The sequence below is a fragment of the Arvicanthis niloticus genome, chromosome 2, assembly GCF_011762505.2.
Source record: "Arvicanthis niloticus isolate mArvNil1 chromosome 2, mArvNil1.pat.X, whole genome shotgun sequence".
Lineage (NCBI taxonomy): Eukaryota > Metazoa > Chordata > Mammalia > Rodentia > Muridae > Arvicanthis > Arvicanthis niloticus.
In genome coordinates, this window is record NC_047659.1 from 66936378 (window position 1) to 67079144 (window position 142767).

The following is a 142767-nucleotide window of genomic DNA, read 5'->3' on the forward strand; positions in this document are numbered from 1 at the left end:
CTCTGAGCTCTTTTCTTCAGGAACTAGCTTCTATTCCTCCTGCTTTGGGCTCACTTGCAGGAATGGAATTCTCTTCACCTCCAGGGCCTCCTGATATTGTTCTTTACCGTTGGGAACCCTTATCAGTGCAGAGCGGCTGTGGTCTCCTTCCTCTCTGTTCATGAGCTAGGAGTGAGAGTGGCCTGGTGCAGAGCCCTGAGGCTCTCAGTAAGTCCTCCAGACCAGGAGCTGGGATAGCTATGTGCAGTGCACTGGAAGTTCTCATTTGCTGAGCATCTATTGTAAGTTGGGGCTGTGAAAGGCACCCATCATACAGAAGTATCAGCATTTCTGCACAGATTCAAGAGCTGCCATGTGACACACATATAGATTCAGGCTTATGAGTACACCACACACACACACACACACACACACACACACACACACACACACTCACTTTGGAGAAGTTTTCCTGGATGCTGTGCTTCATGACACTCAGGTTTACGAGGGACATCTAACTCTCTAACACTTCCCCTGACTTCCACATAGGCAGCTTCTTTCTTTTCTGTGGTCTCATGGGACTGTCACTGAATTCTAGCTCTAAGCCTGGCCTGTAACTCCATCTGTGGCTTGGCCAGGCAGCTGTCTCAATAGACCTCAGAGGCCTCCTGCATGGCAGACCTGGGCTGGTCACAGGTCATGACTCTGTTCTAAGCTGGCTTAGTTTGGAAAGTGTTGCCCTCTGCTGTCCAAGAGCAGGGCAGACCCAGGGCCCGGTTTAGGGTTCCCCTTGGAGCACCCCAATACACAAGACCCTGAATCTCCCTCTCCTCCATCTCTTCATTCTCTGGGAGGCTGGCACCTCTCCTCAAGGCTGACCACCGCCCACCACATGACAGTCCTTAAAAAACCCTCTAGGTCTCTCTCCTGGCCCCACTCAGGCAGGAGGGCATGCTGGCACCACACCTAGACAGTAGACAGAGCCCAGGGCCTCTCACATCCCAGGCAATTGTTCTACCACTGAGGTACATACTCCCTTAGCCATTTAAACATTTTTAAAATACACATATTCTATTTTGAGATAGTGTTACCAAGTTTTCCAGGCTGACCTTGAACCTACACTTCCTCTGCCTTAGCCTCTAAGCAGACTAGCTGAGTTTACAGGCCTGAGCCACCAGATCCATATGGTGGCATGTCTTAAGTTATCTGTGTGCCTATACTGACAGGTGCTTATTAAAGGCTGGATTTCCTGAACCCCTCAGTCAGAGACCCAAGTATCTAAGAAGAGGCTGAAGGGTAACCAGGCCAAGAAGTATAGGACCGTTCCCCAAGAATCCCCTGCTGCCTCTGCTCTTTCTGAAGCACTTTATTTTACTCTGGGACACATTTCCTCCCTCCTTCCCTTCCTCTCTGCCCCCTCCCTCCTTCCTTCTTTCTTTCCTCCCTCCCTCTCCCCCCCCTTCCTTCCTTAATTCTACAACGTGTGTTAAATGTTTCCTACATGTCAGTCCCTATGTTACAAGCGTGGGGCAGAGCATAATGCAAACCACAAACCTTTTAGCCTCCAGGGAATCTAGATTCCAGCAGAGGGTACAACCTCCAGGACAAGGCCAGCGTGATGGACTAGCTGTGCACTGAGCCACTCCTCTGGACCTTTCTTGGCCTGCCAGCTCAGGAACTCATAGTGTCCTGTGGTAGCTCTGCAGGGCAGGACCAGGACTAGGCAGTTTTAAAAGGAGAACCCAATAAGCAGAGCAGAGAGTAGACCCATCTGGAGCATCCCTTTTCTTACTTGTAAAGCAGAGTGATCCTAACCTGCCCAGCCTGGCTGGGAGGACTTCAGGAATGAGAGAGGGCTTGGCACATAGTAGGAACACAGACAATCCATCACTAAAGAAGGAACAATCTCAACTGGATCTGGTGCTTTGTCCTAGAATTCTATAATTTGTGGAGGTGGAGGTAGGACGATCACCACCATTGTGAGGCCAGCCTGGATTACAGGGCAAGTTTCAGGCCAGCCAGGGATACATAGTAAAACCCTATCTGAACTCTCCTCCTCCCCCTCCCCTAGAAAAATTAAAAGATAAAATAAAGGTCATTCTAGCAATGAGACTTTAGGAGCCCCTGGATAAATATCTGCAGCTCAAATAGGAGATGGGAAAGGAAGCAAATGGCCCCATGTCAGCCATGCTTTCCCGATGGGATTAGCGGCCCAGGCTGGCCACTGGAGTGCTGGCGGATACTCAGCTGGGGAGCAGAGACTGAGAGCATTCCAAATGACGTCAGCTCCCGTGTCCAGAATGCATCCACTCCCACACCACTGATAGTGAGGCTTGTCAGGCAGGAGACAGACAGTAAGTCTGTGAGGATGGGTGCCTCAGCTCCATACTGCCTCTAACTGTCCCTCAATCTTGCCATGGACCACTGTCCCCTGCCTCAGTCCTGCCTTTCTGTTAACTGAGAGGATGTGCCTGCAAAGCTGAGGTCCCATCTGTCAAGGGCTCAGAAGCCACTGTCAGTTCAGTACTGTTATATGTTGTATGAGGTCACCATCAGACCAAGTGACCAAGGTGGAGTAACTGAGGTAACGGTTCTAGACACAAAAGATCCAGAGTTTATGTAGATCAGCTACAGGCTCTGCTGGCTTTCACTTGCACCTGGCTACAAGTGGCTGTGAGTGAGTGAGTAGCTCTGTGGGGGGTGGGATGTTGCTGCCAGGACTGGGTGATGGGTACCCTACCTCTAATCTTCCATAATGATGACCTGGGCTTCATATTGCAGTGCCTAGGGTGTGTGTGTGTGTGTGTGTGTGTGTGTGTGTGTGTGTGATGTCTTTCTGTCACTGTGTATCTGTCTCTGTAAGTGTGTGTACATGCATCTGTGTTCACAACCACTTGAGACGCTGGCTTAGGGTTGGCACACTGTCTCTTCCCCATATCCTGCTAGCCAAATCAAGTCACAAGCCCAGCCAAGTCCCAGAGGAGCTGGCCAGAGTCATCATGCTGACCGGAAATACAGAAGTGTAACTTTTGCCTACAGCTGAGCACAGTACCCAGACATAGGGTAGAACCAGGTATCTGCCCCCCCCCCCAGGGTCCACAGTTTACCCTGAGACTACCTCTCTATTCTCTAGTCTACCCCTTCTCTCCATCCCCAGTAGAGCCCTTCTAGGGCCTTCCTCCATAGGAGATGGAAAACAGATAATGTCACAGAACAGGCACGAATATCCCCCAGTGTAGCCTTGGGGATCCGGTGACCCCATCTCTCATCAGTCAACCCAAGCTCAAACCCTCAGAAGCAGGATGTCTATGCAGCACACCTGGATGACCCTTGTCCCTAGTTGCTGGATAAGTAAACCATTAACCCATCCTGAACTAAGCAGTTCCTCCCATGGAAGCTGCAGACAGTTCCCCTGGCCTCTTGAGGAAGGTCTTCCTGCCAGGTGCACAGAGGAGAGGCCCAAATCAGAAGCCCACTGGGAAATGGGAGCAGGGAGCTGGGGGAAAGCAGCAGGACAGTTCTCATTTGCATTCACATTTTGATTGGTGCATGCTCCCCCCTCCCCATCTTGATAGAGTAAGCTGAAATGTGCTAGGCCATGGGGCAGTCAGGTGACAGCAGCCAGTCCAGACTGGCTTCTTCCATTTATCATGTGCACTTACGGTCAGGGAAAGATGGAGCTCTAATTCCCAGTGCTGCCTTATTTGTCCCTGACACAAGTGCATTTCCTAGTCTGTGTTTGTATTCCTCCTCCTGTCCCTGGCCCCACCAGACTGTAAGTTTAACAGCTTCCTGGACCCCGCTCTTCTGGATGAGGCAGGGTTCCCTCTAGGCTGGATACAAGTAGGCACTTGGCAATAGTTACTACACGATTCCATGGCTGGAGAGCTGGACCTTACTGGGTGTGCTGCCTCAGAAGAGGGCTAGCTTCTCCATTCTTTTTATGAATGAGGTTTTTAGTTCCTGTTGGACTTGAGGCCTCATGAAAGGGGCAATAACCCTGAGTCACCATCCCCAGGAGTCAGTCTAGCTGGGATGGTGGGCATGGTGCTGTCACATACAGAATTATGGCTCCTCCAGTCCCCACTTACCAACCATTCCGCCCCTGGGCTTCAGACTTTAGCTGTTCTTTCTCCCCAGTGTCTTGCAGAAGGGTCTATTCTGTTCCAGACATAGGCTGTTGCCCGAAGCATTTGAGGTGACATGGGGAGAAGGGCTGTTCCATCAGAATCCTTTGCCTCTGGGACCAGGTCTTCATCTCCTGAAGGTCCACAGCCCCATCCTCTCCTGGTAGATGGTATTCAGTCATGGGAGGGCCACTTGCAAGAGATGGATGAGCTCAGCATGCTGAGGCTCACCATGGGGTTCTTGGGAAGCTTGCATGGGACCTCATGTGCTCCCCCAGTCACACTGGGTTACAGCTGTTTTCCCTACAAGACCTAAGCAAAATGAATGTTTATCCTGTAAGCTCTGGGAACGGGGGCTCTTTTGACCTGACTTGATTTCAGTGCGGGGACAGCATAGCTCACGCTTCCTGCTTGTAGCTCTTCGCCACTCTTCCATTTCCTTCCCCAGGATGGCCTGGGATGTCCCACTGTGCACTTGGCTTAGCCTATGCTCACCACAGCAGTTGGCAGTTGTGTGCCAAGATGTATTCTTGTTCATGTGGGTGGCTGTGCCTGTCACAGGCTTGTGACATGTGTGCGTGTGCTTGCCTAGGTGTGTATGTCAGGATCCTTCTGTGGGTCAGGACAGGGCCACGTGGGCTGGGGTAGGGCTTTTTGCTTCTGTGGTTTGTTATTTTGTGGAGTGCTGGGAATGGGGCTAGGCAAATGCTGTTACTATACAGACCCCGTCTCGTCTCACAGCACTGAGTTTTAAAACTGTTCTATTACTTTTGCATGTGTCTTGCCTGCACGGATGGCTCCACATCTTATATGTGCAGTGCCCTTAGAGGCCAGAAGGTGGCACTGGATCCCTTGATACTAGAATTGCCAACAGTGTGAGCCACCATGTGGATCTAGAAGAGCAGCCAGTGCTTCCCCCCACCCCCAACATATTTTGATTATTTGGGAATTTCACATCATGCAGCCAGACCACATTCACTTCCCAGTGCTCCCAGGTCTGCTCCCCAACCTTATGGTCTGCCCCCAAAAAAGAAAAACAAACAATAAGTCCAATTTATGTTGCTCCCACATTCATTGGAGCACGGTCAAACTCCGGGTGGCCAGCCGCTTAAAGAAAACTAAGCCCTTCCCCATCTGCCCTCCATCAGAAGCCATCAGTTGTGGAGAGCTATACTCCGGCATTCTTATCACAATTTTTAAGAGTTCTCTTTGATGGCTTCCTCTCTAGGCTGCTATTTGGGGAGTGGGAGGGGGAAGGAGGCAGGGTTTGTCACAGAAGCCTTCTATGTCTGTTTCTCAACTGTGAGTCTATAGTGACCAATACCACTGCAAAAGTAGCTTCATTGCCTTTTATAGTCAGTGGGGGCAGGGATCATGAACTTCTACATGGTCCCAGGTGGCAGCCCAGCCCACGCACCTCAACATGGCCGTCGGCTGCATGGAGCACAGGCACAGGTCCTCTATGGCATCATAAGGCCAGGGACATCAATATGGCTTCCAGCAGCAGCACAGACTATGGACACCTGCATGAGCAGCCAGTTTTCTTAATCACTGAGTCATCTCTCTAGCTCCTGTGGAGTTTTTTTTAATGTAAAATTTATTATCATGTGTAGGGGCATGCATATACAGTGAGGATACACATACGTGAGGTCAGAGTCCAACTTTATAGAATTTATGCTTTCTACTTTTGTGTGAGTTCCCAGGGATCAAACATGGAATTCTATCTTTGTTCAGCAACAGCATTTATGTGCTGAGACATCTTGCTAGCCCCGTGGCTATATTCTAAACCCCCAAAGAACGACCAGACACTCCTGAGGCAGGAAGAAGTGCCAGACCTAGCCAGGAGATGGCCTGGTGGCTGGATAACCTGGGGCCTATGACCCACATACACCCTGTCATCCCTCTGTGGAAGTGACTGGCTGAAGGACCCCTAAACTAGAACACTCTGGGAAGTGACCAGCATCTGGAGTATTCCTCTTTGCCAGGGCCCTCCTGTCACAGTCCACAGCTTTGTCTGCAGGGAGGAGGGCTGTGACTTCACCTAGCCGAGAAAAGACTGAGCCCTTGGGGGATCCAAGGGTCTGGCACACAAGTGTGGTATGTGTGCATGCACATACCCTGGTCTGATATTTAGAACAACTCTTCCCCACTAGCTACAGCAGTTAGCCAAACTGAAATAACTCTACACTGGCCGCTGGGATTCTCCCCATCCTCTCTCGGCGCCTGTATCCCCCTCTCTGTATGTGGGTTTTATACAAGAGCCAATCCTAGATTAAGCCTTCCTTCCCATTGGTCATCATCTATGCCTATCACCGCCCTTGTGCACTGCCACTGACTCCCCAGGGCCGGAAGGCACAGTCCTGCCTGGCCCAGGCACTACTGGGCTCTACCAAGTGCACCCTTCTTCCTTTGGCCCAACATACCCATATGACAACCTTCTGCCCAGCATGTCCCTAGCCTGCACCATGACCGTAGGGACAACAGCCTGGAAGTGGCACTGGTGCCCACTGAAGACCTTAGAGCAGCACAGAGAGCTCAGCAGCCCAGTGCCCTGGGAAAGGGCACCTCAGGATTTAGGGGTCCAAGGCCAGGTCCATCCTGACAGAGATTCACAGGCCCGGAAGGAAGTGAAGAAGGAGGTGGGACGGGGAAGGGAGGTCACAGGGACCCTTCACACCCGAGAGGCTCATAGCTTGACAGCATGACACAGCCGGGGGGTGGGGGGGGTGGGGGGACAGGTTTCTCAGGCTCAACAGAACCCAAGATTTCCTCCTGGGAGGAAGAGCTGTGGGCTGAGGTGGATGGAACAGACCCAGTATCTGTCTGGTGCCAGCTCAAGCCACTGACCCCCACTTTTCCTAGTTCCAGGGTCCTCTATGGAATCATTTCCCCAGAGTACAGCAGTGTACAGAAAACATACGGCCCTGGGGCATCCAACTACCAGGGCATCTCTTAGACTGTCACCCCCTTCCCTGACAGGGGTAGAGGCCCAAGTGGCCTTTGAAGCCAGAAGTATGGGCTTCAGTCCTTGCTCTGGTGCCCTTTTGTCACCAGACTTTAGGTAGAGTAGGCAGGTAAGAGCCACCAGCTTGGACTGAGCCCCTATTCTGTGACCTTGGCATATTCTTTAGTGTTTTTCAGTGTGGAGCCTACCATAATCTACAGTGGCTCTCAGCTCCCCGCTGGTTGACAGCAGCACTCCTGTGTGTGCTTGCGAGGGTGGGTATGGGTGTGGAGGTTGTCTTGGCTCCCTAGCTGAGCACCTACACTTTCCCTACACTTGGGCTAAGAAGAGACTGCAGCAGGGAGCAAGAGACACACCCTATGTACTGACTCCAACCTCAGGGGACCAAGGGACCCCTGGCAAAGACCCCAACATAGAACTCCTTCCTTCCCACAGACACTGTGAGTTGAAACATTCTACCCACTTGGCAGCCACCCTCTAGTCATCCCCACAGACGCTAGCAACTGCTATGTCCTGCCTCCCACAGAATGTACTGGTCTGTTCAGTCTGGGGCACTGCAGGATGGGTGGAGTCAAGGGAAATGGGTACATCCTCCAACTGGGGTTGCCAAGTGACAAGCACCCCACTAAGGGCCTCACATCACCTTGCTATATCCAAAGCTTCAGAGGGAAAGCGGGAAAAGCCCCAAGAACCGTGTCCAGGGTCCTATAGCTTCCCTGAGTTCAGTCAGTCATTTGTCATGTTAGCAGTGGCTCTTCCTCTGAGTGGGATGGGCTACCTCCCCAGAGTCCTCTAAGTGGATCAGACCCTTTCCAGACTCCACAGACCTGAGACCAGCTTAACACTCAGGTCTGCATATCTGATGCAGGTCCCTGATGCATGCAACTCAGGACTAAACTTGTGTAGCTGGAACTCCCTCCTGCCCTGCATGTTCTTTTATAGAATGGCCAATAGACAGGAGCCAGGCCCCAGGCACCTCACGACTAGCCTTCTTTCACTTGTTACAAGGGACATGGCTAGGTGTTCTTGGCATAACTCTACCATGCTGTAATGGCATCAAAAGCTCCTGCTCCATGCTCCCAGCTCAGGCAGTAAGCTGAGTTATTCACCTCAAGCTCCTCAGCATCTGTGAAGCAGGACTCCAGGCATGTGCTATTTCAATATTAACTGCTGAGTAAAACTGGGACCCCATTGCATCAGCTGCTGGCCTTCCCAAGTCATCCTTGGCAAAGAGCACACAGCTTTTGTGCCTGCTGCTAATGGGTAGCACATAGCTGGGCACACCACAGGCTCCTTTTTTGCTTGTTTTGGCCCAGTGATAGAAAAGTTGTCACCGGTTGGGGATTATCAGGGAGTAGCCTTGAATTCTAGAGTCCAGGAAGTCACCGTTTCTACAACTAAGGACAGGGACAGGAAGGGTTATCCCTGAGACTCACAAAGCTTCCGCTTTAGTTTCCACCCGAGAAGCACTAAGCTAGAACTTCATGGTTTGTCATAATGCTGACAGCTTAAAAGATGCCAACTGTTTTCACTGAGTTCCACAGATTAATTCAGACTTCTGAGTTGAGGAATCTAAGGCCACAATGAGTAATGAAGACCATTAAGTATGTCCAGAGAGCACCTAGGCCAAGAAAATGCGATTGGTGATTGGTGATGTCTGCTGAGGATGTAGCTATGTAGAGTGGTCTAGATATGCTGTATGCATCTGCTACCTAATGGACCACTTAGGCTGCTTATTTCACTCCAGTGCATACTTCCTCAAAGATATATATTTTTCTTGTAATGTTTTATGGTTTCTGTTTGGTTTGTTTGTTTGTTTTTTTTTTTTTTTTTTTTTTTAGACAGTCTCACTATGTAGCCCTAGCTGTCATGGAACTTGTTATGTAGACCAGTCTGGTTTCAAGCTCAGAGATTCTCTTGTCGCTGCCTCTTGAGTGCTGGAATTAAAGGTGTGACACTATGCTTAACTTTATATTTTAATGACACTTTCTAGGGCAGGGAAGGTTATCAATAGAAAAAGCTGGCCAGCATTATTCAGAGACACCAGCCCTGGAACATGGTAAGTGCTCACTTCAGGTCTCAGACAGGGGCTCATGCTGCCTGGCTAAACCCCTGGCTTGAAGAAGGAGGAGGAGGAAGAGAAGGAGGAGACAGAGAGAGAGAGAGAGAGAGAGAGAGAGAGAGAGAGAGAGAGAGAGAGAGAGAGAGAGAGAAGAGAGAGAGGAGAGAGAGAGAGGAGAGAGGAGAGAGAGAGAGAGAGAGAGAGAGAGAGAGAGAGAGAGATCCTAGTGGTTGATATTCTCAGGGAACCCAGGCTTCCCGGGGCCCTAGCCTGGCGCAAGGTGGCATGGTGAACCTAGCAGTGAGCTTATGTGGACGGCCTCTGAGCACAGAAAGTCTCTGACCTTCTGTCCTAGGCCCAGGCTCTCTGGCTGAGTCCTGTTCATTCGTCTTTCTTTGGTTCAGTTTCACAAGATCCTGTTAATCTAAGTCCACTCAACATAGGAATCACTTCCTGGTTTGCACGAATGCAGATTCCTTGTCCCCTCCAGTTCTGCAGCCTCAGCCTCGGCCTTAGCCCCAGCCCCAGCCCCCTTCTGAGCTCTTGAACTCTGGAGTTTGCATCCTCTCAAGTGTCCCCACTGACTGAGAGACTTGGGGCAGGCCAGATACCTCCAGTAAACAGTAACCATTCGTTGCCTGAGCTGCTAAAATGGGGCAGCAGTGCCCCCTGGTGGGTACTGCTGAAGCATCCCCTCCACAGCCTAGAGAGCCACTCATTAGGACGGAAGGGAGGTCTTCCCAGTCCCCCAGGGCCCCACAGGTGAGTGGGAGAAGTTCCCACCGGGCCATCCCTCCTACCCTCCATCTGCTCCTGTGTGGGTGCCTCCTCATCATGTCATTTGGCTCTGCGTTTGTCCAGGCTGAGCGTGCAGAGGCTGTGAGGGATGCTCCATTTAAAAAAGCCCTAACTCTGCACATCCTACCTGCTTTGCTTATTACAAAAAGGTTTCCTTCTGTGAGTCTTAACAGAAACCTGATGTTCCAGAAAGAGGCCACAAGCACCGTGGCTTCCTGGCTCTTTACAGCCCCCTTCCAAGCACCCGTACCCAGGTTTTTAAGGAGGAAGGATAGTGAGTGTCAACTGGTGTCAGCTCTAACACAGGAACCCCACGCCATGCTTTCAGGTTCATCCCATGGCTCCCTCCCATCACCCCTACATCCTCTCCACCCCCATAGTTCAGGGCACCATCTCCTCAGGCTGGATCGTTATAAACCCTCCTTTAATAATTGACTTCAGAGATGAGCGTATGGAACCCCTCTCCCACCCTGTAAGGCACAGCCTCACCCACCCTTAGCCCAGGGAACAGGGGACAGGGGACAGCTGCCAAAAAACACTTGTACAGATCCTCCTCTCATCCAGAAAACTCAGGGTTATGTGCCAGACCTGAGGGACCTATGCCCCTAAGCTGTCAGGTCCCTCACCAAGAAGAGCTCACCAGAGGCTATTGGGGGCAGTCCCCCCAGGCAGCCCCTCAGTTCAGATCCCTGCTGAACTGAGATTAGGGGGAGTGTTCCAAGTGTGTGGAAGAACTGCCTACCCTATCTCCCACAGAGACATGGAAAACCTATGAAGAAAGTGTCACAGTGGGGAAAACCCCTCTAACCTTTCCTGTGGCCTTTCCCTGGGCAGCCATGGGTGCTATGCCCACCCTCCCTGGTTTTTAATACAACATAATATGACTTCAGGGTAGAGACCCAGCTATCCTGTGTACAGTAATACTGGGAGCCATTTCAAGCTGTTAAATTGTCCCAGGCAGTAGGAGGAAGAGCCACAGGATAACCAGGGCCCCATATTGGTGGCAGAAAGGCAAGGAGAAGGGTCCAGGCCCAGAAAGTTCCCAATAAACCTTCCCAGGATGGGCCAGAAGCCTCCGTGGTGGATGGAACACGGCCCATGTGAGAAAAAGCTAGAGAGGCCTTGTGGAAGGCTGAGGGTGGAGACACACAGGACAGTGGGGACGTCAGCAGCCTCAGTACTTGGGGACCTTGCTGTAGTCTTCAGAATGAATGTACCGGCACAAACATATGGACAGGAACAACCCCAGCAGCTGTGAAGAATAGATCCAAGTCAGGATGGCCAACCCAGGTCCCAGAACCCTGCCAACCAGCTTCACACTGAGCTCTAGTCACGACCATCCTGAGGCAGACAGGCAGGCTGCTGAAGAAAGCCCAGAGAGGGACAGTGCCCAATCTGACGTCACACAGCCAGATGGGCTGAGGTCAGAGCAGCTCTAGAAGCACATGGACCACTCAGTTTACAGGAAAGCATCAATGCAAGGGCAGTTGGGGAGTGATGTTCAAGACAGAACCCAGGGGAAGGCTGGATGGGAGAGAGGGACAGACCTCAATGACAGCAACACCGGCACACACGCCCAGAAGGATGCCGAAGTTCTCCTGCAGCCACGCCTGCGCCTTCTCCATGCAGCCCTGTGGAAAGACTCACGTCAGCCACTACGCACAGCTGCAGTGGGCCTGCCCAGGACTGTCTCGTAAGCAGACCCCCTCATGCACCAGTCCATGATGGTGTGAACAGATCGGGAGGAGGAACTAACGAGGGAAGGAGGCCTGAGTGACAGCCCAGGCACATCCAGGAGCTGGAACACCTGGCCCTCTCAGGGTGGTAGAGTCCAGCTCCTGGCTGCTAGCCCCATACATACCTCTGGGTACACAGGCCAATCCTCAGGGTTGTTCTCTCCCTGAGTGCTGTTGTTGGCCTCGCAGAATCCTTTCTTAACAATGAGCTGGTTGTCCTCTTCCTTCATCTTCTCACAGGAGCATGGGTAAGTGGTCTTGGTAGAGTTCATGAGCTGCTCATTCTCTGTCCAGTTGTAGCGGCTAACCCAGCCACAGCACTTCACCTGAGCAGTGGGGACAGGTCGCTTGATCAGCCACTCAGCCCATCCTAAGCAGCCCACCTCTAGGTGGAGATGCAGACTGGCCACTTGTGTGCCCCCTGGGGTGGTAGCTGTGCCCCCTGGGGTGCTGGAGATGCACATGACCCATGGGCTGCTATGCATCAGAAGGGACTTCAAGAGGCCGCTGAAAAACAGTACAGACTACCAACACAGCGGAGAGGCAGAATAGGACGCTGTTAGCATAGGCTGAGTGGAGGAGGCGAGTTCAAATGGAAGCCCAGTCAGCACTTGTGTATGGAATGCATGCAAGGCTGTCTGTCGGGGGCAAAGGCTGAGCACGGGGCTCTGAGATTAGGTGGGTTCAAACCCCAGTTCTGCCACTTCAAGCTGAACTGAGCTTTCCACAAGCAAAAAATAGGAACTAAGGTCCCTAATGGGGTGAGGCAGACAATGTGCCACACGCTTTCAGAGAGCCCAGTCAAGGCCAAGGCTACCTGCCAGTGTTTAGCACCAGCACCTGAGATCTGGGGCAGAGCTTCCTGGTCACCAAAATGAGAAAAGAGACGAGATCAATTCCACTGTTGACAAAGACAAAGACAAAGACAAAAAACAAAAACAAAAACCAACCAAAACTCTATCCAGAGGACAGAAAGGCATTCTGGGATGGAAGTTAACCCAAGTTTCCTTGGGAAATCAAATGAGGGGTGGGGGGAGTGAGCCATCTCCTGTGCCCAAGCTCTCATCTGCAACAGCCAGAAGGGGGCGCTCCAAGCATGTGAGGGAAGCTGAACTCCATGCTATTCCCCCAGCTGGCAAGAGCTCTGACAGAAAGGCAGAAGGGTAGATACCACAGGCTCTGCCCCAGTGAGAGACAGGCAGGCCTCACCTGTTCTGTGACACCAGGAAGGGACAACCTTTCCAGGGCCAATAAACAAGAGGCAGCGCTGTGAGCTCAGGAGCTGTTTCCAAGAGTAACACAGCCACACCATGTCACTGTCACTCAGACCCAAGACTGCAGATGAGCTGTCTCTTCACCAGCAGCCGTCCTCACCTGCGCCTGCACGTAGTCCCAAGCCTCCTCGCGGCTGCTGGTGGCATTGAAGGTGTAGTTCTGAATGATGTCCATCACTGTGTTCCCCATCTCCTGCTTCAGCTGCAGGGGGAGTGCGAGGGTCAGGGCTGGACTTGAACCTGAGACTCAAGGCTGCTCATGCTCACACCCTGCCTCCTCCACCACAGCAATCCCCGGCCATGGCTGCAGAACATCCACCATTCTGGTAATCCCCAGTGCCCATCTGCTCGATGCCAACCCTGTCAGCCATGGCCTGCCCTTCACCAGGCATTTTTCCTTTCAATGTTGAAAAGGCTGCCATGGCCTCCCACAACTTTCAAGAGACATGTCAATGTCCTCTCAGGACTTACAAAGCCCCACAGCATTTGCCCAGGTCTTCCCAGTCCTGATTCCCTGCTCGTTCCTGCTATGTTCCATTACACAAGGCCTCTTGCTGCCTTGTGCTGTCCCTGATGCTCAGAATACTGTTCCCCTGGATTTGAACATGGCTAGCTCCCCTGTCAAACTTCTCCTCAGAAAGGCCTTGTGGCCGCTCTACTGAACAGTGTTTCTCCTACCCCTCTGTCACCTTTCCCTGGCCATCCTTGTCCAGGGCTAAACGATGGCGCCATAGCCCATTCAGTATTTGGGCTTAGGGTCTCTCTTCTCACCTAGGGTGTGGGTGTAGGCTGGGGGCAGCTAGGTGTGGGTACAGATAATAAACACACTTCCCCCATGGTCAGTCATCACAGAGATTGGGCATCAGACCCATCTCCTACGGACAGTGAAAATAAGAGGCAGAGCATGTCCAATTTCTTGCTTTTGTGGAATAAGCTGCAGTCTCTCAGGAAAGCTCTGAGACTGCAGGCAAGCAGCCCAGGAACCCCAACAGGAAGACTCTCAGCCTCAGCCATGTGACCAAGCTGGCCTTCCCTACAGCCAGTGGCACCACATGAAGCTGAGGTCCTTATAACTGTTGGAGGGGGCAGGGTGAAGATCTGTAGGGGCCCTCCATGGCTGCCCTCCCTGGGATTTCACAGTCCATATCCTGACTAGTAGTAGTCCCCACCAGCTAGGGAATCCTGTGCTACCTGGTATGAGGAAGCCAAGGGGTGTGAGACAGGGGAGGGCTTCAGAGAACAGAGGCCATGGCCTCACGACTTCTCACCAAGAGCCAGCTGTGAGGAGGGGGAAGATCTGCAGCTAGCCCCAGAGCGAAGTGAGACTCACAAAGGTGGGAACATGGCCTCCAAGGCAGTTCCTGCTGACCTCCCTCTAACACACAGCCCAGACAAGCTGGATGCCATCACCTGCTTGATGAGATCCATGAGAGAGAGAACCAGAAAGGTCACTGTGTATATGAAGGCCACATACTCGCCTCTCCTCCTGACATAACCATGTTCTCCAGATTCAGGATGCTCTTCACCAGCCTCCCAAGGGAGCCTCTTCTAGCTGGGCCAATCTGGGCTCCTAGCTACTTCCCTGCTTGGCCTGGGGAAACAGCCCAGACCTCTTAGGCCAATAAAGCTCTTAGCATCATCTTCAAGAATCCTCGTGGGCTTGGGAATGGCTCAGATAGTACAGAACTTGCCTAGGGCAGCTTGGGGTCAGTCTCTAGCATTGCATACACTGGGTGTGGCGGCACACACCTCACGACTCAGCAGGTGAAAGGAAGGTGAAAAGTTCAATGTCATCTCTGACTATAGAGGCATCATGAGACCAGCCTAGATAGACTACATGAGACCCTACTGAAAAAAAAAAACCAAAAACACCCAAGCCAACAAAAGCCAGGCAAAGATAAAGCAAAGAAAAAGCATCGTAGAATTCTACAGCTTCCAGATCTTTCCAATCTACAGCTCAGCAGTGGCTGACTTTCACAGAATGCTCTTACTGAGATATTTCAACTGACCCTTCCACCTGACCTGTGGCCCACGGACTGGCCCTGTTCCCTCACCACAGGTCCAGAGAGGCTTGTGAACTAAGCCAAGCCACACAGCCATGTGCAAGAACTGAAGTTTGGACTTGAGTTTGTCTGCTCCCAGAACCCAGACTTCCATCCACCTGCAAAGCTCCATCAGTGTTCAACCAATGCCCATCAGAAGAATTTTAACTGGGGCCAGAGAAGCTCCTGTGGTTTGCACACCCCACAAGTGGGCTGTGTGCCTGCAGGTCTTGGGTCTGGCTGTCCTGACTATCTATCTGGACCTATCTGGGCCTAGCTTCGTCTCCAGTAAGCTGGTAATTCCCAGGCCTTGAAGACACATCTCCCCCTCACTTCCACATCCGCCCCTGGTAGTAGGTCCCCCTTTTGTAGTCACAGGGTTCTGTATTTTCCCAGTGTGGTTGTCATGGCAGCCGGACTTCCCTACCTCCTCCACAACCCTGTCACAGATACCAACAAGTGACAGAGGCTCTGGGTGATTTCCACCAAGGTGGGTAGTTTCCATGGAAATCACTCTGCATCCTGTAGTCCAGGATGTGGCTGACACGGCTGGGGTCAGAGGCCCAGGCTGTTACCTGGCTGTTACCTTGTCTGTGGGCCTCTGTGTTAGTGTAATGGGTTGACAGAATGTTCTTTGTCCTCTTGGTCAGTCCCTGGGATGGTGTCAGCCCCACCACCCTCTCAAACTTGTCAAATTATCCCTCCTAAAGAGACCTCAAAGGGCAATGTCCCTGGTTTACATCTTCCCAAGGCATCAGACCAACCAGAGGCCATCTAAGAGTCAGAGCCCATTGAGTCCACAGGTCCTCCATTTCTTAGGAGAGCAAGCCTCCTGGTCACACAGCCAGCCAGCAACAGATCCCAGGATCCTGGAGGCCTCCTCCTGGTCAGTCCCCACCTCACTAGGGACTGTCCTCCCCCAAAGCCTACACTTATTTTCCCCGGTTGAATGCTGTTTCAGAGTGTAAACGGCCCAGGACCTTCAAGGGCAGCCCAGCACCCAACTTAAAGACTCTTTCCCACACTTTGCCGTCCTTTCTTTAAAGGCTTCCTGTCATGGGGAGTGCAGAACCCCACAAAAGCATGCCACAGGGTGAGGTCTTTCAATGCAAGCAGCTCCCACAGCTTAGTCCCCACTGTCTCATTGGTATTGGTCCCCTTAAGTCCTAGCTTGGACTACACGGGAGCAATTAAGTCCTTTCCTGGGCCAGGATCACTGATGCACTCTGCCCTCCTGTCCGCAGTCCCTCGGCAGGTTCTGCAGGACAGTGCTTCTCTAAAGTGTCAGAATAGCCAAGCACTGCTCCCTGGGGTCCCACTCAAGATGCTGCCTGGTGCTCCTCTAAGGGCTTTCTAGGAATGAGGCCCTTGGCTTGGGGCCATGGGCAGGGCCTGTCACCTCTCATCACCACCCTAAGTGATTCTAGAAGCCCACTGCTGAACAGGAGTGTGTCATGTTCCCAGCCACCACAGGCTGACAGTAAGTTTGCTTGCCTGTGCAGAGCCAGACTCTAGGACTCTTGGCTCCCTGGAGAGACTCCACCCACATTTCTATGACCCTGGGCAACCAACAGCCAGCTGCCTTCTCCCTTCACAGCTGGGAAGAAAGGGCCATCTGTTCTATGACTGAGACATTCCCTCCCAAAAGAGCAGACCACTCACAGGGCAGGTTTTGTCTCTGGAAACCTGGCCTACCACCTCTGCCACACAGGCCTGAGCACACTCATGATTTCAGGCCTTAACATTGTCTCTGGAGCAATCTGCCCTCCCCCTACCCCCACAGGAAACCCTTCCACTGTAGGTTGTAGTTCCAGGCCCTGGACTCCAACCCAATCCAGCTTCTTAATACCTCTGTACATGTTGATAGGAAACTAGCACATGGCTGTCATTCTGCAGCCAAACCAGCCTGTCACCAGAGAAGCAGGAGACCTCATTTCTTTCCTGGTCCCTCACTCTCTGCTGCCCTAGAAAGGATCAGCAGAGTCCTTCCTAGACATCTACGCAGCTCAGAGGTGTGCATGACTTCACCCAAGCCACATGGCAGCCAGCATCAGAGCTTGCCAAGGAGCAGGACCCCTGAATGCCAGACCTGGTCTCTGCTCCTGACACTGGCTGGGTAAACGTACAGCAGCCAGCAGCTACTGGATGATGACTGTACCCCGAGTCCCTGTGACTGCACCCTGAGTCCTGCTCACTCAGCCTGGCCTATCCTAACTCTGACCATGGTGGGTGTGGCTACCCATTGTGCTTACCTGTTCACCCAGGCCTAGCAAAGTCTCCATAGCAGCGATGCCACGGCCACGATGCCTGCTGACCAGCAAAGGGCTCTGGGCCTTGCACCCTCTACCTTATGACTGACCACACGGCACTGGGAGGAGACCTTTGGTGGTTCTGATGCCTAGAAGCATTCAGATCTTAGAGATGGGCTGGGAAGGCTGAGGATGTGGCTTGGTGACTCAGTGCTTTCCTGGCACACAGAGAGCCCTGGGTCTCATCCCCAGACTGAATAAAACTTGGGCCTGGGGAGTGAGGGGTGGTAATGACTGTACTCCTAGCACTTGGGAGGGGGCAGTATGGAGTATCCTAAATTCAAGATCAAAAATCCTTGGTGACATAACTACAAGGCCAGCCTGGAGTACATGAAGCCTGGTCTCAGAACAATCAGAAAAGGTTGGTGACATCACAGCCCAGAAGGGTGTGGGGTGTGATTAAACGCACTGACTTTCCCAGGGACTCTGTCTATGGGGCACAGGAGGCCTGATGTCCTGCTAGTGGGTCACACAATCACTGAGTGGCTGCAGCTGCTGTCTCAGAAGACATTTCTGCTAGAGAGACACATAAGGGAGTGTGGCCTGAAACATCACTCCACAGAAGAGGAAGCTGAGGCAGAAAGAGACTGCCTCCCCGCAGTCTCAGAACCAGTTCTGAGTGGGCCTTTGAGGAGACACCAGCCATCTTCTAGAAGGTCTCCTCCTCTGCCCTGAGAAACACTGCCCGGCCCCGCCCCTTCTCCAAGCTGTGCCTGTCCGCAGGAATAAACATCACCAAGGGATGTTTAGTCTTCTGCTGTGATTTACAAAGTGCCTGGGGGTGGTGGGTTATGTTTCTTCCAACTCAGGTGTGAAGGGACAAAACCACACTCAGCATAGGGGATCCCTCATCCTGTGCAGGAAGGAGTGGGGTGTGCAGCCTGAGGTTGTTGGGCGACAGAGGAAGCCCTGTGGGGCACACAGCACAGGAAAGGGTAAAAGCCTGACTCTTCAGCCAGTCCTGATCAGGGGCTGGAGGCACCAGAGGCTGGACTCCTGAGCTCCTACCACAGATGAGCGGCAGCAAGCAGGAAGCCCCTGGGGAAGTCACCTGAGGCTGCTGAATGTGTCACTATGGCCAAACTCACTTGGCTCTGTTTCTTGGATGGAAAATGTAAATCTAAAACAGGTTATGTTCAAGCTTGGCCCCTGATACGGGGTTGATGCCATCCCAGAGGGTGCCGTTGTCCTCACCCAGGGATGGTGGCTCTACTAGGGGTGGGGTGGGAGTGGCTCAGACCCCCTACGAAGGCCACCAGCTTCCTACCTAAGACATTGCAATGTACCCCTACTGAGTCCCCAGAAAAGCCACAAGGGAGAAATGAGTACCTGACCCTACACCCTGCTAGGTAAGGAGTTTCCCTACCCTAACCACCAGCTTCCTGCCTGACATCCAGGCGAGCTTCCTTTAATCTAGTGACTCCACCATTTCCTCTTTCGCCTTGGCCACCTGGAGGCTCAGGGCTCAGATCAGCCCTCAGCTGTTATGGTTCAGCTATCATGGCGGCTCTGCTCCTGGTGCAGGATCTCTTCTCATTTTGATTGCAACCGCCCTATGTTCATGATGGGAGCTAGCCCAGCTCACCTGGACAACAGGCTAGGTGTGCATTACAAACCAAAGCAGACTGAGGTAAGGAATCACTACAGCGAATGTTTTGTCAGCATAACCATTAAACCAGGATGCCTGGGTTCTCATCCTGCCTCTGCTGTTCACTGGCTGTGAGAACATGAGGAGCTGTTTAACCTCTCTGTACTTCAGAGCCCACATCTGAAAATGAGATTCCTCCCCTCTCCAATCTCCTGCATGGTTTCAAGAAATGACCAGACTTGGTGTGTGGCTAGCACAGAACAGTCTGACTTCCACCTAGAGAGCTGAACATTTCTTTGCTTACAAAGGACTAATATCTGTGTCTTCAGATTCTTCCCTGGGCTCATCGGTGGCATACTGGTAGCATTTGACACACACTCAAGAGCTTTAATGACAAAAAAATGCCTCACATGTATCAGCTGCTCACCTAGTCATGTACTGGTGGTTCTCAGAGTCCTTGTTTACTGAGGGTAAGGCAGGCTCAGAGAGGGAAGTGGTCAGTCTAAGGCCACACAGTAATCTGATTTCCATCTCAAGCTCTAGCCCTCTCTTTACTGATCCTACTTTCCATTACAAGTGCCACCCCCCACCCCAGGGGCAGAGGGCCAACCCTACCTGCCCCACACTAGGGGAGACAAGTCTGGCTGGCCACTCTCAGCACCTTGGACACCTTGATGCCCTTGTGCAGGGGGCTTTTCATGGCCTCCTGGGCCATCTGTGACAACTGAATGGCTTCCTGCCTGCCCCGAGGTACCTGCCTCAGCAGACCTCATCAGCGGGACGCAGGAAGAAGAGTGCTTACCTTGTCGGCATTGAAGTAGAAGAGGACGCCTACGGTCACCTGTGCGATGAGGATCAGCAGAAGGAAGACGAAGTACTGGGGACAGAGGTGCAGAGTCAGATATGGGCCGTGGGTGTCTGCCCCCCATTCCTGGGAAGAACTCCCTACCCTGGGGATCTGGGCCAGCAGAGGTTCAGGGCCCTGACTCACCAGACCCAGCAGGCAGCGGACCTCATTGACAGCACCGATACAGCCCAGGAAGCCCATCACCATGGTGATGGCGCCCACACCGATGAAGACGTATGCCCCCACCTGCAGTGAGCTGGATGAGGTTTCTAAAGGAGAAGGGCATGTGCCCAGTGAGGTGTGAACCACAGGACAGAGGCAGTCTGGGTTTAGGTCTACTGTCTGACTCCCCAGAGGTGAGGTTGGGGTAGCCATGTTCCTACCCTGTCCCCATCCTGGGTGCTCCACTCGCATCCAGCCGAGGGCTCTTATTTCTCCTTTTGTTCTCTACACCTCACATCTGACTTTCCCTGACTGGATGCAGAGGGTGGGCCTGGGTTCTATTTCCTAGGAGCCCTGTAAGCCAGGCCTGACATCAGGAGGAGGGTGTGGGTCAGGAAGCAGACACCACAGAGGTTCTGTTGAGGACCTACAGGTGCCCATGCTGGCTAGGACATGGGTGGGGTGAGGCTACAGGGTAGGAAAACGTCAGCTGGTGCAGGGTCTGGCGTGCTTTTAGGTAGCAGAAGCTACATCAAGTGCAAAGGCAAGAGGGAGGAAAGTCTGGAAGGCTGAGCCTGTGGGGGAAATGGTGACCCACTAGAGAATGGCACTGGGGGTGTGGGGACACTGGGGGTCTGGGTAGACCTCATAAGGGAAGGTGGGGTCTGTGGTCAGAAGGTGGAGTGCAATGGTAAGAGAGGACTTTGTGTCTTGTATTGTTTTTTGAGATGGAGTCTTTCTTATGTAGCCCTGGCTATCCTGGAACTCGCCATGTAGACCAGGCTGGCCTCCCAACTCACAGAGCTCAGTTTGCCTCTGCTGGGATTAAAGGTGTGCCACCATGCTCACCAACAGGGGGACTCTTCTGTTTGTTTTGTTTTCTGTTTGAGAGAATGTCTTACTAGAGCCTAGGCTAGCTTAAACTGATCATTCTAGTGCTGGCATGCACTAGAACTTCTCAGAGATCCAGTTCTCACAGGGCCTTTCAGGCCAAGCTCTGCTGGAGGGAAAGTGAATCCTTCATATGTTCTCCCAGGGCAGAGGCAAGCCAAGGCCAACTCGGGCCCTCCAGCAGGGATGACACAGGCCTGCTTGGTCATTCTCACTGTTTGCTCACTAAGATCGTAACTGTGGGGTGGGGTGAGGTAGGGTGGGCTGTGTCCTTGGATAGACACAGAAGGGAGGTGGGTGGCAGGAGGCCCTGTTCCAGAACTCAGGGAGACTGAGGCCCACCGTCCTTGCGGCCAGACTCTCGGGCACTTTACCACTCTGCTTAGAGCCTCCCAGAAGCTTGGGAAAGTGCCCTGGGCTGAGTCCTGGAGCTGAGCTCCTCACACTGGCCTCACATTCTGGGGGTAAGAGAGATAACGTGAGGCCAGACACTTTGGTCTGGGCTCCAGAAGACAGACTGGCTAGGATAAAATGGGTGCCATATACCAGCCCTGAGCAAGGCCCTTAGACTAAAGCCTTTTGCACACACCGGCATTCTCTGAATTCATATCTGACTCTCCCTATGAGCTTTCTGGAGGATTAGGGAGGCTGTGATGCAGGAAGCCTGCCTGTGAGACCCCACGACCTACTGTCCCCACTCAGCCTGAATCCGTCACTGACTAGTGCCTGTCCTACGGTGTCCCCTGCACTGTCCACAGCAGCAGACTGCCTGACTCAGCCAGCAGGGGAACCAGGAGGTAGAAAGCAGGCCATAGGAACTGAAGGGACCCCAGTCAGGTGACCAAGCTCTACCAGCCTGCCACAACCAGTGGCAAGCCACTTCCTCCTTCCTTCTCTGGAAAATGGGACTTTGTGCAGTGTCTCACAGTCAAAGGGATCAAACTGCATGTACTACACAATTCACCCAGAGCAGTCCTAAACGCTTCACTCAAAAATGAGAGATTCTCTCTGGTATGCTTGTTTGAGACAGGGTCTCATGTAGCTCAGGCTAGCCTCAAATTTTCTCTGTAGCAGAGGATAGTCTTGAACTTCTGGTCCTCTTGCCTCTAACTCCCAAATAGCTGAGATTACAGGTGTGTAACCTTTGTGCCTCACACCACAGTGAGACTCTGTGGTCTCAGTCTCATGTGGTACACTGGGTCATTCCTATTTTGTAGGTGAAGCAGTACAGAGAGGTCAAGTAACTTGCTGAGGACCACACAGCTGGCAGGCAGCAGACCTGTGATGACTGACACCCCTCCCCAAAACTCCCAGACCCAGAGCTTCCTCTTAATCAAGCCTGTCTGCTTTCTCTTCTGAAGATCCCACCATGAGGGGCACAGGAGTCACGTGGTGCAAGGGCCAGGACTTGGACTCCCGTCTCCCCCCTTACCTTCTGTGTGCCCTCAGGCAGTTTACCCTATCTCCTTATGCCTAAGTTTTCTCCTCTGTAAGGGGGATGATGATGGAGGGAAGAGTGGAGCTCAGTACCAGGGACTCCCAAGGTGCCTAGGTAAGGGGCAGTTAGGGCATACCGCAAGCCAGGAGCCCTGGGTCCCACTCTGACTCTCCCTTGCAAACAGCACCTTCAGCCTCAGTTTTCCAAGTGTCCGGGGAAGGTTCTTTTCTTTATATTATGTCCTAGATTTTTGTTTTGCTTTTATGAAATCAAGTTTCACCCTATAGCCCACACTGGTCTAGGTATCATAGCAGTTCACTTGCTCCAGCCTCAGGGACCCATGTTTCTGGGCCCTGGCTGCCTGGGAGCCCCTAGAGGCTGCTGTAAACAACCCCTGTAGGTGGGTGTGTGATGGGTGTGACCTGGGCCTGGAATTTACAGAGCTGCTGAGAATCAGAGCCCTTAAAGCTTGCCTGCACAGGGCAGGGTACAGGCAGGAATGAGGTGGCCGGAACTTTGCACCCTGGCGCGGTGCCTGCTGGATGTCGGCTGGACCCATCAAGCCAGAGCCAGTTCTAAGGAGGGCTTGTCCCTGTTTGAGGGTACTGGAGTGTCAGGGTGGGCACAGAAAACCCACCCAACCCTGACCCAGACACTGAGAGCTCACGGCAGGGTCATCCCTGCTTTATACCCCCTGGAGCCTGGCCCTGAGGACCCTGGACAACAGCTGTAGACTCTTCTCTCTATGTCCCAGCCAGGTTCTGTCTTATTTAAATCAAGCAGCTGTCAGAATGGCCAGAGTCCAATCCAGCTGCTTGGGACAGCTGCTGGAAATGAAGAGGACCAGGGCCTGCCACTCACTGGGGAATGGCTGGCACAGAGTGCTCCTGGCATGTTACTGCACTCCTCCCCGCCCAGAACTGGGATGGGAGGCCCGTCATGAGGGAGGGCCTCCTAAGGGGGGAGGCAAGGAGGTTAGCCCCTGTGCCCTCAGTCAGACCACGCTGGTCACCTCTTCTTCTGAAGAACAGAAGAGGTCTTGAATGGAAGCTCACCCCACCCTGTGCTGCATCCAGGACTAGACCGCCTGGGATTGGGTCTTGCAAATCACTGTTCAGGAACGGTGGGAACTTCAACCAGTGTCTCAACGACTCTGTTCCTTCACTGGTACAACAGGAACAGAACAGGGCTACTGGGATCAGGGCCCGATGTGCACCTGACTGACCATCATCCCTGGCTCCCTTTTATGGCTCTCTGAAGTGGAAAGCGATCGAAACCTGCATTTCACTGGGCACTCCAATATGGGAACAGAGGATGTGAGACACTTTTCTGAGGGTGAAGAGAATGAGTCCCTCCACCCCCAGCCCAGTCACCCAAGGATCTGCAGACAATGGTGGCTTTGTCTCTGAGCAGGAATTTGTCCTGGAACCCTGGCAAGGGCCCCCTGTGCAGCAGCCAGCAACAGGAGCTGGCCATGTCCCTCCCCTCAAAAGTAGGCTGTCTATGGGACAGGGGGTGCCTTACGTAGGACGGAAATGAAGCTGCTCTTGTCTGCAAGAATCCACACCCCAAAGCCCAGGATCACAGCACCCAGGATCTGCAAGAAAAGAGACAGTCAGAGGAAGCCCAGAGACAGGTGGCTCAGAAAGCTGCCCAAGTCCCAAGCAACAGAGGGAAGGGTGGGAGGACATAGGTGTTACCTCCATCCTGAGAATGTCCAGGGAACCCCCTCTGCCACACACACACACACACACACACACACACACACACTTACTGCCCCCACTGGTACCCTTTTTCCTGTGGACTGAAGTTTCTAGAAAAAAAAAAAAAAAAAAAGCCACACAGGGCTGAAGTGCCTCTAAGTTTAATTAAGCCATGAGAACCTGTGGTTGTGGAGAGTTGGGATGTTGCAGGCTGAGAGTAAATTACTGTGTTGTCTTTAGACCTCTAAGTAGCCCTTTATTGCATACTTTGTGTGTGACCTAACATTCTTGTGACTTTTAGGAAAATCTCTTTGGAACATATAAAGACTTAGCTTCCGCCAACCCAAACACTAAGAATGTCATCAGATAGCATCTGAGGCCTACAACAAAGATCCCCACCCTGATTTACTATAATCCACCTACCAGATGTTTCTACCAATGTATTTGAAAAGTTTCTTGAGATTGCCTCATGTCTGCTGGTCCAGACCCCCTGCCTCCCCTCCCCACTACCAATCAGCACCCTGAAAGTTCTATGCATAGAAGCCTCTGAATACCAAACCTGGACTGACCTTGGGCACTGTGGCTTTCCAACCTCAAAGCACTTGAAGAAGATGTTTTAGAATGTGAGGGAAGAGATGGATGGGAACAAAGTTTGGACACGTGTCCTAGTTAGCACTGTCAACATGACACAGCCTAGACTCATCAGAAAGAAAAGCTCTATTGGAAGAACTGCCTACATCAGATTGGTTTGTGGTCACACAGGGGAGGCTGTCTTGGTTGTTAACTGTTTCAGGAGAGCTCTGCCCACTGTGGGCAGCCCCATTCCTCAGGCAGAGTATAAGAAAGCTAGCATGGTCTATCAGTGAGCTCACAGTAGCATTCCTCTATGGCTTCTGCTTCTGGTTCTTGCCTTGAGTTTGTACCTCGGATTCCTTCAGTGATGGACTGTGACCTCAAAGTGTCAGGTTATAGAACCCTGTCCTCTCCTGAGTTGCTTTTGGTTTGGTCATAGTGTGTATTAGCAAACTCAAACCCTAGCCCAATGTGCCCATGCATAATTGCAATATGGCCACTGTATGTATAGCGTTTCCCATGTCAAGCATCAAGCATGAAGGGACATCTGGGGGTGATTTTAAGTGTAGGGGTGGCTGGGGTCACTGTGTGCATGTGCCACATAGTGACCACAGCTGCTCATCTGGATCTACCAGTCTTTTGCTGTGAACATTCTAGAAAACTTCTGTATCAGGTCAGAATTTGCTTTTTATATCATTAATTGAAGAAATAAAAATACTTGGGGTTTTAACACTATGCTTAAAGTTATGATTTTCTTTGCCCTTTTACTACAAACAAACAAACAAACAAACAACCCTCCTGAGGGGTTGGGAAGATGGATCAGAGGGTGGGTGAGCTTGTTCTGTAAGGTGAGGACCTGAGTTCAAATCCTCAGCATACACATAAAAATCTTGCTGCAACCCCAGCATTTGGAGGCGGCAGCACAGGAGAAACTAAGCTTTTGACGAAGTTAGAGACCCTCTCTCCCCAGCTACCTGTGACCACAGCCTGGCTGACCCTTTCCTTTTGACCCAGTCCTTTGTGGTTAGGACTAGGCACTCCAACCAAGCCCAACCCCAGCCTCACCCCTACACTTTCAGTCCCCTCTGGATGTCCCCTTGTAATGCTTGACACTGGACATGGGAATGCTGTACACACGCCATATTGCAGTAGGTAGGGGGTAGTGAGCAACAGCGGTCAGCAATTTGGAGATGTTTTTACCTGTCCTGGGTGGAAGTCACCAGCATAGAACCCTGCAGCCCTGTGCTGGTGACGGAATGAATAAGAGCTGTCTCCACCTGCTTCTCCTCCCTGGCCTCTGGTTACCAGTCAGCTTAGAGAAACACAGGGGAGATACCCAGGCCAAGCCATCTGTGGGTCGGGTGGCTGGAAACGCTGAGGGTTCCTCCAGGTGGAAAGTTAGGCATGGCGGTTGTAGCTACTGAGGCTCATTAAAGGCCTTCTCTACGGTTCCTCACAGCTCAGCCCCAATGACATGAGAAAGTCCATGGGTTTTTACAGGCTTTAATGTCATGGTGGATGGTGGTTGGATCTGGATGTGCACCCCTCCCCCAAACTCAGGGTAGACCTGAGTTAAATAGGGAGGGAGAGAGGGGGGAGGGGCTGGGGAAGAATGCTTAATTGGCTCTGCCCTCTGGCCTTCAGATACCTCATTAGTATGTAAATCTCTCTAGGGCCTGAGGCCAGTTCCTCCTGACTGATGGCCATAGACCTCTCTGTGGGAGTGGTTGTGGAGGGCTGAAGCTTAAAGAAAAGAACCAGGGCTCCTGCTGTCCAATAAGGGTCCGGGGTTCCAAGCTCATGCTCGACCAAGAACCCAGCTGCTTCTCACAGCCCACCGCCCCACAACCATCCACCCTTTTCTCCTTTCTGCTAGCTCATGGCCCTTTTCCATTATATTTTCCAAACTGCAGAGAAGGTTCTGCCACCTCACCAAGCATGAACCCTGACTCCTTTTTCTAGTTTCCAAGGCCTGGGATATGGCAATAGCATGCTGGACTTAACCTGCAGTCCCTTTAACTGGGCCTTAGCCCAGGAGCCTAGGGTCCACCTGCTCTGTCTACCTGGGAAGTTGTTCCCTAGAAGCCAGAGAGGAGGGATCCACCTGCCAGACATGCTCTGTGTGCTCAGTACAGATGGGTTCTGAGGCTGATGCCCTCATTGCAGGGCCTCGGGCCTGGTGGAACCAGCATGCTGGTCCTAGGTCCTTGCAGAGACCTAGAGTGGGTCATGCCAGGACAGTCCACCTGTGTGTGCATAATGTGTGCATACATATATGAATGTGTATCATGAACACTTCTGTAAGTACCATGTTCTGGACTAAAGTTTTGAAAGGGAATTTAAAATGATTCTTTTCAAATGTTCCAAGTTCCTATAATCCTATGCACTTATAATGTAAAACTTCCCCCTATAAAGAACTCATTTATACTTCAGAGAAACCCTGGCACATGCAGTGAGAGGATTATCCCTTGCCTCTCGAAGATACTCGTGTCTAGACACTATAAAACATGAAACTCGGTCGTGGCAGGTACCTACTATATAATCTATGTCTTAAAACTCTTGAGGTTGACTCAGTACAGAGAAGCCACAGCCCTAATAGCATTCTGGGGCAATGGAAGCCCATTTAGTCTGCTCACACCCCTACCACATATAGGCATACACACACACAGGCACACACTCATGTGCACACACTCATGTATACATGAGCACACCAGGGGTTTGGCAACACCAGGGCAGGACTGTCAATTCCAAGCCAGAGGGGAAGCCTGGGGCCCCAGGAAAACCAGCTCCAGATGTGTCACGGAGCTCACATCTGGGCAGGCCTGGGGGAGGGGAGACTTAATGAGTTTGCAAGGGGTTGTAGGTGAAGAATGTCCCCTGTGGCCTCTGAGAGTTCAAGGTGGGGTGTTGAGGGCCTGTTCAAACTGAACTGTAATAGGCAACGGGCAGAGGGTGTGGTGAGGAGAGGAACAAAGCAGACACACTGAGGGGCTGTCTTCTGCCACCCTGCCTTAGAGAGAGGGACGAGTGGGGTCCACCCCCAGCCCAGGCAGAGGGCTTTGGGGAGGAACTTTTGCTTTGTCAGAGAACCTGCTGGGAGAGGTGACTCCATTCCACTGTCCCTGATCCTTTTAGGGACTGTGGCAGCCACAGCTAGAGAGGCTGGAGCCCTGGGGGGTCTGCATACTTACAAAGAACAGCAAGTTGAAGAGGAAGAGAAAGTACTTGGTGACTTTGACGCAGCCTGACCCCATCCTGTAGGTCCTGGAGCTCCCTGGGGAGACAGGGAAGGGGAACAGATGAGGGAGCCAGGCTAGGGACTGGCAGAGGCACAGCAGGGCAGACAGCCAGGGCCATGGTCCCCAGTCATCTCAGCACATTCACAAGGAGCAGCTAGCACTGTGCCTACTTTACATGGTGCTGAGGCACAGGGAGGTTGGATGCCTAGCCCAAAGTCACACAGCTAGGAGGTGTGATTTTCTGGTCCAGAGAGATGTTACTACACAGAGCAGGAAGACCTTTACCTCCATAATACCAGGTTCAAGGACTCACACGGGAGACAATGGCAGAAGTTACAGGGCCAAGAAATCCAGGAGTGGCTGGCCAGACTGAGGCTGGGGCTGGCTCCCCAGCTTGTGCACTTCTCTAGGACCAGGCTGGGATGTTTGGGGATGCTGATGCTGGACAGGTCTTGGCTTCTCACAAAGGGAGTAAATATACATCACAGAGTATCCGACAAATGCAGAGAAACACAAACATCAGTCATACAATCTTACTCCTGTTGCCCCATAGCAACTGCCACCATCTTAAACAGCTACTTCCTGTGTGTGCTCTGCAGCAAAACTGTGTTCATGCCAGGGAGGAGGTTCTGCCTAATCTCTGCAGGACAGCATTCATCCAAAACACAAAAGCACAATCTTCGATGTCTCTTAGGAGTCTATCCTATTGAGCAGCACCTATGCATATTTGGGGGATATACATTCCTCCCCAAAATTCAGTGTAGGTAGCATTTTTAGAATTTGGTTGGGGGAGGTTTGCGGATCCCAGGAAGATCGAGAGTTCCCTTGATGCCTCATTGCAACCCCTAGCCCATGATGTGGTTGACAGTCTACACTGGGATGCCCAGGTTGCTGCCTAGTATTCACAATGGCTACCCTGACCCAAGTCATGCTTCTGAAGTGACAGAAGCCAGTGTGAGGCACCATGCTCCTCCACAGCAAAGCCCCCCAACTCCCTGGGAGCTAGAGGGCTCATCTAGAGGCAGGAAGTTGGCTTCCCTCTCCTCCCCGAGGTCAGACAGGACACATGGGATGCAGGGAGCCAGAGCTAAGCAGCTGGGCAAGGACAGCTGGGCTGGGACAGCTGCATGGGTAGAGCCAGGCTAGGGTGTGGGGCAGTGTAGGCCCCGACCGACCGACCCTGTTCCTGCAGTTCTGGGGAGGGAGAGGAGGGGGACCCAGGGTAGAAGGAAAGAGGGTGTGGAGGCTGCTCATAATCTTTCTCCTCAGAATCTCCATGTGCACACATAGGTCCCCCACTCTTTTCTGGACATGTTCCCACTCTACCCTCTACTCTACCCTTGCTGAGTGGAGCCCCACTTCTTCTCTGCACACTTACAGAGACTGGAGATGGGACTGGTCTAAGAGAAAGGCATGTGGTCTCCCAAGAGACCCCCCTCAGCCTTGTGACAGCTCTGTTAACAGAAGGTTTAGATGCCCCTCTGAAAGGACAGCTTTGGGCACAACTTGAAGCAATGCCATCCAAGGAAAGGCTGCTTGAGGGTGGTGATCTCCCATCTCAGGGGGCACAGACACAGTGGAAATGAATGCTCACAGGGACTTAGGGACTATAGTGAAGATGAGAGGAAATGGCTGTTCCATCGACTGAGATGTCAGGCCCGGGTGTGAGAACTGCAGAGGAGCAGGAACCTTCCATTGTGAGGCACTTCTGGTCTCAGCAGCTCCCACACAGACTCCGCAAGAGGAAAAACAAACTTTGCACGCTTCAGAGAGCTGGAGTCTGAGATGCCACAGCCCAGGCCTGGCCCAGGGAAAGTCTGCCCAGACACTACAAGGGCAGTTATTGTTTCTCCTCCCCCGGGCCTCCCAGGACAGCCTGCCACCTCCACAAACATGCTATAAACTGCAGGATAAACGTCCAAGAGGAAAGCTAGCTCCCAGAGCAAGGAGCTGCTCTCGTGTATGAGGGAACTGCTTTGCTCAGGCCTGTCTGTGTTTCTTTCCCAGCACATTCCTAGGAATAGCTGGGCCCAGGCAGGCCAGAGACATTCCTTCCTTCACAGGAAAAATGTAACTAATTGTGTCCAGAAAGCTAAGTGTCATGAGCTGGTAACCACTGCCTATTAGGACACTCCTGGGGGGCACCCCTGAGGCAGGCCTGGGGTGCAATTCTGGAGTTTAGATCTTCTTCTGTACTGTTTGGCTCTCACATTGTGTAGGTAGGTGGGGTATCCTGGACAGACTTCCAGGGAGTAAGAGTGAGATCCAAACAACGGGGCCTGCTAAGGGACAGGCGTGGTCACAGTAAATAGCACCTGCTATGGACAGCCACCCTCAGTTCTCATGCCCTTTAATCCTCACAACAGGCCCTGGAGGGCCTGGGTCAGGCAAGCTGTGACTGGCCCAATGCCCAGGACTGAGTGAGAACTGAGCTCCTCCCACCCAGAAGTGCTCCCTTGGGGAGGAGCTCACAGAAGAATTAGTTCTCACACTCAAAGCATTCACCTGCCTCTACCTCTGGGCATTAAAGGTGTATGTCTATACAGCAATTTCCAAGCTAGCCAGAACTGCATCCTTCCCCCCAAACAACCAAAATAAAAACAAGAACACTACAAAACAAAACCAAAAAAACAATACAGAGTTTCACGTGTGACAGACTTTATACAAGCAAAGACTGCAATGGGTGGGCAGCTGGGCAGCTGGGCTAATAGCAGTGACCACCATGATAGTGGCAAGCCTGGCTAAGAACTGCCCTGTGCCCTGTTAGCCCACTGTGGGACCACATCACCATAGGAAGCTCTCTCTAGACCTTGGCAGAGCTGGGACAAAAACTCTGGCACTTTTGAGCTCCATGCAGAATAGAAAGCTGTGGGGCCCCGAGAGCCTCCTCCCTCTCCAAACATTCACCCAGAGGAGATGGCCTCCACACTCAGGTGCCTGCTTCTGCCACCCACCACGTGGGCATATTTGCTTGGCCTCTTTTTCAATGGTTCTACCTCTGCCTTTAGAGATGGTCCATGTCTGACTGCTCCCTACGGGAGACAAGTGATCATCCAGGTGGTGATAGATGGTGAGGGTCCAGGGTTGCTGTTTGAAGGAGCTCTGGCTGGGAGACCAGGAGGAGACCTCATGTTTAGAAGCACAGGACCACCCCAGGCAGGAGGCTGGCTGGTATTCCCCAGTACTGAGGCCTTAAAAACTGTGGCTGGCCTCTTGGGTACTCACCCAGATCCTATCACACACTGGGCTAAGTCTTTCAGCTCTCTTCAAATAAACTGAGACACAAAGGAGTAAAGAACAGACACAAAGGTCTCCAAGAACAGACAGGCAAGGACAGAATTCACTTTGGAGGCAGTGGGTTCCTATCCTGAAAGAAAAGCCAGGCAGTACCTGACTGGCAGGCAGCTCAACCAATTGGGATTTGGGAACCACCTTAGGAAGTATAGAAACTGAGCAGCAGCTTTGGAGCAGAGGTGTTGGGTGACCCTGGCATAGCTGTCACAGGTCCAGGCCACAGGTCTTTGTGCCTGTGCAACAGGCAGTAGTGCAAGATCATTCTCCATAGTGTGCACAAGACAGGCCAGAGTCTTCATAAGAACACACAAGTCGTTCAACTCCAGCTGGGGACATGAGCAGGTGGCCCCATGATAGGAAATGGGTACCAGCTTCAGAGAACCCTCAATCACTGTCAGACCTAGACCCCAATGTCTCATTATGGGGGCACAGGGTTCTATCTGGACATGTCTTGCCATCTGAAAGGGCGAGCTGCAGTTCTTGCCCAGCAGACAGAAATAAAGGTTGGTGGTGGGCAAAGCCTGACCAATCGCTGCCTACTCCCCTAACAGCTGGGTTCTAAGTACAGATTGACTGTTTTTAAATAGAAGAAAAAAAACCTGGGTTATAGCTTAGTTGGTAGAGTGCTTGCCTAGAACATGAGCGACACAGCAAGTTTGAGACTAGCCTGAATTTGAGAAGACCGTGTCTCAAGGGAACAAAAAGAACAAAACAAACCAACACAAAAAGCCAAACAGACATTTTGCAGTGCACAAAAATGACATGAAATTCAAATTCACACCCACCAGCCCAGGACATAAGCCCAGCCTTGCCAGGAGATCAAAGCAAGGGTCTGTGGGAGGTAGCAAAGGGTACGGCTGGCCTTAGTTGAGATCTTAGATAGGAAGGGAGCAGTGGGCTGGGGCCAGGGCCTGACTGCTCCTGGAAGAGGACAGGCCGGGTCCCTGGATGAAAGTTCAGATCATGGCTCTGGCAGCAGTCATGGGGAGGAGCTTCCTGAGGGTGGGCTCCCCTCTGTGCAGTGGGCTCTTCATGGCACTGCCTGCCAGGAAAAGAAGAAATCAGGGCCTGGTGGCCCTGGGGCGGCACTCTAGATACCAGGAATGGACTCTATGTGAAGAAGTTGGTGTAAAAGTCCCTTCCCAAATGGACTGCACTCATAGCAACCACTTCCGGATTAGACGGTCTTCTGAATACTTTTTATAAACACCTTCCTGCCAAGGTGTGTTAAGCAGGAGTGACCAAGCTGTGAGTGAGCACACCTCACAGGAAAGTTCTGGAGTGGTCGTGGGGAGCCATGCCAGGACCCGTGGCCATTTCTGAGCAGGTATAATTTAAATTGATTGAACTCACGGTTTTCTACCAAGTCAGTTTATACAACAAAATGAACACACCAATATGTTTTCCCTTCTGCTGCCTTGTGATACTCGTCTTAGGCCTGTCCGAGACACTCCTGCAACCATTCCCTCACCGCTGCCACTGCCCTCAGCCTACGACTCATCTTGGTCAGGGACATCATTCCTGTAGAACTGGATAATGGAGAAGCTTGCAGGAGGGGAGCTGTAGCATCAGACCAGCTAGGTTTGAATTCACTTCTATCATCTCCTAGCTGTGTGCCCCTGGATAAGTGATTTAACCTCACTGGGCTTCACTCTACTCCTGTGAAATAAGGAAGATAAAACCTGTTTTGGGGGATGCTTATTTGTTTTAGTTTTTAAATTTGTTTCCCAGAAGCTAATGCAGGTGAAATGGTTGGCATTCGTGGGCTCTCAAAGTTGCTGTAATGTACTGGTTTGTCTCCCTGTGAAGTATGATGACTTGAGGGGAAGATCCAGTTTTCTTTATGAGTAGGTACCACACAGATGTACCTGGAATGCAGTGAGACTGGATGTACAGATGAATGATGGAGGGAGCAGTGTTGGATGATGGATGGATGGGATAGATGGACGGGGGATGGATAGATGGGGGATGGATAGATGATGGATGGATGATGGATGGATGGGATAGATGAATGGGGGATAGATGGATGGATGATGGATGGATGGATGGATGGATGATGGATGGATGGGGTGGATGGACGGACAGATGATGGATGGATGGGATAGATGGATGGGGGATGGATGGATGGATAGATGGATGATGGATGGATGGACGGATGATGGATGGATGGGATAGATGGATGGGGGATGGATGGATGGATGATGGATGGATGGGGTGGATGGATGGACGGATGATGGATGGATAGGATAGATGGATGGGGGATGGATGGATAGATGGACGGATGATGGATGGATGGACAGATGATGGATGGATGGGATAGATGAATGGGAGATGGATGGATGAATGGATGGACAGATGATGGATGGATGAATGATGGATGGATGGGATAGATGGATGATGGATGGATGGATGATGGATGGATGGGATAGATGGATGGGGGTGGATGGATGGATGATGGATGGATGGATGGATGGATGGATGGACTATGAAGAAGGAAGGACTGCCACAAAGAGTACACAACCTCAAGTGGCCAACCACCTGAAAAGTGTCTGAGATCTACTATGCCAGAGTCACCTATTTTCACACCCCCCCCCCATGTCTTTGCCATGGCTGATGGGCAGTCTGAGCCAGCTCTGAGTACGTGCTATGTTGCCAGTCCTCTCCACCTTCCCTGGAACCCCTGGTGTAGAAGTGGGGTTAGGGAAGGATAGTGTCTCCAAGAGGACATTTCTGTTTCTCCCTCTCCTGTGCATCTGCACTGTGTTGGGGGAGGAGAGTTGTCACACACTGGGACACAGGAATGTTGCCCTCCAGCCTGACCAAGGGCCCACATTGTGTTCCTGAGTAGTTCTGGGGAGACCAAGGGTATAGGAACTACAGTGCTTTCTGGTCCAGGGTGGGAGATTGAGTTTCAGGGTTCCACAAGACAGGCCATGCATGACCTGCATAAGTGGCTGCCCTACCCCCCACTTCCTGCTCACCTGTTCAGTGACCAGCCTGGAGCAGAGCAGCAACTCCTGTGGCAGTTTCTCAGATGAGTTCTGGATAATGGACACACTGTAAAGAATAAATAGCTCTGCTGTTACCTGGCCTGAGATCAGAGTCTCTTCCCAAGACTCACTGTGCACTCACAACCCATTTAAGTTCCCAAGATGCCCAGCGATAAACACCCCCAGCTGAGTTACTCCCAATTTCCATGAAACCTCTTTCATTTAATGGCTCTGAACGCCCATGTCCAACGCCTGCCTCTCAGGAAGTACCCAACTGTAACCCCAGCTTCCTTTCCCAGGTCCCTTTGGGGGCACACTCCTGGCTCTAAGTGCTGTGGGATGGAGAGAAGAGAAAATGGCCCCTCACTGAACACCTAAGAGCCATACAAGTCTCCTGCTACCCTACAGCTTCCCACTGTCCCTAGCCCTCCTGCCTGGGGCCAGTCCAGAGCTGAGCTGGGACCACCCCTACTCAGCATTTGCTTATCCAGACTGCAGAGTGACTTCGGGGGAACACAGCAAGTATACTGTCCTCTGCAGGGAGCGGTCCTGCTGATACACTGGCTGTGAAGTCCAGATGATGCACATGTCCTGTCCTGTCGCTCTGCCTCACTCTTGTCACCCTGGCCTTTGCCACATGCCTATCTGATCTCTTTACTGTTGCCCCTGTACTCTCAGGCCTTGTCTACAACTAGGGCCTTTGCACATGGAGTTTCTGTTAGAATTCCTCTTTTCAGAAATTCCTGGTGTAGATTTCTGAGACTCTCCCTCTGTGGATCTGATTTCTAGTGCACTGTATAGCCAGCCATTACCAATGCCCAGTCCCAGCATTGCCCAGTTTACACCACCAGAGGCTCTAAGGGTGAGCTTGGGCTCCCACGTGACTCAGGGACAGCCAAGTTCTACACCCAAGTGTGCCACACATCCTCTCCACCACGGCTTCCCCTCCATGTCCTTCCTAAACTGCTGGATCTTTCAGGGTTATCCTGAACTTATTTTCTGCCCATGACTCTAAAAGTGCCCAGGATGCAATGAGCTCCTAGCATATGATCATGAGAACAAGGTAAGAGCCGAGAGTCTGGAGAGCTCAGGAAGGTCCCTTAAAGACACTGTGGTTCTGCAGAGGAAGCCACTGAGCACCAGAAATGACATCACTGACGCTAGCTAGCGGGTGACACAAGCTTGTAACTCCAACACTTGGGAGGCTGAGGCAGGAGGATCAGATGTTCAAGAACAGCCTCAAGTTACATAGCAAAATTGAGGCCAGCCTGAGCTAAATGAAACACTATCCTTAAGGAAAAAAAAAAAGGAAGAGAAAGAGGAGGAAGAAGAGGAAGAGGAAGAAGAAGAGGAGGGGGAGGAGGAGGATGAAGAAGAGGAGGAGGAGGAGGAAGAGGAGGAGGAGGAACAGGAAGAAGAGGAGGAGGAGGAGGAGGAGGAGGAGGAGGAGGAGGAACAAACGCTGGGTTTTGCAATGGGAGTCAGTTGACTCCCACCAGAATTAGCATTGATCTCCTTTGAGTCTGAAAAATCTCAGAAAGAAGTCAGGTGGCTTACTCCTGTAAACCTAACATTTAGAGGCAAGGCAGAGGCAGGATGAGCCACAAGACTGAGGTAAGCCTGCTCTACATAGTAAATTCTAGGCCAGCCAGGATGAGCCACAAGACTGAGGTAAGCCTGCTCTACATAGTAAATTCTAGGCCAGCCAGAAATACATAGTGAGATCCTGTCTCAAAAATGAACACACAGGACCCATGCTTAGTGGTTAAGCGTGTGTACTGCTGCTGCACAGGGACACTTTGCTTCCTAGCGCCAATGTAGACTGGTCCACAAATTAGTGCCAACTTCAGAGGATCTGGCACCTTCTGTTCTCACATGCATATATCCACACAGAGACAAATAATGAAATATAAAGTAAATCTTCACAAATCAGTAAATAAAAGAATGTTGATGAGATGACTCACTGGGTACAGACAGGTGCTGCCAAGCCTGACAACTGGAGTTCTACCCCAGGACCCACATGGAAGCAGGGAAAACTGACACCTGAAAGTAGTCCTGTGACTTCCACGTGCATACAGCAGTGCATGCACACACAATAGAAACAAACAGATGTAAAGGCAAACTTTAAAATAAATAAACTAATACTAAATTTCTAAAATGCTTGAAGGCATGGTTCCACTCACTTCCAAGGGTTGCCAGCCCTGGAAAGCCCCCAGGTCAGCTGAGGACCTGTCCTCTTCATCAGCCAAGATCGGAGCTCTGTGTGGTCCCATCTCGGCTACACACTGGAACTGTCTTAGAGCGCTAAAGCTTGTGGCGCTCGACCACGGCCACAGATCCTGGTGAGCTGCTCAGAGGGAAGCCAGGAACTAGGATTTTAGGCTCTCAGGATGGAAAGTGCTCAGGTAGACACAAAGGTCTAGCACAGATGTTCTGCTTCTGGTGATTCAGGCCTGAGTTTCCAGTGCCTTGGTGCCTGGGCAGGAGCAGGTGACCAGAAACCAGTGTCATGTGATTCTTCCACCCCCTCGACTATTCTGTACCCTTCCAAAGCTCATTCCCCTCCTGCCACTTACCCCAGAACATTGTCATAGGGGTCACCTAAGAGATCACTGTCTTCAGAGAGGCCAGATGACCACACAGGCCAGTGCACAGCAGAAGACCATCAAAGCACAAGTCTATGCCTGAAAAGGCCATATGGGCTACCTCCTGCCAGCTATGTAGCCTGGAGCCATGCCTTGCTTCTGCTGTAGCTTTCCCTGTGAAATTAGCTGACTGATGGGTCCTCAAGAAGGAGCTAGGTGAGGTGCCTGACACCTTGTAGGATTCTGCCCAGTGGCCCTGGCCTGCACTGAAGCAAGGTGATGGGGGAAAGGCTGGCCCCCTGGGGAGGTGGAGCTCTGTCAATGAGGCCAGGCCATGAGTGTCACCTTGAGACAGGAGGCATCTGGAGGCTGGGAAGTCTGGTAGCATGGCAGGTAAGTGGCCTGTCATACATGGCAGGATGTGGAGAGAGAACTGCCTGACTTCAAGGCTCTGGAGACCACCTGGCCCAGCCTGGCCCAAAGGGCTGGCATGTGACACAGATCTCCAGCCTCTGGACTTTGCCCTGATCATCCATAAAAGGAGGCTGGTCACAGCGGCTGCTTGTACTCTCTTGTGTTGTAACCTTCTGTGATAGCTGATTTGAGGACTGCTGGATTCTTGACCTCACACTATCTTTATTTTCAATCTCTGCTTGTACTTTCGGTTTGTTGTAACTGAGAAAGGGAAAAACAAGCAAACAAACACCTGTTCCTCTGGCAACAGGAGAAGCGTGGGGCCATGAAGCAGCCTGGGAGTTCAAGGTTCCCTGGAAGACCTCTTGGGAGTCCTGCTCTGCTTCCTAGCGGCTGTGTGACCTTGAGCAAGAAAGCTATCAACCAGCTCTGAGCCCTCCTGGGCCTCACCTCCAGTGGAGCAGAGCTGGGGGAGCTGGTGAGAGCCTGCCCACTGAATTGCTGGAGGACTAAGAAGCAGTGGAGCCTGAACACACGTTGCAGGCCCCCTCCAGCATCCCACATGTTCAGTCACAGGATTTCAAAGGCCAGTCACATGACCCCATGAGCTGGATCGACAGGTTCCCACTCTCTGGCACCTCAACACTGTAGCTAGGAGGTGACAAGCTTTAGCCTGTCATCTGCCACCACCCACAATTTCTTAGTGAAGCTCCATAACAAGCTCTTAGATAAAGCACCGTCCCCATTGAGCAGATGGAAAAACTGAGGCTCAGAGGCTCAGTGACTTACCTAAAACAGATCCAGTAACTAATCAGCATTCTTTCCTTACCTCATGCTAAGTAACACCTTGGTGGAGGCCACCCACCTAACTTTCCTCACTGGTCTACCTCCAGAACCCTTCTGTCCTGACCCAGCTCCCAAGATATGACTCTTGCCTTCCTGTCAGGGAGGGAGACCAGATTCCCCCAGTCCTGGCCAGGATGTCCCTTCAATGTGGCTGACATGGTTTATGGCTTATATAAGTTTCCCTTCTTACATTTTGCTCTGAAACCCAAGTGGCATGACTGGAGGATCACTGACTAAAGAGGCCACCTTGTAAGAAGTACCAGAACGGGAAGCACAGACGCTAGCCTCCTCACCTGCCCCAGGCACCAAAGGAAGCTGAGCCACGGCCCCTGAGCTCCCCAGAGTTCTGTAGCTTCCACACTCAGATGCACTGTGCTAGGGATACCCCAGACACCCTACTTCAGTCTCCATCTCCCAGTGAAGAGACTGAGGCACAGATGTTGTGAATGTTGAGGTGTGTGCTGAGGCCTCTGGGGCTGGGCCTGGTTAAAGTGGCCAGTGCTCTGGATGGCTTCACACCCTTATGAATGGGGCAAAGTGTTCACATTTGTCCACCACATTAGGATGTGCAAACTACTGGGCTTGGCCTGAAGCATCCAGCCCAGGGCTCCACCCCATCTCAACCTAACTGTAGCTCATGTGGAAAATCAGATAGGAAGCTGTAAGTCTCTTGAGAGACTCCAGGACCAGCTATTTAGAAGTCACAGATTCCAGGGCCTCATGTCAGGACCTAGATTCCCAGGAGATGTCTCAGGAAGCAGCTACCTTTTAAGAACCTCTCCTTACTCCAGTAAACCAGGTCATAGCATGGATTCTGAATTGAGAGAGACCTTAATTATAGTCTCACTACTCGGAGCTGCATGACATTTGACAGAGCTTGCCCACTCTGGGCCTTAGTGCTCTCTGTAAAGTGGACTGTCGTGGATGTCCAAGAAGAAGCCAGTCCTTACTTGCTGACACCTGAGGCCTCATGAACTCTAGGAAGTCCCTTGGTCCCTTGAGAGCTGGAACAGGCCTGGGGTTCCTGTAGACTGATTCAGAAAGGTCACGGTCACTAAGCCCTTAAAATGGGGTCTGGCAAAGGGCAGAATGAGGGACAAAGGGAATGAGCTCACTGCTCAATCCACCTCATCCAACCCCCAAACATAAGCAGGCCGATGGGGGATCAAGAGGGGCGCAGGCAGCACTTGCCCCTGTCTCACAGGGATAGTGGCCTAACTCCAGTGGGCCCTCAGCACTCTGACTGCAGCCCAAGGTCCTGCACAACTTACGATGAGAAGTCAGGGATGGCAGGGGTAAGCGGCCCCTGAACCTCTACATTCTGAGCAGATGGGAGTGGTGCCCAGCACCTTCAGGGGCAATGGCATAGCACCTCACAGTTCCTGCCTGCCCTGTCCCTGACACACAGGGCTTGTTAAAAACCCCAGTATAAGGCTCAGAGCTGAAAGGCTCAGGAGCCCAAATGCATTGAGGTTCCCTTAGGGGAACCCCAAGTGACTTCCATCCTGAGCCCCTGGAGTCTACCAAGACCCCACCATGGCTAGCCTTAAGCTGGACACAGGACACAGATGGGTAGAACCCCTCCATGCCTGCAGGAGCTCACAAGACAATGAACTATTATGTAACAGGCTGTGCCTTTGTCCCAGCAGTCCTGTTCCCTCTGAGGGACAGCTGGGCTGTGGGAACACAGTCTCTGATACTAACTGACCACAGGTGGAGCTTCTGCACTTATCCTTGATGGAGAGACACTGCCACCCCACCCCCATGACACAGCTGGCAGACTGTACCCCAAGGGCTGATCCAGACCCCCCTGTGCTAACAGCCATGCTTCATGGCCAGAAGAAACTGTCTTTTCATGATAAGGAAGTGAGATAACCCAACCGAGGCTGAATCTAGTTAGGGCTACAGCCCTGGCACCAAACCTAACCAGCAGCGGACAACACAACAGAATACTGTGAGGTCTGGGGAGGAGACTCCCTCACCCATATATATGGCTGGCAAACTCTCTGGGCCAGGGCCAGAGTTCCTAAGACAGAAACCGGGTGTGGGCCCCGAGTGGGTGATTAGAGGGAGGGAGGGGACTGTAATCAGGGATCCCACAAGGCAACAGCCAGCAGGCTCAGGCAGCTCCCCAGGCTGAGCTTAGCAGGGAGGGGAGGTACTGCTGCAAGGCTACTTCTTGCAGGCAGCCCTCCCAGATCCCTCCTGCATAGCCCTGCCATCTCCACAGGGGTTCAGACAGGCTCAAACCCACTCCTTCTGCACTTCCCAAGTGCTCCTTTTTTTTTTTTTTTTTTTTTTTTTTTTAAAGACATGTTCTCACGATCTGAGCCCTGCTGTCTTCACACTCAACTCTGTAGCCAAGGATGACCCTGAACTTCTGATCCTTCATTTTCTATGCTGGGATTTCAACCATGTGCTACCACACATGGCATATATGGTGCTAGAGACGGTAACAAGACTCTGTGCACAACTGAGCCACATCACCAGCCCCTGTGACTTACTTTCCTGAATCTCTGCTTCCACCCCTGAAAATGGCTCAGATTTCCTGCTCCCCCCCCCCCTTTAAGAGGTGTTTGGCCTGTTGGGTGGGGACACAGCATCACACACAGGGAGCTCAGGTGAAGACAGATGTACTTCTTAGAGAGGATCTTACTGACATCTAACTCCAAGCACTAGCCCAGGCTGGGAGAAGAGGAGAGGATGGAGCCTACTCACCTGTCCCCTCCCCCTGCAGCTCCTGTACACCTGCCTATAGTCCTTTGAGCCTCCTCTACTTCTTGTCTCTGGGACCACCTCTCTGGCAACCCCCAGGCAAGCCTGTGAATATGGGTCAACAACCACCTTACCTAGCAGATATCTCAGACGACAGCTGCATCAGTTCTCTGCAGGGTGGGCACCAGACTCTGGAGAGGCAGTGGCCCTAGACATCTATGGGTAGCAAGCTGCACCCTCTGAGGCCTGGATGAGGGTTGTCTCCCCACAAACCCCCAGCAAGCAGTGACAACTGACACAGCACAAGCAATCAGCTGTTAAGGCACAAACACATCCTCAGAGGAAGCTAGTGCTTTCTGTACTTCCCCACTGGGACCCCCTAGGGCTTTTGGGTTCTAGGGCCAGAAGACTTATCAAGGGTGGCTGTAGGCTTAGCCAGGATAGCTGGACATAGACAGATGCTCTGCTCACACAGGTACAGAGAAATCACCACTGGGGAATAACAGGAAAAGTGAGGGGTGACGAGGGAGAGGTGTGAGGAGGAGAGAGTGGGAAGAGGGAGAGAAGACAGACAGACATCAAGGTGACAAGAGCCCCCTCTTTCAGATTTCAGGTACTCTCTGGTCCCTGCAGGTATCCTTGTGGGAGACACTCAGGGAAGAGTATGCAAATTCCAGGCCCTGTTGGTCTACCAGAAGTCAGACCCCAGGCCTTGAGTTTCCACCTGTACCATGTCTTGTAAACCGGGGCTTGTGTCCCCTTGGACTCCTAAGGGCCTTGTGCCCTCTGGCTCTGCTTCTCCTCTGCTCTCCCCCAAGCTTGTTCTCCTCTATCCTGGCTATATCCCCTCCAGACTCCTGAGTAGTCCTCTGGGCTAGTCTTTATCGACAGACAGGGTAGAGGGGAGCCTGGAACCTAGCCACCTACCACACCCAAAGTAAGAACAAACAGCAAGAAGGATCGTTTTCGGGGGTCAGGAAGTTAAGAGTCTTGTTAGATAGCCTAGGCTAGCCTCACACTTGTAGCAATCCTCATGCCTCAGCCTTCCAGGTGCTGGGGTTACAACTTGTGCCATGTGCCTGTCTGGGAGAAGGAGCCCAGTGTCAGTTACCAGCAGGAAAGTCAGCATCACCAAGTCCCACAGAGTCTGTGGACTCTACCACACAGCCACTGGGACTCCAGGGAGGAAGAAAGACCTGAAACCAGCTGGACCAGTTCTTCCCTTCATCACTTGTGGTCCCAAACCTCAGTTTACCAATGTGTGGCACCCCCTACTGAGCTCTTAAAACCGGTAGAGTCCAGGCCCTCCACCCTATATCCATGCTTGGTAAACTTTTTCTGTCTTCACAAGACTTCCTTCCTGCCAGGAAGGCAGGCCAGGCCTCTGGGATGCAGATCCTGGACAAGGCTTGAGGTAGTGTGAGGGTGAAGCTGGTAGGTCCTAGCTATGTGGCAAGCCCCTTTGCTGTCAGGGTAGCTGTGCCCACTCCTGCTGTAACAAAGTCTGGGCATTGAAAGGACCAGGATGCTCAAGACTAGCATGGACAAGAACACTTCCTGTCAGCCTGAGAATCCACAGCTCAGGTCTGGAAACAGGCCTGGGAGGTCAAGACTCAGCCTACCTCATTCCCAGGTTAGACCTGGCAATGCCTACACACAGCTGTACGTCCTTCTGTCCCTGTCTTGGCCCCAGTCCCAGGGAAAAACATCCTGTTTTAGGGTAGATGAGGGGCAGGGAGCCACTGGTGTTTCCAGAGAGCCTGGACAACCCAGGGGTGGTTAGTATTCATCGCCACCCCCCCAGGGGCCTGCAAGTGGGCCCTGCAAGGGCCCTGTGGGAAAGCATCCTCTTCCTTGAAAGATAAGCAATCACTCAAGGTAAGACTTGAGAGTCACAAGTCTGAAGCTGACAGTCCCTGGAGCACAAAGACCCAACCAAACACTCTGAGCCCCAGGCCCTGGCCCAGCATCTGTTCTAATGCTGTGTTCAGGTCTGGCTGGGGAGGCCACTTAGGCCACCAAGCTAGTCTTGTCACCAGCTACACATACTTGGGATTAGAAGCTTATGCCACCATGCCTGGTGAGGAGAAGAAATTCAGTTGTCAGCCTACAGCAGGGACATCAAAACAACACCAGGTCCTAAGCTGTAGACTCCTCCACTGGCTTTCAGGGCCCTAGGGAGGAGGAACCAGTTGGACCAGCTGCTTGGTCAGAGGAACAAGTTTTCCTCCAGGGAGGTCAGTGGCCTAGAAGGAGGACAAAGTCTGAAATGGTAGACATTCAGGCAGAACAGTAGGCTGCAAACCCTGATGTGTACAAGTCTGCAAAATCCTGTTCACAGGACACACAGATTCTAGGAAAAGCCAGGGATAGAGGGTGCCCAGAATCCTGCCCCTCCTGTGCCCCTACCCAAGTTCTCACATGACAGGGCTGGAGACAGCCTGGACCATCACCTTTGTTCCACATGGACTCCACACCAAGTGAAGATCCTAGCCTGGCTCCCTCACATCCAGGCCCTACCAACTCAGTGCAGAGCACTCTCTGAGATTGAGGAGAGAGGGCCCCAGAGTCCTCCTTTCTTCAGGAGGCAGTGTGGTGGGGGAAGGGCAGAGTCAAGTCCTCCTGAGCTGTGGGATCTGGGCAGCTTGCTCAGCACCCTGTCACTGTGAGAACACACTATATAACACCTCACCTTTCTGCTGGATTTCCAGGAAGCCTGAGGGAGTGTGTGAGAAACTATCCGCGGTCAGAAAAGGGGAGTGGGCACCCTAGGGAAAGTGTGGGATTGGAGTGCCCCACCCTGCCCCTTTCAGTTGATCACCTGAGCAAACCCTTCCACTCTTCTCCCTCAGTTTCTCTTTTGAGAAATGGGCACTGATACCCTCTACCTGGGAGGCTGACTGGGTACAAGAATTTCCTGAAAACAGCCCCAGGCAGGCCTGGCTCACACCAGGTGCTTACAGAAGCCCATAGCATCCTCCTTTTGCTGCACGCTGCACGGGACTGACAGAGCCCAGGCTGAGGGAAAGTTTCTGGCTTCTGGGAACACATACTGGCTGGAGAACAGGAGGTGTGGACTTTAGATCACAGTACTGAGGAGTCAGTAGGAAGCAGAACAAGGACCTGCCTTAGGAACAGCAAGGAGACTCACTTTTCTAAGCATCACTGGGGGTCTCCCCGGGTAAGCAGTGTTGGGGAAGGTGTGACAGCTTCCCTACCCAGAAGGAGAAGGTCAAGGCAGGAAGGGTGAGGGGCATGACAGGGGTTAAAGTGTGCTGTAAGCTAGTCTTCAGCAGGCTCTGTGCAGAGCACTGGGCTCTCTGGGGCTGAGGGAGAGGGCATGTACCAGAGCCTCAGTTCTCCATTCTGTAAAATGAGGGCTCTCCTGTGTACAAAACTCCCCACTCACACAGTCTGGGAGGGATAGTCATTAGGTGTCACTAGGTGAGCCTTTATTAAACAGGACACAAGCCCTGCCTCCATCCCACTAAAGCTAGCTTCACCAAGGGCTGCCCTGCAGGATCTCCTGGATGGATGGTGTGTTAGAAATGTGTCTGTCGGGTGGCAGAGCATTTGTTGGGCATTTGCAAGTGAAAAGGAAAAAAAAAAGAAAAGCCGTAAGTGCACATTCTCAGTCCAGTGAGAAGGTTCAGCAAGTGAAGGTGCTTGCGGCCAGGCCCCATATGGTGGAAGGAAAGAACGATTCCCACAAGGTACCCTCTTACCTCCACACACACCCTCCCAGCCCTCACACACATACTAACAAACAAACTTTAAGAATGTAATAAAAAATAAAATGCTCATGCACAGACCGTGTCCCGCCCCAGCCACCAGAAACCCTGAAGCAAAGCTCTCGCAAACTTTCTAATGGCTGACATGCATATCAGTCATGCTGTGAGAACTACTGCACCTGTCACAGCCCGCCTCCCTCTCCCAAGATGTCCTGCCATGGGCCTACTTCTCAGAGTCCTTGTTTCCAGAAGGAGACAGAAAGGAAGAGTCAGGGCAGGGACAGGGCATTAAATAGTAAAGCGATCCCATGATTAGTTAATGATACCACAGGCTCCATGGAGGGAGGGGGTCCAAAGTCACACTGAAGAGAGACCTGCCTGCCTCTTGTAGTCTCTCTCCTGTCTGTCTTTTCCAAACACAAGCTCACCATCACACACTGCCCTTCCCTTCCTGTGACCTCGAATCCAGAGACCACCAGGCCCAAACGCCACCTGGAGGATTTCACTACTCTCTCTGTGGTGGTCAGAAGGGCTGAGAACAGAACCCAGGTAAGGGCAAGGTCATTATGAAATATTCAACTGGGGCAGGCAGGGGCTCAACAGGGGAGGAAAGTGGCACTGCTTCTCACTTCCCAGAGCTGGAAGCCGAGCTATAGCAAGTTCCCTTCTATGCCTCAGGAAGCAGGGGCCCAGACTCACAGGAAGCCACTCTGATGGCACAACCCCAATCTGAGGGTGTAAACACTTCTTTTATGGTTTTTAAAAGCCAAAACACCAAATTGTTCACAGTGGTTATCTCTGAGTAATTATTTCCTTTAAGCATATGGTTCTCTGCACTGCAATCATTTCCCACAAAACCTCTCTTCAGTAATTAGACAAGTTTTCCATTTTTGTTTTCCATTTGGTTCGGATGGAAACAAAGTTTTTTTTTTTTTTCTTTTTTGGTTTTTCCACACTGTTGTTTGGGGGACGTATAGATATATATGTTGTGCCTGTATGTGTGTTCACATGTTAACGGGCAACGCCTGTAGTTGAAGTCTGGTGTCTTTCTGGATCACTCTCCACTTTATTTACTGAGATGGTTTCTCACTGAGCCTGGAGCGCCCTGTTTCCAGCTATTTCCAGGGATTCTGTCTCTGTCTCCAGGTGCTGTGGTCCTAGGCAGCTGCCACACCTTCTAGGCTTTTATATGGGTCTTAGGGTTCCTCACACTCACAGGGCCCACCCTTTAGCCACTGAGCCATGTCCTCAGCCCATGAGGTTGTTTTGCTTTGGTTTTTAAGTCTACACAATCATCCCCAGCCCTTTTAAATGTTAGAATAATTACTGAGGTCCTCTCCACACCTGAGTCCAGGCTGTACTTACTCAATCTGAACAGTGACTGAAACCACAGAGGTTCAAATCCCCAGCAGACCCTTGCCAGTTCCTACAGCCCTAGCAAGCACACCATTCTAGCTCAGGGCTGCCTGGCTCAGCTCTCACTCGCCACTGTCACCACACTTACTAGCTTCTGGCTTCATGATGGTGAGGTCTTCCTGCTACTAGGCATTTCCTCACTTGACCTACCTGGAAGCCAAGGTTGAGAAAGTGCTACAGGCAAGCTGGGTGTGATGGGCTGAGGCAGGTGGATCTCTGTGAGTTTGAGACCAGCCTTGTCTACATAGTGAGTTCCAGGACAGCCAGAGCTATGTAGAGAGACCCTGTCTCAAACAAACAAACAAACAAACACCCAACCAACCAATCAATTTGGCTAATATACTTGGGGAGTCCCAGGGTCTGGAAGAATCACAGTATGTAGTATCCTAGTATGTCTCTGCTTACTGCTTACAATGTACCCAAAGCAAAGAACAAGGCACCATGGTATACTGTCCCCTGGCAAAAAAATGGGTCTGTTTCTCTACTCTGCCAATGATGATACAACAGAGAAACTAGGTCTGGGGATCTTTTGGACAAACTAGAGCAGAACACACATCCTCCTTGCCCTGTTTAGTAGAAAACACACACACACACACACACACACACACACACACACAGAGGCCAGGGTTCAGAGAGTTAGATTGTCTACATGACAGAGCATGAGTCAAGGCCTAGACACCTACTCACTCGTTCTATGACTTCAAAGACAACGTCTTCAATGAGTCTGCCGAGTTTCTCTGCCCTCTATAGTGAAGCCTCATCTGCCTACCTGCAGGCACACTAATAATCCATCTCCTGAGACAGCCAGCGGGAGATGTTTTGCTCCCCATAGATGTACAACTGCTAGCTGTTGTTACTATCAATGCGAGGTGAATGTGTATGCACTAAGTGCTTACTGCACACTAGGCACTGTTCTCAAGGGCCGCACATGTGTGTATGTGGGAACACATCCTCTTCTCTCCACTTGTCTCACTGTGGAGGGACTCCTACTGAGTACACACTTCTAGCCTTGCCCCCGGCCCCCACCCTTCTTCACTCCCTGCCCCAGATCCAAGCGTGGCTTATCTGATGGGCTCCTCTAGGAGATGCACTAGGCTTGCTAGGCCAGGCTCCACCTGGTGCAGAGCCAGGTTGCCTGCAGAAAGCTGCCATCCAGCTGTTGTCTGCTCTTACCACCTGGTCCTGCAGCCAGCAGGGATCTGGCCAAGTGCCATCTGTGTTCAAACAAATGACTCCAGTGACTCCATAACAGACAGTGTGCACGGCCCTTGCCCAGATCTGAAGCTAGTCCTGCCATAGACTTGCATACCTGATAAGCTCATTGGGACTTCACTTGATGCCCTGGTGTAAGCTTTATTAGCCCCATCCCCATTCCACAGGTGGGCATGTTGAGGCTTACAGAGGCAATTAAGCTGCCCTTGTCAGATGCTGGTGACAAGCTCTAGGAACAGCACCTACACTACCTAAGACACTGTCCCATATCTGGTGTCGGTTGCCCAAGCAGGCTGTGACCCAGGCACTCCCAGGGAGTCTCGTGGGCCTTGACAAGCTGATATGTACTTCAAACCAACACTCCACCCCTCCTCTGAAAGCACAGAACTGACTAACAACCAAAAACTCAATGTGACCTCAAGTTTACAATCTATTTTTCTTCAAATATGTTTCTTTTATAATGTTGTATAAGTTTTTCAAACTAAATATCAAAATAATTTTGGCTTCTGACATAAAGTTCAGAAAAATAAGGAAGCTTTAAAAAGCAAAAAAAAATGTCTCTAATCTGCATGTTTGAGTGTTTTGCCTCTATGTATATAAATGTACTGCATGCATGTCTGATGTCCATAGAAGCCAGAAGAAGATCTCAACACCCCTTGGAACTGGAGTTACAGACAGGTACTACTTACTATGTGGGTTCGGGAGCCAAACCTAGGTTCTCTGTGAGAGGAGGGGGTGCTTTTAACTGCAGAGCCAGCTCTCTAGTCCCTGATTGGTTTTTTTCTTCTTGTTATTGTTACATCTATCTGTCCGTCCATCCATCCATCCATCCATCCATCCATCCATCCATCCATCCATCCATCTACTGTGTGTCCTTTACATGTGTCCTGGGGCTTGAACTCATGTCACCAAGCTTGGAAGTGAGCGCCCTTACAGGCTGAGCCCTCTCTGGATCTTACTGCACATATTTAAACAGGTGTTTATCTGCATTGGGGCCTTGGTGAGGAGTCATAGAGAGCAGCCCCTACCATTCTGTGCCTTCAGAGCCTCCTGGCAGCCGCTGGGAACTGACAACCCCCACCTTCCTCCTGGGCTAGCTCGATATGGGGTAAGGCCAGTACCCAGATATCCTCTCCCTGGGAAAAGCCCTGATCTGCCCATGGTGGCCTCACATGTGCCTAGATGACAAAAGCCACACACTGCAGCTGCAGGATGACAGTTATAGCTCTGCTGTCTGGGAAGGGCTGTAATGTGTCTGAGGTTTCACAACAGGGCTGAAGAACAAGCTGAAGTCTGAGCCCAGATGCCTGGACTTGAGGTTCAAGGCAGCCTCAAGGCTCCAGTCTCCCAGGTACTTAACACCTGTTTCTTGTCAACAACAGTGGCCAGAAACACGTATGTAGGCAGCATGTATGTAGGTGCCCAGGACTGTCAGAATCTTTCACAAACATTAGCTCCTATGTCATTGTCAAAAAGCACAGTGGTCCCTTGGTGCCTGGAAAGGATATCAAACCTGGGGATGTTCAGAGTCCCTTATGAACAGCAGTGCAATGTTTGGACTATCTAAGCACTTCCGGTATTCTTTGAGTCATCTTTAGTTGTCACTCTGTGTCATTAGGAACCAATGACAGCTCCACAAAGCCTTCCCACATGACAGTTCCCCGCCCCCGCCCCCCCCCCCCCCAATACACTGGGTCAACAGCTCACTAACTGCAGCTGTGAACTCCTACCTGTGGAATGGTTAATCCTAGCTACCAATGGGACATGAGCTAGATCACCTAGGAGACCAGCCTCTGGGTGTACCTGTAAGGCATTATCTAGACTAGGTTAATCGAGGAGAGAAAATGCACCCTGAGTAGGCAGTAGCAATCAATGGCCTGGGGTGTCAGACTGTACGAAAGGAGAAAGCTAGCTGCACACAAGCAATCTTCTCTCTCTGTTGCCCAACTATAGATCTAATGTGACCAGCTACCTTAAGCTCCTGCCCTCACAGTGTCCCCCACCATGGCAGACCATGTTCCTTCAGACTGTGAGCCAAAATATGCCACACACATCCCTCCCCCCCAGCCTGCAAGTTACTTATCAAGTTCTGTCTTTGCAATGAGAAAATAATGGATGCACTGTGGACAAGGAGAGCCAACTCCATGGCTGTCCCCTTCACAGGAACTGACACTGGCACTAGGGGGTACAGATGCTTGCCCAATGTTGCATTCAGCTGGCAAGCAGCAGCAGTGGCAAGCATCCTAGGGAAGTTTGATTCCACAATCTCTGGCCTTGCTAGGATCCCTGCACTCCCCTAGGGGCTTGGGAAGCTTCCAGAGCATACGCTGCCTGAAGTAAAGAAACCAGCCAGAGGTCCTCTTCCTGCTCCAGGTTCCTCAGGAGTTCTATACCGGAGCTAGGATCTAAACCCAGGCCCAAACGTCCAGCCTTTAGCATCCTGTCCAGTGTCTCATCAGCCCTGAGAGTGAAGGCCTAGAACTCGGAGCTGCTCCATGGAGGGGACTCCTAGCTTAACAAGGAGAGTTGGGTTGGGGTCCAAAAGTCACAGAAGCTGCAGCACAGGCCAAGAAGTCGGGGGGTAGCACTTTGCAAACTGCCCGGGTAGCCTATGGGTAGTACCCAGCCTAAGCATCCTGGAGAGCACCTTTGCCTCCCTAGCCCAAGACCCACACACAGCAGCTTCTAGTTGCTTCCAGGAAAGTGCCTTTGGCTGAGTAATGGTTCACTGAGGGATACAGAAGTCCCTCACTAGGCTGGGACTGTAGGAAGTCCTTGTTCCCCTCTCTGTAGAGTAAAGGCCAGGCTTCATGGGGGAAGCAGAAACCCTGTGCGAAACCATGAGAGCCCAGAAAGCTTACTTCCATCCTGGTGCAGGTTCTAGTCCCTGCTTCCTCAGTGTCTCTCAAAGGAGTCACCAAGGATCTCACAGGGAGCTGATTCCAACTGAAGCTCCCTCCCCCCCCCAAAAAAAACCCTTTATTCAATCAGCTGTCATTTCCTGAGTGTATGCTGTAGGCCAAGATACATAAATGGACAAGGTAGTCCCTGCCCGGAAGGCCTCGTTTTATTGCAAACCAGCAGGACCAAAAGGAAGTCAAGTCATGGGGAGACCCAGGTAGAAAAGCCCAGAAGCACCCAACACTTAGAAATGACTAGTGTCATGGACATCTCATGTATGCATATTGGAGGGTCACAGAAGGTGAGGCAGAGGGCACACTGAGGAAATGTCCCTAGTAGAGCTGGAACAAACAGCCAGATGCAGACCCTAACCATAGTTCTCAGCCACTGAGCATCTGCCCTGTGCCGGGTCTGAAATGCTGTTTCCTATGTATGTGTTTGTGCTGACTTACAGCATCCCACAAAGTTGTAACCTCTGTTACCAACATTTTCCTGATTCACAGTCTCAGAAACAGTTACAGAGCTAGGAAGTGAAACTCTAGAGTGCAATGTTGGGCTACATGCCACACTATGTGCTGGGCCATGTGTCATACTACATGTTCAAGCTCTAGCAGGCAGAATAAAGAGACAGAACAGGAAAGAGCACAATTACTCACACTAAGTGCCCGGTGTGTGTGTGTGTGTGTGTGTGTGACCTGAACACCAAGGAAAGACTAGTTAGCAGAAGAGCCAGGAAGAGACTCCCAGAGAGAAGAGGGAACTTATCTACATTCACACAGTGGACAAACACCAGAGCTGGACTTTGTGACAAGACCAGAATGCAGGCCTCTGATCCTCTCAGCTGCTTCTACGTGTCTGTCCTGTGTGTCTGTCATCTGCTAACAGGAAACACACTGTGGTGCAGGGGAATCCCAGAAGTGAGTCAGGAGTAAGTCAACTGGATAAATCCCAGCTGGACCCTGCGGGGCACTGGCTTCGGGGTTGACTCCTCTCAGTAAGACAGTATCAGTGGCTGAGAGGAACACATCCAGACCACTGGGCCCTGTTTACCTCTGAGCTTTCCCTTCTGGCTTCTCAGAACTAGGCTGGCTCTTTCCTGCTGAGATTAAACAGGTCATAACCCCATCCTGTCCCACAGAGGGGTCCAGGCTGAACAGCCTGGGTTCTACCCACTCTTCCCGTCAGCAGCCTCTTGCAGAGCCAAGCCCTGGCTGTTTGATGCTACTGATTATATCATGGCTACAACCCAGCTTCCCACAGAGGAAGTGGGCATAATGGTTTACAGCAGAGGCACAGGCTAACCTCTCAAGCAATGCAGGAGAACCAGCAGGCCTCAGACTCTTTAAATCCAAAGCAATGTTCAGGGCTTAAGCTGCTAGATCAGATGCCACTCCCCCCCACCCAAGTATGAGGATCTGACCCTGTTTGACCCTCAAATGGGGTAAATGGGTAGATCCCCAAGGTGGAGGGAGTTGCCAGCCAGTGGGAACTTCCACTTCTAAAATAAGGGGCTCTCCTGCATGTCAAACTTCAGAGTGGCCTCGGGCAACCAAAATCCACCCCTTGTGGGAATCTTGTGCCCAAATGACTGATCCTTCACTCCTGCCTTTTCGGGGCTGAACAGGGAAGGCTGGGTACTTTTCCTTCCCATCCTGATCAGATACTCACTGCTAATTGGCACAGGCTCCCTGACTCCACCCCTTCATGCGTGAACATAGGGCGTTGTTGGGGGCCACCATTCTGTCACTCAACAGCATTCGCCCTCCCTGTGACTACCACCCACTCAGTGTGGTCACCTTCTGAGCCCTGACTGTGCCCCATGGGCAGGGCATAGCTGGATTCCACCACCCTTGGCTGTCATCCCTAACCTGTGGTCTCCTCTCACCAAAAGTCCCCCAGACTTCCTAGGTCCTCTACCCCTGTACATCCAGCACACACAGTGCCAGCTTTGTACGACTCCCCTGCCCTAAACCCTTCAGGACTCCTCTCTTCCCAAGACACATGCCCAGGCTTTTCTCACTGGCACCCGAGCCCTTCTGCGGTTCATCCCACCTATCGTTTCCACTTTAATACTCTGAGAGCCCAGCCTTAGCTAGACCAGTGGTTCTCAAACTGTGGGCTGTGACCCCTTTGGGGTCAAACGACCCTTTCACAGAGGTTGCTCATGGCCATTGGAAAACACAGACATTTACATTACAATTAACAGCAGCAGAACTGCAGTTATGAAGTAGCAACAAAAATCATTTAATGGCCGAAGGTCATCACATGAGGAACTGTATTAAAAAAAACTGCAGCCATTAGGAATGTTGGGATCCAGTGACCTAAACCAGCAACCCAGCCATGTCTCAAGAGCTCCATCAACAAGCTGACCATGGCTCTGAGCATCTCTCTGTCCAAAAAATCCTTCTGGCTCACCTCTCTAGTCCTTAAGGCCCCAAAGGCCCCTCTCATCCTTTCTTCAAATATCTTGTGTCACATTCCCTGACTCAAGCCCCTTCCAGACGCTGAGTGACCGAAGGGTGTGGGCCCAGGGTTGTACCATTGCTTGACATTTCATGTCACAGAATGGGAGTGGTGGTGGAAGGGTCCCAGACACACCAGGCATAGCTGGTACTGAATGTCTCCTTCTCCTAAGGGTGCTCCCTCCTCACTTAGTGCATTCTCATCTAATGCCACCGAAAAGCTGACATCCATGGAGCAGGCAGTGTGTAGATCAAAGAGTAGTCAGGACTGGGGGAGTCCAGGCAGACAATCCTGCTCAAGTCTGAACCCCAACCCTGCTACCCACTCTGGTTCTTCAGAGTCTCCTCACAGATTCTGTGCCCTCCCCCCACAGTCTTTCCAAGTGGCCCAGCCTTCAGTCAGGCTTTCCAGAACTTTCCAGCTGACTCTACAGCAGGGGCTCATCTGCCCTCAAAATGCAAGGATTTCACATGTAGCACCTTCCGTGCCTTCTGTGCCCAGCCCCGCTCACACAGACCATGTGCCCTTCCTACCTTAAATGGAGCTTGCAGTGAAACAGCCCATATCAGCCACTAAAACCTCACAGACTACTGGGACTTCCCCTGAACTAGCCCAGGCTGTGTGAGAGCCTCTCCAGGAGGGGGACGGGTTGGGGGAGCCTCACAGCACCTCAGGATGAGGGTAATGGTAGGCCCATGTGAGGATGGACTCATTAAGCAGGGTTTTTTTTTGGGGGGGGGGGTCATTTAAATTCAATACTCATCATCCCCAAGCAATGTTATGGACTGAGGCCCTCTTTTGTCCGGATAATACTTTCTGACCCACAAAAAAAAAAAAAAAAAAAAAAAAAAAAAAAAAAGTCAGGGATGAGGCAGCTGCAGCTGCCCACCAGCCCTCCAAACCAAGCCGAATCCCAAAGATGGGCTGATTTCCCAGAGGGAAGACAGCATACCACCTGCCCACTGACATCACAGGGGCTTTTAAGTGAGGCTTCTGGGCACCCAATGTCCTGTCAGACGTGGTATACACAGTTTCACTTAGTTCTTGCTACTACTGTTAGGCCATTGCTCCACATGTTACAGAGGAGGAAACTAAGATTTTTTTGAAGGGGAGTGGAAACCAATTAGGCTGAATCCCAAAGCCTGAATCCTTGCCACAGCCAGGACCCAGGACACCCCCCACCATCAGAAGTGGAGCCCCTTAGGCATGAATACCCTTAATCCCTGGCACAGCAAGGAGCTGCGAGGCTTGGGGCTTGGCTAGATTCTGAACAGGTTTGGAAGGGTTTCCCCTTCTTCTCCCCATGCACCCCAAAAGAGTTCTTCTGCGATCCCTTCAGGTGCCTCTTCCACCAGCTCACCTGGAAAAGGTTGGCTAGTTTCCACTGCAAGTCCATCCAGTTCAGTGGTGCGCTCAGAACTTGGAAGGAGGGAAAGAATGGAAACCGCCTTGATTTGGAATCCTTTCCAATAACCCTGGGCAACTTAAATAGTTTCTCTCAGTGGCATTTTGTGGAAGTCGCTGAGGTCTAGCTACACAATCTGAAAGCGAGTGATCTCAGGCACCATAGTAACTGTCACCTGTTAGCTCTCACATTCCGGGCTTTTGTTGAGAAAGGTCACTCTGGGTGATCGAAGCTCATCTCAATCAACTTCCTCCTTCTGGAACCCGAGGAGCTCCGGACTGGGGGCAGGGACAGGCCCGGGGCCACGGGACTGGTGTGTGGCGCAGCCAGAACTAGGGAGTTCGGGACTTGGAGGTGAACGATCTTTTCCGCTACTAACTTGCTCTAGTCTGTTACCTGTTGTTGCCAAGCGGACTCCGGACTCCACGGGCTTGGCGGAACGGGTCCTACTTGGAAGTTCGGGCAAAGCTAAGTTTGCTTCCTGTCCCCTCTCTCAGGCTTCTCTTCTTACCTGCTGCCTGGGTTCTGGCTACGCGCTCTAAGTCCGTCGTCTTCAGCTGGCGCCCCAACCCGTGTCTGACAGCGCAGCTTGGCTCTAACCCTCAGCTCTCCCCCGCCACCCCTTCCCGAAGTCAGTCCAGAAGCTCAACCGCCTTGTCAGGCCACGCCACGCCCCCGAGACCACGCCCTCGACACGCCCCCTACACGGCTCCTCTCCGGGCCCTGCGGGAGGTAGCACCAGGCTCCGCCCATCACAGCCTCATGGTTCAATCAAACCGCACAACACTGAGCTGCCCTTTGCCAAGCTCTGCCTCCGGCCCTGCAGCTTGGTTTGAAGCAGGACCTATTCCGACCCACTACAGCTTAGAGATGCGGCCACGCACGCGTCTTGCTCCGTCTGCTTTGGGCCTCCAGGTAATGAGGCCGGCCCGGGACTCCGAGTCTCTGCCCCTCCAGTCTCTTTCAGTCTTGCCTAACGGTCTCACGCCCTGCGGTCTCCCTCTTCCTTCCCACTTCCCAACTAGGCCGCCGGTTTTCTTCCAAAGCCCTCCTGTTCACGCCTTTGCCTCCACCACTTTCCCCTGGGGCTTTTCCCTAGGCCTCCAACTGGGAGACGGCTCCCCGGCTCCGCCCCTTCCCGGAGATTCTCCCCTCCGCCCTGATCCTGTTCCCCTTAGCAACCTGGCTCAGGGCTGTAGGCCTGGGGCCCCGACGCTGGCATTCTAGGACTGGCGTATCCTGGTGCTACCCGGGAATGGCGTGGGAGCGTTCGCGTTCCAAGACCTGGTCTCCATGTGGAGGCGGCTGGAGCCAAGCGCTATCTGAAAATATTAACAGCTACCAGTGGTTGAACTTTTGCTCGAAGACAGGCTGAAAGCCGAGAGATGTGGAAGCCCTCATCTTTGAGTTCCTACCACTCGTGGGCTACTTTCCTTGTGCCCATTTTACAGATGCACTGCCCAAACTTTAGAAAGGGGAAGTCGTGGGCTAGAGTCGTCCGTGAACCATTCCAACGTCCTCGAATCCTACTTAAGCTTGTACTAGCTTGTCTGGATTTTGGCCCTTGAAGAAGTAGCCCAGGCCAGCCAGCTGTGGCAAGAGAGGGCTGAGGGCCTGAGCTCTCCATGGCTGGCTTCTTCTTTGAGAAGGTGGGCTACCAGTGATCTCCAGATGTCTGCACACACCACCCTGCACTTCAGACTGTGGACCAGCCTCAGGCAGGTTACCAGGTTAACCACCATTAACCTGTGAGCCGCCAAGGTTCTTTAGCAACACATTATCTCATTGGCATGGCAGAGCAAGTCCCTGAGGGGAGGGAACGAATACCCTTGCTCTTTGGGTGGGGCGTCGGATGCAGTGCGGCCTGGTGGTTCTCAAAGCCACCACTGCCTGGGAACTTGTTAGGATCATGTTTGGAGTTTGAGGCACCCCAGAACAACTCGGTGAGAAACTGTAGTGGTGTGTTTTCACAAGGGTCCCAGGTGATTCTGAGTCAGCTTAGATGTTGAAAGCCACTGTTGAGCATAGGTGAAGACATGAGGGTAGGCAGAGACTCACTCACAGGACCTAGGTAGACCTGGTAGCTGTGTTACCCAGGGCAAGATAAGGTAGTTAGAATGAGCCTTTAAGAAGGGACTCATGAGCTAGAGAGAAGGCTCAGTGGTTAAGAGCACTGACTGCTCTTCCAGAGGTCCTGAGTTCAATTCCCAGCAACTACATGGTGGCTCACAACCATCTGTAATGGGGTCTGGTCTGATGCCCTCTTCTGGTGTGTCTGAAGAGAGCAGTGGTGTACTCATATACATAAAAAAGGGGATTCACAAAACCAAAGCCAAGACAAACAAAAAACCTAACCTAATAAAATCATATTGTTGGTTTATTAAGAGAGAGAGAGGGACTAACAAGCCTTGTGGTGGCTCACAGCTGTAATCTCAGCACTTAGGAGGTAGAGTCTGAAGGATCAGAAGTTTGAAGCCAACCTTGGCTAAACAATTTGGGCTGCATGAAAAGACAGAAACAAACAAGCACCCCCCCCCCCCCGAGATTAATAACAAAAATATTTGAGGGTGGCTATTGGAAATAAATTTTATTTACTTTCAGTTTTTTTTTCTTTTTTGAAACAGGATCTCATGTAGCCCAGGCTGCCCTTTATTTCCTGCTGCTGGCCCTCCAACTTCCTGATTGTGGAGATGAGAAGAGATGGCATTTACCAAGAGCTCAGCCTAGTGAGGGGACTAAGCCTGGGATGATGCTACAAACTGAAGCCCCACACTTGGGAGGTAAAGGTGGGATGATCATGAGTTCAAGTCACCCTTGAAAATGGGTTTTCCACCAGTGCATTATAAGCCAGACTAGACCAGATTAAAATAGATAAAGCCTTCTCCTAGTTGGGCTCACCTGTCCCAAGGAAGTAGGAAGTAGGGAAATCACGAAGCAGGGCTTACTTGAGGAGCTTTTATAGGTCTTGGGCGAGGGATGATGACGTTCCACCAAGGAGCTGGGATCATGCCCGTATATGGTCAAAAGCTGAGCTATGTGTAGATTGCCAGAAATGCAGAGCTGAGGGGTGAGGAATTGGGCTGGAGTTTTCTCAGAGCAGGTGGGATTGAGGGAAGGAGAGCAGATGGACCAGGGTGAGCAGGGTACCAACCAAACAGTTAGTGAGAGGATAGTCCCAGGCCACTCCAAACACAGGTAATGAACTAACCAAACAAGTTATATACTAAGCTTACGAAACAGGCTAGAGAGATGGCTCATGGCATGGAGTGCTTGCTGCTCCTCCAGAGGCCGGGAGCTTGTTCCCAGGACCTAAGCAGGGAGGCTTAGCTGCCTCCCTGAAGCTAAGTTCAGGGAACATAAACTGTCCTCAGATGTCAGCCATTTATTCCATAAGATGCCAAGATCTCACCTTGTTCCCAGACACTATGAACACTCTTGACACAGAGCCACAATGAGAGAACAGAAGCTGGTGCTTCTCTGTTCTGGGCTGGGTGCTAGAGCTTGACCTGGTCCAATTTTTGCCACGTGGCCATAAAATACCTTCCTCCCCACCCTTCTCTGAGTCCTTCTTGACCCCCAAGCTAGGATGTTTGTAATGGTGACTCAGCGATGGCTCTTGTGTGACAAGACTTTTCCTGAGGAGAGTCGACGTACACATCAAATCTCCTCTGATAGGAAACCCACAACAGACCAAAACATGACACTATCCAAATCCAACTTGGTGAACCGGTGAATCTCTACAGCACACCCCAGACACGAAGCACAAGACACAGCAGCTTCAGAGAGCTCTACGGGTTACAGTGTGCTTTCTAGGTGACGTTGTTGATCTAAATCCCTTACAGGCCTCCCAGCCTATTGCTGGGTCTGAGACTTCTCTGAAACTCTTTGCAGTTTTATTGCTTCCTCTGGGAGGAAAGGGCTTAGTGAATCTGGTCAGTTTCAGGGACTTCCTGAAGCTATTTTGAGTTATTTACTTTTCTGCTTAACGAGGATCTCTGAAAGATGGGCTGTTTCAACCTTGGAGAAAATTGGTACACAACAGGCCCAAGGCCTGGGTCCTATCAGACCCTCCCTAGCCCAGATAGTTCCCCCTCCACCAAATTGCCCCTCCTGTTTAAATCCTGTTGGCACCCCTTTCCTATTCAGGCCACTCCAGATTGGAGATGGGGGCAGCTTCTAGAATTCCTGCCACACAAGGCACACTATCTTCTGCACTCCTGCTGAGGTTTTCCCCAAAGGCACTTACAGCCTGGGGTTCTGGTCCTATTGTACGGCCTCATTTAGCACAAGAAATCCAGGTTTAGAGTACAGTTGTGATGTGCAAACTCTTTTCCAGAGTAGTTGACAGATCAGACAACAAAATGTTCATCCTCCTGCCTGACCGCCATCTTTGTAACCATCAGCAAGACCACGCCCCACGTTTCAGGGACTTCCTGGATTCTGAAGATTGGTGCAGGAATAAGAGCATGTGAGGAGGTCAGCACGGGTTCATAGCTGGGCCCACCCACCTGTGTCTCTTCCTGTCCTCATCTCTAGTGTCAAAACAATACTGGACTCAGTCATGAGGACACCCCAGCCCATCTGTCCATACTTGCTTCACGAAGCCACTGCCTCCAGGAGCTACACACCTGCAACAGGGCCAATTATCTAGGAACAGAGGAGTCAGGAGGTTTGGGTTGCCCTTCAGGCTATATTTGAGCCAGCTGGACAGAAACTCCTTGGTGTTTCCACACTGAGGCATGGTCAAGATGACCCTGTAGGCATGGTGCCTCTCTGAGTCTAGGTCCTTGTTTTTGAGAACTTATGCACAGTGTCTGAGACTGTAAGGGCTGGGCCTGGGTGGATATAGACCTAGCTGGATGGATGGATGGATGGATGGATGGATGGGGTCCCAGTAATGTTGACTCCTTTCCAACTTTACCTGGGGCCATTTTGCCAGGAAGAGAAGCAGACTTCTAGTGAGAGACTCCCATCTGGTGTGAAATCCTTAGGCAATTCCAGAGGCAATGCCAAGGGAGCTGAAGGGAGGCAAGAGAGCTTAGCAGAAGATTTCAGATGGCCAACTGGAGGGTGTGGGGTGGTGACTAAACTTTTAAAGAAGTAAATACTATTACTGTAACACAATATCCGAGGCCAGGAGACTTATAGAGAACTCCGTTTTGAAGCACGTTTCAGGACATGGTCCACATCTGGTGATGTTTATTTTTGACAAGAGTTTCCACTAGCACAGGACATCACAGTGTAGGGCAGAAGATGCACTGTGTGTTGTCTTGCCCAGTGTTCTACTGCTGTGAAGAGACACCATAACCATGGCTGCTCTTAGGAAAGTATTTAATTAGGGCTTACTTACAGTTTCAGAAGTACATTATCAAAATGGCACAGAGCATGAAAGCACACAGGAAGACATGATGCTGGAGAAGTAGCCGAGAGTTCTGTATCTGGGTCCATAGACAGCAGAAAGAGAGAGAGTCACTGGGACTGGCTTGGGTTTTTTGAAACATCAAAGGCCACTCCAGTGACACACTTTCTCCAACAAGGCCACACTTCCTAGTTCGTCTTAAGTAGTGACACGCCCTGATGAGTGAGCATTTAAATACAGGAACCTGTGGGAGCCATGCTTATTCAAACCACCACAGTACACTTACCTGTATTCACAATACGTGGGAGGTGGAAGCTGGAAGGAAGCTGGAGCATCAGGAGGTCAAGGTCAGCCTCAAGAAAGGTGGGAAGGGGAAGAGAGGAAGGGGAGGAGAGAGGAAGGGATGGGACAGTCACCGTGCTGAGCACAGGCTTCCTCTCCTCTCCCTGTGGCCTCCTGGCAGTTTGGCGTTCTCATAGCAAGGCTTCTGGTTTCTGAACACTTGGAGGATGAGTGTGATGTCTTGAGATCCAGCCTTGGAAGTCAGATGGTGTCTTCCTTCTCATTCCACAGCGGAGATCAGACAGGAACGCTGTGTTCAAAGGAGAAAATGTTTGAGCTTCTTCTGAGAAGGCAGAAGTTGCTGTGATAAGCTGCTGCAGGCTTCAAGTGGGTCCTCAGTGAGATGGGCTGGAATTTGACGAGAACTGGGAATCAAAATTAAATTGATTTAAAGCAAGAACAGTCTTTTGCATTTTCTAGGCAGAGGAAGCCCCTCCTGCCCCCTGGCCAGCTCTATTTCCTTGTTGTGAACTGGAAGAGATTTTTTTTTTCAGTCTCCCTAATAATGGTCATTCTTAGGATGCCTGCTTCCCGTGTGGGAACAGAGGCACGGGAAAGTATTTGCCCGGTAGCAAGATGATGAAGAAAAGGGCAAGGCCACCATGGCCAACTCTAGCAGCTCACAACCAACTTCTACCTGTCTTAGCTGCAGAAACCACAACCCAAGAACAGCCGTGAATTGGGCCATATCCAGACACCCAGATTCTCAGCACCCAGCACAGAACAAACACCCTTCCACGAAGGTCCACTCTGGACTACAGAGCTTTCCCAGCTAACACCTAACTGTCAGAGAGGATGCTGGCCCCTCTATGGCTCCCCGCAGACCTCTGTGGCAGCACCTCTGTGCCTGCCCATGTCTGAGTCCCTGAGTTCCCGTCGGCATCTCCTCCAGTCCGTGGCATTTGGATCAGCTGAGACACTGATCTTTATTTTCTTGGCTTGTGGAGCCACAGTGTTCTGACCATGAAACCTGTCCCAGCTGGGTCACAGCCTGGGCAACAACCTTGTTTCCACTGGAGAGCTTGGGTGCATTCTAGTGGCAGTGATTTAGCCAAAGATCACCTAGACCTGATTTTACCCACTGTCCCTTGCTACCTCTGAAGGTACAGGGGAACCACCCCATCTTGGCCTGAGACGTGTGGCTATTAGCCTTTCCAGGAAAGTAACTGTGGCAACTGTGGTTATAAAGGTAACCAGTTATGGAACCTAGCAGCCCTTTCTGTGCAGGGGTAGAAGCCAGAGGCCCGTGCCAACTAGACGAGTGTTTGACTCTCAGCTCCTGCCATGCTTTGGTTTTTTGTATTACCATTTTTTCCCTTTAATTTATTCTTCTCACATATATTACATCCTGACCGCAGTTTCCTCTCCTTCCCCTCCCCCTAGTGTCTTCCCCTCCCACCTCTGCGCAGAAAAGAGCACACCATACAGGAACAGTGACTAAACATGGCACAGCAAGCTACACTAAGACCAGACACTTAGTCTGACATAGAGGCTGGACAAGGCCACCCAGTAGGAGGAAAAGAATCCCAAAGGCAGGCAGAAGATCCAGAGAGAGGCCCTGTTCCCACGGTTAGGAGTCCCGCTAGAACAGTGAGCACTATAGACACAGCATAGACGCAGAAGACCTAGGTCAGACCCATGCAGGCTCCTCGGTCTCAGCAAACCCTCGTGAGTTCTGGTCAGTTGATTTTGTGGGCTGTGTCCTTGTGGCTCCTCCAATCTTCCTCCCCCTTCTCTGCAGGACCCCAAGCTCTGCCTAATGTGTGGCTGTGGAACTCTGCATCCGCTCCCATAGATTGATGGATGAAGTCTCTCTGGTGACAATTATGCTAGGCTCGGGTCCCAGCACATCCTTCAGGCAGGAAAAACTGTAGGTCTGGGGTTTTGCGGCTGGGTTTGGGTCCCAGTCCCTCCATTTGAGGCTTTGGTTGATTGCAGAGGGAGCTGGTTCTGACTCTGTGTCCCCCATTACTGGGAATCTTCTCTAGTGTCACCCTCGTAGATTCTATGGGGGTTCCATTGTACTAGGTTTCTACTTCACTCCAGAAATACCCGATTTCAGTCATCCTTCCCACTACTCTCTCCTTCCCCGCCCCAACCTGATCCCTCCTATTCCCATCCCAGTCCTCCCTGAAATCTAGTCTCTTTCCTCTCCCAGAAAGATCCTAGCATTCCCCACTAAGCCCTCATTGTTCCTCGTCTCTCTATCTGCAGAGTGTACATGATTGTCCTTTACTTTACAGATCAAATCCACAAGTGCTTGTCTTTCCCACCAGGGACTCTGATGTAGACAAGTGTGAGCGTGCCAACTAATTTAATAATGAGTGCTACACTCTGGGTTTCATGACGCTTATTCATTATTTGGCGACCTCTGCACCTAGTCCATTAATGTCGTCATCTACAATTTCCTGTCACAACTGCTTTTTTTTTTTTTTTTTTTTTTTTTTTTTTTTTTTTTTTTTTTTTTTTTTTTTCCTTTTCAGGCATCAGCTTGACTCCAAAATGGGGGCTGGGCACACCAAACATTCATGAACCTATACCTTAGTAGTTGTGAGTTTATTTAGTCTTTTTGTTTGTTTGTTTGTTTGTCTTGAGACAGGGTCTCTCTATTGTGTAGCTCTGGCTGTCCTCGAACACTCTATGAAGATCAGGCTGGCCCCACAGAAATCCAGCTATGTCTAGCTTCTAAAGGCTATTTATTTTAAAATTTATTTATCCATTTTTTTTTAAATTTTGAGACAGACCCCACTACATGGACAGAGTGCTGGGATTAAAGTGTGTGTCACCATGCCTGGACAAGATCTGTTTTTATGATTTTTATTTAATACATGCTTGTGTGTGCATGCCGTTTGTGGGCTCCCAAAGAAGCCAGAAGAGGGTATCTGATCCCTTGAAGTGTAGTTTTAGACAGTTGTGAGCTGATAGAGTTGGTGCTGGGAACTGAACGGGGGTCTTCTGCATGAGCAGAATAAGGTTTGAACCCGTGAGCCGTCTCTGCAGCCCCTGTGAGTTTACCTGTAACTGATATTCCTGTGACATTTCACTATTTATTTTGCTGAGTATGAACCATGCACCAAAGTGAGTTTTAAAAGTATTTGTAAAATAGTGACTTCAGACATCCACATTTATTCTGTAACTACAAGGAAGCCCGGTCCTTTTCTGCAGTAGAGCATGCGGAAGCCATTACCCAGGGCCCTCATGCTCCCTTGTGAGGGCTGCGGGGTGGCAAAGCCAACATAGAGGAGACCCGTGCAGTGTGGCTTTTTGTGGGCACACGTGAGAGCAAGCATCTGTTCACCTCAGTTCAGGTACACACAGTGCCAGACTCAAGAAACAGATCCAGCGGTCTCCAGGTGAACCCATGGGTCCCTGGGAGTTTACTCCAGGGAGGACAAGCTACTTGGAGGCAGCTGGAGCAGCAGCAAAAAGCCCTTCCCAGCAGGGGCGGAGTCTCATGCTGCATCCTGGAGCTGCTAACACCCTGGCAGCTCTGCTGGAGTCTCCGCTCCCTGGCAAAGCTACTTTATAACCATGGGGAGGAAGAGGCCTTGGGAATCCTGTACTGCTGAGGACCAGGAGCCTTGAACACTTCCTTAGCTTTCTAAATCTTCCCAGCCTCCTTCCTCCCCTTGGGAGGGAATATTTCAGTTCAGAGGAAACAGCTGCACAAAACTCCCCTAAAAAATTTCATGTGCAGTCCCCATCCACCAGAGGTAGCTGAGAAGGTCCTGGAGAGGGAGAAGCAGGAAAGAGCCCCAGCACCTGAACTTGGGGTGGAGACCACACAGCAGGAGAGCCTTCCCCAAGCCAAACCCGGGGTCAAACATACACACTAATTCCCATGCTCCAGAGGAGGTAGGCCAGCCTGGTCTACATTGGGACTTTCAGGCCTATCAAAACAAAACACTCCAGTAGTCCAAAAAGCCTGAGGTGGGGCCACATAAACATTCTCTCCGTGAGACTGGAGTTGAAGTGTTGAGTCTGTGGCAAGCATTTAAAAACTGGGAAATTTCACATTAATATTCAACTGTATATTTCCTGCTGTGGAACAAAAGAAAAGGAAAAGAAAGAAAGGACCAAAAGGAATCCCTTGATGTGAGTTGGAACTGGGTAACACCTGGAAAGACCTGGCTGCAGCCAGCCAGCCAGTCCTGGGCTACAGCTAGATGGACAGAGGGGGCTGCAGTTGTCCACTCCAGTTGCAACATCTACTGTCCAGATGGCCACAGCTTCTGACCCTCTGTCCTCACTCCACCCATGTCTCTCCTTTCTGTCACCTTCCAGGTTCCTATGGGACATGAGTTCCTATAGAAATCCATAAATACTGGCTACCCTTCTTCATATTGTGTCATACCGTGTTCTGGTGTGAGATGGCTCACACCAGGCCATTTTCTTATCATCAAGTTACCTTGGTACTGCTCCCTCTGAGGACCTCTGTGCTGGTTTCCTCACCCTTGAACTCTTATATTTTACAGGAAATATGAGGGAAAGAGTTCTTGCCCCTTGATCTAAAATAAGGTCATCTATCACCCCCTAGTGTCCACAGTTGTCAGTGCAGCCAATCTTCTGGCCTGGAGAGAAACCAGGGATGAAGAGTTTGTGTGTGTGTGTGTGTGTGTGTGTGTGTGTGTGTGTGTGTGTGTGTGTGTTGTAAGAGACAGACATAAAGGGAGAAAGACTGAGTTTATGTTTGCTGTGTCACCTCCTTCAACCAGTCAGGATCTCATGTTATCCCTATGGCTGGGGACCAGAAGAAAGAATTTGGACCCCACCTAAGGCTTCAACTGCAGACATTCTCCCTGTCTCAGACCTGGGTCACACAGGTCAGTGTCGTTTGGTGGGCAGCACAGTGCCCTGTGCCTGGAGGTGGCCATGGCAAAGGGAATGATTTCAGAATAATTGCAGGCATGTTTGAGTCATTAAGGGGAAGAGTGGGTCTGGATTGGGGAGGCCGGTTCAACCTCGGGGTCCAGGAGAAAATCCTCAACCACAAGACAGCGGTGCAGAGCAGATATGACAGATGTCACTGTACCCACCCTCTGTCTGAAGCCCCAGAGGGAAGCATAAACTGTGGCATTGTCTGGCCCAGCCAGCAGGGCCTGAGAACCCCCCTGAAGAGCCAGTTTCTTCCAGACATTCCCTTCTAGATCCCAGCCTGGGCAGAGGGTCTGTGGGAGTGGGGGCAGCCTAGGCTACTGCATCCACACTGCTCTCTAGAGAGCCTAGAGCTTGTTATTCTCCTGCCTCAGTCTTCCACATGCTAAGATGACAGACTTAAGTCTTCCTGGCTAGTTAGATCTTATTTAAGGACCTTGCTTTGCAGAGGAGAAAGCAGAAGGGGAGAGCAGTATGAGTCTCTGACAAGGTTAAGACACTGGGCTCCGATGAAGGGGGTGTTCCAGTCCAGTTGCCTTGACTCCAGGAGCTGTCAGCCGTGTCTGGTCAGTGCCCACTGTGACTGGTGTCTGACAACTTCTGGGACCCCAGAGAGGAGATGTGTGCAGAACCAAACAGCAAGCCACAAAATCCCAAAACTGTTGAAAAAATAAATGTTTTTCCCTTTAGGGAGAAATTCATCTCAGGTGTTTTGTCAGAGAGACAGGAAGTGGACCATCTCCACTTAACACAGCAGGCCTGACCCCAGCCCTCAAAAAGCCTGAATCAAAACCTTCGTCGTGCATGCCATGTGCAATGGTCTATTTCCATCCAATGTGCCCCCTCTTTGAGCTCCAGTCTTCTTGTAAAGCAGTATTATATTTCACTGCTGTGAACAGACACCAAGACCAAGGCAACTCTTATAAGGACGACAGTTAATTGGGGCTGGCTTACAGGTTCAGAGATTCGGTTCATCATCAAGACAGGAACATGGCATCTTCCAGGCAGGCACGGTGCAGGAGGAGCTGAGAGCTCTACATCTCCACCTCAAGGCTGCTAGCAGAATACTTACGTCCAGGCAGCTAGGATAGGGTTTTATAGCCCACACCCACAGTGACACACCTACCCCACCAAGGCCACACCTCCTAATAGTGACACTCCCTGGGCCAAGCATATTCAAACCATCACAAGCAGGAAGAATGAACTCAGCACCACTGCTGTATAGACCAAGGCTTTGTAAGGAGGATGTGGTTCAAAAGAAGAGACTGGTGAGGAGGATGCAGGGCGTGGCTGTGGTGAGGCGGTGACAGATGGTGCTGCACAGTGCACAGTGGTGGTAGTGGTGACTGCTGTGTGCACAGTGATGTGGTAATAGGTAATAAACGGTGGTGCAACTATGAGGGACTGGGGCCACCGTGCAATGATGATATTGATGCATCCATAATATCAGCTGCTGATGGCATTGATAGAAACGATGGTGATGGAGGTGGTAGTGCAGATGGAGATGATGCTGATGAGGATGTCTGCAGCACAGCAGTATGGCAGTGGTAGAGGGGATGAGGGTGATGGAGATGGTGGTGGGGAAGATGATGATTGAGAGGACCAGGATGATGGAGATGCTGGTGATATGGGTAATGGTTGTGATGGAGTGATGGTGTGGAAGATGGTGGTGGTGGTGTGATGGTTGTGGTGGGGATGATGGTGATTAAGATGTCTAGGATGATAGGTTGTTGGTGGTGGAGATGACAGCGGTGATGGTGATTGACGTGACTGAGATGACTAAGGTCATGGTGATGATGGGATTCAGTTGCTGGGTGGGACATTCAGAAGATGTGGGTATGCTGGGCTATTTTTGTTGTTTGGGGGTTTTTGGTTTTTTGCTATTTTTGTTTTGTTAGTAGCATCAACTTGAGCTCTTCCATTCCTCTTCCAGTTCTCATTTCTTTTGTTTACTAGGTAACGTTTGATTTCTTCCTCTGGCTGTTCTTAGGTAGGCATGTCCAGTCATGTCTAGGCGTATCTCCATCTGCCCGCTGCCTGTTTCCTTCATGGCCGCTCCTGCCAGTCATTCCCTCTTTCTGTCCTCACCTTAGTCAGCCACGGTACCTACCTACCACGGGCACTCGCCTCCCGCCCATTATTCTCATGTGCGCTGGAGATCGGCAGTAATAACTGCCTTCTAAGGCTGTCAGGAGAACTGAACAAACCCACCGTGCGGGCCCAGGCAAGTGCTCAGTCGGGACCAGCTGCTCCGTGAATCGCCCTCTCAGGGACTCACTCCCAAGGACCAGCAGGAAGGAGAGAATGCTTGTACTTTTAATCAGCATATTCTGTCTGCTTAAAATAAGCTTTTATCACGACATTTTCAGACAAGAAATATCACTGCCCTCATCATTGTGACGAAGTCCCTGGCACAGGCATCTTGAGGAAGACTTCACCTTGGCTCACAGTTTGAGGGCACAGCATGGTGGTGTGGGTGTGGCTGCGCCCATCAGGTCACATGGCCTCTGCAGTCAGGAAGGGAGAACTCAGCTGTTCAGGGCTGTTGTGAGCCCTATAACTGGGGAACCTGTCTGTGGGATTGGTGCAACCCACCGCCAGGGAGGGCTTCCTTCCTTGGTTGTTCTGGAAACATCCTCACAGACCTGTCAAGCTGACGAAACACAAGCAGCAGGTGCCTATGATATAGGCATTGGGTCATTTGACGCCCTCACCCCACACCTCTGGTTCCTTTTCTCTTTCAAGATATCCTCCTGCATTTCGTGGGGTTTATTTTATTTTTAATTAAGTTGGGATCTCACTTTGTATCCCTGGCTGTCCTGGAACTGCCTGTATAGACCTGGCTAGCCTCAAACTCACAGAGGTCAGCTTGCCTCTGCCTCTCGAGTGCTGGGACTAAAGGTATGCCCAATCATGCTAGACAGTTTTCATGTTTTAAAAGCTATATTTCAGCCAGGCAGTGGTGGTGCACGCCTTTAATCTCAACACTTGGGAGGCAGAGGCAGGAGGATTTCTGAGTTCGAGGCCAGCCTAATCTACAGAGTGAGTTCCAGGACAGCCAGGGTGTACAGAGAAACCCTGTCTCAAAAAACAAGAAAAACAAAAAAACAAACAAATAAAAGCTATATTTCACATATGAGAGGAAATAAATGGTGCTTGTTTTTCTGAATCTGAATTTGTACAACACGATGATCTCCAGTCTTCGAGGCCAAATATAAACTCCATTGTGTCCCTGAACTAATTCTCTTCAGCCCTTGAAACTTTGCACTTCATAGACTAACTAATTATCCCTTAGGAACCCAGGGAGGGAGGCCAGGAGAGTGGGAGGGAGGGAAGGAAGGAAGAAGGGAGGAAATGAAGGAGGGAGAGAGGAAGGTGGGCGGGCCTAGCATCTTTCCAGCAGCCCACGGTAACATGTAATGCTCGAAAGCCACCACCAGGTGGCACCCAAGCCCTTACAAAGCTGTGCAAGCACATGATCCAGGCTGCAAAAGTTCTGGGATTGTTGCCAGATCTGCACCGGAACTTTGTGAGAGAAGTGTGGAGGGCTCCATCCAGAGGCCAGCAGTCACACAGGGGCTTTCAGCCCCCAGGTGTGGGTTCTGGTCCCAGCTGCGATATCAGGACAATCCACTCAGGTGTCTGCGCCTCAGTTGAGTCTCCATCACTCTGTGATGGGAAGTAGGTGAGCTGCCTGGCTAGGCCTGAGAGTCCATGGGCTTTGGTTTGGCTTCTCAGTTCCTTGTCTGTTTTGAGTTGACACCAATTGCTAGGGAAGGCCTGGGGGCTTGACAGAGATCCCTGCCTCACAGATTCTGTCTCTCTGCGTCAAAAGGAAAGGAGATGGGAAACTCTTCAAACTGGTATCTAGAAAGTAGAGACCAGGACTATGCTGGGTAATCAAGACAGTGCTTATTCTTAGAGAAGATTCGGGCTGGGCAGGGTGTTGGGGGTGGGGAGCTGATGGTCCAGGTCAGGCACACCTCAGTATGAGTCTCTCCCCCTGCCTCTCTCATAGCTCACCCTCACCCAGCAGCCCTGCAGCCTGAGCTTCTGATCCCCCTGCTTCTAACTCCCAAGTGAAAAGACTGTCTCCAGGTTTCTGTGGTGCTAGGACTTACTTTGTTCATGGCAGGCAAGCAATCTGATGGAGCTACACCCCAGCTCGAAGACCTCCACCCCAGCATGAAGACCCGGAGCTAAAGGGATAAAGGGCATGGGCTCCAGACCTTCTCTCACCTCTGTTCCTGAGCCTTCTCAGCTGTACATCCCAGGGAACCCCCTCACACACACACATACTCTATCCCCCCACTCTGTAAGACTGCTACGACCTAGGCAAGTCCCCCACACTGTGGAATGGGAAAAGGCCAAGACCAGGCATCTCCAGGATGTTCTTTAGCTAAATCCTCTACTCCTACCCACATTCTGCGTAGAAGCTGGTAATGGAAGCAGATTACACAAAGCCCGCCTGGGTGGGGCACAAAGACCTGAGTCTCAGTGAGGCCTCCTAGCTTCGATCCACAGCTCGTCCCACAGATGAGGAACTGGGCTGCTGCTCTGCTCCTGACCAAATGCAAGTCTTGTTGACTCAAGACCCAAATCCCTACTATCCTTACACACCTCGGCCTCCCCTTACACACACACACACACACACACACACACACACACACACACACACTGTCCCATCCCTCTGACCTTGGAAGGGATTCCAAGAGGAGCCATAGTCTCTGTCCATCCCCATCACAGATGGACAATATGGTTGACAGGAGCCAGCGGGCTGGTCCCGTGTCTTTAGGCTATCCACCCATCTGTAGCCCACCTCCACCCGGCTCAGAGCCATTCCCTAGTCCCCTGAGAGTGGGCTGGATGTCTGTGGAGGGACACTGCCTGAACCCGAAGGTCACCACTCTGTAGTGTCCTCCCACTGGTCATCACCTCCAGGCCAGGCCTCTGTAGCTCCCAGGACATGCAAGCTGGGAGCTCGCCCACCACCTCGATTCCAGATTCCAGAAGAGGGGTGAAGCCAAGCTCCTGAGGTCATTGTTCCCCATGCTGGTCAAAGCTGTTCCCACACAGTCTCTTCCCAGAAGCTGGAACGTCAGAAGGCCCAAGTCTGCCGCTGTCAGCTCTCAGCTGTATGGCCTGGAGAAAGCTACTTCCTCTCTGACCTTCAAACCCCCTTCCCCTGAGACCCCCTGACTCTTCAGTGAGGTAGCATTCGTGAATGCCTAGTGCCTTACGTGTCATTGATAGATTCTGTTATTCTTTGAAGTGTTCCCAAAGGAAGAAACAGACTTTTCTTTTTCTGGAACCCCCAGGTTCCTCGATTTGATTCTGACTCCCCCAGGTCTGCCCCCCCCCCCCCCCCCCGCTGTTCCGGGTGTGACACCACAGTCCCCACCTCTGTTTTCCCCTCCCTCATTAGCCATTCTCCCAACTCCAGGAGGTGAATGGTCTTCAGGCAGCCATCACTCCTGTGTGCTGCAGTGTCCAGGTCAGGGGTAGGCACGGGGTGACCTCCACCTCCCATGCTTGCTCTGGCTGTGCCCTGCTCTTTCTCAGCTGTGTCTCCCTGGCTTACATTTCCTTTCCTGTTGAGAGGCAATAAGACTTTGTGACAACTGAGACCCTGATCTACACACTCAGGGTGTCAGCTTTTTGAAATCCATCCACCAATCCTATAAGGTTGCATGTGGATGGGGAAACTGAGGCATGAGGAAAGTTAAGTAGGTTTAAGGTCATGCTACTAGCCAGTGGGAAACCAAAGTGATGTGTGATGGTACACACTTGTGAGCCACACGTGAGAAATTGAGTCAGGTTTGAAGCCAGTCTGCTCTACACAGCCAGATCCTGACTAACAGACAGATAAGCAGAGGATAAAATTTAAAAGTCCACGGATAATGAAAGCTCCAGGGATCCATCTTAAGCACAGATCAGCCCTCATTTCCTGGTGGTCAGTGCTTCCAGGCTGACCAGGGGCTACATGTGTCTACATGTGTCATGTAGACTGTCGTTCAAGGAACTCAGGACTGGTCCTGCCAAGGCTGCCTGATGCTAGGACAGCTGAGGTTCTGCCACCTAGTGGTCACATTAGGAATCGCGCCACTCCAGCAGCTCCCCCCTTCCCTCCCCCCCCCATAGCCAGGCCTGACTTCAGGAAATTAAGACTTAGCCCCACCATTGAGGCACCCTGACTTCCTAATAACCCATCCAAAAGAATGCAGGTTACCAGGACTCCTGTTCCATCGCTCCGTTCTCTGCACCTCTCCAGCCCAGACACCTGCCCAATTCTCTTGGATATATGGAGCTACCTCCCAGCCTTGGGTAAACCCTTTGGTCCCTTCTCAGGCAGTGTCTGGAACCATCTGCTGAGGGTGGAGACACAGTTCTGTTCCACCTATAGGAACAGGTTGATCCTTGTGCCCTGGGCTGGGACTTCTCCCTTCACCCCACTGACAACTCTTCCATTCGCCTCACTGACCACAGCCCAGCAGCTCTGGACCTATCTCTGTGGCTCACATGAACCAGGTTGGTGACAGCCCTAAGGCCCTTGCATTTCCTGTAGCATCTCCTCTCCACAATGACATACATCAGAGTGTCTGTCGTCTCCAAAACCATATCATGTATGTATGTATGTATGTACGTGTGTGCACACGTGTGCACCTACACGTGCCACAGTTCATGTACAGAGGTCAGAGGACGACGGTTCTCTCCTTCCACCATGTGGATCAAGCTCAGGTCACTAGGCTCAGCCACAAGCACAGTTAGCAGCTGGCCACGTCACAGGCACTCCAGTGACATCTCTTTTTTTTACCTATCTACTGACCTTCCCTCCCACTACGGAAGCTCCATAAGTGCATGGCTGCCGTCACTTCTTTTGGTTGGTGTTGAACCTGGCGTGGTCTCAGCCTCAAGAACTACCTGGCAACATCTGTTAATTGACTAGATGGATGGAGGAAAACGATGGAAAGAAGAAAGAGATGAAGGGAAGGGATAAAGTAGCAGCAAAGGGAAGGAAGGATGGAGGAGGATGGAAGGGAGGGAGAGGGGAAGGAGGGGGGATGGGAGGGACAGGGAGGAGCAAAGGGAGGGGAAGAGGAAGCAAGGGAGTGGGGGAGGGAGGGAGGATGCCTAATAAGATTTGGTGTCGTTAGAAAGGTCTTGCTCCTTTGGGTTGGTGGAAAAGGTAGGGTCTTGGATACGAGCTTGGACTCAGGGGGACTGACCCTGTTGCCATGACCACACCTTGCTGGAGGACAGAGCTGGGTAAGCCAGTCCCACATCCCACACTGGGCCTGGAGCTCCTCTGCTTGCTGACTTGAGAAGTAGAGATTCATGTGAGTGGGCTGGGCCTTTAGTCTCTCCCTGACTGTGGCTGAGTTGTCAGTGGAGGACTATGGGCTGGAGCTAAGCCTCTGTTTCCCACTTTGCAGAATAGGCTGAGCTCTGCCAAGTCAAAGGTCAGTTTAAGTTCCTGGGATCTCTTAGCTGTCATGTGCAGCCTCTTCCTGGGGACACCTGAGGACAGGGATGCTGTTCTTTCCCACCTGGATGCTTCGGAGATGGAAACATGGGCCAGCCTTTCTCAGGGTTTGCTGTAGGAGGATTTAGTCTGGCTGCAGAATGGTCAACTGAAAAACTGTGCAGATTTTGCTTAAGAGTCTGGAGGTGTCAGGAATGTGCTTGGCGGCAGAAGGGCTGCTGGACATGTGTGGGTGGGGCTCTCTTATGAGGCTGCAGACCTCTTGCAATGGCGAGTGCTGGGGAGAAGCTGGCTTTGGGACCCTTCCACTTCATCTGCCTTCCTAAGGTCTCAGAGCTCTGTGACAGCTGACTGTTTGTTCCTGGGGAGTAGCCACCAGCACCTTTTCTGTGGTTTCTGGAATGAAAGGACAGATGTCTATCATGGACAAGCACTGCCATTGTTTACATGGAGGACCAGGGATAGCAATTTGGTCAAAGGCAGCTGGAGAAATGGCTCAGCAGGTAAGAGCATTTGTTGCCCTTGGCGGAGGACCTGAGTTCAATTCTCTGCACCCACATGAAGGTTTGTCTGGTCTGCAACTCCAGTTCCATGGGGCCCAATGGCCTGTCCTGGCCTCTGTAGGCAGCACCAGGCACACATGTGATACATATACATGTACATGTACATATATACAAAACACATACATACATACATAAATAAATAAATAAATAAATAAATACTCAAAAAGTGAAATATGGCCAACAGCAGGGAGGTGGCCAGGCCTGGGACCATGGGCTGGGTACACAGGTCACACTGCAAGCCTCCTGAACACAGGGATGGCCCTGTCAGTTACTTAGATCTTGAACAAAGCTAGGTATGGTAAGACTGTGGTGGGGAGCACCATGGCTTAGCCTTGGGGCTAGCCAGCACCTCTGGACTCTCAGCTTCTGCAGAGCGAGGAGGGCTGTCTCAGGACGAGTGGACCTTGAACACACAGGTGTGATGGTTCTTAGGTCAATGGGGATCTCTGCATAGCAAGCCTGAGCAGCCCACTGGAGGGCTCATTACTGCTCGCTTAGAGAAAGGTGATCTGGATGGAGCTGGTGACATTAAGGTCTGTTCTTCTATACCCAGAGAGGGGTAACAGTTTGTGGAAGCTGCTGGCAGGTGTATGGGATCGCAGACATCAAGTCCTGTCTGTGTCTGTTCATAGATGGAGGGTTGTGACCTCTAAGTCACGCTACCCTGGCTAACATGCAGTCTTGGGCTGTCCCCTCCCCACCCCAGCCTTACCATCTTAACTGCCTCTGACATGGCCAGCCAGTCCTGCTCTTCTCCAGGAGCTCCGCCTCTTGTACCCAGAGCATAGTGCAGACAGGGTGCCTGTGAGGAACCCCTCACACATGTCCAAAAGTGGCCAAGTGGACACAGGATTCAGGGGTGGAAGGGCCAGAAGCACAGGTGTTGGATGTCTTAAAGATATACCAGGTGAAAAGAGATGGGTTTGGAGTCCAGGGGGTAGAATTCATCATGTAGGCAGTCATGTACAAGACAAGTCCAGGACATACAGGGTTGTTGCCTGGTCATGCTTGCTGTTGTTGGGTGCAGTTTCCTGATGGCTCTCTACAGAAGGACATCTGGTGGCCTCTGACTTGAGCTTTCTGTCTTCCCCGGGAAGCCCGAAGATTCCTCCTGGAAGTCCATCCTGGGATAAGATCCTCCTCTCAGCTCTGCCAGTCCACCAGTGCACCTGAGCCTTTTGTTTCTGATTCAGGAAATGCTCCCACAAAAGCCATCGTCGACATATTACATTACCTCTTCAGGATTTTTAAGTGCATTCTGGGAAGAGATTTGGCTCTGCCTGTCACTGCTATTATGGCTGAGCATTGAGAAAGGGGAGAGACAGTGAAAATTTCTCAGGCCAGCGGTCAACTTCAGCTACTGGGTGCTGCTTTCTCTCCAGTGAAGGCAACGTGTTAGGCAGCAGTTCTCAGCTTTGAGAACCTTTGGGGGGATCACACAACCCTTTCACAGGGCCCACATATCAGACAGGTATCCGGCATATCATATATTCACGTTATGATTCATAACAGTGGTAAAATTACAGTTAGGAAGTAGTAACGAAGATAATTTTATGGTTGGGGGTCACCACAACATGAGGAACTGTATTAAAGGGTCACAGCATTGGGAAGGTTGAGAGCTACTGTGCTAGAGGCTTTGGGCACACTTTTAACTGATGTCAACCCCACGGAAAGACAGCCCAAGCCACTCTCCAAGTCCAAAGATTTTAATCTACAAGAGGAGCCCAAGCTAGGGCTTAAAGGTAGGATCCAGAGATCTCAACCCAATTCAAACATCCATTGGAGGAAGGAGGACCCTCAAATTTCTAGGTAAAAAAAGTCAGGAGAGGTGGCTGGCTTGGATGATGTCACACAGCTAGAAGATGACAGGGTGAAGTCTCAAGGTCTCTGATCCAAACCTCTTTGCAGAGGAGGAAATGAGAGCCAACAGGGGGGTGCGGGGGGTCCAGATTCCAGAGGCCTCTACTTAAGCCAACCCTCTCCATCACCTGTTGATTCAAAGACTAATTCACGCTCTCATTCCTCTCTGTTTCCAGCAGATACTTATGAAGAATCTTCTAGAAGATTTTCTAGGGCTGGTGAGACGGCCCCCTGGCCACCAAGCCTGATGCCCTGAGTTCAATCCCTGGGATCTTTATGGTGGAAGAAGGGAACTGGTTCCTACAAGTTGTCTCCTCCACATATACAGTGATGCTCACAGGCATGCATACAAGCACACACATGTGGCCCTCTACACAAACAATGTAATTTAGAAATTTCTCCAAGGCTTGTGCTGGTAAAAACGGGGTAATAGAGGTGACATGCATGGGGAAGTAGGAGGCAGGCCCCTGCCTCTGTGACTTTTGGGGGTCTATCACTTTTCTGTGTCACCTTAGGGGCTGTGTATCACTAGAGAAAGGCCAGTTTCAGCCCTGTTCAGGCTCAAATTTATTTTCATCCTCCAGGCGCAGCTCCAGACAGGGCTGGGGCCTGCAGGTGAGCCCTTGTGGGCCTCTCCCATCTTCCTTCCCTGCCTGCCTCCCCCCAGCCCTGGCCTCTGGCCTTCATCCTCCTGGTGCCAGCTCAGCAGGGACAGGCCAGAGTAAGGGAGCCCCCAGGGAGCCTGGGTCAGCTTGAGGAAGGGGCGGGGTAGGGGGATCGGGTACTGCAGAGGTGTGTTTTGAAATCTGTTTCCTCTTGGCCACGCTTGAACTTCTAAGCTGCTGGGTTTGACTGACAGGCAGGAAAGGAGCCGCAGGGCAGAGATGGAGGGGCTCTGCAGGGGCTGTGCTTGTGGCTGCATCCCTGCCTTCCTGGTCTCCAGCTCTGGCTCTTGGAGGGGGCCTGAGTTTTAACTCACCCTGCGGAGGGAGGGCAAAGTGGGGTGGGGCTCTTGGAATCAGAAGCAGAAGATCTTGGAATCATAGTGGGTCTTAGCCCCTTGGGGCCCTTCTGAAGGCCAAGCCCTCGGCACCATCCCTGCAAAAGCAGGCAGCTTTTATTGTGTTCCCATCTGTTCTACAAATATGTCTGAGCAATGAGCTAATCTTTGCAAGAAGCACACAGCAGAGGCCTTTCCCTGTTAAATACCCCATACCCTTCTTGAATCAGTGCCTAGGTGAGCCCAGGACCTGCCTTTTGCCAAACTCAGCTCTTCTCTGGCCCCGCTGGATAGCTCAGGGCCACCCCTACTAAACTACACTTCCCAGGCCTTGGCCAATGGGAAGAACTGGTTTGAGAATAATGGGCAGGAAGAAAGGCTATCCCAGGGTCCTTCCTCACCTTTCCCTGGGGCATGGAGGGGACACCTCCACTGTCCAGCTCTCCAAAGCAGCCTGTGTCTGACAGTGACTCCAGCTTCCCCATCTGTCTGACTCCTGGGTTTCTTTGTCCTTCCAGTGCCAGGAAGTTACCGGTCAGCACTGCAGCTGGTCCCCAGCTTCCCTACCATCCCAAACAGACCCCTTTGGCTATTGTATCTGAGTTCCCCTTGTCAGACTCTGTGGAGACCCCTAATGTGGTCTCTGGTTTCCTCATTGTGTCCTAACATCTAAGACTGCGACTCTGTACCAGGCTCTGACCCCTGCCTCCAATGCTGTGTGTCCTTTAATGGCCTAGGAGGACAGTAGTCAGATCAAAGACCCCCTAACCACCTCCCTTTCTCCCCCTCTCTACCCCACATGCTTCCCATGGTACCATCTCCTTTGCTCTTTTGCTTCAAGCTCTGTCTGCATTTTATCTCTCTGGATTTTAAAGGGAAAATTTCCTTTCTCTTAGGGTCTGGTATTGCTGCCTCTAACAGGATGTGCCACCTCCACTAACTGCTCTCCTATCTTAAGGCCTGACTATGACCCCTATAGGTGTGACCTCTTCCTTTCTAAAGGGCTATTCCTTGTCACCTCCTTTCCTGAACCTGCAGCTCTGGGTTCTAAGTCATCAAATCACAGCATATGTCCAGAGGAGCACTGATGGCAGTGGGTGCTGTGCACCCTCCTGTGAGCACACCTGTTTGAGAGCCTCTGTATGAACACACCTGTGTGAGGACCTCTGTGAGCAAACCTGTGTAGAAGGATACCTGTGAGCACAACTGTGTGAGGACCTCTGTGAGCACACCTGTGTGAGGACCTCTGTGAGCACACCTGTGTGAGGACCTCTGTGAGCACACCTGTGTAGAAGGACACCTGTGAGCACACCTGTGTGAGGGCCTCTGTGAGCACACCTGTGTAGAAGGACACCTGTGAGCACACCTGTGTGAGGGCCTCTGTGAGCACATCTGTGTTAGGACCTCTGTGAGCAAACCTGTGTGAGGGCCTTTGTGAGCACACCTGTGTGGAAGGACACCTGTGAGCACACCTGTAAGCACACCTGTGAGTAGTTTTTTGTGGGCTTAGAGTTACCTTTCCAGTGTTGTATAGAAGAAAAGAAGTTTGGCAAGGGGCACCTGTCACCTTAGGCAACAAGGTTCCTGGTAGTAGAGTTGGACCCCTTTGTCACCTCTGTCCTCCCTTTTCCTCTGAGTTCTCTTAAAGTCACATAGTATACCCTTTGTGATTGCCAGGTTCTGAAGTCATGAACAAAAAAGGGCATGAGGGACAAATAGATAGTGTCAGGCATGTGGATGGTTAGTTAAGAAAGGAAAGGCAGTCCTGTGAATATATGCAGACAAGAGAGCCAGCCAGGTCCTCATCCTTTATGGGTCACTTACATAGTGTCTCAGTCCCTTCCCTAGGGGAAATGTGGGGTCTTCTCAAGTGTCCTCTGCCTGCTGCTTGTAGCCCAGGTGGGAGGGTTTCCAGTCTTTCTCTGCCAACCAGCTTATTCCACTGTGGTCTTCTGTTGTCATTGTTAAGATTTATTTATTTTACTTATGTGTGTAAGTATTGGCTTAAGACATGCATCTATGTGCATATATGAAGCCTACTATGTACATCATGGGCATGCATGGAGCCTACTATGTGCATCATGGGCATGCATGGAACCCACAATGTAGGAGGAGCTAAAGTGGGAGAAGTAAGGAGAGAAAGAGGCGGAGAAGAAAGAGGAGGAGCTAAGAGAGACAGCAACAGAGGGGAGATGGAGGCTGATGTTCATTTGTAGCAGTCAAAGGTAATTGGTATATCTAGGTTAGGTATTGGGTTACACCTCTGATTGTAAGGGTATCTTGTGATTGATCATTACTAAATATATAAGCCTTTGGATAATCTAAGCATTAGAGTCTCATTTGTACCGAGATTGCATGGTTGGTGGAATGGTCTGGGCAATGCCCAGCCTTGCAGAGACAGTGTGGAAGATTGTCAGAGCCATCTCCCATGTTGGCATCTGGTGGGTGGCAGGGCTAGTGTTTCTGGCTGGCCGTTTCTAGCTGCGGGGCGCACATGGCCTCTGGCCACGCAACATGGCAGCTGAGCTAGGCAGAGACTGCGCAGCTTAGATAGTCTGCATTATTGGTGGCTGCTTTTTAAATAATTACTACACCACCACAAAGGCCAGAAGTGGGGTTGGATCTCCTGGAACTGGGGTTACAAAGGATTGTGATGAGCAGTCTGATGTGGGTGCTGGGAATGGAACTCCAGTCCTGGGCAAGAGCAGCAGTGCTCTTAACCTCTGAGCCATCTTCCCATCCCTTTTCATGGCAATCCTGAGGTCTCTCCAGCCAACACCTACTTTCTGAAACTCTACATTTTTCAGAGGAGGCAATCAGACTAGACAAGGACAGTATGTCCCAGGGGACACCAGGTCACCTCGTCCTGGAGTGGATCCCAGGGCAGCCTCTGCCCTGAGGAATCTTCTCCATTATAGCTCAGCTGTAGATTTGCCCCCCTCCCAGCGTCCCTTCAATTCAGGGCTGAGGCAGCTTCAGAAACCACAGAGCTGGGCCCACTGCCAGAGCCAGCCCCTCAGCGACCCCTTCCCTGCCCTGGTTCCTGAAATTGCTGTTCCTTGGGGGAGGCTTTCTCAGCCCTCCTGGGCTGGGTGTGGTGGTGTGCATGTGTCTGTAATCATTTGGGGTAGGTCTCTCGGTGGTGTAAGGCTAAGGACAAATCATGGCTCTAACCCCCACTGAAAGCCTGTCCCTAAAACAACGTATTGTGTCACCACAGTGTGGGTGCAGCCTTCTGCTTCAGAGGACACAGGTGGGTGGGAATCTGGAGATTTTTGGAGTCTAGAAGACCTTCTAGGGTAGAGTCATCCCTTCAGTAGGCAATCTGGGGCTCTGGGAAAGAGCCAGTGACTTTCTGGCATAGTGCTGCCCAGGCAGGGACAGAAATCAGACCCAGAGAGCAGGGAGGCATGACTCCAGCACATCTGGGTCGGAGGAAGGTGTAAAATACCCATGCAGAAGGAGAGGGCCTGGATGTGCACAGCCCAGAGGCTTCTGGGAAGCTGGGGGCAGGGGTGGGGAAGTCAGGGAGCTCAGTGATCTGGGAGCAAGCTTGGGAATGGGTGGAGGGAGGCCGACCTTCCTAAGCACATGAGGACACTGAGGCTGAGGTGGGAGAATGATTCATTTGAGCAAGTGCCTTCTGACTTGGTACCCACCAAAAATAGATGAACATCCCCAAGCCTTAGCCCAACTGCCTGAGGGAGCACAGCCCTCACCCCAGCAGCCATATTTACACTTACCTCAGATCTTGCTGGTCTTCCTGTGTTCTCAGGGTAATCCCAGGAGACAAGCACTGTGCTCATCCCACTTCAGATGAGGAGTCTGAGGGCCATGGAGGTTTTAAATAGCTCTATATCAAGCAGAAGTTCTAAGGTTCTGAGGAAAACTAAGGTTGCTTGGGTCCCCTGAGGCATCTTCCTATGGTGATTCCATGTGAGACTCTGCAGCTCTGAAGCCATCCTGAGCTCCAGGTCCATCCTGAGCTCCTGAGAAACTTTGCTGGTCTCTTTTCCTGTGTTATTCTGTCCTCACCTTTGGGGTCAGTCTGACCTCAGTTACATCTTTGGGAGTCCCTCCCCCAGCCCTGGCCAGGCTGGGTTTCTCTTTTTGTTTTCTCAACACTCCAGTGTTCCCTCTCTGCATTTATTCATTCATTCATTCATTCAGTCATCATTCATTCATTCATTCTGCCCTCAACCAATATGCTCTGAACTGAAGAGCATGCTAGATACTAGAGACTAAGAAAATGGCCCCAGCTCCCAACCTGTAGGCTTGAGTTGCTTTTGTGTTTCTGTTATTCAAACACCTGACCGAACCATACAGGGAGGAAATGCTGATTTGGACTCAAAGTTTCTGAAGGTTTCAGTTCATTGTAGTGGGACAAAGCATGGTGGAGTGGCTTTGTCAGAGGCAGCCACAGCGTGAGGCTGAGGCTGTGCACACTGCAGTGGACTTAAAGCAGAGAGATGCAGCCAGGAGCCAGGAGCAGATCCTCCCTGGTGAATTGTCTCTTCCTCCTCAGAGTTCAACCACTTCTGAAAATGGAGCCACCTGCTGCATCAAGTCGGGGGCATTTCAAAGTCAAACCCTAAGAGAAGATAAACCGAGCAGTACACAGCTAGGCACCAAATGCACTACTCTTTAGACAAAAGAGGAAAGAAGAGGTAGACCCACAGGTTTAGAGTTCTTGGGAAGTCACTTGGAGGAGGTAACAGCAGAGGTGGGAGGGAAGGAACTTACCACAGTGTGAGTTTATTATTTTCTGAAGTTGTTTCTAATGCTTGTCTCGACAATTGGGATATTATCACTATCACCATCACCACCACCACCACCATCACCATCACCACTACCACCACCACCATCACCACCACCACCACCACCATCACCACCACCACCATTATCACCACCACCACCGCCATTATCACCACCACCATCACCATCACCACCACCACCACCACCACCACCATCACCACTACCACCACCATCACCACCACCACCATTATCACCACCACCATCACCATCACCACCACCACCACCACCACCACCACCACCACCACCACCACCATTATCACCACCACCACCACCATCACCACCACCACCACCACCACCACCACCATCACGATCACCACCACCACCACCATCACCACCACCATCACCATCACCACCACCACCACCATCACCATCACCATCACCACCATCATTTGTTGGGGGTGGAGAGCAAGGAGAAGGTAGCCATATGTGGAGGTAAGAAGATAACTTTGTGGAATCAGTTTCTCTCCTTCTAAGGGTTCTGGGGATTGAACTCAGATCATCAGGCTTGGGCAGCAAGCCCTGAGCACTTTTACCTCTAAGCTATCTGGCTGGCTTCCTTTCTTGTTGGTTTGTTTGTTTTGCTTTTCTTTGCTTTGTTTTAATTGGGAAGACAGGGTCTCATGTATCCAAGGCTGGCTTCAAACTTCTTTCTTAGCTATCCAGGGATGATTTTGAACCTCTGCTTCTCCTGGCTCTACCTTCCCGATACAGGTGTGAGCTACTTATAACCCCACCGATGGGTTTGAACCCAGCGCCTTGTCTATGCTAAACAAGCAAGCACTCTACAGCTGAGCTATGTCTCCTGCCCTTGCTCCTGGGCCACTGCCCTACAGTGCTTAGCACAGGGACTGCTTCAGATGCTCAACAAGCATTCCCCTTACACATTAGGTAAAGGAGCAGTTGGTGAATGGTTGAGGTGAAGCCCTTTGGGGTTCTATCTGAGCGTCCTTCTAGTTCTCATAGCTAAGTTCATAGTTCTCATTGTCAAAGGACAAGCACCCAAATGCAGTGTTCTAGCAATCACCCACAATCGCCCTCCTCAGCTGAGCCTACCTTGCAAAGGAGAATGCAAGGGCTCAGCTGAAGCTCCAAGGGAAGAGGACAGGTCACCCTGGAGCACAGCCACCTGCTCCTTGTGGCCCCTGGCAGTGCATGACCCCCATGTCTTCTGTCTATAAGGTAGGGTGATGGACATCTGTAGAGCCTCACAGAATGCTTGTGGGGACCATGAAGGAGATCCTTATAGGACCACAATCTAGTCCACTCAAAGGTTGAATACTGGGTAGTAAGCCCATTAAAGCATCAGCCGGGGAGAGCAGACCTCCCAGGCTCCCTGACTTTCTCCCCTAAGGCTTGTGATTAGCAATATCCATTCATTTTTGTGTTTTGGATTCAGGCAGATGTATCTCAAATCCTGGTCAACGGTTCTCTGCTGTATAAAAGTAAGACATTGAGACACCCAGCGCAGACTCTGTCTGGAATGAGCCCCGATGGGCTCCATTAACATCACAAAATCTGAGTGTCAAAAAGGAAAGTGTCTCTGCTTCCTCCGAGGACCTCTCATGGTCACTTAGGAGGAAGTTAGTAAGGGCAAGGAGGGAGAAGAGAGCCCCTTGTCCTACAAAGGAAACCTTCAGCAGTGCCTAGGCCTCATTACAGGTGAAACTTCCCCCGGGTTCCCTGTACTGCGGACTCAGGGTCCTATGTGGGTTCAGGCAAGGGGATGACAGAATACAGGCATGGCCAGCAGAGAGCTTCGCCCTAAGTTAGGAGAGGTCCTCAGTGGGATGACTCTAGTCATCACTGCCCGGTGACCTTCCAAAGGGTCAATCCCTCTGTGGCAAACACTCTGCAGGAACTCAGAGCAGAAACTGGGCAGGGGCAGCCAGGTTGCTGTGAGATCCTTCCCTGCTGACCGCCCCCCTCCCCTGAGTCCTTTAACGAAGCCATAAATCCAAGGTCCTGCACATGTCCCAGTGGCTGGACGGAGGACTGCATCCCAGGCTGGCTGGCTTGTGGGGACGGCGCCCGGACACTCCATCACTCATCCCCTGCGCCTTGCCGCCCCCTCCTGGGCAGCAGCCCATCCATCTTGACTGGAGACTTTCAAGTCCAGCGGAGGCCTCTCTGCTTAGTGTTAAGATGAGCCTCGCTCACGCGGACTGATCGTATTTATCTTTTGGTGGGTCCCTTTGCGGCCATCACTCTGCAGGGCGGCCTGGTTCTCCGCAGAATGCAAACCTCCTCCACTTTCCTTTCCGCCCCCACCTGGCGGGACCCAGCGAAGGCCAGCAGCCCGGTGGATCTATCTTAGTCAGCAGAATCTCTGGCCACTCTTCATCTGGTGCTGTGGCCCTGAGCCTGGAAACAGCTCTTTTAAACAGTAGAGTCTGAAGTTAACAACAGTGGGAACTGAGGCACAGAGAAGGGAAAACTTCCTTAGGTCCCCAGATCATGGTGTAGAGGTCGTGGAGAGGCCAGGAGGGAGCATGTTCAATCCTGGAGACACACAGTGCAGGGGTTCAAGGAGGACTTTCACGATTGCTATGCCTCTCTTAGGTGTTGGGAAGGCCAAGAGCTTTCAGGAGCCCCTTTAGACTAGACACATACTGCCATGTTGAGGGAACTCTGGACAGGTAGAGAGAGTTCCATCATGGGGATGGCTAAAGTTTCTATGGCCCAGTGTGGAGCTAGCAGAGTCCCAAGAACCAGAGGGGAATGAATGACTGCTTTTGAACAAAGCTTAGAACCTCTAGAAACACAGGATTGTAAAAGGAGAAGGAGGAGGAGGAGGAAGAAGAGGAGAAAGAGGAAGAAGAGGATGAGAAGGAATAAAAGGAAGAGGAGGAGGAGAAAGAGGAAGAAGAGGAGGAGGAAGAGGAGGAAGAGGAGGAAGAGGAGGAAGAGGAGGAAGAGGAGGAGGAGGAGAAAACACATCAGCATCGGTGGCGAATCTGAGCCCACCCCAGCCTCTCTACTCAAGGCTCATTCCCTACCTCATTCCCCAGAGAAGGACTCACCAATTCTACAGTTACACTGAAGGCCGTCATCATAGAGGTGTGACGGAGAGTGAGTACTAACTGGTGAGTTAGGCCCACCTGGGTCCCCGCCTGGATCTGCCATCTGTTGTCTGGATGTTCTTAAAGATCTCACCCAGTCATCAGGGTGGAGGGCCACCAGGCTTAGGTTAGGTCTGCTCTCTAGGCTGCCAGGCTCTTCTGTTCCCTTCAGTGGTGGCATCCGGGTTTGCTAACCCTCCCTGCTCTGGTGGCCAAGGTCTCTAGTCCCTTACCCCTTCTTACCACCAGTGGCCCCTGCTTCAGGCCCAAGAACACTCAATACGCTTTGAGGATTGGCTGGAGCTTTCTAGGATGTGGGTGGGAGGGAAGACAATAGAAGAATTTCAGGATCTTCCTGGCCAAGGATTCCCCCTGGTGCCCATGTCCCTTCTTGGTCAGGAGACAGACTTGTCTGTCCTTTCCGTTTACAGCTGAGATCTGGATGACTGCCTTTCACAGAGAAGTTCTTCGCTCACAATCACACAGGATAAGTGTGACAAAGGCCAACGGACTTAGCTGTTCCTTCTGGAGCCAGCTTATCAGGCTCCTCTCCCTAACTGCCACACCCAGGACATGAAGGAGTTAAAAAGCACAAGCATCCCAGCCTAGCTCAGAGCAGCTTCTGGGGGCTCCCTGTATCCCTTTCTTCCTCCTCCTCCTCCCCACCCCCCACATGTCACTGGCCATAATTCATGTGCTTATTATAATCATGACCATATGCTTAATGGCCTCTAATAAAGCCACTGCTAACCTGGCTCCTGCTCACTAGTCTCTGACCACCTCATTCCTGGGCTGTCTCCTGGTTCCAGGCTACTTCAGTGCTTTCTCATACCATCACTGACTGGCGGGACGGGAGCCAGAATTGGAGAGTGGAGTCAGCCATTCACTTTGTGCTCATTCACTCATTCATTTGTTCATTCATTCACTCATTCATTAATTCACTCATGCATTTACTCACCCACTCTACATGAGGTGCCTACGCCCCACGTACCAGAGAGGCAGGAATGCAGACTCATCCTGACAGACCTGGTGGGGCACACAGGTGTCCCATAAGGAGGTCATTGGATCATCACAGCCCATCACAGAGGAAATGCAAGGCAGGAAGGTCCAGCTGGAGCAAGGTTGAGTCTATAAGACCTGTCAGCATAGACTGAGCCTCCAGAAGGTCAGCTGTGAAGACCGGTGAGACAGTGACTAGATCAGCGGATGGGTGTGCTGTGGTCTGCATCCCAGAAACGGCTATCCTGAAGAATAAAGGCTCACTTTTAGAGCAACGATCCTCAACTAGTGTGCCCAAGAGAACCCAGGAGGCACATGGACAAATAATAGACTTCTGTTTGTTTGTATTTCTCCATCATACAAGGCATGGGCACCTACCTGGTGCCCCCTATACAGAGTGCCAGCACAGAAGGCTGAGTGTGCAGGAACGGAGGCCATGCATGTAGTTGGTTCACTCTGTGTTTTTACTGCAGGGAAGGGGGTATAATCAGAAAGCTTGGGGAGCCCCTGACATGGTCATCTTGGCTGTTTGAGACATCTCGGTGTTTAAGACACCACGGGATCTGATGGCGTTTATAGCACATGTCTATTACTTGGAACCTGAGAGCTGGAAGGACAAGTTCAAGGTTCTGTCTGGCTAGGTTCCCAGCCCATCTCCTGGCTTGCAGAAGGCCACCTTCTCACTGTCCCCACATAACTTTCTAGTGTGAGAGAGAAACAGAGATGGAGGGTCACCATGTTTCAAGGGGGTAGACATGATAGGCTCTTGCCTTTGCCTGCAGCCTCGTACACCTTACTACTCCCTAAAGTCCTGTCTGCTAATACAGTCACACAGGTTGAGCTTCAGTAGAGCAATCTGGGAGTGGCACCTTCCTGTTCTACTCTACAGGAGATAGCCAGGTTCTGGTGTAGATTGGCTAGGTTAGGAGAGCCACACACCGGAAACCAATGGGAAGCCTCAGCTGCTTCCAAGGGGCAAGGGATGTGCTGGACTTGGAAGGTTAGAGTTTGTTTTCTTCCAGTTTAAGTTTATGCTGGCTTGAACACGGGCACTTTCAGATATGTAAAATGCTACTGAAGGCAGCAACAGGGCCCAGTGGGCGATGTCCTTTCTACTGGGCTCCTGCATAGAATTGATGCTAACATATAAAAACAGAGCCTTGGCAAGAAGCACTCTAACCTACGGAGCCTTTTGTTGACCTTCTAACCTCTTCTTGCCCCACCTTGGGTCCCTGGATTGTTCCCAACATCTTCTTGGATCTTCTACGGTGTAAGTTTCATGTTGCATCCTGCTACTAAGGTTGTAGTCTACCATATCCGGACAGCTTTCCTGAGCTCAGCACAAAAACGGAGGACTCCCTGTTCTTAGCAGGGCTCCCTCTTCTCCACCTGATCTGGGGAGCCTGATCCCCAATCTTCTACCTGAGGAATATCAAAATAATCTTTGGTGAAATTGAACAGCATCTAAGAGAGCAGAGAGCTGCAGCACCAAAACCCTCAGCAAAGGCCTACTGCCTCTGGCATTGCTAGACCGGGATCCTGTTGACCCGCTGGTGCCAGGCTTCACTTCATCCTTCCCCGCGGGGCATGCAGCAGTGTTGGGACACCTCGAGGGAAGAAGCAGAAAACAGAACCACAGTTTCAGGTGTGCCAACCTTTTTGGGATGGCCACAGATACCGTCATGTGCCAAGTTCATGTTCTGAGAACCCTGCAGTCAAATTACGATAAAGGAGAAAAAACATCACCAAAACTCACCTTCAAATCTTTTAGGTAGGTTCCTGCTTGTGTGGGGAGCACAGTTATAGCTGTCGTGGGCTCACCTTCAGAACACATCCAAGCTTCTTTCGTGGCCCACGGGACCTGCATGGCCTTTTCTTCGGGCACCTCTTCTGTCTCTGCCCCTATCTCACCCTTAGCTTTTCACATGAGTTTTGGTGCAATGGTTGCCTCTTAACGCCTTTGCACTTGCCATTATATTTTTTTGCTGTGCCCAAGGGGCTGGAAAAGGACCTGGCAGCTGTGGGTCCTCCTGAAATCTGTACCAAATGACCAATTGATCCAGTAACATGTAGTGATGAGACAGAGTCGCTTGTAGAAAGCAAGGTAGGTAGGGAAGGTAGAGCCTGGGGTCTGGGAGACCCTGACTGGAGTCTGGGTTTGGCACTGCAACAGGGAGCCAGCAGAGTGTTGGACAGCGTTGCCCTTTGGTTTCAGCCTTTTCAAATTGTTGTCCTTAATGTACAAGAGCCTTCTCCCCTATAGAATTGGGGGCAAATGGAGCAATTGCATAGGGTTATGGGAAAACCAGTAACTCCAGTCTCCCCCCCTGGATCCTCTCCATTCTCCTTGCCTCCACACATCCTCACATTGCTTTAGTTGAGACAAGTCACAATGCGCATGGGTAAAATGGGGCAATAAGCCGTGTCTGCCATTACTGACTTGCCCCAAGTTTTATGTCTGTTCCCTGCGTGTTCCCCCACTCCCGGGTGTGTAAGCAGAGGTCTAGCACTGATTTATGCCGCTGACAGAGAACCTAATGAATGGAAGACATGAAAGCATAACAAGGCTCCCCCCTGGGGTAGATCTGTTCTGGATGCAGCCTTTGAGAAGGGCACATGGCCGCGCTGACAGCTTGGGGTCCATGACAGATGTGGCCCTGGATGCTTAGCTAGGGGGTACTGTGGTGATCCTGAGGTGCTGATGGGAAGGGCGGATGGAGATGTGGAGCCTGTAAGCATCCTGATCTCAGAGCAAGCGGAGCTGAAGCCGAACCCACAGTGGCGAGTCCAAGCATGTGGGGGGCGTGCGGGGAGCATGGTTTCCAGAGGCAAGGGTAGGGCACAGGGAGCCAGAGGCAAATGGGGGAGGAAGATCCTGAGCCCTAACATGGCCACCAAATGTGACCTTGGGTGAACTCTGCCTGAGAACATCCATGTCTGCTTGTAAAATAAGGTGCGAATTGGTCAGGGACAGAAAATGTGATACAAATTGTTAAAATAGGAAAAAAGAGGAAGAAAAAAAGCTGGCCATTATCCCTATCACTAACAAGCACCAAACTGTAAAATGACTGTCGTCAGAGCAGAACGCAGGCCTGTCCTGTACTTGTGTGTGTGTGTGTGTGTGTGTGTGTGTGTGTGACTGTATGTGTGTTGTGCGTGTATGGGTTTATGGGGGGGTGCATGTGTATGTGTGTGTATGTGTAAACGTGTGTGTGTACACATGTGCTTATACATGTGTGCATATGTGTGCACGTGTGTATATGTGTCTGTGGGTGTGTATGGAGTGATGGCACTTGGCTGTCATCCCATCACTAGGAAGGTGGAGGTGGAAGAATCACAAGTTCAAGTCATATAGTTAGATAGAGGCTGGCTTGGACTACAGGAGACACTTTCTGAAAACAAAATAACATGGGCCTGGGAAATGGGTAGGGGTCAGGGGTCAGGGGTTAGGGGTCAGAGGTCAGGAGTTGGCAGTGCTCTGCTAAGCTGAGACTCCAAAGTAAGGTTCATTTCTACATGGACTCTCCCATTTAAAATATACTGGCAGGTAGAGCAAATAAAAGCATTTAAATGAGGCTGGCTAAGCCCATCCCATGGGCTACCCACTTGAGAACTCAGATGTGATGAGTACCCAAGGGTCCCATCTCATTTTAACATGGTGTGGTCAGCAGGCTTTACTGTAATCAGCAGTGGGAGACATTGTGCTAGACCCCAGGGATACAGGTAGAACACGCAGGGCCCAGCAGTCAATAAAAGTCACTGAGATAGAACCTTCTAAGAAAAGGCTCAGAGACCAGAGGGTCAGAGCATCTTAGAGTGGTACATAAGTGTGGCCCAGAGGCATGATGGCAGCCATGACTGTGGGCTGAAATGGTTCAGGAGGTGGTCTGAAGGGCCTGGCAGGCCTGGATCAGAAGAGGACCTTTATTTGAGGGCCACTAAGAGCTGTAGATGGCTTGGGAGGGTTAGATCCCCATGTTAGAAAGTGCTGTCCAGCAGTAGTGGAGACTGTGGTTATAGGTGCAATTGTGGGTACAGGGAGACCCTACAGAGGGGCTTCCATAGAACCCAGCAGTTCGTGCATGGGATGGAGCCAGGCTGCGGCAGAAAGGACAGAAGATATCTGTAAGAGATCATGGGTGTCTCCCATATTTTCTAACTTTTCTGTACCATTAACAGTGAACCAGAGCTCTTTGTGCCTTGCAACAGAAAGCTGCTTTTAGCAGATAGAGGCCCTGGGCAGGAAGCTTGAAGGCCATATAGGAAGAGCAGCATCTGTGGCCAGGCTGCAGAGCTTCCCAGAGGATATGCCATTACCTATCCTGAGTAGACCCCACTGGGCATAGCCCCCAGGCTGCCCTGACAACCCCAATGGGCTGGGACACAGAGTGACTGCCAATACTGGGGGCAGGACATCTTGCTTCAATGAGACTCTTTAACACTCAAGGGTTGATCCCGTCTACAAGGCTCCTGGCCCACATCCCATTGCCTGGGACTTGACCACACCAGCCTAATGGCAGCTGTCACTGTGGTCCTTAGCATCCTCAGTGTTGCTATGGTGACTTTCTTAATGGTTTCAGTATTGAGTTAGAACTGCCCCAAGGACAAGATCCTTACATCATACTTCTTGTGTCCCCAACAGTTTTCTCCACAGCTAAGTGCACTTCCACCCCCAAGTCTCATTTGCATCTGGCATGAGATGCCTGTTGAGTACCTGCATGGGAAGGGACTGGATTGTCATTGGAGAATGAGTGATAGATGTGTCAAGATAGATATTCCCAGTGTTTTCTCTTTGGCCGCAAGTGTCATCACCCGCTTTACTCACTCAAGACAGAAGGAGAACAGATGTCCTTTCAGTCATCTGAGGGTTCCCCGGCACTGTCAAGACACCATCTGTGGTCAGGTCCGGCTCCCACTAGGACAGAAGTTTTCAGATGTTTCTAGAGAGCTGGATGCCAGTGGAAGGGCAGGGCATGGAGGAGAGTCGTGAGCTGGGATAGGTCCAGGACAGAGGCTGGCTGCAGGCTTGTCCGAGGTTGGGTGCAGAAGCATGTGCGTGGAGTTCACTTCTCCCGAACACCAGGGTCTTAGGTATTTTCTGTTGCTGAGACAAAATACCCTGACAAAAGCAACCAAAGGAAGGAAGGAAGGAAGGGAGGGAGGGAGGGAGGGAGGGAGGGAGGGAGGAAGAAAAGGATTACTTTGGCTTACAGTTCTCAGTCTTTCGAGGTGTCAGGAGCTTGAGGAGGCTGGTCACACTGAAAACAGAGAGGACGCAGAGGGTAAGAAGTGCCTGGGCTCAGCTGACTTTCCATTATGGTCAGTCCAGGACTCAAACCCATGTGTTGGTGGGTTTAGGGAGGGTCTTCGGTCTTGATTAAGCTAATCTAAGTGGTCCACAGGCATGCGTGGAGGCTTTCTTTCTGATTCTAGGTTCTACTTGACAATCAGTATAAACGTCGGACTTTCAGAGATCACTGGAAGCCACCAAATATTTCATTCAAGGGCTCCCCTGTCCCCAGCTCTGCGATCCCCTGTCAGTGGTTTAGGTCCCAGCACTTGGTTCTCTTCCAGGCAGAAGCAGACGTGGCTTCTGAGCGTCTGTTGTCTGTCTCAATCTGTCCAGGGACCTTGGAGGCCACGTGTTTGGGTTGTGACACAGGCTTCCTATATGAGGAAATTCCACCATGGCTCATCTAAGCCATGTCAGAATTGTCAGCTCCCCTGCCTGGCAACTGGCTTCCCATTAAACCAGTCTCCTCTTGCCCAGAGGTTGTTCTAGCAACATGGGCCTCAGCTCTCAGGATCATCTTAGCTCAACTGCCAGCCTTACACAAAGAGGGGAAACAGAGGCAAGCCCAGGGAGTGATGGCAACATTCCCGAAGTTGCACAGCACAGCACAGCAGACAGACAGACACTTCCCTCTGTGCAGCAGAAACACAGGCGCTTCCATGAGAGGGCTGCCCTGAGTCACGGCCTTTGCACAATCCTAATATTAGATATTCATCTCCATGATACATATTCTAAAGCTTTGTCTTCTAATGAGCCATAAAGGAGCATCTTGTCTAGGGCTACTTATGACCTCCTGATGGCCAGCTGCTTCTGAGTGACTTACGGCAATTACCCAGCTTCTTTGCAGCCATACATGAAGCCTTCTTTCCTCCCTCCCAGCCCATCCCTCCTTCCTTTATGGAGTCACACACACTAAAAGTCTCCCAGTGAAGCTTCACCTCATCCCCAAACTCCAGTGAGGCTCTGTCCCCTAGGTGTGAGTATGCACCCCAGTAACTCACACTGCTTCTCACCACCCCACCCCCATGTGTGCGCTCCCTTGACAAGAGGAACTGGCTGGTGTGGGGCTGAGGCTGCTGAGGACAGACAGGTTAGATGTGCTCAAGAGATAGCCATGCCCTAAAGGCCAGGGCCCACCACTGGAATCAGTAGATGCCTGTTCCGGGGAGATGGTGGGATGACAGAAATGCCACTACACAATTCATTAATGACAGCCATGACAAAGGCCATGTGTGAGCCACAGACTGGCAAGGGAACAAGTAACCTCCTGGAAGGCAAGGTGGCAAGACAGGGAATCCCTAGGAAATGGGAAGCTATCAGGTGACAGGGGAGAGGACAAGAGGGACATGTTTAAAGTTCCTGTGCTAGGAAAGGGCTGGGAGAACTTGATGAGAAGGTGAGCTAGAGAGTCAGCAAGAGGGAGTAGAGACAGAGATGGAGATGGAGGTGATGGAGATGATGCAGATAACAGATGGAGATGATGGAGATGAGATAGAAATGGAGGTGAGTTAGAGAGAGAGAGAGAGAGAGAGAGAGAGAGAGAGAGAGAGGGAGAGGGAGAGGGAGAGGGAGAGGGAGAGGGAGAGGGAGAGGGAGAGGGAGAGGGAGAGGGAGAGGGAGAGGGAGAGGGAGAGGGAGAGGGAGAGGGAGAGGGAGAGTGAGAGAGAGAGAGAGAGAGAGAGAGAGAGAGAGAGAGAGAGAGAGAGAGATCCCTTGTTTCTATAATACTTTCCCGGAATAAGGGAAGCCAGCCACAGATCAAATCCATGTAGACATCGGGGTTATCTGCCACCATGGAGGTCAGAAACAAGGAAGAGTGTAAGCATCTCCTAGGTCCTCACCACAAGAGCACTTGCTCAGTGTTCCTTTGGCCTAGAACACACTTCCTGTTTTGTTCAGCTTAAATGCCTACTTCTGAGAAGGGCGTGCCCTCCTAACACAGTACTGCTCAGGGCCTTCAACCCGATCTCCCACACTGCTGTAGTGCAGACCACAGACCACCAGGATTCTGCTGCAGTTTCAAGGCAGGGTTTCATCAGCCTCTTCTTGCTGGAATGGGGCATTTTATAAGAGCAGAGAGCCTGGCCATGTCTATCCAGAAACGCCTAGGACCCACAGCTTAGTCAGAGAACCCAGTGCAAGAACCCCATGTTTCCAAAGACTACCGAGGCCTGTGAAATAGATGAACGCACAGTCACCGTCAGGGTGGCAGGCAGCCCTGGGGAGAGTGCTGGATTCCAGCACCAGTTCAGGGCATGTCCTCTCCCCATAACTCCCATAGTGGCAACTACATCTTGGCGAAACCAAGTGAGCTGTGACTCCCCTCTTGGGGCAAGAACCACCTCCCACGCTCCACAGTGCCTGTGAGTAGCCTGACTGGCTTCTGCAGCCCACATACTTGGCCTCCAAAGGCCATAGAGACATCCTTGATATCCCCTTTTTTTGTGTGGCTTCACATGACCAAAGTGGCCTTCTTGGAGAGAGGTCAAGGCAAAGAGAGGCTCCCAGGGATGAGAGGGCACATCTAGAGCCAAGAGAGGAACCCCAGCTTGCTGCTGCAGTGTTTAACTGGTAGGAGAGAAAGGTCTCCAGAGCAGTAACTCACAGTTCCAGCTTGCATGGTTTTACAAGGTTTCTCCACTGGACCCTCCTCCACCATGACCTGTTAGGCCTGCATCTACCTTAGCCATGGGGCTGAGGCTCCTGGCTCAACAAGGCCTTGCTTCCTTCTCAGACATTTTTCTGTGAAAGGGTTCTGGAAGCTGGAACATGAGGGCTGTCTGTCATCAGACCCCAGACTAGTGAAATAGACCTGTGTCGGTGTTACCGGCTCTCACCTGAGTTTGGAGGTGCAGGAATGGAGAGCCACTATCTGGGGAGCCAAGGGCTAAGGTGACAGGGTTGGGGAAGGAAAAGAGGAGAGAGTCCTTGGCTTGGCAGAGGGACAGTGTGAACCAGGGATGCTGTTGTGACAGACCTTGTCATTCTGAACAGCAGGATTTTGAGGGCAGAAGTCCAAAATTCTGGTGGCTGGATGCAGGCTGAGGTTCCAGAAAGACTCTATGATCCCATAACAGGGTCCCTGTCATTCCAGAGAGTCTTTGCACCCTGAGGGTATGTAGTTTTCTTTTTGAGCCAGGGTCTGCTCTCCAAGTCAACCTACCCCGGGATGAAAGACATCCCTCCTCTATTATGTATCCCCACTGTCAAGCCCTCACCAGCTATGCCCACCCTCTCTTTCCACACTGGCCCAGGGGCCAGGCAGGGGCTCCAAGCTGGGACAACGATCCCTGCTACTTCCTTCAAACGTGTCACCTCTAAGCTCAGGAAAGGGTTTACTGTCCAATGTGCTGCTCAGGTCTTTACCTAAATAGGAGGGGACTACAGTGAAGGGATTAGGGATCCTGAGCCTCTGCTTTCTCATCTGACATTCCCCTTGGAACAACAAGAAGAACTGGTAAAAACTAGAGACATGACTCCTGTCTTCCAGCAGGTAGGATACAGGGTGTCAAAAGACTAAAGCGGCAGACAACATGGCTGCCGTTGGAGCCCAGGCCAGTCCTCCAGCTCAGCCACATCTCGGTCAGCTTATAACTCTGCCAAGGCTCAGTTTCCTCTTCTGTAAGTCAGAGAAGGAAGATTTCTCCTCTCCACCTTCCTGCAAGGGTGGACTGCAGACTAAACAGAAGCAGGTACAGGAAGGTTGGCCTCAGAGTCTGGCTGTGGTAAGTAGCTGTTCTGAGGCAACTGGGAACTCGACTTTGGGATTTCTCATTAATCATATGCAACCTGCATAAAGAAAGTTTAAAAGGGGATTGTTGATAGTCGTGAATATTTAATTTTATTTTAACCTCATAGCTGATCTAAAGTTGTAACTCAGGCTGTGTTCCAGCAGGAGAGCCTCCACACTGACTGCGGAGCCTTTGGGGTTTCCTCAGCCACAGCTTTCTTCTCCAGGAGCAGTGACCACATGACCAGGAACAGCCACAGGCTGGGGGGACCGTGACATGTCTAGGACACACAGTGTACACATTGTGTGTCCTGCAGGACAAGGTGATATGTACCCCCTTCAGAGAGACTCGATGTCCCATGAGACTTTGCCCCTTTAGACCAGTTCGTTTTCCAGGTGTGGACAGGAACCAGGCAAACTCCTCAACTCCACTTCAGCATAGTGGCTACAAATGTGAGTCTTGGGGCCAAGGGACTGGAGCCTTCTCAGCTCAGCCATTTCCGGTGCCTGGGGTGCTTGACCCTATCTGTTTTCCAGTGGATTTCCTCTTCCAGCAAAGGAAGACACTCACAGAATCTCTTCACAACTTGATAGCCATTGAATTGCCTACTCCTCTCACTGCTGTGACCAAATACCTGATAGGAAGTGACTTAAGGGAGGAGGGTTTATTGTGGCTCACAGTCTGACAGGACAAATTCCCTTATGGTAGGAATGGCATAGCCTCAGGAGAATGAGGCAGTTGGCCAGATAACTTCTACAGTCAGGAAGCAGAGAGCAGATAGGAAGTAAGGCCAGGCTATGAAACTTTTATCCTCCAGTGATCTACTTGTCCTGTTACCTTTTTAAAGAGCCCACATCTTCCAAAATAGCACCAGCAGCTGGGGACCAAGTGTACAAATATATGAGATTTATATGGGGGAACATTCCTGATTCAAACCCACTGACCCACTTTACAGATGTGCAAACAGAGACCCAGGTCATTGTACTAGACTCACTCATGCAAGTCACATGAGGCCCTAGAGGATGGCAGAGGTCTGTGTCTGGCTCTTCCATTCAAATCACTAACTCTACAGAGAACTATCCTTGCTCTCAGATGCTGGGAGTTGGACCAGACTCCACGGCCTTCCTGCAGTGGCTTTTCTGTTCAGCTCTAAAGTCCTTGTCTGCACCCTATCAGTGAGGGCTCACACGGAGTCCATGTCTTCCTACCTCTTGCAACAAAGTGGTTGAGCAAAGACTTGGAAGGACCTGCCACATGTACAAGAGCCCTTGACATACTCAGGACAGGCAAGAAGTCAGGGGAAGGCAGAGGCCGGTGGGCTGGGGTCAAAGAAAATGACTAGAAGGACTGTGTCTCCCAGAGAGGTGACAGTGGTGATTATTAACTTGTCAGAGTCTGGACTGTCTGGGAAGTGCGCTTTGAGGCATGCCTATGAAGATTGGCTGGGTTGCTTTAGCTGACATGGGACAACCCATATTGACAGTGGTGGGGACTCTGTCCTTGAGAGGGGATCCTGGGCTGCATGACTCGGACAAAAGCGTAAGGAGCCTCCAGTGTTTGCTGAGTCCTGAGTGTGGGACACAATGTGACCTTCTGTATGATCTCTCCACTATGAGGGACTGTACCCTGGAGCTGTGAACTAGAAAAGGCCCTTTCCTCCTGAGTTTTCTTCAGTCAGCATGTTAGCGCCGTGGCGGGGTGGGGGGTGGGGGTGGGGAAGAGAAACTAAAGCAAGAGGGCTTTTGCAAATCCCTAAGACATAGTCTGAGCTGGAATCTTAGAGAGTGTTCTCTGTTTCTTATGTTTAGTGTGTGTGTGTGTGTGTGTGTGTGTGTGTGTGTGAGAGAGAGAGAGAGAGAGAGAGAGAGAGAGAGAGAGAGAGAGCGCACTCATGTACGTGGAGGAGTTGATTGTTTGCTTCTTTCATCACATGGGGTTCAGAGATCATACTTCGAACGTCAGGCTTGGCAACAAGTGCCTTTACCTGCTGAGCCATCTTGAAGACCCTGGAGCACGGTGTTCTATGTCATGTGGTTGGTGGTGAGAGAGGCCCACACAGCTAAAGAGGACCCAGTTGGTGCATATGACAGCACTACCAGGGTGGCTTTACAAGTCTTTCAGCTCTGGAGGCCCGGAGTCCAAGCTCAAGATGCAGCAGGGCTGATCTCTTCTGAGGGCAGTGTAGCTCCAAGAGATGGCCACGACCTTTGGGGCTAGATAGACCCCTCACAGGCCTTTGGTGACTTCTGTTCAAACCCTTCCTAGCCTCTAGCAGTCTGCTGATGACCTTTGGTGTCACTGGCTCCTGGAAGCGCCACCCTGTAGGTGAATCTTTGCCTTCGTCTTTGCATGTCTCCTCCCTGTGTGCAGAGCTGTGTGCAAATGTCCCCTTTCACGGGGACACCAGTCATCCTGACTTTGGAATCCCTCTACTCCATCGTGACCTCATCATAACTAAGCATATCTACACTGGGAGTACAGGTCAACCAGTAGAGCACCTACCTTGTGTCCACAAAACACAGAATAGACTGGCCATAGTGGGCACATCTATTTTCTCAGTACTCAGGAGGTGGAGCAAGAACGATTAGAAATCTAAAGTCATCCTTGGCTGAACAATGAGTTCAAGTCCAGCCTGGGCTACATGAGACCTGTCTCAGGGTGAGGGGGCATTTAAGTATGTCTGCAAGGGTCCTGCTGCTAAGCAAGATTCCATCCTGTGCTGCTTGGGGCTAGGACATCAGCATAAGAATTCAGGGGAGACACACACAGTTCAGCCCTTAACAAAGTGTTTCTCTATAATCCGAGGGAGACAGAAAATGACTTGAACTTAGGTGGTGTCCTCAGTGAGGGTGCAGAGAATAGACAGATTAAAGACATATCTTGAAAGTAGAGCCGAAGGGACTTGTTGATGGATTGGATATGGGGGGAGTAGAAAGAGACCCACTCATTGCAGATCCAGCCTGGAGAAACAAGGCCATGTTGGGGTGGGGGTTGGGCTCAAGGGGAGAAGTCAAGAGCAAGGTTTTGCAGCCAGCTGTGGCTGACACATATGGTGTTTGCCCCTGCTTACCTCGAAGGCCCACCTTGTCCTGGGCGGAGGAAGCGGGCCCTAATGGAAGGCAGCTGTGGCCGGGCGGCCGGCTCCATTTGTTCTGCTTTTCAGCATCAAAGGCCTGCAAAGGGCCTGTCCAGCCCCGAAGGCCATGGCCATCCATCTTGGAGCTATACTGCCAAGGAGCCGGGTCCCTGTGGCCAGGGCCTACAAACTCAGTGAGGAGCCCCTCACCCCCTTCGGAGTACGACTTCCTGGCTGCAGCTCTGGAAACTTCCCCTCCATTTGGGTCCCCACCTGCCCCAGGCCTGCTCTGGTCCCCAGGAAGGAGGTCAGACACCTGAGCTGAGGAGATGAAAAGGGAAGAGAGAGGCTCCTGAGGCCATGGCCAACAATCCCTGTGACCCCCCCCCCCTAAACATATCCCATTCTATTTAACAGCAAAGGAGGGCAGCCATCTATTATAGCAAGATGGCAAATGCTGGAGCCCTGGACAGCCTGTTACCTGCTCACGTATAAACCGAGGGGACACAGCTCCTATCTGAGACGGTGACTGTGACCCTGTTCTCAATAGTACTGTGTGTACTACATACACTATACATTCTTGATAAGTTGCTGTTACTATGACTGGGGTACTTGATACTCAGTTTTTTTTTTTTTTTTTTAAATTAACTACAGTAAAATTTTATATTTAAAACAGTTGCACACAAAAATCAACAAAAGCCCAGGCAGATTGTCACCACTGATCTGTGTCAGTTAGAGATGTAGGCAGAGATCTGGGGATGTGGCTCAGTTGGCACAGTGTTTACCCAGCATGCACACAGCCTTTGTTTTGATTCCTGGTACTCTATAAACTGGGTGTCAGGGTGCCGGTAATCCTAGTACTTGGGTGTGGTAGCAGCAAGACGATCAGGAGTCGAAGTTACATAGCAAATAGGAGGCCAGCCTGGGCTACTTAAGACCCTGTCTCAAAAAAAAAAAAAAAAAAAAAAAAAAAAAAAAAAAAAAAAAAAAGATGTAAGCAGTTGTGGTATGATAGCCCTATGATACGGTTGATAGGAACATGTCTCTATGTTAGCCTCAGCTGAGTGTAGGAAGGTCATTCCCTGCAGTCAGCAGACGTGCAATTCTAATCTCACAGTCGTCTCCTTGGCGTGTGCCTCTCAGCTTCTCCTTTCTGAGGGGCTAAATGACAGACAAGGTAAAATACTCACAGGTAACAAAGACAATTCCTTTGTTCCCCCTAACTCATGGTTTCATCTTCTGTGGTTTCTATTAGTTGTGGCCAGACACCTACCCTCTGAAAACAGTCAAATTACATTTCTGACAGAAGTGGAAGATCAGTGTACTGAGCTTCTGTTGGCTTGTAAGCACGAATGTTTTAAATATAAATTCTGATATAATTGATTATCCCAATAACATCAATAGTAGTGTACTTCTCACAAACTTATCACATGGTATTCCTAAATTTGCTGTTAATAGCATGGACACGCTATACCATCCCCTGGACACGGATCACCCCTTTGTCCACTGTTCCTTGCCGCAGATGCTATCACTTATGACTGATGTGATAACTCTCCCTGCTGTCAGAGCAGCTGCCACACCGTCAGAACGAGCGTGTTACCTTGCTAACAATGGTCCCCACGTGGATGAGCAGCGATGCAGGTCCTTGTATCACAGTCCTGACAGCATCACTGTCACCATGCTAACCTTTTACCGCGCCTCATTCGTAAGTGAAACTTTATCATCAGCGTGTGTGACAATTCCTTTACTTGTTGCTAGGACGGAGTGCTGAGTGTAAGGACTTTTTTTTTTTTTTTTTTTTTTTTTAATGGAAGAGAGGTTTATTTATAGACTCACAGGTTAGAGGGTATGGCCCATCCTGGCAAAGAAGGCTTGGAAGTTAACGGAGCTCTGTCCATGGTGCTCTGTCCATGGCGTTAGGAGCCTGTGGCACAGCTTGCTCCATCTTGGAGGAGCAGAAGGCAGAGAGCTCATGTTGGAACCGGAGGGATATGACACTTTCAAAGTGGTGACGTCTGCTGGTTTGGACACAGTCTCAAAAGTTCCACAAACTCCCAGAACAGCTGTATCAGCTGGAGACCAAGTATTTCCAAATACAGGCCTATGGCAAATGTTTTACAGCCTGATCTAAGGGTGCATTTAGGACCAGACACTAAGAGTAGTAGGGTCTGATAGTATTACAGTGCTAGGCATCTGAGAGGGAGGCTTAGAGCTTCATCTCTCACAGATAAAGAAACTATGGTGTGACTAAAGACCCAGCCTGGTTTACAGCAGACACAGTAAATGTTAGGTGTAGTACAGACATGCCATCCCCACCCCGCCCCCAACAGTCTTTAGCATTTTATTTCCTTGTCCTCTGTTAGGAACCTCTTGAGTGACCTTTCTCTGTGACTGTGGCACACACATGAGACTTGCTTTGACTAGGGTGCTAGCCTGAGCTGGGACTCAAGTACATCCTTCAGAACGTCACGAGCCTGTTTCCCGCTGTGGCTCTCAACCAGCCTCCACAGTACAGCCAGGCTGTCCTGCCAGACTCCAGCAGGCAGAGCCACCTTAGCTTGCTCCTCTCACACCAGCAGAGAGCCTGCTGGCTCCACAGACGTGCCTAGGCCTAGCTGAGATTGGCAGAGCTGCCTTGCAACTCCAGCAGAGTGCAGATGTCTGAGAGAAACCCTCAAGGGCACTCCTGGTCCAAAGTGGTCTAGCCCAGCCCAGGTCAGCAGGACTTACAGACTCTGAGTCAAGTGTATGTTCACAGCCTCTGTCTCTTTAACTATTACCACACATTATGAGTGTGGCCGTGGTGGAGGGCACAGCTGGTGATCTGTGTTATGACTTCCTGCCTGCTGTGGTGGCCCATCGCCGTTGTCAATTGGATTGGATTTACAGAGGACACGTGCCTCTGAGCATGCCTGTGAGTGTTTCCACAGAGGTTTAACTGCAACGGGAAGATCCTGCCTGAATGTGGGCATCACCATTCCCTAGACTGAATAAAAATATGGAAGCAAGCTGAGCAGCAGTGTTCATCTTGTGACTTCCTGATTGTGGGTAATGTGTGATGTGACCACCACCTCCTGCTCCTCACCATGATGGTCTGTATCCCACACCATTAGTCGGGAGAAAACAAAACCAAAAAACTTCCCTTTCTTCCTTCTCCCCTCCCCCCTCCCTCCTTCCCTCCCGTCTTTCCTTCCTCAAGTTCATCAGGTGTTTGGCTACACTAACAAACAAAACAAACAACAAAAACACCCAGAAGCATGTCTTTTAGTTGATTCTGGGTTAACTAACACAGATCTAAGTATTTTTAGCTTGATACCCAAATATATCCCTTGAAATTAAAAAAAAAAAAAAAAAAGTGTGTGTATGAGTGTATGCACACCGTGTGTATGCAGTGCCATTAGAGGCCAGAAGAGGGTATCAGATGCCCTGGGACTGGAGTTACAGATGGTTGTAAGACACCATGCAGGTGCTGGAAACCAAACCCTCATCCTCTGCAGAAGCAAGCACTGCTCTTAATGTCATCCCTCTAGTCCTCCCCAGACATAACTTTTAAGACATAATCTTTTAAGACATAATCTTCAACCCCTTGTCCCCACAGCTCACAGCCATCTATCTCATAAGGCCAAATGCTTTCAGTCCATCTTCAGATGTCCCCCGAGTCTTTATTCAAACACTGTTTCAAAGTCCAAATCTCAGCTGGGACTCAAATGGTGCCTTGGCACAAGCACCTGTTACATCCTTTCAACACAAGTGATGCAGGGCAAACATATCTAAGATGAAGGCACAGGAACTTAGCAAGGAATGGTCAGACAAAAGCAAGACTGAAACTCTGTGAAACCCTAAACCCTGCAGTTCCATGTGCATCATCTGAAGCCTGTGATGGACGTTTCTGGCTTCCTAGGGCCAGCTCTTCTGCCTGCAGTGTACCATGCAACTGCTGCCCTAAGCTGGCTCCATTCCATGTAACTTCCTCTGGCAGTCATTCTGTTTCTGGCCTCTCTGTTACCTTGGGATTTCCACTGTAATTCAGTCTTCAGCTCCACAGCATTACTCGGTGGTCTTTTAGGATCTTCTTGCAGAAATTGCAACCCTGGCCCAGACTACCTGAGCTCAGAAGCTCTCCGGAACCTGATTCAAGACCCTATGACCCCCTCATCCCTGCATCTTTCAAATCTTAAAAACTAGTACATCATGTATGATACTCCCAAGTTCAGCTATCTAATCAGTATAGAGTCTGGTCCCCTTGATCAGAAGAGCATCTGATCAAGGGGGGAACCTTTCTCAAGGTGACTTTGTTTGAACAGAGAACCCTTTGGACACATTAAGAAGAGTTAAGCTCTCTTCTTTTCAGTAAATCTACATTTTTACATATTGTTCCATGCAGAGCAGGGTATTTCTTCTTAGCAATTTCAGTCTCTTTTTCAGCTCCTGCCTTGGCTGCAACTTTAAACTTGCCTGTGCTCTTTTTCTCACTAAACTGTACATTAAACAATACCCTTCATCCCCTCCTGTTCTTTTGCACTGTAGACCTTCTGTAAGAGTGATGAGCAATAACCATGCCTCAGCCTCAGTGCTTTCCTGCCTTGACAGCTTCTCCACCAGACACATCAGTCCTTTGCTTTTGAGTTCAGCCTCATTGGAGTTCTCAGGATACCGACACAGTACAGCCAACATACTGTGACCAGAATGGCCTCCATCCCATTTCGTGATAGAGTCTCCACACCCCTGTGAAGTCTCATGAGCTGTGCCTTCACTGTCCAGGTTTCTCTTGAGCCTTGGGTCTTCCAAACTTCCACCAGAGGAGCCAGTTGAGTTCTGTTTACAACCTTCAAGGGTTTCTCTAGTCTGACATTCTAAAATTTTCCACATTCCTCCCATCAACCAGATCCAAAGGCCGGGGAGCCACATGCCCGAGTTTATCTCAGCGACAGCCTCACTTCTTGGCAGCAATTGTCTGCACCAGTCACTTTTTATGGAAATCAAGCACCCGGCCACAGTGACATAAAGAACAAGGGATTGAGTTGGCTGAGAGTTCCAGGGTACATTCCTCATGAGGAAGCCATGGTGCGGGAAGCATGAGGTGGCCGACAGCATCGTATCCGTGGTCAGGAAGCAGACAGCACTGAATGCTAATGCTCAGCTTTCTTCTTCAATGTGCTCTAGTACCCCAGCCTACATGGTCTCTCACATTTATGATGGATCTCTGCACCTCGATGAATCCTTCCAGCAAATGCCCTCACAGGCTCACCAAGAGACCTATCTCACTTTAGGTGTCTCCTTCCCTCAGTTTTCTTTTGTTTGTGTGTTTGACCGCAGGCCTTTCCCTGCCCTGAAGCACATTTATTTGGGCATTACTGGCTGACCAGTAAGACCTAGGGAATCTTTTGTCTCTACTTCCCCAGCATGGATGATAAAAGTGTGTGTTACCAGACCCAGCTTCATATGTGGGTTATGGAAATAAAACTCAGGGTTTTTTTTTTTTCCTATAATTTATTTTTAAATTCACTTTACATCCTGATTGCAACCCCCTTTTCTTCTCTCCTCTCAGTCACACCCTTACAAATCCCTCCCGCCATTACTCCCTTCTCTTCTCCTCAGAGAAGGGGGGGAAGCCCCTCTTGGTACTGCCCCACCCTGGGGCATCTAGTCCCAGCAGAACCAAGCACATCCTTTCCCACCAAGGCCAGCCAGGTATGAAGAAGGGATCCAATGACAGGTGACATAGACAAGGACAGCTCTTGCTCCAGTTGTCAGGGACCCACAGGAAGACATCTGCTACAAATGTGTAGGAGGCCTAGGTCTAGCCCCTACAACCCTCTTTGGTTGGCAGTCCAGTCTCTGTGAGCTCCCATGGTCTCAGGTTAGGTGATTCTGAAAGTTCTCCTGTGGTGTCCTTGATCCCTCCAGCTCATTCTCATCCCCCACTCTTCCTCAAGACTCCCCAACGTCCATCTGATGTTTGGTTGTGGGACTCTGCATCTGTTTCCATCCACTGCTGGATGAAGCCTCTCAGGAGACAGTTGTGCTAGGTTCCTCTCTGCAAGTATAGCTGAGTATTATTAATAGTGTCGGGGTTGGCTCTTTCAGGCTTGTGCATGACGTGGAGGCTCCTTGCCTGTGCTAGCCCATTCAAGAGTGCAGTTTCCCAGCCTCTGTGGCCATAGGCTCCTTTATGTGGCCTTGGGACAGCTTGCCCAAGATGGGCCTAGCTAGCCCAGAGATACCCTGAGTAATCAAAGTGCTGTCGGGGGACATTTCCAAGTTGATTTATTGTGACCAGAATTCTGTTGACTCATGTATCTGACAATCTGGTTCTTTGTGCTGGATAACATTGAGAAACAAGACATGAGACTCAGACTCACTTTGATGGCAAGTACAGAGTCTACCATGGTAGATATCAGAGCACATAGGTTCTTGGCCAGCCTGGGCTACACAGGCTGTCTCAAAACAAACAACAGATGAGCCTTTGCCCCAGAGCTTATACTCCAGGCAACTAACATACGAGTAAAGGGATGGATGAAGTCACTGGCTGAGAATGCTGGGAATACAGACTACGGCAGAGAGAAACTGAGGCGTCAGAAGGTGTGATTGGGAGGCATGGGACCATTTTGTAGCTCTTCTCCATCCCCCCCCACCCGGTCTTCTTTTCTATATCCTCTTCTACGCTGTCCCTTCAGCCTAGAGGTGATGGCACGGATGGCTTGTGGCAGGCCAAACACTTCACTGTCACTTGTTCTCAGGACCTTGTGTGGCAATGGGTGTCTGCATTCACCACCATTATTGGAAAGAGAGGCCTTTCTGTTTAAGGGTGAGAGCAGGGTTTGTGCTATGAAGGACTGGCCTTTTATTAAGCTCCCAGGAAATAACTTGCAGCTCCTGGAGTTTCCCCAGGATAGGAACTCCCTGTTATTCATCTCTCAGACCATACTCCATGGGCTATGCTGGCAGGTAGCTCACATAGACACGTAGCTGAGGCCCCCAGTGTGAAACAATGCTGTCACAAGCTTGTGTCAGGAAGTGACTCATTCTGAGGAGGAAGGAGGTGTCACTAGAAAGAGGCTCCAAGGCCTTTGCCTGTAATAAAACTGTGCTCAAAGATCTGTGAATCTTCCCAGTGATTATTGAACTAGAGAGAGAGGTGGATTTTGCAGCCAGTTTCTGTAAACGAGGGTGGGTCTGGGTGCCCATGCTTGTATCTAAGGTCTGGAATGAGGGGAGTCTTGGGTGGAGACTATACCCTTGACCTGTAAAAGTTAGTCCAACTTAGTACATATGGAAAAAACATTAAATGTGTGGATTTATGACAGCAGGGTTGAACCACGAACCTGATTTTTAATTTTTTTTTTTTAAATTATTTTTGTTCAGAGGGGCACATGTGGAGGCCAGACGTCAACGTTGTGTTTCTTTCTTTATCATGCTCCACCTTGTTTTCTGAGAGAGGGTTTCTCAGAACCCTGGGGTTACAGCATTGGGACACATCCATCTTTTACATTACATCTTTTTCTAAGGATCTGCAATGAGGTCCTCAGGTTTGCACAGTGAGTACTTCCACCACAGAGTTAGTTATCTCCCTACGGACCAAATATGTATAGTATGTCAGAGTTATAGAGTAAGTTTAAGAACTGTTTGGGCAACTTAGAGAGACCCTATTTCATAATAGAAAAAAAGGGAGCAGGTTGGGAATATGGCTCAATGGTAGAGTATTCACCCAGCCCCTGGATTAAATCTTTAGTAATGCAAACTAGGGTGGTATGAGTAAAAATGGCCCTCCTAGGACCATATATATGAATGCTTAGTCTCTAGTTGGTGGAACTATTTTGGAAGGATTAGGAGGTGTGGCCATGTTTGGAGGACATTTATCATTGTGTGTGGGCGTTGAGATTTCAAAAGCGTGGCTCAGACCCCAGTTCCAGTCTGTCTGTCTGTCTGTCTGTCTCTCTCTCTCTCTCTCTCTCTCTCTCTCTCTCTCTCTCTCTCTCTCATTTGTGAATCAGATGTAAGCTCTCAGCTATTGCCATGACTGCCACACTTCCCATTTCCCATTGTGATAGTCATGGGCTCATCCTCTGAAGCTAGAAGGGGTCCCCAGTTCAATGCTTCTTTTTAAAAACTGTCTTGGTCGTGATGTCTCTTCACAGCCGTAGAAAAGTAACATGACACAAAATAAATCACAAAACAAAATTTCTTCCCACTTGATTATTAATGCTCATATCCTTCCAAGAACCTGACCTAGATTCTCAGTGACACCAATAATACATTCACAAGCTTAGGGCTCTACTGGTTGTACTTCTGGGACAGTCGGCTTGGCTCATCTAAGCCCCTCTCCCTCATCTGGTCCTCAATCTCTGACATCACTCAGAAGCACCATTGAAAAACAGTCAGTTTTCCAGGCTATGTAAGGGAGCCTCAGGCCTGGGGCAAATGTTCCTGAACCTGGGACTGGGGGTCCTTGGCTGGAGCTGTGGCTCATTGCAGGGGTCTGGAAGAGAACAGGTCACCATGCAGCCTGCAGCAATAGCATCTGGTCCACAGGGATTTGGAGTCTGGCTCTGCCTGGAATAAAAGTCCCATCCCATGATAGCAACTCTTCTGGGCTCTCCACCACTGCAGTCTTGTTGAGCTATGAGCTATGACCCTCAGTCCACACAGGCCAGGCCCTCCATCACTGCTTTTCTTTGGCACAGCCAGCTTGAATGGGAAGCAGAGACAGATGGCACTGTCACACTCAGAGATGCGCAAGGCTCCTCCCCCTGGCACCTGTCAGAGTCACACAGAATCTATTCAGACTCACTGGTCCCCTTCATCAGAGCTGAAGTTGTCATATGGTCTGATGGATGACTCCACTAGCCAGCACCCAGACTCCTTCTAGTTTACTTTCTTGGTTCCTGGGGTTCACAGAGGAACAAGTGACTTTCCAGGGTCACACAGCCAATGGGGAATGATAACTCAGTGACAGTCTAGCTCAAGGGGGTCAGCTAGCAGCACTGCCATGACATGGTGCAGAGGACAACCTGAAGTGCTTGGCGGGGAATTCCAGTAGTCATTCATTCTCTGGAGCTTAGAAGGCTTTGTTCTCTTTTATATTTAGCCATTCGTCCATGTACTGGGGGACACACACTTACCACAGTGCCTGTGGAGCTCAAAGGACAAGCTGCAGTGGTTGGTATTCTTCTTCCACTGTGTAGGTCTGAGGGATCAAACTCAGGTTGGTCACAGGTGCGTTTACCTGTTGAGCCATCTGGCCAACCCACTTTTGAATATGTTTGATTTCCCAGAATCCCCTTACAAGAGACTAAGCATTCTGGGATAAAAGAGTCCTAAATAATTTCAATGAACACTTTAGCAACTTCTGTACAAGAGGGCAGGACGGAGCCCACGCACATGCCTGATGTCAGGATCCTGGAGCAGGCAAGGCTCTCTGGGAAGTGTTTGTATATCAGATTCTGCTTCATTTCATCCCTCAGGAGATGTGACTTGACTTCCTGGGCAGTCTGCCTGGCTGGAGTTGGGGCTCTACCACACCCAGCTCAGTGATGGGCATTCTGGTCTGCCCCTTCATGATCCGACCCTAACTTAGTTAACTTTGTTAACCAGGAATAACACACCTGTTCACTGGCCTTGTGCAAAACCGGCCCAACTAAATTCCAGCCTTTGGTCTCCCTGGGCAACCCCAGTGAGAGCACAGTGACCTGAAGAGGGAGCTCTTGGGACCAGAGGTAGCAGGGTTGGACAGAGGCATCCAGGCACTTGGGGACCGCAGACACAGAGGCATTGCCATCCCAGCAGGGAGCATGCATTCTTCCCCATCCTTGGCGCCTGGAGACTCATCCCTGCTGCCCTTTCTTCTCCTTAGGAAGCAAGGCCAAAGCTGAGCCCCTCCTCTGGGGACAGGGAGGGAGGGGGAAAGGCAGGGAAGCTCCATCTCCTCCCATACCAACCACAAGCTCTCCTTCCATTCTCACCCTCTTCTCCAGCTGGCGGTCATGCAGGGTGGAGGCCCCTGGGAACATTCCCTGGAGCCTGGCCTGGAGCCGGCAGACAGTGCCCCAGGCCTTGGCGGGGGCTGAGTTACAGGATGTTCCTCTGGGGCCTCTGCTTAGGGTGGGATGTGCTGAAGTGATGTCTGGTGGTTTGGCATTGCCTGGCAAGCTGCTCTTTCCAGGTGAGGTGCATTGTGTCTCCGGTTCAAGCCTGCTCTGGTCTGAGGAAGGCTGGTAGAGGGTTGAGTACCCAGAGGTGAAGAGGGAATTAGAGTTAGAGGCTGGGACAGAGAATAGTGTTTCAGACTCAAAGCCTCTATCTAGCCCAGCTCTTCCTTCAGGAAGCATCTCATCCATGCCTACTCTGACAAAGATGGTCAAGAGTCTAGTCAGGAAATTGAACAGTGTCTTGGCTATCTGCCCAGCTTCTCACCCAGCAGCAGAACCCTTGAACCAGCTCCTTAAGAGTTGTGCGCCAATCCCATCTCAAGACTCTCACCGTTCTCCCTGTGACTCCAGAAAGAAGTCCAGAGTGACTAACTTGAAATACAGGTTAAAAATCGAGAATAGTGACCATCTTTCTCAAAGCCTAGAGAGAAACATCACTTTGCTTTTCTCCTAGACGTAAAAATAAGAAAAAACTAAAGCAATAAATACAAGCAGAGGTCATTCTCCTGCATGAAGTGAGAACTGGGGACACTGAGGGGAGGCAGCTAGAAATTAGTGCCTCAATTTGACATTGCCACCATATTTTTTAAACATCATCATAATCATTCTCATCCTCATCCTCAGCATCACTAGTAGTATATATTGTGTATGTATATACATATGGATATGCATATGGATATAGATATGATATGCATATGGATATGGATATAGATTGCATATGAATATGGATATGCTTATGGATATGTATGTGGATATGGATATGAATGGTAAACAGTTACATATATGTCACAGTGCATATATGGAGGTCAGAGAACAATTTTCAGGAGTCAGCTCTTCTACATCCTGAGGATGGAACTCCAGTTGTCAGGTATGGTGGCAAGTACCTTCACCATCTAGGCAATCTGGCCAGTACCAACCTATCACTAATGTTTTATATGAGTCACAAAATACCAACTTGAGTGAACTGGAAGTTAACAGAGCAGTCCTTCAGCCTGGCTTCTTTGACAAGCATGGAAAAGTCTGTTTGCCGACTCCTGTGCTCTAGCCCAGGACCTGTGTCTGGCCCAGTCTGCATCCCATGTTTCCCTAGCTGCCTTGGGTTGTATTCTGTGGCTGCTCAGCACAGTGTGGGGGTCTTTAATACTGAAACCTAAGAAGATGGCTTTGGACATTCAGGGTTCTAGGCTAGATTCTCCCCCATGTCTTTGCCATTTGCTCTGTGCCTCAGTGTTCTTTATTTCTTCAATCGAAATTTTAGAAATTGTAATTACATGGTAAAGAAGATAAAGTGAAGGCCCTTGTAGGATTTTAACCTCATGTTGCTATGGTGATATGAAGGAAAGCCCACTCAGTCCACCCACACTGAGTGCTCAGGTGCTGACAGCAGGCCTTACCTTAGGGCCCGTTGCACAAAGCAACTGCCTCTTGTGATGACAGCCTTCCACATACCTGGAGACCACAGCCCACCCTTTATCTAGCTTCTGAAGCCTCAGTCCTTTCAACCCCTTCTCATGGGTACTCAACTGCAGGAAGACACAATGGGCTCTCGATGGACCACTGCTTCTTTAGGATGCTAGTCGGCACTTACTTACAAAAGGTTTTATGTTACAATCATCTGAGGAGTCAGTGAATGCAATCCAAGATGGTCTCGTCTCTGCTGAGGACTTCCCAGTACACTTAACATGCGCACTCTGCATGAGTGAGTGTGTGTGTGCATGTGCATGTTTGAGAAAGGATCTCACTCTGCAGTCAAAGCTGGCCAAATTCTCATCCTTCTTCCTCTGTCTCTCAAGTGCTAGGATATCTGGTGCTGCCACTAGGTCTGGATATTCTTTGCCAGCAGTAAAAGAATTGCTAGAGAACTCTGTCCGACCACAGAACTCTTGAAGGAGAGACAGGGAGAATTCTAAGGAGACAGGGAGGTGTATTCAAACTCTTCAAGAGCTGTGAAACTCTGCCAAGCATTTCCTGTAGGAAACCTCAATCTATGCAAAGCAGATGAAAGTGGGTTAGGACAGAACAGAGCCCTGCTGGCACACTGTCCATAGGGGCTCTGGGTGAGGCACAGAAGCTCCCAGGGACCCATATGAAGAACACAGTTCCTCTGCTCTGTCTTCCCTCTACCCACCAGGAATAATTTAGAAGGCCAGTATTGAGGAAGGCATCTCCTTGTTGAAGAACCTGGGTCAGACCTTGTGTTAGGTGTGCGGCTGTAGATGTTAATGAGGTCCATTCCCTGTCCTCGTTAGTTCAAGTGATGTGAGCTGCATATAGACTCCAGCAGAAAGAAACACAGACAGAAAGGTCTGGCTGTGGCACGTGTCTGTTTCTGCTTCCCTTCTCACAGAGCCATCACTGGCCATGTGTCTGGCCCACCAAGCTGTTCCAGGGCCCTTTCTGGCTGCTAGGTCTCTGTCTTTTTAGTGTCAGTGGCTGTCTGGGATGGTGGCATGGTGGTGGGTGCTTGTGAGGACCACAGAGTAAGGATTGGCACATGACTGCAGCTGGCAGCTTTCCCTTTCCTGACTATATCCTCCCTGCAGTGTGGAGGCAATCCAGTAAATGCAGAGGCAGTAAGGCAGGGCAAGCTGAGCCAGCCTACAGGAGATGGAGAGTTGAGAGGTAAAAGGCCAGCGACCTATCATAGACCTGAATTCTCCAGTTATTTCAAACAATCAATCTCTTTTGGGTACATCACTATAACCAACATTCTTCTCTCCCTCCCTCCCTCCCTCCCTCCTTTCTTCCCTCCCTTCTTCTTCCTTCCTTCCCTCCCTTCTCCCCTCCCTCTCTTCCTCCCTCTCTTCTTCCCTCCCTCTGCCCCCCTCTCTTCCTCCCTCCCTTCTTCCCTCCCTCTGCCCCTCCCTCTCTTCCTCCCTCTCTTCTTCCCTCCCTCTGTCCCCCCTCTCTTCCTCCCTCCCTTCTTCCCTCCCTCTGCCCCTCCCTCTCTTCCTCCTTCTCTTCTTCCCTCCCTCTGTCCCCCCTCTCTTCCTCCCTCTCTTCTTCCCTCCCTCTGTCCCCCCTCTCTTCCTCCCTTCTTCCCTCCCTCTGCCCCCCCTCTCTTCCTCCCTCTCTTCTTCCCTCCCTCTGTCCCCCCTCTCTTCCTCCCTCCCTTCTTCCCTCCCTCTGCCCCTCCCTCTCTTCCTCCCTCTCTTCTTCCCTCCCTCTGTCCCCCCTCTCTTCCTCCCTCCCTTCTTCCCTCCCTCTGCCCCTCCCTCTCTTCCTCCCTCTCTTCTTCCCTCCCTCTGTCCCCCCTCTCTTCCTCCCTCCCTTCTTCCCTCCCTCTCCCCTCCCTTTCTTCCTCCCTCCCTTCTTTCCTTCCAGCAATCCATTCTTTCCCTCACTCATCCTTCCATCCTTCCTTCTTTCCAAGACAATGCCATAGTGTGCAAGCCAGGCTGGCCTTAAATTCACTATGTAGTCAAAGTTGGCTAGCCTCATGTTCTCTGCACCCCAGCTAGACTCTTAGCTCTCTGTGTAGCTCAGGCTATCCTTGGATTTACACTGGCCTTGCTTCCTTGGCATCCCAAATGCAGCATTATAGGCCTGAGCTTCCAAACCCTACTTGATAAGCTGGCTTCCTGGCAGTTGTTCCAGAGGCCATGGAGCAGTTCCAGTAACAGAGGCAAATCGAGAGGAAAGCATTAAGGAGGAAGAGGACCTTTCCCTGCAGCATCTCAGAGAACTGTCACTTTTGAGGATGGAAAGCCCCCAGACAGGAGGTAGAGAGGGTGATGGGTGACCACAGAGGGATGGGATGTGTGGTATCCGGGTGAGAAGGGGGAGCTCCAGGTCATTCTAGTCTGGTCCTGGGGCAGTTTATCCCTAAGGATAGACTATAACCAGTCTTCATGTCTCCCTTCCTCCCTCGCTCCCTCCCAAAGGTTTCCACATTGGCTGCCAGTCTCCTGCCAACACACATGTGTTCACATCTGTAGTCACTCTGGCTTCCTGACCCCCAACATGATCTGGTCTATCCTACTGACACCCAAGCCCTTGTCACAAGGCTTTTACTTCCTGTATTGAGGAGCTGCTGGCTTGCTAAAGGTACCTTCCTTAAATGTACTTGTTCCAGGGTGACAGGTATTCATGCTGAGGTATAAGAAGTTGCTAGAGTCATAGCAGTTTAAGAAAGGCTGGCCTTTTAAAGGTGAGGACTTATTTACCCAAATGGGACCATGACCATGGGATTCCTGGAAGCTTAACAATGAAATAATAATTTCCAGACCAGCTGGAAGCTGTCCAGGCTCTTCTTCCCTGGATGGGACTAGATTTTCTTCTTTTACTCATTCTATTATCTTGATTTAAAAAAGAAAATCCATCCTGAAATGATAAATAGAAAAAGCCCAACACATCTATGACCGGTCCTCACCAAAACCAGTCAATGTCAAATCAAGTCTTTAAAGTCAGCTTCAAGTTCACGAAAAATATAAGTTTTGAGGGGAAACCCTAGGTGACTCCAGGAAGATGCAAGTATTTGCAGAAGTGAGGTGCTGCCTTGGATTGGCCAGCCTCAGGCCTGTGGCCATCTGTTCTGCTGACTGAAGTGTGGCAGGCAGCCTGGGTGGCTTGAGAATGACAGGAACTCACTGCTCAGGTTTCTGGGGTCAAACGATCAAGACACAGGCCCAGAAGGACTTGGTTTAGGGTGAGGGCCACATCCAGGTTCCCAGATGGCTGTCCCTCACTGTTCCAGCACTGGGGTAGGAGTGTGATGTCTATCTGAGTACTCAGATGCTGTGAACCGATCTTCCGAGTAACCCATGTCTGATATCATCACCTGGTGGCGTGGGCACAAATGTTCGCACTTCAGCACATATGAAAGAGTGGGGCGGGGGCTGGCAAGGTGCTCACTCTTATTGAGTGAAGGTCTTGCAACTAAGTCTGACCACCTGAGTTTGATCCCTGGGCCCCACACGGTGCAAGAAGAAAACTAGCTCCCATAAGTTGTACTTTGACCTTCACATGCACACTATGGGATGTGCACACACAGATACACACACACACACACACACACACACACAAATAATTTTTTAAAGTATACGAGAATAGCTTGAGAGCTTGAGGATTAAAAACTTAAGAGACGTAGCAGCCAAATGGATTCAGTTTAAACAAATCAGTATTAAAGGACATATTTTATTTATTTATTATTACTTAGCATTATTATCATTTGAGACAGGGTCTCACTAAGAAGTCCTGTATGGTCTGGAATTCACTATGTATGTAGACCAGGTTTGTGACCAGCCTTCAACACATGGCCTTTTGGGGACATTCAAAATACAGAGCTGTTGCATTCTTGTGGATTCTAATTCCTCATACCATTTCCCACATTCATCAGCTCCCTACACCACACACACACACACACACACACACACACACACACACACACACACCCAGCTTTCTGATGACGGGGGCTGGCTCTATCTTGACCCCACCCCAACCCCACTCCACAGACCAGCCCTATCTCGTAGGAGAGGTCAGCAGCTTCCCACGGGCTCAAACTCCGTTCAGTTCCTTTCAACTGTTTTGATTTTGATGTAATTTTACTCTCTGGAGTTCATGAAATAATGCACCTCAACCTGGTGACATTATCACAAACCGCATCAGCAAGTCCTGAACTGTGCCCACCCGGCTGCTGTTCAGATCCATGTAAAATGTATCGGAGTTCTATGTTTCGTTTACTTAAGACACCCGGCACATCAGACTCAAACTTTCATGTCTGGAGTTTTTTGTATATTGCCCAGAGTTCATGAAAACAGCATTTTTCAACAAGTTCGGGGACGCAGGGTTGTGGGAGGGGCGGAGGACTCCACAGAACTGAGAGAATCTCAGGCAAATGAATGCCACAACCCCAGCACTGCATCTTCAAAGATAATGGCAGAGCCCATGGCGCCACCGGGAGTCTAAAACTGTTTTTGAGTGACAGGATCTATCATTACAAGGGAACCTAACCCAGAATCTCAAACCCCAAGACAGTCAAAAGAGGAAGAGCTTTGAGGAAATGAGGGTGTAGGGCCCAGGGTCTTGTCCACAGGGCCTTCTTCATGCTGAGGTACCAGGTTGGGAAACTTTTGGAAAGGCAGTGGTGAGTCCCAGGACACGCATGTGCCTCTAGCATTCTTCTATTGTGTCTGCCCATGAAAACAAATGAAATATGACATTAAGGCAGAGAATATTCTTCAAGTGTCAAGAAGCAATGTATAGTTTCCAAGGAGGACCCACCAAACCCATCATTTGAATTAAGCATTGTCTTGGTTACTCTCCTTTCGTTGTGATATGATACCCTGGTAAAAGCAACTTGCAGTTTATTTTGGCTCACCATTCAAGTATAGAACCTGGCATTGCAGGGAAACTGAGGCAGCAGGACCTTAGGACAACTGGCCACATTGTATTCTCAGTCAGAAAGCAGAGAGAGATGAAATTCAGCTCGCTTCCTCTTTTTTATATAGCTCATTTATCCCAGCATAGGGAATGTTTCCCCCCATAGTGGGCAGGTCTTCACACTTCAGTGAACCTAATCAAGGTGATCTCCTACAAGATACTCAGAGGCCTGTAATCCAGGTATTTTTATGTCTTATCAGGTTAACAGTGGAAATTAATTGTCACAGGTATGAACTGGAAAGATGCATCAAGGAGCACAGATTGTGTATTGCTCACTCTTGTTTTTTCAATATTATTCAACAATATTGAATTCCTCACCAAGGAATAAGTAGATCTAGCCTGGCCTAAGATCCCAGATACTAGTGATGCTGAAGCAGACAGGTTACAAGTTCTATGTCTCCCTGGGCTATAAGCTAAGTTTAAAGCCATTCTGGGCAACTTAGTGAGACATTCTCTCACTAAAATAAAAAGTAAAAAGAGGTTTTGGAATATGGATCCACAGTAGGGTATTACCTAACATGCATGAAGTCCTAGGGTTCATTCCCAGTACCAAAGAAAGAGAGAGGAGAGGAAGAGAGGGAAGAAAAGGAAGGAGGAAAGATGAACAGAAGAACACAAGGATGGGTGGAAAAGATGATAATTGTAAGCCTAAAATATTTTTATATTTTGAGTGTTTTATGCTTAGCCATGTTTTACATTTTTTGCACTCGTGTGTGTGTGTGTGTGTGTGTGTGTGTGTGTGCACAAGCCATAGCCCCTGTGCAAGGGTCAGAGGGCAACCTTTGGATGTCAATTCTATTGAGGCAGGACTTATTTCTGTCATGCTGTGTTTTCCAGGCTAACTGGCTTCTGAGCCTCCAGCTGATTCTCCGGTTGCTGCCTGGCACCTCACCGTAGAAGGGCTAGGATTACAGATATCCCCTGCTTCATCTGGCTTTTTATGTGGGTTCTGGAGACTGAATGAGGTCTTCAAACTCATACAAGTGGTTTTACCCAGCATCTTCACAGCCCATTACTAGAAACTTAAATTTTTTAAATTGTATTTATTTAGTGTGTGTCATGGTGTGCTTGTGGAGATCAGGAAAAACAAAACAACAACAACAACAACACCTTCTGGGAGATGGTTTTCCCTTTCCATCATTTGTGTCCTGGGGGTTGAACTCAGGCTCGTCGTAGGCAGGTGCTTTTCCCAGCTGAGCTGTCTCGCCAGCTCCTTTGCCACTTTTCTTGCTTGCACGTATGGGGTGCTGTCAGTAGTGGTGATGTCACAGGGCTGCCTACATCCCAGTCTCCTTCAGCGATCTCACTTTGTTGTTCTAGAGTCTTTAACTGCTCTTCCTCTCATTCTTCATGCCATGGGCTGCACCCAACTGTGCTGAGGCACCAGCATGTGGTCTTCCAGCCTAGCTGTCCATTCTCCTGCTCTCCTCCTCCGAGGCCTTCTCAGGCTCTGGGAAGCAGTCTGCATCCACTCTTAGGACAGCCACGTGAGTGACAACAGCCACATGAGTGGCAGTATCCATGCCTGTCATTCTGGCTTACACCTAGTTCTTAGCACTCTTTTTATCTATCCCCTTAGCATCCCTGTGACCTCAGCTCCCAGAATCCTGCCCACTGTTCCCAGGATTCCTGGGATCCAGCATCTTCTCTGTCTGGGCCTGCTCTATCCTTCATACCTCTCTACCCACAGCTGTTGGAAGGAGACACCAAGACATGCTGCCTCTACTTACCATGCTCTGGTGGCCTCTGTACACTTAGAAGCAAATGCAGAATGCCTTCCTAGACTTCAAAGACTGTGTGTCTCCATGACTCACCACTGCCTCCCACCAGTTCTCCCTGATGTCCGTGTTCCTCCCCAATGGCTGACTAAGGCAGCTGCTGCCCAAATTGTCTTCTGTCTGCAGGTGCCCGCTGTCCTTCTCTGATGTCTGTTATTGCTCTTCCCCTGTCTTGCCTTCATTTAGGAAGGTGAGAAGTGAGAACAGTGGTCTCGCTTTACCATGACACAACCCAACCCCAGAACGATGGGGCCTGACACAGAGCTCTGTGCTATTTAATAATCTAACAACCCCAAACCCTGCGTGACCAGAGCACATCTGAAGTCTCTGTGCATTTCCTGGTATTCACAGGGATTCAGGTTCAGTCAACACTTTTATAAGGTCCAGGGTCTCATGCAAATAAAAGCTTGGAATCTCTTCCAGTGGGTGGTGGCATGGTTGGTTCTTTCTTGTTCCTGACATCAGTTTGTTGGCTGTCATTCTCCACCTAGCCATGTCCAGCAAGGGTTTGAGGATTGACGGTCACAGGGATGTGGTGTCTACCTGGAAACTGGCCCTGCTCTTAGCAGTTCCAGGAAACCGCAGGCCTCCCAACATGTGTCCCTGAAGCTCCAGGGGGAGGAAGAAGCTCCCGACAGGGAGGGCCTCCTTGTTTTGTGGTTGGGCTATTCTTGAGTCTTGGAATGTTACTCTCCTGGTGCTGACAGCCGCCACCTCTCCTGGTGGTGCCAGGCTCTCGTGCCAGGCCTCTGGAGCCTCACTTGCTGGGTGGCTAGGTCTTCTGCAGCCTCCCACCCACCTGGGTTGTGGAAAGCATGCTGGAGGGGACAGGAGCATGTGGCACTGGGTGCTCCTCTCTGGCTCCCTCTCCCCTGCTAAACAAAAGCTTCCTGTTGGGGCGGGAACCAGAGCATGCTTTTGATTGAGGAGCAGGCTCTAGCCGCCAAAGGATGAATGGGCGCCAGGGCCTGGCTGGCTGCCTTCCTCACAGGCTTGTGTCAGTAAAGAGTCCCCCCCCCCCCCACATTTCTATCTGTTCAGAGAGGTAGGGCTTGTCAGGCCCAGAATAGGGCCAGCTTTTCTACCCCATTCTTTCTCTCTGCTTTGGCTTCCAGACTGCTGTTCTCCAACCAGCTACCCCAGTTTTTCTGTCTCCAACATCTGTTTTATTGTTGGTGGAATCTTCCAGAAACTAATAGTTTGCACGGTTCTTTCAGCCAGTAAGCATTGTCTTGTCACCTTAATCCTATCCTTACTGTGGTCACTATTTACCACCTTTAGCCCTATGGTTGCCATGACTACCATAGTCTTGGTCACTTTGTCAAAGACATTGTTTCTAGTAAAGTGGTTGCTATTTTTCTCTTGGTTTTGTAGAACAGAGAACTGGGTTCAGAGAGGTTGAGTAGCTTGTCCAGAGTCGCACAACCTGAACAGTAGCAGGATCCCAGAAGTCAGCTCAGTCCCCAAGTCTGAGGTTTCCCAGGGCAGCATTTAAACAGGAATTATGAGTCCAAACTGCTGAATCTGTACAAATCCTGGTCGCATCCTCACTGCTGCCTTGCTTTGTGACTTTTGTCAGATCACTCAGCTTTTCTGAGTCATTACCCATGGACGATGACCACTGGACTTGCCTCCTGGGCAAGTGCAGGAACACCTGCCTGGTCAGATTCACCAGGGAATAGTCACCTGCCTCAGTAGTCTCCACAGATGCCAGCCAAACACAATTCTCCTCCCAGGTAGCCATTTCTTGGGGGGGGGGGGGGGCTTTCTGAATCCGAGGAGCTGCACAGCCAACTAACTCTGTCGGCTTTTGTAGGGTAGAGGAGAAAACTTTAGGCAGTTGGAGCAGTGAGGGGAAGGCGTGCCAAAGATGTTTTTAATATGCATGAGACTATGCAGCCAAGCCAGGGCTGCTGCCCGGCTCCCAGGCATGTTCCCGCCCCAGACAGGCTGATGATTTGAAGGGAGCCGCGGTCAGACTGTATACCTGTCATCTGCCTCTCCACACTAGCCTGCCTCACTTGCTCTAATGAGGCTTGACACCTCGGGAATCCAGCAGTCACAGAGGGCAGAAGGAGCCAGAACGGCCTGCTTCGGCCACTTGGGCTTGCCTGAGAGGTAGCCGAGCAGCAGCAGGAGCCCCAGGGCTCCTCTGCCTCAAGGTCTGTATTGGCCAGTTGCTGGTGGGACAGTAAGAGTCACATCACCTCCGTGCCTCAGCATTCCCAGCTATTTAAATGGGTTTTAACTAGGTATGGCAGCACATGTCTATGATCTCAGTACTCAGGACCCTGAGGTAGGAAGATGCTACACATTTGAGGCCAGCCTAGGCTACATAGTGAACACCAGAGCAGCTGGGGATGTATAGTAAGAGACTATTTTAGAAAAAAATAAAACTTAAATGAATTTTAACGACCAATCCAAGACTGATAGAGATAGATGCATGAGAATGGTACAATGTGCTAACGCGATAAAAGATGACGATAAATATCACCACCAGCCTGGCCTGTCATGAGAAAGTGTTCCCCCCCTCCCCCCCCGCACCGGAGTTTCTCTGATACATTCTCTGGTTCCATCTGGAGGGCCTCTGCAGAGAGGGGTTCTCCCAAAAGGTCTTAGGAAGGATTGGTCAAGATCCAGTCTGACCATTGAAAAGACCAAGGCACAGGGAGGAGAGGTGCATCACCTGAGGTAAGCCTGATTGTTGGTATAAGGGTTATAGTGCCAACAGGCTTGAAGGGACACGGAGGACCCTAGGACCCGATGCTGAGGAGCTGTGAGGAGTCCTGAGCGTCATCCTGTCCTAGGAAAAACTCCCGTGGAGCGATGCGAGGGGTGGTCTCTTAGATACATACAGAGTGTGCAGAGGTCCCAGGCCTGGGACTGTTGGTACTGAGCTGTATGGGAAGACAGACTTTCAGCCTCTTCCTAGTGGCATAGTAGGAGCAGACCTGCAGGAGGAGGGGCAAGCCCTTGGGAATGACATTTCTCAGGGGTGCTGGGGTAGAAGCCAGCCTTTGAGGGATTCTGGGAGCAGACAATAAAAAGAACCAATATGTTAAGGGTCAAAGAAGACCTTGGTGGATATGGGGTCTACCCTAAGCCTTGGAGAGGTGTGGAATGTGTATGGATGGGAATAGAAGTAGGAGGGCCCACCTCTGTTTGACAGAGCCTCATGTTTCTGAAAGTGAGTCACCAAGAACCCTCCAAAGAGGCCTGGGAAAGACATGACTTCCTGCCCTGAAAAACTGATGAAGGACAAACACAGTACCAGAAGGGGATGTGGCCAGGAACAAAGTCCCATAGACTTTGAACTCTGAGGAACAGTGTTGGCCTCAGCATTCTGATCTGAGTAATGGGGATAACAATATGTCACCTGGCTGTCAGAGAGAACTAGATCACAGGTGTCCTGGAAATTGACAGAGGTTACCATGTGTTCTGACACCATGAACATCCTGGATATAATCCTCTTCTTCCTCCTCCTCCTCCTTCTCCTCTTCTTCTTCTTCCTCTTCTTCCTCTTCTTTCTCCCCCTCCTCCTCTTTCTTCTCTTTCTCCCCCTCCTTCCCTTTCTCCTTCTCAGCTGTGGCCTAGTCAGTGTGCTTGAGTTATCAGAACCACTGAGGAGAAGCCCCTCCACACCTCATCCTTCCTTGGCATTCAGAGAGCGGTGGAGCCTCCCACCCACAACCAGCACCCGAGACAGATCTCACCTTTGAAAAGCCAGGCTTGCACCCAGAATAAAGTGACCTGTCTACCCATGTTCCTTCAGCTTCAGCTGGCTGCACACCACTGCTTCCCAATGGTGACTGGCATGGCGGGACATCTGCTTCCCCCACCTCCTCTTGCCCCATTTCTCCAGGCCTTAAGCTGAGAATACCCTGGAAGCTTCCGCACCATTCTCAGATGGCCTACAGGAGGGCCCTGCTTCTCTTCGCAGACTGAGGCTGCCCCAGTCGTGTCCGCTTTGCTTTGCTTTGCCCCACCCCCACCCCCACCCCCACCCCATCTATCTATTTGATGCCTACTTACTCTTAGCAAACTTCTGCCACGCCACATGGTTGGTCCCTGGCAGGAGGGTAGCTTCTGCAATCAGCCTGGTCCTACCTCAGTGCCATTGCCAACTTCCTCCTTGTCTACCTGTCTTAAGAGCAGGCTTTGGTGTTGACAGAACACAAGGTCTCCTGGTCTCAAGAGGGAGAACTATCATGCAGCTGGGAACGTGGAAGGGAACAGGGAGGCTAGAACAGAGAGGGAGAATGGAGCCGCCGGGTGACACAGTAGAGATTTGGAAATAGCGACATCGCCAAAGGAAAAGTTCCAAAATGCTAACCGTAATGTATTTTCAGCTTCTACCTGGAATCTATCTCTGCATCCTACCATCCCTTCTGTGTTGGGCCTGTTCAGCATCCCCAGGCTCACAGCTTCCTTTACTGTCACTTCAGAGGGAATGAAGGCCAGCTTCCTGCTCCTGATGGCTTTCCAGCAGGGAAGGACTCTGATTGGTCAGAGGCAGGTTGCATGTCTTCTTCAGACACCAGTAGAGGTTGCCTGCACTACCTGAGAAACCCTGGCATGGGGGCTCCTGACCAGAGGAGCAGGGAGCAGACCCGTGTTCAGTAGGAAGACATGCGTCTCTACAGGGGACGCAGCAGGAGTCAATGTGATGCCCCCCATTTAGTAAGTTCATGAGGGTTTAGATGAGAAGGGGATGGCTTTGCTCTGGAATTAGCCTGAAACAGGAAGGAGAGCCAAAAGGAGGGTCCATGGGAAGGGCAGGAGGACCCTCTCCTGGGGGCTTCCGAGCTTCTCCATTAGGGAGGTGCCAAGGACAGCACTGGAGAGGCTGGGAGAGGGAGAGGGGTCTGAGGAATGTGGAGCTGCATGGTGGCCATTTGCTCTCCTCTAGAGTGAGAAGCACGGAAGGGTGGGAGCCAGGGGTCCCAGCTGCGCATGCCCAAGGGTGCTGGGCTGAATACTGAAGGAGTGACCCTGCCTGTGTGCGAGCTCACAGGTGGCCCCGGACTGTCACTAGCCTCAGTTTCTCTGCCAGTAAAGAGGGAGGTGAGAGCTGAGCAAGACTCTTCGCGGAGTCCACCCCTTTCCTCCCTTGGCCCCAGAATCCAGGAATTCGCCCCAGGCCTCAGCCTCTCCTGACTGAGGGGAGCCTCGGGCAGAGTGGCTGGGGTCCCCACACCCCCTCCTCCCCTCTGCAAAGCACATGCAGATGTGAGGCTGTCGGCCGCAATCAGGACTCAGGTGAGGAATGGGGCCTGGCAGCCCTGGGCTTGTACTCGTTTGCCGGAGTGCAATTTCCCCATAATTACACTTCCTAGCTTTTCGGCATCTGTGAAAGATCACCCTGGGACACAGAGGAGCCGGGCGTGCTGGCAGAAGGACAGGCCTTCGCTCCAAATCACTCTCCACTGGTGGAGAAAACCCACTCGCCCTGGACCTGATTCTGGCAATGTGCAGTGTCTCCAAGAGACAGGCCCAGCGTGCCCGTAGATCCGGTCATTCTGAGCCTCTGCAGAGACCTCCATCTTCTGGCGCCCCATCATCCCCAGTCTCTGTCTTCAGCAGCTGGCATGTTACCCATTGCAACATTGCCTATCTGGATTCCCTGAGCCTACTCTGTCACTGACTTAAGGTGTCCTTATAGAGTCACCCACCATACTGTTGTCCCCCCAACTCCCCATAGCCACTCTGGTTTTGTCTCTATATCATTATCCTCTCATGGGTCCCTGCTGGTCACCATAGCCACAGGTGACACTCACACACAGATGCCATTGCACTGCTCCTCTGTTAACCCCGAACCACACTGACCTGTGCTCCATGTTGCATTCCTCTCCATGTTCAGTGTGTGTAATTCTCCTCTAAGCTTGGAGTTCACAGATATCCTGCTAGGCAGAATCTAGGGGCACCTCTGTCCGAATCTCAGATAAAGATTTGCTTTAACAAACCCATCTAGAGGACAAGAGGACGGGCGGGCAGAGAGAGCTTACAACCAAAGAAACTCTGGAGAATAACCTCTGGGGAGCTTGGGAAATCATCAGAAATGTGGACAGGCCCCAAGCATGAAGCAGTACTCAAGGGTTAGTGAGTTCACAGCACAGATTGTGTGGAGCTCAGGGTGGGAGGGGTCCTGTTACTTTAATCTCCTCCTCAGGGCCCACACTGCCAGCCCTGGGAAAATAGACTGTAAGGCAGGATGGGCAATCCCACATCCCAGTGGTTTCACCAGTGTGATGGAAATCACAGCCCTGGTGAGCCATGCCATGGACCATCCTCAACTGGGCCACGCCCCTCCTGAAGTTCTGGAAGAAACATCACTGTTTCCAAGATTCCAAGATCAAGAATCTGGAAGGAGCCTGGAAGTAAGGTATGGCTTCAAGCAAACTTTTTATCTGGTCTAGAAGCAGATATGAGACATGTGTGCGTTGTCCTAGGCCCATGGCAGACATCACTAATCAATCACGGCACCAAGAGGTTAAGTTACTTGGCAAAGGTCATACAGCTAGTCAGTGAGAGGCATCAACTCTTGAACTTAGACAGTCTGGAGTCAGAGTCCTTGGTCATAGGCACCTAGGCAGCTCTACCCAACACCAGCTCCAGCCCCTGTCTCAGAGGCGGGCATGAGCAACACATACAGTGAGTGTTCCAGCACAATACAGAAGGCAAAGAAATAGAGAAGAGGGGGCAGTGCAGATGCAAATTCAAAGCCGGGTCCTGCGTCTCATTGGCTGTGGGCTTGGGTTGTAACTGAATCTTTTGGAGCCCCTGTTTCCAGCACTGTAGAGATGGACAGAACTCTTATACAAAGGTGTGCCAAGCGTCTAGCTCAGGAAGCATTGCATGGCTGGCTGTGTTGTCATGCATAATGTTACTTACATTAGTCTGAAGGCACAAGCAAGCCAAATGCCCGTCCACAGTCGGTCCATCTTCACCGTTAGCTTGACTGGACTCGGAGTCACAAAGGAAGCGCTTTCCAAGGGTATTTCCACAGATGGAATATTATTCAGCCTTGAAGAGGAAATACATTCTAAAATTCTTCACACATGTGAAGGAGCCTTAAGTACCAAAGCAGCAGCAGCTTCAGCAGCAGCAGGAAGGGAGACCTGAATTAGTACCAACTCCTGGAAACATTGGTGATCTTGGTGAGCCCGTGGCCCTACCCCAGAGAGCTACGGTGTTTGTTTGTTTTTTGTTTTGTGGCCAACCTATGTGGAGGAACAGAGAATGGGATGTACACTTAGCTGTGCTGAGCCAAGAAGAGCATTAACAGGGCAGAGACAGATGACCAGTCGTAGCCTTGGACACAGCAAGATGTAGCCTCGGCGGTACAGTGTTAAGGATCTCAAAGTCAGTGCAGGCCCTCTTATTCAAGGACATAATTGCTTCTGCCTCACAGTGAGAGATCCTGGGGCTTAGATGGAACCTTCTTTTGGTGATGGATTATCTAGTTTACAGAAGGTTCTTGAAGGGGGTCGCCTCCTCCCTGGCTTTGCTGGGGTAAACATTTTGGCTTGATCAGCTGTTAGCATGTATGTACAACACACACACACACACACACACACACACACACACTTTGGTATTTCTTCGAGCTCCTGAGCACAACTGTTCTCTTATGGTCTCTCTGTCACCCCTGGAGAGGGAGGACATGTGTTATTTCTACCTCACACTGCAGAAACCTGAGTGACTTGTCTCTTGGAGAGCTAGGGCTAGATTCCAGGTCCCTTGTCTCCCCACTCAGCCCCCCCCCTTCCTGTCCACATTCAGGGCTCCCTGAAGTGTTTCAACAGAGGAGGAGAGGGTGGGCTTCTCTCTTGTCTCACTTCTCTCACCTCTGCCCTCTGAGCATGGGAGTAGCACCCAGGGCAAAGCAGAGAGGCACAGGGCTTCATGGAATAAGAGATGCCCAGATGGCAGGAGAGTCGTGCCTCAGTATATCTGTCTGGTCACTTCTGAGAGCTTCAGGGTGACTCTGAGCTACAGGCTGAACAAAGGCACACAGCTTACTGGTACTACTGGTAGGTGGGGGAACAGGTATCTTGAGCTAAGGGCATTATAGTGGAAGACATTTAGGTTGGGCTCAGGGATGAAATCTGATAATAATGGCTGCCACGGCATCCCTTCCTCCCAGACCTTAGCATCTCAGTCTTGCAGTGTTACATGCTGGGAATGTTGGGAATGGCAGGCATGCTAGGCATGCTGGGAATGCTGGGCATGCTGACACACCAGGGCCACTGCAGACATGGGTGGCCAGGCAAGTGGGCCTGGGCCTTGGCCTCTGGATTCTTAACATAATTCTCACATGAGTCTGACAACTAGCTCCACTTGGGAACTGCTCACTACCTGTGGGGGCTAAAGCATTACTGGTCAGTAAGCCAATGGCCCCAAGCAGAAGAATCACAGTTGCAGGATCTGCCTTTGCTGTGGTTTGAGTCTGAAATGTCCCACACAGGCTCATGTGTTTGGCCACCTGGTCCCCAGCTGGCAGTGCTGTTTGGGAAGGCTGTGGAATCTTTAGGAGGCGGAGCCTTGTTGGAAGCCTTGTCACTGAGGACAGCCCTTGAAGTTTGACAACCAAACCCTATGTCCTTACCATTCTTGTGCTTCCTGACTGCAGACATAATGGAACCAGCCACCTCATGCCCTCTTTGTCATGATGGACTTTATCCCCTTAAACAGTGAGCCAAAGTCAATCCCTCCCCACTCAGTTGCTTCTCTAGAGTTTGATCACAGCAAAGGGGAAAGGAATGAACACAGCTGCTTACCCAGGGCCATGCCCTGCCTTCCAATACCTCTTTAGAGTCCCCTGGGGAAGGTCTCTCCTTTCTGAGCCTCAGTTTGCAGCACCCCCTCAGTGTGTCTCTCTACTAGGCAATGAAGGAAGGCAGAGGTGTGACTAGAAGTGGCGGGCTCACTTTGTGAAAAGCAGTTGGAACAAGCCATGCAGGAAAATGGGCCGAGAGTCAGGAGAAGCAAAGGATGAAGGATAGTGTCCGTGCGTGCCCTGACTCCATCAGCTTCACCTGGAGCTTCACCAAAGCTCTGTCGATTGGCCCCACTGCACCTCCCACCGATACCCACACCATACTTGCCTTGAGCCACCCTTGTGCCCCACTTAGCCCTCAGGTTTCTCAAGTTAGGCTCAGAGGCCTTGGGCGGGGACTCTGGAGCCCTTGGCCTGTGGACACAGGATGTCTCCTTTATTGAGCATTTCACTTTGGCCCATGGTTTCCTGTGAATGAAGAGGTGACAGGTCAGCATACTTTGGTTCAGGCCTAAGAGGACCTAGTTCTATAGGAGTCCTCTAAGAAGTCCCAGGGGAATAGCTCTCAGGTGGCCTCTGAGAAGATGGTACCCTAGACTTGGAGCTGTAGAAAGAAGCAAACAACCCCAAACTCTGGAGGAGTCAGCTTGTCTGCCTTCTCCCCTGCTGCCCAGCCTGAGCCCAGCCCTTGCCCTGGCCAGGCAGGGAGGCACCTGGTAGAGGCCACCTGGAAGCAATCTCCACAGCCAGTTCCCTGAAAGTGAAAGCTGGGCATGCTAATGTTCTCGAATCAAGCATCCTCCCTGCTTCCTTCCAGGGATGAAGTTGGGAGGCGAATGTGGGTGGGGGTGGGGGGAAGCCAGCTGTGAACACTTGGCTCTGGCATGGGAGAACACAACTCTGTCCCCACTGTCCTGCATCCTTTACCACTGGACAGTCTCTGGAGACAGGCTCTGCTCGCTGGCTCTGGGTGTGGGAATAGCCAGGCACTTTCTCCTTCTGGTCCTCTGTCCTCCTGCTACTAAGAGGGGATCACTGAAAAGTACCCCCTTCCCACATTGATGGAAATTTCTGCTTTGGTTCTGTCTCCTACACCCGGGGTCAGACATTTGTGACTACTTCCCCATTACACCCAGTGATAAGAAACCCTCCAGCCTTTGAATATCCGTCTTCAAAGCTATGGCCCCACCTTTTAAATATGAACCAACCTTGATGGTTAGCTGAGTGTTAGACCACAGAAGTAGTGGCTCTGTGTGACAGGAGATAAAGCGATCCCTGCAGGTCCCCCCAACATTTGTACTAAAGCCCTGAGCCCTATATGGTATTCTACCATAGCAAGGCCACCATAGCAAGTAAGACATATGGAGAGGCCTTGTCAAGATGCCAGGCCAGTTCAAGAAGGAGCAGAGATCTCTGACTAGCTCCCAGCCACCATCAGCACTGCTGAGTCAGCCATCAACTAACTTCACAGAGCTCCTACACCAAAGTGGCCTACAAAGCCCTTCCTTGATTTCTGAGCCAATGGAACCAAAATGTACAGAGCCAGTTGGGGAGGTTTTCTACACGGTGACACCGCAGCAGTGTGGGTGCCTCTGCTCCAGCTGTGATGAGGCTTTGTTTGTACATTGCTCAGGACCATGCTCTGAACTCAGCTAAGCTGACCCTCAAGAGCTGATGCTTCCGTGTGAATGAATCAACCCCAAGGCTTCCCTGCACTGTCGATTCTGACTGGGCTGAGCCAATAGGGGGCGCTGTGAGGGGCAAAGGATAGGGAGAGTGGTACAGAGCCCTTTCCTAACCTCTTACCCCATGTCGTCTTTGCCAGGCCACTGCTTCTCAGCTGAGCTTCTTAAGCTAGGGCTACAGGTCCAGCCATAGCCCTCTAGTATGCTTAGGTCCCACAGGGCCAGACAGGCAACACCCCCTGCCCACACCTTGGCTTCTTTGATGCTTTTCCATATCCCTTGTCAATGACCCCATCTGGATCGCTCTTCATTAAGTCTACTCTGCTCACTGTTGTTTTTGTTTTTGTTTTTCGAGACAGGGTTTCTCTGTATAGCCCTGGCTGTCCTGGAACTCACTCTGTAGACCAGGCTGCTCGAACTCAGAAATCCGCCTGCCTCTGCCTCCCAAGTGCTGGGATTAAAGGTGTGTGCCACCACCGCCCGGCTACTCTGCTCACTGTTAACTACCTCCATGTGGATGTGTATATGCGTGTGTGCACACACGCATGCGTGCATGCAAGTGTTTTCTGTTTCCCATGGGTGGGGACACAGATCGAGGGCTCATTCTACAGCTCATTGTTTCAGACTGTTAGAAGCCACACATTCAAACACATGATTCGCCACTTGCTGGGAGTCTGCCCCTCCTAGCAGTCAACCATACAGTGGTCAGCAGTGGAGCATGGTATCCAGGCTCAGAAGGCCTTGTGTGCTAGTGTAGGGTAGAAGTGATAGATGACAAGTAATAAACACATAAAATTGCTTATGGAACTGAAGAGGTGGCTCAGCTATTAAGAATCCTTCCTGCTCTTGCACAGGACTGGAGTTTGGGTCCTCGCAAGCACATTGGGAGGCCCACAGCTGCCTATAACTCTGACTCCAGGGAACCTGACGCCCTCCCTGGCCTCCACAGGCACTGTGTACAAGTACACATATTGACACAGAGATACATACATATACACATAAAATCAAAACAAAGAAAATCACCTTTTAAAAACCTTGTTTTAGATAGCAGAGTCTGGATGCAGGGAGGGGGTCATGATAGGAGATCACCCAGCGCTAGAAGAGTGATCCTCAGATCCACATGCAAGATGGGGACACCACAGAGCCTTCACAATCACTTACCAGTCAGTCGGCTGAAAGAACAGGTCAAGAAATAAAACCCTCGGTTGTTTCCTGGAGTAAATATCTGAAAGGCCCCCGGAGGTGGAAGGCCCGCAAGATGGCTGCCAGGAGTACCAACATGGATGAAAACAAGACTATGGAAGACATCTTGGATTCACACTCACCCCTCCTTGTGGGCTTTGAGCAGCCACATTGGAACTAGGGTTCTGCTTGCCTTGTGAAGATGCTGGGAAAAGCCAGAAAGTGACAAAGAACAGTGGTGCCCGGCCAGGAGCCATCTGAGCCCAGATCTGGCTTCTGCCCTCAGAGGGGTGGTTCTCAGGACTCCAGCCGGTGGCCTACACCATCCCCCACACAGGGCACACACAATACAGCCACTTGTTTGAGACCCCAGTGAAGCCAAGGGCCTTCCTTGTCCTAGAATGGACCAGTATATGCAAAGGAACTGAGTTACTTTTCCTTGTTTGGGGGAGTCATTCCCAACAAGGCTGGCCACAGCCCCTCTGCGGGCAGCTCCCTTAGTCCTATCTGGAGTTCTCTAGTATCTCCTCCCAGTCACAACTCCCACTATTCTTCTCTGGGGCTTCACCTGTGTGAGGACATGCAAAGATGGCAGAGGGGGACATTGAGTGTTCTGGTCTTTCCCTCTCTGCCTCATTCCTTTGGGACAGGGTAGATCAAGGCTGGCAGCCAGTCAACCCTGGCGACCCTGCTGTCTCACCTGGCTTTTTATATGGGTCCTCATCCTTGACTAGCAAGTGCACTTAGCCACCGAGCTGTCCTCTCCAGCTCTCAGTGCTGCTCCCACGGCTTACAGAGTTTTCTCACTTCTTGCTTCTTGTTGTTTTCCTCTGGTTTCTTTCAGGCTGTCATGTTCCAGAAGAGCCTCCTCCTTGATGTTGGCTCCTCTTGTCCACTCCCCCTGGTGACCTGGCCTCCAGCTGGCCATGGTCTGGGGCTGGGAGACAAAGGCTCTTCTTAGCATCAGGCCATGCCCTGCACTCTTCAGCATCTCAGCAGTTCCTGCCTTTATCAGATTGGCATTCATCCGGCAGCTGAAAATCCCAAGGCCCAACAGGAAAGCAGCCCGAGGTTTTTGGGAGCACCTTTCCACAAGGGAATGGGACAGGGTGGCTGGTAGGGATGGGACACATGGCTCAGTTGGTGGGGTGCTTGCCTAGCATGTGTGAAGCCCTGGGCTCCATCTCTATCAGTACATAAAGCAACCTCAGCAGTGCCTGTGGGCATTCCTGGCACCAAGTCCAAGCAGGATGACCAGAAGTTCAAAAGCATTCTCAGCAGCCACGGCTGGAGGAAACTCTGTCTCCAAAAACTAAAACGTCCTTAAAAAGAGGATTCATGGGGACAACTTGTAGGTATCCACACATGGAGATGGATATAGGACAGCATTTTCCATAATGAAATGCTTGGACGCCCACCTGGCAGGCATCCGATGCCATCACTGCTTGGAAGGGGTGTGAAGAGCAGCTCTCAGGAAGGTCTGCAGCCTTTGGGGGGTCCTCACAATAGACTCTCAGGCCACAGAGAAAATGTCACTTAAAGGTTTTTGACATAGGACCATTAAAAATCTTTCCAAATGAGTTTTTAAATAATTACTTTGATTCTAATAACATTTCCTTTAGCCAAGGTATCTTGAGTGTCGGTCAACATACAATCAATACAGAAATGGTTAGAGCTGAGGAGATGGCTTAGTCAATAGCTCCTTCACAAGTGTGAAGGTCTGAGTTCAACTCCCAAGAACACACATTAAAAGCCAGATGCGCTGCCTGGCACCAGAAGAATGGAGCAGAAACAAGCTCCGGGAGCTCATCGAGAGGTCAGCCAGCATAACAGCCTAACCAAGTCAAGGAACTTCAGAATCTGTGAGACCCTGTCTCAGGGAGGGTAGGAGGGGAAGGTACAGAGAGACTCTATCTCAAAAGAAAAAAAAAAAGTTAGAGACCCTGTCTCAAAGAATAAGGTGGAGAGCAATTGGGGAAGACATCTGGACTACACACACACACACACACACACACACACACACTCTCTCTCTCTCTCTCTCTCTCTCATACACACACACTTACACACTCACACAAACTCACACACAGTCACAAAAACTCACACACATACACACACTCACATACACACTTACTCACAAATATATACATACACACATACACTCACACACACACTCACTCACACATACTCACACACACTCACAAATACACACATGCTCACATACACCTATCTACACATTCTCTCTCTCTCTCTCTCTCTCTCTCTCTCTCTCTCTCTCTCTCTCTCACACACACACACACACACACACACACACCATGGATACATGGATATTATTCATGACTTATCTGTTTACTTTCTCCTTTTCATATATAGTTTTCTTGGCATCTGTTGTAGGTTGCATGGTTTCAGCTCAGCTCAGCTGGACCAGCCACATTTCAAGTCCTCTTTAGACACTTGTAGTTAATGGCTGCCATGGTTAAAGTGACCAGCTTCCTTGATTTGTCCCAAACTGACAGTTCCATGTCCTAGGAACCTATCTTCCCCCAGTCTCAGGAAATATCAGGGAGAGGGTTGGAGACAAATCTAGTCTGTCTCCCCAGGAAAGTTCCCACAACTTTGGGCTGAGGGGAGGATTGGTGCCTTTTAGCTCAAGAACCCTCGATTCGCTCTCAAAGGCCCCTCTTTGGCAAAGTGAGAGAGTCTGATTTGGCAAGGACTTCCCAAGATCAGATGGGGTTTGTTCAACGAGAGCTGTGGACAGAACCCAGGTGACCTGTTTCAGGGTGCTTGGTTCCAGTCCCTGGGAGGCATCCAGAACGGCATGGTGCATATCTGGGTTCGAAAGTAGGGGCAACCCTGGAAGGGTTGGGATAAGCAGATATTCTCCCTGGCACACAGGGCCATGAGCTGCCCCACTGAGGCATCAGAGAGAACAGTAATGCCACAGAGAGTCACTCAGCACCCATGGACATCCAGTGGTTCCACGCTGTGTGTCTTTGATTCCCATGGGAAGAACATGGGAATCTCTTTTGGGAGCTCTCTTCATACTCTCCAATTAATCAGGAAGTCTTGGTGTTAGCATGGCTGACAGTCATGTCACAGGAGTCTCATTTGAACAGATTAGAATATATCTTGGACTCAGGAAAATCAATCTTTGTATTTACTTTTTGCTTTTAAACAAAAATGATGGTATCTTCACCGGAAGTTTTGAAGACAGCTGGAATAAACCTCCTGCATGTGTCCTTCATCCAGGACTTCTCATGTGACTTGAGCATTGTGTCAAAGGCAGGAAGCTGACACTGGTGTGACCTGTGTGTGTGTTATCATAACTCATGTTTTCAGACACAGGACCCTGTCACCACCACAATGATCACAGCCTGCCTTAGGTTTTAGTGACACCCTTTTTAAAAATCAGATTTTAGTGACACCATTTTATTTCCCTCATGTTCATCTTCACTGCTGTCTATTTGTAATGTGGCTAAATCTACCTTTTACTTATGATGATGTGACAGTTCCCTTTCAGGTCCTGACACAGAAAGAGAAGCACAGTGAATGGATCTGAGCAACTTTGTGTTATACGTGACAACACAGACGATCTTTGGATCCAGCAGAGCCTTTGCCAGTCCCACACACATGGCTCTGGGCAGGGGAAACCAACAGAGTCCAAAGTATGGTTCACTTAATCCTCCCAACAAGCCTCTGAGGCAATCCTACTATTATCTTCACTTTGCATCTAGGGATGTGGGATGTAGTTAGAGTTTAGAAACATCCATCTGGACCTTTTCCATGCACACACCCCTGTCTCTAGTTTGTAAACACAAGGGCAGACTGTACTGTACTGAGCATACCATTTAATGAGCTGTGAAAAAAAAAATCCGTATTTGGCTGAGAAGATGGCTCTGCAGGAAAGAACCAGGTTATAGATCCCCAGATACCATGTAAAAGTCAAGGGGTATGGTAGCTCCCCTGTGATCCCATAGCTGGGGAGGCTGAGCCAGGGAACCTTGGGACAAGCTAGCACTGTGTGTGTGTGTGTGTGTGTGTGTGTGTGTGTGTGTGTGTGTGTGTGTGTGTGTGTAAGGCTGAAGAGATGGCTCAGTGCTGGCTCTGGCCCCAGGTTTGATTCCCAGCACCCAGATGTGCTGACAACCATCTGAAACTGCAGTTTGTGTGTACGTAGTAGTGAAAATTAACATTAAATGCCTTTTTCTGGCTCTCAAAGTCACTGCAGACATGCACTTGAAGACAAGCACTCTATGTACATAAAATAAATAAACCTCAAAAGTTTTAATTTAAAAAATGTGCACACATATGACTCATGCCACACATACGGGTGCAAAAAAAAATCCGTATGTGACTGAAAACGAAACCTCCAAACTAGAATCCCCAAGGCCATGCTGCCACTTAGGCTCTTCACAGCGGTGGGGATGGATGTCAGGGTGTCTAGACCTTCACTGATTCCCCTCTCAGTCTGTTTAGACAGAGGTAGGGGCAGCCATACCTGCCTTGGTCAGGGTGCAGGCAAAGGATCATGGCCGGAACCCCAAGGCCCTGTACCCGCTCAGGACTGCCTCTGTTCTGATAACACTCTGATGCCAGCTAAGAACTTCCTGTTAATTATATTAACAGGTTGAATCCTGAAGTGTTAGGCTGGTAGGGACAGAGGGACAGTTGGTGGCCAGAGGAGCAGGAAGGGTCCAGTGTCACTGTCCAAGTGAGTACAGGGGCAGCTCCTAGCCAGTTGGGGGTAGAAGGTTGTGCCATCTGTGTCCTCCAGGGCAGGTCCTCACATGATTACCAAGTAAATGGGTGGTCCTCGTGTGCATTGGGACTCTCACTCTCCCGTCAGCAGTGGACACCTTTTCCTAAAGTAGTGGCTGTGAAATCCTGGCATGTGCTGAAGGGCACGTAGATACCCCTTCCATGGGCTACCTTGAATGCTTGAGACTCTAGTTTTAAGCAACTCTTTCCCTCATCCCAGCACCAGTCATGCTCTTGGGTGTCCCCAGACTGATGCCTTTGCAGCCATGGAGAGTGCTTTGACCCTCGGCTACAACATCCTCTCCCATGCTGGCTGCACAGTGCCCCCTGGCTGAGAGTTTTGGCATTGCTCAGATACTTACCCCCTTGACTTCCTTGGGACCATTCACCTGAGGTGGGGTCAAGGGGTGGGGTCAAGGGGTGCCTGGGTCCACGAACAGCCTATCCCCAGCACCCACCAGGCTTAGCCTGGGAGAATGGATTAGTGTCCATTACCACAGCAGGCTCCATAAAAAGGCTTATGGGGTGTTGCTGAGTTTACAAGCTCATTCTTGTAAAGCTGCCAGACTTGGGGTGGCCACAGACCCTCTGGAAAAAGGACAAAAAGGAATTTTCCTTCTGCCCCACACCACACAGCCATCAGTTCCGTGGGAGCCATCACAGTGTGGTTGGAAGAACAATAGGCTGTCAATCTGAAGGCCAGGATCAAGTGGGCAGACCAATGTGCTAAAGCATAGAATCTCCTAGAGCCTCTACATTCTAGCCTGGGCTGTTCACTCATGTTCTGCATGAGATTGGGGTGGGTAACCCAGGCTTGATCTTCCACATTGCAAAGCTACCAATGAGCAAAATCTCAAGAGGAAAGGGGTCTCTGCTCACAAAAAGAAAAGTTTAGGAAGGGAGGTGCCTTTGCCCACTATCCCCACCCCTGGCTGGGCTCCTGGGCTAAAGAATGTAGCCTCACAGGCGCAGGCTGCAAGGGAAGACAGAGATCCTGACATGTCCCAAGACTCTCAGGCCTATCTGGCACCTAGCCAGGGTGGGTTCCTGGATACCCTCACCCATTCCAGTTCTGGTTTGTGTCTGCTGAGAGGGTCCTGGCTTGCACAGGCAGCTGGCTCTGCTCCTTGCACCAGTCTGGGGGCCCCAAGAATGTCCCGTGTGATACTTGATCTTCGGGGCTCTTTGCCCTGTCGGCCTCCAAACCTGGATTGTCTGTGTCAGGCCCTTGTGAAGTGATCAAACACAGCCCTGGAGTCCTGGAGAGTCTGGAAAATGTGAAGCTTGCCTGGGCGTTTCTCTTACCATCCATAGATCCTGCAGCTGGGGGAGGGTGGGGGGAGGGACCACTTCCCCTGGCATTTGGTAAGTCTGTGAATCTTGTTGACAAAAGATCAGAAAAACAGTCTGCATTGTGGTACCCAAAAGACAATGGCAACGGGGATTGGGTCTCTGGATGGAGGTGCAGCCAGGACCACAGGGACTGGGACCCATGTTAGTAGGGTCCCAGAATGAATGAGAACTATCTAGTCATCCACAATCCTAATAATCTGCACTGTGCTGAGTTCTTGAATCTATTCCCCACCTCCACATCACAGGGGTTATCACACTCCCCCTTTTATGGAGGGAGAATCTGGGGCTTAGGCTAGCTGACCAGCTCAAAGTTGAATAGCTAGAGAAAGGGGACTGGGGTAGGATTTCATGATAGCATGGAGAATTTCTGGGAGAACATCCCCATTTTCCTGGTTGTTGAGACCAGGAGGATAGAGAGAAGCCAAATCCCTTTTAAAAATTTGTTTGTTTCCTTTCCCACATGTGTGACCCTCATCTACCCAGTCCCAGAGCTTCTCTCTGCCTCTTTTCACCCCAGATTCCCATAGATTCTACCCGGATAAGACCAATTATATGCAAATCTAAAAGGGGAAAAAAAGGAATACATTAGCTTCTTGGAACTATTACAGAAAAACAATCACCTTCAAGAGCATCCTTGGCCCAGCATTGTGATGAAGGCTTGGGATTCCACCTACTCCAGAGCTGAGGCAGAAGAATCACATGTTTGAGTCCAACCTGGGGGTACATAATAAGTTCAAGGCTAGCCCGAACGACTTAGTGAGACCTGTCCTCAAAAAGAAATGGATGAGAGAGGCTGGGCTATATAGCTCAGTGATAGTGGATTTGCTAAGGATTCAGGAGGCCATGGGTTCTATCCCCAGTAGGGCAAAATGAGGAAGAAGAAAATAAAAGAGAGGAGAGGAGGGGATAGTGGGAGAGAGAGAAAAAGGGGGGAGAAGAAACCAGGTGGGGGAAGAGGAGACAGGCTCCAAGGAAAGGCCTGGATTCAGGGAAGGTCAGGCTTGGAAGGAACCCAGCTAGCAGGTATCTAGTCAAAGGAACTTCATAACTGGAACCTCTTCTTGCTTTTGAGCCCCACCTCCCATGTCCAGAAGTCATTCCGAGACAACTCAGGAGGCCTCTTGGCTCCAGATACCATCAATTGATGGGGTTCCCAGGGAGCCCAGAGCTGCCCAAGGAGGAATTTTGATGTTACTAGGCCAGGCCCTGTCCTCAGGCCTGGGAGACAGGTCATCCTTCTTCCTAATACCTAGCTGCTGTATCTTTAAGATTCATAAGCCAGTTGTTAAACACAACCACTGCTAAAATTTAAATTATATGCACATACAACTAAGTAAATTATATTGAAAATGAAGATGGCAATCAGAGTTGATCACTCACTTGATGTTTTTTCCCTTTAGGTCATTCTCTCTGCTACTGAGGCTGGACATGACAACCTCACTCTGAGCAAGCCCATGTCTTCCAATCCCCGGCTCTGAGTTCTCAGCTCCCAGAACTTGATATTTGGCTCTAGAGGCAGTATTTACATCATGGGACTCAGCCAACACTGAGGAGCCAGCCTGTCCCCTTCTGAAACTGGTTGAAACTCAATGGGGGGGGGATAAAGTACCAGAACCCACCCTGCTAGAGGGGTTCCAGGTTGTTCCACCCTCCTGTGATTTATGTCTATCCCAGACACTTGGGACCTGTTCTAGAATAGGGAAGGAGGAGCCTCCTGAATGGATGGTGACCCAATGTTCCCCTTACAGCCTGGGGGAAGCTCCTCCCTCCATTGTCCACCCACCCTCTCAGCTCCTCAGAGGTTCCTCCAAGACAGAGCTACTGGGAGGGACATTGAGGTCAGAGCCTTGAAGAGCTGCCCACGTGCCTGCCAGTGACTTCTATTGTGAGTGCCCAGGGATCTTGGGGCTTCCTCATGCCCAAGTCTCAAAATCCACTGGGGAGCAGCTTGCTTATGGTAAATGATGTCTACTTGCTTTGATTCCTAGTTCAGACCCTGGGGCCATCACTCTGTCCCCATAAATTAAAGGCTGCTTGTATTCAGGGGGGATTAAGCAATACTGTGAAGGCCTGGGAACACTGGAACCTTCAATGAGAATGGCCAAGTGGGCCTCCCAGATGTAGCCATGGGGTGTGTCTGTGTCCACACCAAGGCAAGGCTCCCTGGATGGTGTCACGGAACTCTGAGGACCAGGTGACAGCAAGTCTGCTCAAAAGTCACATGGTATTTAACATACATTTTATTTTATTCATTTCAAATACATTTTTATTTAAAATAAAAATATAAACAAATATATAACATGTTATATATAAACACACACACATACACACACACACACACACACACACACATATTCATCCTAATAGGCTTTTCCTTCCTTTCTATTAACTTTTGGCTGTCTGGGACACGCTATATACACCACTCAGATGTCTCCCAGACTGAAGGAGCTCCAAATATCACATTTTAACAGACCAGCCAGCACTAGCAATGTCTAATGTTCCAAGACTCATGAATCCTACAAGTAAATTCAAAAAAGGAGACTAGAGAGATGACTCAGTGGTTAAGAACACTTGTTACTCTTTCAGAGGAACCCAGTTTGGTTCCCAACACCTGTGTAGTGTGGTTCACAGCTTTCCAAAGTTAGTAACTCCAGTTCCAGGAGATCCAGTGCCCTCTTCTGACCTCTGAGGACACTGGGCAGGCATGCAGTGCACTTACATACATGCAAAGGAGACACGCACAGACATAAAATAAATCTTAAAAAAAACAAAAAACCAACGCCCTGCTCTTTGCTTGTGTTCTAGTCCTAGGGGATAGATGGGAGTCACTCAAAGCCCTTGCAAGCCTCTGCTGTAGTGGAGCTTGCTTTGAAGAGAGACAGGCTTCAAAGCCACAGCATCCTGCTTTACAGGTCTGTAAACTTGAGCCTGAGCTCCAGGAGGTACCTCCTCAGGCCTCAGGCTCCCTCTCCGGAGACATGAGTAGATCTCCATAGAAGCCATGGAAAATCCTGACTCTTTGGGTAGATTGAGAGTCACATGAACCCCAGGGCTCCTCACACTGCTTGCCTTGTCCAGGGAACAGCAATCCCTACATGGAGGCTTCACTGACTTGGCCCGGCTGTCACAGGCCCCTACTCCTCGAGAAAAAGAGAGAGACTTAATTAGAGTTGTCAGGCCTAAGCAGAAATCACCAGTGCCAATTTCCTCCCTCTGCCTCTTCTTGTCAGAAGAAATTGGGTGGTCATTGACTAATACTCAGCCCATTTCCCTAATATTTTATGGATGCTGAAGGGTGAATTTGAAGGAAAGAATATGGGGTCCTTCAGAGCTAGGGAGAGAGGGGCTATTTATGGCTGTGGTTGTCTGGGCTGAACAGCTGTGTTTTTGAACCCTGCTTGCTAGAGCATCTTCAGGAGGGGCCCAAAGAATGGTCTCCAGGGACAGGGTCAGGGTCATTCTGGTTACTGTCCTTGACCAGAAGACATAGCTAAGGCTTGTTGTGCCAGGTAGGAGAAGCTAGCTGCTGTTTCTGGGGGAGCTTCTGGGGCCACAACTGCTCATACCTTCACACCCTCAGTTTCTCTATCTGAGGAATGGCAATGAATGTATTTGGCACACAGAACTGTATATGTATTTAAACTTTCCTGGCAATGATTGATAAGAGACGGGAGAAGAGAACATTCTGGGGTACATGAACCATAGGGTTTCCTCATCTAAAATGCGCCTCTTTCAACAGACACATGAAAGGCACCACTGGGCCACACATAGGACCTGTGGATGTTCCTCCACATCTGTGCTGTCTCAGCAACTGAGTGTAGGGAAACAACTCTACAGACTCCAGTCCTCGGAGGACCACCACTCTACCCCATCAATGATGACCATGACCTCTGAGTAGCTTTTACTAAACTGATCCAGAAGAGGGCCACAGATTTGGAACACTTGAAACACAAGCCCCAAGGTATCACCATTGGCTTTAGCTCAGAAGATTCCAGACACCCCAAATTTTGCCAGGCTCTGACAAAGCAAAGACAACATGGGTCTCACCAACCAGCATGGCCATCCCTGCTGTCTCTAACAGAAACCTTTGACCACCCCCAAAGAAATGTCATGAGAAGGAGTGTACAGTTAATCTTGGCCAAGCTCAAACATCTCCACAGGATTCACTGGAAAGACCAAAGACCTCATGTCCCAGTCAGAACTTACGCTGACACTGGTCGTCAGCTGGTTCCAATTGGGGTCACATGCTTGGGCACCCCACTCTGCTGCATGGATTTGGGCTGACAGAAGGTTCTAGAACTTGGAATGGTAATGGCATGAAGAAGCATCTCGAAGGCCAAGTGTTGAATGTCTCCCATGTGCTGAGCCTTGTCTCTAGGAGCACAGTCACATCTAGATCCCTCCCCTGAAGTCTCATGCATGGCACAGAGTTGCCCTTTTACTTTCTGAAGCCAGTGATCTCTTTCCATCATGTGGGCCTGGGGATTGAACTCAGGTCAATTGTCTTGGAAGTAAGCACCTTTACCCACTGAGCTACCTTGCCAGCCCAAGTCCCCCTTTTATGATCAGTGAAGGTAAATGACTTCACCAAGGGTATACTGTGAACAAATGGCAGAGCTTGAATTCAAGCCTAGTTCCATCTGTCTTCCCAGCTGATCATAGCACCCTGTAACCTCAGGCCACTGCTCTGACCTGCTGGGAAACCTTGGACCGTGGCTTCTCCAACTCTGTTCTGATGAATGGAGCCCTGGTGATCCTAGGGTAGGTGGCATGATGCCAGCCAATCTATGGCTTGATCTGATCTGCCCTGCCATCCCTGCCCTCATACGTGGGCTTGGACTCTGTCAAACTCCATCCTGAGTGGACAGTGAGGAGGCACAACCCCAGGAGGACCCTGTAGACCCAACATGAGAGTAACTAGAGAAACCATCTCTCAGGGACTGTTCCTTCTCCAGCCATGGGCACCTGTGAGGCAACCCTGGGAAGAGCCCTACTGTGAGCTCACTCAGGCTTCAGTGGCTTTCTTCAAAGCTTCTCAAGTCCTTGGGTTGGGGGTCAGTCCCAGGAGAGAGGAAGCTAGCTGTTAACCATATTCTCTTGCTGGTTCCTGCATTGGTCTACAGGCTCAGTGTTCTCACATGAAATGGGGATACTTTGTCCCCTCCATGAGAGCATGATTGCCGTTCCAGTGACAGGCTCATGACAACCCTCTGCTCCTCTTGACATAAAACAAGTCTGAGTCGTCTTCTCATTCATATTATTAGCACATAGGTTTCTTATATCCCAAAGCACATGTGCCTTGGAGGCCAGCATCCCTGGCTTGCATTCTGTGTGCCCTGGCTTTCTCTATGTATCTTAGGCTCTAGCCTCAGTTTCTTCATCTATAAAATGGGCTCAGTAAGCATTCTCTTACAGTCTTGTTCTGATTCAGCAAAGTAATGATGTATATACTCTGTTTGTTTGTTTTCTAAGACAAGGTCTTACTATGTATCTCTGGGTGTCCTGGAACTCACTGTGTAGACAAGCAGGCTGGCCTTGAACTCAAAGAGATCTGCCTGCCTCTGCCTGGAGTGCTTGGATTAAATGTGCATGCCACCATGCCTGGTTCTATATAATCTTTTAAAATACAACACATGGTTTAATGTGATAATGTCTTCATGAGATGATGCCTGGAGTACTCTGGGACCAGCATCTCACCTATTGGCTATCGCTGCATCTTGGATAAAGCAGCAAGCTCAGGATGATAAATTGCTTTCTCTGGTCATGGAGTTGGTGAGTGGTAGATCCAGGATTTGAACCTAGTGCCCAGATAAGTGACAATGAACCCTGGGGGCTAGACGAAGCCAGACAGAAAGGAGCCTTCCTCCTCAGGGACAGACAGAAATGAAGGGCTCAGCCTTTTCCTTGCAGTGCCTCATCCTGTCCCACACTCTACTTCTCCACCCAGGCATCTTGTGAAGGGGGCCAGAGTCAACCCTGAGCCACATGAAAGATCCGCCTTACCCTGGGAGCTGGCTTTACATTCAGGGATGCCTTCCCACAGAAATGTGTCAAAAAGTCAGTTTGATCCTGTCAGCTCTGCACGTTCCCACAGCCTGATCCTGTCTGCAGCCTCCCAGTGGCTCAGGAGGCGGGACACCACCCCAATTTTCCATGGGTTCATTGCCCACAAACCAAGGCCAGCCTCCCACCTCCCACAGCTGCCTCCAAGGCATCTTCACAGTGGGATGGGCTCACGGGGGTCACCAGTCACCCTTCTCATCTCTTCAGAGAGGCTTAAGGGAGAAACACACAAGGGGATCAGGTACGAATAGTTCCAGGCCTCAGGTCCCCCATCCCACAGTCCTCTGCTCCAATCTGCCACTCTCTCACAGAAGCCCCCTCTAGTCTCTCTCAGAGAAAACTGCTGTGAAGGACCCCTAGCTTCAAGGACATGTTTCCCAAGTAGTCAGAATCCCAGGAGGGCTGTGTTGGAGGGAAAAGCCCACCACCCTGGTTGGTTCAAAAGGAAGAGGGTTTTGCCCTGAACTGGGCTGTGAAGCTTATTGTGGGTGCAGACACAAAGGGCTGTCAGGGCTTGTGCCCTGGGCAGACAGGCCAGGGACCGCAGTGGGAGGAGGGACTGAGAACCATTGCCATTGTTGAGCATTTAGCTTTCTGCAGCCTATGCCCTGGCTCCTCTCTCCACAGCACTTTGACAGATGAGGAAATGGAGACTCAGAGGCTTCAACACCTCCAAGGTCTGTGAACATGGAGTTCACCACAGCCAGAGCCTCCTTTACTTGGGCAGATAAATGGTCCTGCTGAGTTTAGACTCAGCCCCAGAGACCTGATAGCAGCTTGTGGTCTGTAGCAGCAGGTGGGTCTATTCTCATTCCCACAGCGAGCAGGTAGCTGTGCATAAGGGCAAGTAGCTGTGTGTAAGAGGCATATATCTGGTCGGAGTCCAGCATCCATTGAGAGTCAGGGAGGCCCTGCCAAATCCTAATAGCTGCTGGTGCTTAAGGTCATTTCTCTTATGTTGTTGGGTTTCTACAGAATGGTAAGTTCCTGGAAGCTGCATCAAGAGGTAAGGTAGGACCAGGGTCTGGGTCCCCAGTCCTTTGCAGTCCCCTTTCTCCTTTGGGTAGAGGTGGCTCTACTCAAAAAGCCTTTTTGAAGCCACACCTGGAGTTATGTGCTTTGGAAGGCAACGCTGTGCCAGCATCCCTAGGCTGTTATGTGAGAGGGATGGAACTCTTGGCAGCCAAAGCACTGTGTTTTAGGGGTCTCCTTATTACAGTTGTTAGACTGTGTCTTCAATTGTCCATGGCTCAGAGGGTCTCATTGCCTGTGTTGCATCCTCTGTGATCAATAATTTGGTCAACAAACATCCCAAGAACAACCGTGGGTCTCTTCATCTACTGTGGACCTTGTGTCTATTTGTGACCTGAAAGATGGGCAAGGAACTAAAGCAGCAGAGCAAGGGAAGATCATTTCAGTGGTAATGACCTTGTAAACAAAACAGGGTGGGCAGAAGGGCACTTCTGTGACTTGCTGCATCATGGAGGGTCTTGCCGGAAGCAAGACACATGAGTCCACACAGAGGTGACCAGAAGGAACCAAGAAGATGAAAGGGGACAGGGTGATGTGGGTGGCAGATGGCAAGTGGATCTGAGGTCTCCACAGAGAAGAGGAGGACCTGAAGCAGGGGGGATGGTGTGGTGGTGCTGGGGATGAGGTCACAGAGAGGATGAGCAGTCCCTGTGGGGAGTTGTGGGTGCCCAAGTGTGCGGACATATAGCAGAGTAGACCCTGCCACAGAGGAAAATCTTTGGACTGGGAACCTACCACCTCGCACTCTAGTCTCTAATTTTCAGGTGCATTGAAGGGCATGCCTGCAGAGAACTCAAATCCACAAGATCAAGGCTTCTGCTCTCCCGACATTGGACACATCACCATCGAGAATCATTGCACATGCGCCCTGAGGCTCTCTGCCGAGCTCTGAGAAAGTGAGAGAGCTCCCCCAGGGACCCATCCACACTGGAAGTGCTCTCTGCAGAGGCCCTGGCTCTCACATTCCACTTGCTCACCCAATGGTACTCTGTGGTACCAGAGCAAGAAGATCTGGGCAGCAAACCCCAACAGTCTTTGTCGATTAGGATGGTGAGGAGAGAGAGAAACCTCAAAAAGTGCAATATTCCGGGACAGAGGAAAGGACCGCTCAGATTCACGTTTGTGGTCTCAGGCTCTAGATATCAGATAGGGAGTAGGCAGGTAGCCATTGTGAGGATCAGGTGTGCACACAAGTCACTTTCCTACATATTGTCCTCAGAACCCTGTGCTTGGACACTCTGATTATCCCCAGCTGCCAGACAAGCAGGACCTGGCCTCCATCGTCTCCTCGGGAGATGCTAACCAGACTGATGCCCAACAGTGCCAACAGTCTCCTCCTTAAACACCTGCATCATTGCTGGGACCCACCTGGTCTTTCATGAAGAATCCAGTGGGATCATTCACAACCAGTAGCTTAAAGAAATATGTACTGATCCACCACCACTACTCCACACTCCAGATGCATGCATTTAGTAGTGAGTAATTCCCAAATGCCATCTTAGTTTTAACTACTGTACTGGACACTGGGGAGGAGGGGTCAGTGATGGCAGCAAGAGACACTCTCCATGCCTTCTGAAGCTCACAGCTTCAGGATCCTTTGAAGGAGACACTTGGTGGCCAGAGAACAGAGAAAGGGAACATTTAGCTTAGCCCTGGAGGCCTTCCCTGAGGAAACCATGAGTGAGTTGAGAAGTGAAAAGATAGATACATAAGAACTAGGCCAAGAAAAGAGGCCGTAGGCTGCTTCCCAGGTACACAGCATAGCATGGGCAGAGGTAGTGTTTTGGGAGGTCCTGGTGAGTATGTAGAGATGGGAGGAACTGGTGTTACTGGGTGGTAGGTGTGGTCCTAGGGACAGAGGTCAGGCCGTGCAGGGACTCCCAGGCCATGAGGATTTCAGACCTCACCCTCAGAGCAACAAGGAGTTGCCAAAGATCCAAACACAGCATATGGGATGGCCCAATTTATGTCACCACACTGTCATCCCTGCTGCTGTGTGTTGAATGGATCTAGGGCAATAAATTCCTCTCCAGTGGAGAGGTCTGGAGCGATGGCTCATTGATGCATGAACCAGAACTTGTGTTCAATTCCTAATACCTATGCAAAAAGCTGGACACCATGGTATTATGTGCCTGTAATCTCAGTACTGGGGAAGGCAGAGTCTGCAGAACCACTGGGCCTGACTGACTAGCAGTCTGGCTAAATCTGTGAGACTCAGCCCCAAAAGTAAGGTGGAGAGCAATTGAAAAAGACATTCATCATTGACTTTCAGCCTGTGGATACATGCACGCACACATGCAAACACACACGCACACACGCACACATGCACACAGGCACACACGCACAAAGTCTCCACAGATCTGGGGGAAAAGGTGTCACCCTTTGCTGCCATGTGGTTGAACCTCTTCACAAGGCCTTGAACTTGATGCAGAGCTCAAGAACACATGAATGGTCAGGGAAGTGAACGTAGGCAGCAGGATTAGAACCCAGGTCTTCCATACTAAGTCCCGACCTCCCTCCTGGGTAGACACTGCCCCTTTACCCACACTGTGACCAACATAATGAGATGGAATTTTGTTACCATCTCCAGTGTACCTGTGGTTGGTTTGGAGGGAGTATCCAAGTGAAAGATGGAGAAAATGCAAAGGGTGACCAGACTCAGTTAAATGTCACGATCCCTCACTGGGCAAAACCAACTTGGTTTTTTTCCCCCTTGTTTTCCAAATTAATTCAACATTCCAAATAAATCCAGAGAGACTTAATTGGGGGCCCTTTCATGTGGATTGAAACTCATAAATTGCAATTTGCTGAGTTGCAGGAAGGCGGGGAATGGCACCCCACCTCCCCACCTCCTCCCACTTGGCACCACCCTGGAGGGTCTGGAAAAGAAGGGGGACAACTCGGGATTGCTCCCAAGTGGGTTTTGGACTTCCTGCGGCAGACTCAGGGAAGGCTACGGGGGAGAACTACAGAAAGTGGAAGTGGGAAAATGGCCAGAGGTGGCTATAGTACAGGTCACTGGGGAGAGAATGAGGGCTCAATACAGCAGAAGCAGGGCTATAGGGATCCTACAGACTCAAGGAGCTGGGGCTGCAAGGGGGGCTCTGCCCAGAAGGTTCCTTCCTGGATGAGTTGTCTGACAACAGGCCTTGAAAGGAAATCTTTCCAGGCAACAAAGACAGCCTCATGGCTGCCTGGGAGGACTCTTCTCTATTGCTGTGGGCCCATTGCTGATAGGAAGTTGAAGGTGAGGTATTTAAAAAAGCAGCTGAAGGACTCCTTCCTGTATCTTCAGGATGGTTATAATTTCGAGTTGGCCCTGTTGGGCACATCTGTGCAAACTGACACAGGTACCAGGTGGGATGTAGCGCACAGCCTCGCCGATAAGGAGAACGCCACACTCAGGATTCTTCTGACAGCATTTATTGAACAGCTCTTCAAGATGGAGAAA

The 142767-nt window shown here is 50.7% G+C and overlaps 1 protein-coding gene and 2 long non-coding RNA genes across 5 annotated transcripts in view; 1 reads left to right on the forward strand and 2 right to left on the reverse strand.

Annotated features, from left to right (window-relative positions):
* Positions 1-10338: 10338 nt before the first annotated feature.
* Cd82 (CD82 molecule) lies at positions 10339-54365 on the reverse strand. Of its 3 annotated transcripts, XM_076929315.1 has the most exons (11): positions 54217-54357; positions 53661-53719; positions 34009-34084; positions 27686-27768; positions 23743-23815; positions 19872-19996; positions 19683-19757; positions 13042-13143; positions 11793-11993; positions 11479-11562; positions 10339-11183 (listed from the first exon to the last, which is right to left on the reverse strand). In XM_076929315.1, exons 4-11 carry the CDS (start codon positions 27746-27748, stop codon positions 11106-11108), a joined length of 801 nt encoding a protein of 266 aa, XP_076785430.1. In that variant the 5' UTR covers positions 27749-27768; positions 34009-34084; positions 53661-53719; positions 54217-54357; the 3' UTR covers positions 10339-11105. The 3 variants fall into 3 exon arrangements, with proteins under 3 accessions (XP_076785430.1, XP_034352091.1, XP_076785431.1); XM_034496200.2 differs by lacking the exon at positions 53661-53719 and having other exon boundaries at positions 54217-54365; XM_076929316.1 differs by lacking the exon at positions 53661-53719 and having other exon boundaries at positions 54102-54334.
* A 100-nt stretch (positions 54366-54465) lies between these two features.
* Positions 54466-59806, forward strand: LOC117704106 (uncharacterized). The gene is made up of 4 exons (XR_004606213.2): positions 54466-54620; positions 56330-56485; positions 58042-58181; positions 59638-59806. It is a non-coding gene; the product is annotated as an uncharacterized LOC117704106 (long non-coding RNA).
* Positions 59807-142723: 82917 nt separating this feature from the next.
* The window catches only part of LOC143441170 (uncharacterized), a 5384-nt gene continuing 5340 nt past the window's right edge, over positions 142724-142767 (reverse strand). The window contains exon 3 of the long non-coding RNA XR_013108398.1: positions 142724-142767. This exon is cut by the window's right edge and continues 264 nt beyond it. This is a non-coding gene — a long non-coding RNA (uncharacterized LOC143441170).

Coding starts and splice junctions, on each gene's coding strand:
- Cd82 (XM_034496200.2), bottom strand. CDS start 27,748: ATGGGGTCAGGCTGCGTCAAAGTCACCAAGTACTTTCTCTTCCTCTTC. Junction 13,144..19,682: donor TCTACTTCAATGCCGACAAG/GTAAGCACTCTT, acceptor CTCCCCCTGCAG/CTGAAGCAGGAGATGGGGAA. Junction 11,994..13,041: donor GGGACTACGTGCAGGCGCAG/GTGAGGACGGCT, acceptor CCCACTGCTCAG/GTGAAGTGCTGTGGCTGGGT.